The following is a 123,319-nucleotide window of genomic DNA, read 5'->3' on the forward strand; positions in this document are numbered from 1 at the left end:
TCTCTTCCCGCCTTGCCCCTCCATCCTTACGCCGGGCCAGGAGCGAGGGACAACGTGATGCCAGAGTACCTACTTCTCAAGGTGATGAGACTCGGGTACATTGTAGCATCAGACCGGCAACTGTACCATGATACACCTTTTTCAGTTAAACCGAGAGAGTAGGAAAAATAAACTGCGTATTTCAGGAAAGTTATGAATAATTTCTAACTCAAGAAACCTATTTAACAAATTTTTCACTTCCAGAACAAACACCACCACAAGCAGACAACTACCCAGCGTGACGACCTTCATCATATGCTATCGCATTACTCTTCCACAAAACAAATACTGTTAGTTCCTTACAATATATGACTCATTTCTACAAGTATATTTGCCGGTGAATCAAACTTTGCGGAATTTTTCCTACCCGACGCAACGTTCCTTAACCCTGAAGATCTTGGAAGTTCGGAGACTGACGGTGGAGCTGACGTCTAGATGGGCAGCATCATCACTCACCAACATTCCATCTTTTGGCAACGTAAGATGATATTTACGCAGGAAAGTACAGAGCATCGAAGGTCCAGGTGTTGCACCTTTTCACAAAATTTTCACCTAGTACCTAAAACGCGGGTTTGTTGCTTGCACTAGTACCTAAAAGGCGGGTTTGTTACTTGCACTAGTACCTAAAACGCGGGTTTGTTGCTTGCATATCAGAGAAAATAAGTGCATCATTTCACTCACGCTTCTCAAACTTCAATCAAAAATCAGTGCACATGTCAGTGACAAGTGATTAATCCAAATAGCCCATGAAGAATTTTTCAATGTTAACTTTCAAAGCACGGATATCTTGGGATGAGGTGGTGTAGTGTGGTACAGGGCGCACCTGAGCACCAGACATTCTGACTCGAGTGAGGACAACATCGAGCTGGTTGTTGTGAATCGATTATACAACAGAAATAGTGATCGCATCACGAAAATGTTTAAAGATACCCTTATCACAGTTTATATATATATATATATATATATATATATATATATATATATATATATATATATATATAAAAACGGCAGGAGGCTGAGCCAACTCCCTTGTTCAAAATTTGAACATGGGCCCATGTAATTCACGGGTAAAGATGCCAACCTACTTCACTACAAAAGCCCATTCAGTTAAAAGGCAAATGGGTGATCTGGCTTGGATTACTGTTCACCATGTGAAGAAACAACGGCTGCTAATCATGCTGACAGCTAACCTCTTTGCCTCTGAAGCAATGTGTTTCTGGTTTTGCTGTATGTATTAATCGGATAATCGGATAATCATGATAAATGACCAATGGACTTTTACAAAAAAAAAAAGTTCACAGTAAAGTATTATCATAAGTTTTTGCATCTAGTTGCTTATAAGCTGTTTTACCTGTTTCTTAAATCAACTTTTGGCATGATCTAGATGTGTTTTGTATTTCAAGAACCAAGATCAAGAAACCTTCAAGGTAGCAGAACCAATTTTCTATTGCTCTAAGGTAAGAGAGTTTTATTTTTTCTCCTTTCCTATCACAAAATTCCATTCCTGATGCCTTAACCTTTAGCAACATTAGGTTAAGTCATAAAACTTATATCCCTTTCCATCTGACATGCATTTGTAGCTTTTGGAGAAGCCTCAATGAAATATATTCTGTTTTGCAAGAACTTGTCTTCCTGTAAATTGTACAAGTGGAGGAGAAAGCAATAAGAGCACCTACCTAACTTCATTGAGATTTTTGCCATATGACAGAAAGAGGATATAAAGAGATTTTGTTTAAAGCAATGCTAGCACCTGGCATTAACCTAATATCTTCCATGGTTCAGAATGCTGATGTCTTCTACAGCCATATACTTACTAAATGTCACTGCTTCGATTATCCGACACTTCATTTAGCTTCATGACCAGTTTTCTTGTAAATATTTCATTGCTTACTGCACTTTAATTTCTAAACTCTTTATGAAGAACATTACAGTCTTCCCACCTTCTCAGACTAGCATTTTTGTAGGGTGCCATTTTGTTATATTCACAGATCCAATGCATCAGTTTCTTAAAGTACATGAGACTTCTAAGATATTTTCCTTGAGGCCTACTACCTGTTAACCCTTCTTAAAATGGGCATGCAATTAACGCTCAGAGAGGATGGATGAACAAAAATTTATCCACAAGGCAGTGTATTATGAGCAATTTTTTCCTACTTTGCCTTTTTGTTTTACCTTCCTTGACTACCTTGTATTGGTGCTTATTATATGCAACGGTGTGAGCTTCATATAATTAGTGGCAAGTGGGTTAGCCTGGTGGTGGTTACTAATTACTGAGCATACCTCATTCAGGCGAACACTGGTTATGAATACCTACGAGTCATTTGCATAGGGTGAGCAAAAGCTGCTGCTTGCTCACCAAATGAGGCTGAACATAGCATTGGTGGATGTATTTTCAAAATGTATCATAATATTCGAGGGTCACTGCCTTAAAAAGAAAGTTTATCATCCTTAAAAACCTACATTTTTTGGTTCTTGTTTATGTTAATTGATTCTGTGTTCTCCGTGGGATTTCTTTACATGTCAATACTTCTTATTTTTCAAGTTCTCTCCTTCACTAATTTCTCGTCTTTTCTTTACCATTCTTTTCTCATCATTCATTGTTTTCTTTCTCTTGGCATCCTCAAATTTACATTTTTCTTATCAGATATTAACTATTCTATCAATTTGGCTTTACCTCATATAAAATACTGTTGTATTTGAAAACATCATTCCAGTTTGTTTTTGCAATTACACCATTTATCATGCCCCATTTTGTTTAAATGCTGATGTCCTCGATTACTGTGTTATACTTATTTTCATCCACTTCCATATCATTCACAGCTGTTACTTCCATAATATTATAATTTTGAGAGGAAATACTGTAGTTGAAGTGAAGGATTTCAAATGAAGAATCTGTAGTTATGAATTATAAAAGTATTGCAAATTCATTCTTAAAGGAATGCATTCTTCTTATTCAATCATCTTCAGTCTATGCCAGATAATGAAACATCACTGTAACAAATCTTATACATTTTTTAAAAACCTAAATTTTCATCACAAAATACTAAGACTTTTTTATGTCAGGTAGGCTTAGAAATGCAAGAAAACTGGTTAAATTCAGATATTTTTTCAAGAAAGGATGACTTATCTTAGGAAATGCCAACAAAAACTAAATACAGTGAAGGAATTTAGTAACCACATTCACTCATTACACAGACTGTCTGCACTACTACAAATATAATCATGCATGTTGTCTGCATCTGAATTATACCCTCTTCCAGTTTTATCTCAATGTCAACCTATAATTTAGCAAACCACCCTTGAGCGTAAACCATAACATTAATGAAGCCAATTTTCTCTTCAAAAGTGAGACAAATGTAATTATCAAGTCTACGATCAAGTCAACTAAACCGATAAATTTCTTCGTTTTGAGAAATGCTGTAAAGCTTCGGGTTACTGAAATAGATTTCATGTATCATTTATAAACCATATTAGTATAACTCGACGTCAATCTGGTATTTACTTCCATGGCTCGTTATTTAAAGGTTAAATATGTAGTGTTTCACCATTTTGGTATATGTACCCTGGAAGCCCTGCCCTACCTCGACCCTCCCTACCACCGATGGAACATTAAAGGAAACCAACTGTCTCGTCACGTGAGAGACAAATGTAATTACCAAGAGCCTACGATCAAGTCAAAGTAAACTGGTAAAATCCGTTTCGGTAAATGGCGTAAAGCTTTAGGTTACTAAGATAGGTTTCATACATCATATATAAACCAGATTTGTATAAGTCGACGGCAATGACGTACGTACTTCCGTGGTCCGTGTCATTCAAATGTCAAGTATATCGTATATCACTACTTTGGAAAATGAATCATCAACCAAAATAATAATCAAATACTTACAGTTGCTGTTGCGTCATAGGAGGAACCTACATAACACACCTATATAATACTGGAAATCGAAAACGGTGCACTAACACACAATAACAACATTTCCTTCATAAATGACGAGATACCTACGTTTGGGGTGTCTTCGGCATTCGTCCACATAAGCTACAGCGAAGAATTAATGGCTGAGAACATCAACACACCCACTTAGCGTGACAGGTTAGACTCCTTTGATCTCCGCTCGACAACATCGTCTGCATTTACGGTGTATTTTTACGACATCTGTTGAGGAAAAATAGTACTATCGTAGTGACATTTTGTCAAATTACTTCCCTTGTCAAGACATTCGAAGTTTCATACTATGTTGCGCTTCTGCTTATGATATTACGCTTCACTTCACCAAGTGATGAATATTATTGACTTATTAATATAAACACAATAATATGAATAAGTTGGTATCTCATTCTCCATAGAAAATGTGGAACAGCTGATCATGTAAACAAACCGGTATGTGTGGAGTTTGTTGTCATGCTACAACCTCACATTTATTAGTACCTGTTTAATGACAAATATATTTGTGACTGGTTTGAGAATAAGAGTGGCTTGCTTACGGTGATTTTAATCAGGGGTCATTCAGTGAAGGAAAGGTAAGTTTGTCTTGTGATAACCGATTATCAGCTTGAGACTGAATTGATTTGATTTGATTTTGGTAAAGGAAACGAAGTTCAGATGTAAATAATTCAACAAGGATTTCACATACAGGATTTATAAAAACATATTACCAATGTGGTCCTCATGATACATTCAGCTTTATTGATATAGTAAAAATATCAAGTACAAAATTGCAATTGAACTAGAAATATAATTATTTCGAAATGTCTGACAAGGTAATTTTTCACTGTACGGATCTACGTGTTCTCGATGAAAGATTTTGAAGAAAGTTAAATCTAGGAATTCCTCGCAGTGTGCAGAGTGTGGCATTGTAGGTGTAGCATCAAGTACAGTCAATTTTAAGTCGTAAATTCGGAGCAGCTGTAAGATTGAGGAAATTGTGGGGTAAAAACATTATACCAGCAGTTTAGAGGGTAATAAATGCATTGTTGATATCGTTAAACTTCAGCAACTAGGAAATTAACAGGAGGAGCACCTCTGGTGTCCTGAGGTCATTTTCCTATGAGAAGAAGAGTGGCAATTGTGTGGACAGCTGAAAGAAATAATCACATGGCACTTATTCAGATGCTACAAAGCTATAGTTGGATTGTAAGTCAATATACAAACTGGTTCAGGCTGTAATACAAGAAAACTTTGCTGTAGGGTCCAGATAAGCCTAATTTCCTCTAGTAACCAATAATTCTGAAAGATTTCCAGTGTTACTCAGGGCCCTTTAAAGGTTCCTGCAGCCTAAGGTTATGCTACTTCCATTGGCAGAGAAATGTAGACTCCTTTTGATTGAGAAATTCCTTGACAAGTCTATATTCCCATGATACTGTCTTCCCAAAGTTGACTTTTTCACTCACCGTGTTACCTTGAGCAGGTGAAGTTCAGTAACACAAGCATATATCTTTACATCACAAAATTATCACCATTAGATATACAATTTGTGTCAACACAATACCTCTGCAATTTAACCAATATATAACTTTACATCCCACGTATTCCCTGCATGTCATAGAAAGTGACTAAAGGGAGCAGGAGGCGGGAAATTCTCCCCTTCAGTTTTTCTCTTCCAAAAGAAGGAACAGAGAAGGGGACCATGTGAGGATTTTTCCTCTTAGGCTCAGTCCTCTGTTCTCAACACTGCCTCGCTAATGCAGGAAATGGGAGCGTTTAAAAATGTGTGGAAGGTGAGAACATTATCTCGGAAAGCAAAAATGGGTATGTTTCAAGGAATAGTAGTTCCAACAATGTTATATGGTTGGGAAGTGTGGGCTATAAATAGGGTTGTGCGGAGGAGGGTGGATGTGTTGGAAATGAAATGTTTGAGGACAACATGTGGTGTGAGGTGGTTTGATCGAATAAGTAATGAAAGGGTAAGAGAGATGTGTGGTAATAAAAAGAGTGTGGTTGAGAGAGCAGAAGAGGGTGTATTGAAATGGTTTGGTCACAAGGAGAGTATGAGTCAGAAAAGATTGACTGAGGATATATGTGTCAGAGATGAAGGGAACGAGGAGAAGTGGAAGACCAAATTGGAGGTGGAAGGATGGAGTGAAAAAGACTTTGAGCGATTGGGGCCTGAACATGCAGGAGGGTGAAAGGCGTGCAAGGAATAGAGTGAATTAGAACAATGTGGTATACCGGGGTGGACGTGCTGTCAATGGATTGAACCAGGGCATGTGAAGAGTCTGGGGTATACCGTGGAAAGTTTTGTGGGGCCTGGATGTGGAAAGAGAGTTGTGGTTTTGGTGCATTTTACATGACAGCTAGAGACTGAGTGTGAACGAATGTGGCCTTTGTTGTCTTTTCCTAGGGCTACCTCGTGCGTATGTGGGGGCAGGGGGTTGTCATTTCATGTGTGGCGGGATGGCAATGGGAATGAATAAAGGCAGCAAATATGAATTATGTACATGTGTATATATGTATATATCTGTGTATGTATATATAAGTATACGTAGAAATGTATAGGTATGTATATGTGCGTGTGTAGACAAGTATTATATACATGTGTATGTAGGTGGGTTGGGCCATTCTTTCGTCTGTTTCCTTGCACTACCTCACTAATGCGAGAGACAGCGACAAAGTATAATAATATATATATATATATATGTATGTGTGTGTGTGTGTGTGTGTGTGCGTATGGTACCCAGGGCTTCCTTTCCAAGGGCTTGAGCAGCCCAAGGCTGTGCTACTTCCAGTAGCAAGGAAATGACTCTTTTGACACAACTGTACTTCTAGTAATGTATCCTCACCAAAGGCAACTTTTCACTCAAGGTGTAACTTCATGCAGGTGGATTCCAGAAACACTTATGTGTAGATATATTTTGTTTTTTATACTTGCTTGCCTTTTCTCATCTCTGAGATTTAGAATTAAATGATCCCTGTTATAGAAGGCCAGTGCTCTGTCTCTCTGTTCATGAGACATCTAAATTATTATCATAGGTATGAGTAGTTAGCATTATGAAATACTATCATACATCCTCAGGGCACCTTTCATGGTGCTTCTACAGCTCCACTTCTGAACTCCACAGGGAAATAATGGAATCCTTTTAAGCATGAAGTTCCTAAACATGACTGTACTTCCATTCATTGATGATAATACAGCATTGCTTTGATGTCACTACTTGCAGGCAGAATGTGGTAACACCACTGTTTAATATAAAACTGACAGGCAGAATAAGACAAATAAAAAGGTTATTTAGATTTTTTGATTAAATGAGAAAATGCATATTGTTAGCACAGGTCATGTAGACACTTTACTGTTTCATATTCATTCAGACAAGTGGCTTAAGGACATTGATACTATCCAATGATTTCTAATATTTAAACCTTTTCTTGTGAAAAAGGAATAACATGAATTTTTACTTTGATTTACAGCATTAGCATTTTTCAGTTTTTGTTACATGTATAATGTACAGTACTGTGATTTAAAGTATACTTTCACATATCTTTCAGATAAACATTATGCTGCTGGTCCCCCTTCATAAGTCCATATGCCAAAGATGTGTGGCAACGCAGCTCACTAATCCAGTGATGATGTCTCTCCTTAATACTCGTCAGCTCACCACACACCAGTTTTTACAGAATATCAATAAATCTTTATCAAAAAATGTTAGGTCTGACAAATCAGGTGGATTTGGGAGGAAAGGTGAGTCAACTGTGCTTTGATATACAGTAAATCGTCAATTTGATGGACTAATAGGGGGGGGAGGGGTGTCCATTAATACTGAGAGTCTGTTGAATTGAGTGCAACCTATAGGTAGCGCAAGGAAACAGACGAAAGAATGGCCCAACCCACCCACATACACATGTATATACATACATGTCCACACACGCACATATACATACCTATACATTTCAACGTTTACATATATATACAGTGGGAGTGATTGTCAGTTCAAGGTGACTGGAGGCTGTAAGGTGTATTTAAGTCTGTCTGTCAAGTTAAAAGGATTGAAGACTTCTGTGGAAATGCAGACATTCTGTTGTGGGTGAGCCATTGATGCAGTTGTATAATATACTGCTGCATGTTTGTTGCTGCTACTGGGATGTTAGGATGTTGTGATTGATTGTCACTGTACCATGTGCTGTTTACATGAATTTACCACATATCCACTTCTGATAAATTTTGCAAATTATTCACTCAGCCAAGGAAGCCACAAGGACTACGTACTACACTGCTGTGGTGGTGCTGGGTGTAGGAGTGACTGGCCTCATGATGTACTCAGTCTTCAAAGAGCTTCTCTTCTCCTTCTCACCACAGGTGTCGAGTGTGTTTGCATTTTTGTTACCTTAGTTGCAAAGAATTAATCTATCAAGTAGATTTCTTCTGTAGAGGATATGAAATTCCTGTTAACTACTTTATTTATAACTTTATGAAAAGAAATGCAGATTTATTTTCCAACTCCCATAGTTCAAAATTCTTTCTCTTAGATAGTTGGAGTTATAGTGTAGTACCACTTTGAATGGAGAATTATAAAAGCTTTTGATAAATTGAAGTCCAGTACAGTACTTGAGAGTGGTGGAAAAATAAATGTTGAGATTAATATCATGCAAGAGAGAACTGAAGAGCTGTTGAGAGGGTAAGAACAGAGCAATGAGTAGTAGTTTTTCAGTGGCTTTAGTTTGGTTGGTGCGTTATAGGCATGAGGGGTCCAGTGGTTTATCTGTTAGATATTTTTAATAGTGAAAAGGTGAGTGATTTCAGAATGCAGACATTTTTTATTTTTATGTCTGGAGAATGCAGTTTTAGATTTGTGTGTGCCTCATGGAAGTTAGTTGAAGACTTACTTAGAGAATGATTGTTTAGTGTTTTTCAGGTCATTTGGGTGTGAATTTGGGGCATTAAAGTGGTGCTTTTTGGTAGGGGTGGAGGATCTGTGGGAACAGGTGGCTGAATTGTAAGGCTAAGGTGAGCTTTTTATTTCTGTGTGAAGGTTTGTTATAAAGTGACTCAGGTGAAATGGGCCCTTTGCTGTTGCATAGAAATGGCTGTCCAGCTTGTGGAAGTACTTTTGTTTCATTTGTAAGAGTTTAATGTTTGTGGAAACCCTACAGAAAGGGCTTTTGGGACAGGAAGGTACAGTAAGATATATTTACTTATTTATTTATTTATTTATTTTATCTATTATACTTAGTTGCTGTCTTCTGCATTAGCAAGGTAGCTCAAGGAAACAGACAAAAGAATGGCCCAACCCACCCACATACACATGTATATACATAAACGCCCACACACACACATATGCATACCTATACATTTCAACATATACAAACATATACATACACCGACATATACTACATACATACATATGTACATATTCATACTTGCTGCCTTCATCCATTCCCACCACCACCCTGTCACACATGAAATGGCACCCCCGTCCCCCCGCTTGTGCATGAGGTAGCGCCACGAAAAGAAAACAAAGGCCACATTCATTCACACTCAGTCTCCAGCTGTCATGTGTAATGCACCGAAAACCACAGCTCCCTTTCCACATCCAGGCCCCACAAAACTTTCCATAGTTTACCCCAGTCGCTTCACATGCACTGGTTTAATCCATTGTTAACACATTGACCCCAGTATACCACATCATTCCAATTTACTCTATTCCTTCCATGCTTTTCACCTTCCTGTATGTTCAGACCCTGATTGCTAAAAATCTTTTTCACTCCATCCTTCCACCTCCAGTTTGGTCTCCCACTTCTCATTCCCTCCACTTCAGACACATATATCTTCTTTGTCAATCTTTCCTCACTCATTCTCTTCATACAACCAAACCACTTCAATACACCCTCATCTAGAATGTCAACCACTCTTTTTACTTCCACGCATCTCTCTTACCCTTTCATTACTTACTCGATCAAACCACCTCACACCACATATTGTCCTCAAACATCTCATTTCCAACACATCCACCCTCCTCTGCTCAATCCCATCTATAGCCCATGCCTCACAACCATATAACATTGTTGGAACCACTATTCCTTCACATACCCATTTTTGCTCTCCGAGATAACGAGATAACATTCTGGCTTTCCACACATTCTTCAACACTCCCAGAACCTTTTCCCCCTCCTCCACTCTGTGGCTCACTTCCACTTCCATGTTTCCATCCGCTGCCAAATCCACTCCCAGATGTCTAAAACACATCACTTCTTCCACTTCACTTTGATGTATGTATGGATCATGAAGTGCCTGAGGATTGGTGGAATGCGTGCATAGTGCCATTGTACAGAGGCAAAGAGGATAAAGGTGAGTGTTCCAACTACAGAGGCATAAGTTTATTGATTGCACCTGGGGATACTATATGGGAGAGTATTGATTGAAAGGGTAAAGGCATGTACAGAGCATTAGATTGGGGAGGAGCAGTGTGGAGGGGAGGATTTCCAGCCCCCCACTCTCTCCCCTTTTTACGACATGCAGGGAATACATGGGAAGTATTCTTTCTCCCCTATCCTGGGTTAGTGAAGTAGCGCAGGGAACTGACGAAGAAAGGCCACATTTGCTCACATCCTTTCTCTACCTGTCATGACCAATGCACCAAAAGGTGACTGACTTTTCACTTACAGTGTAACCTAAAGTATGTGAAGTTACATTGCAAATAAAAAGTCACATGGCAGTATATTCTTAAGAATCTTTCACCCCAGTGGAGTCTACTGTTTCCTCTACCACCTTGGACTGCAAGAGCCTTTAGAAAGAGGTCCTAGGTATTGCCAGGACTCTTTCATAGAAATTTGGTTCTAAGTAATTGTAAAAAAGAAAAAGATTATAATGGGCTACAGAAGAAAATGTACAGAAGAGTTTGAATGTGTTGGAAATGAAATGTTTGAGGGTAATATGTGGTTTGAGGAAGGTTGATAGAGTAAGAAATGATAGGGTAAGAAAGAGGGGTTGATAGAGTAAGAAATGATAGGGTAAGAAAGAGGTGTGGTGATACGAGGAGTATGGTTGAGAGGCCTTAAGAGGATGTAATGAAATGGTTTGGACATAGGGAGAGTGATGAGAGGATAATAGAGTGGATATATGTGTCAGAACTGGAGGGGATACAGAGAAGGGGGAGACCAGATTGGAGATGACAGGATGGAGTGAGTAAGGTTTTGAGTCCTTGTGGCCTGAACAAGCTTGAGGATGTAGGGTGTGCTTGGGATAGATAGATATACGCAGGATAAGATAGGTATATATACACAGAATAAGCCTTTTATTTTACAAATGTGTGTTTTTTGTCCTTTGTGCTGTTTTTCCTTTCAGACAGTGTATAGTGCTGCTGTTGAAAAGTGTATTAATCATCCTAGAGTGATTGATTTCCTTGGCGACTCAGTGAAGAGCTATGGTGAGGAAAGTCGCCGAGGACGCAGGCAGCACATTAGGTAGGCTCATTCTTTAACTGCCTTTGGTTTGGGTAGTTATATCTACCAGATTGACATTCAGAAAACTTGTGAAAGCTTGCACTGTATTTAGATGTACTTCTAGACTTTTGTGATTGTACAAAACTTGTGAATCTCATAGTTCTCTACAGGGCAAACTTTGTCGTCAACCACATAGATTAGTTATTTGTGAAAATATCAGTGACATGTTTTTATCATAGCAGTTTGTAGCCCTCTGAATTTTTTAAGAACAAAAAGACTCTATGTTCATGGTATATGCATGTAACCATGTATAATTCCACACAGAAATTTGGATAAGGAAATCCTTGGTAAGCCATTCGCAGTATACATTAGACCAAAACTGGATTATGCTTCTTAGGTCTGGTCACTGCACCTAAAGCAGCACAAAGATTGGATTGAGGGAGTCTAGAGAATAGCTACAAAGGTGATACCTGAATGAAGAGGGTTGAGCTGGAGTGAGAGGCTGCAGGCTACAAATTTTTCCGCCTTAGAGAAGGGATGGATAAGAAAATAATCATCAGATTGTTCACAGCATGATTAGGGCAAGACTAGAACATGCTTCTGAAGTTTGGCCATCATGCCTGAAGAAGCACAAAGAACTAAAGGATTATGCTTCTTAGGTCTGGTCACTGCACCTAAAGCAGCACAAAGATTGGATTGAGGGAGTCTAGAGAATAGCTACAAAGGTGATACCTGAATGAAGAGAGTTGAGCTGGAGTGAGAGGCTGCAGGCTACAAATTTTTCCGCCTTAGAGAAGGGATGGATAAGAAAATAATCATCAGATTGTTCACAGCATGATTAGGGCAAGACTAGAACATGCTTCTGAAGTTTGGCCATCATGCCTGAAGAAGCACAAAGAACTAAAGGAGAAGGTATAGTGATGGGCAACAAAGAAAGCACAAGAATTAAGGGAGTATTGGAGGGAAAGGGATTGTTGAAGAGAGGTACCAGTAGGAGTGTTAATGAGGTGAAATGGCTTTAATTCCACTCATGTTAAGAGAACCACCCAAAATGTGTAGGCAGTAAATAAGACTCTCTAGATGTAAAACAGTTACCCACAAGAAAAATTATAGTCCACACCTACACAGCATTTCTGTCTTTTGGGAAACAGATTTTGTGATATGCAAGATTTTTGGATTCCAAGATAGAGAAGAAGATATGGTTATACCCAACATGTATATGTTATTGTAGAGTTGGATTGTGATGCTTTCAAACTGAATATTTAGAATGAGATACAGAAAGAAAAGTTGGCAGATGCTGCTTATATATGCCTTACTGATTTCATCCAGTTTATGGCATGGCCATTTCAAGATGCTGCATAGGTCTCAATTTAGAGAGGAATTATGTTCATTCTAAGAAAAAGAATGAGCATTGTAGAGGAGAGGGAAGGGAAAGTGAGTTGAAGTATGCAGAGTTGATTCATCAGCAGAGGAGCAAATAGGATAAATATTGAGGAAAGATCATTTATGGAAAGAAGAGCAAAAGGACAAAACACCGACTGAAACCAGTGTTGATAGGATAGTGACAACTTACAATTGTAATGGACTGAATAGAGAGGAAGTTCTTTACTAATGATTAAAGATGGGAATGACTTTTTCATTATTACATACTGTGCATTCATATGTACATATTATCTTTAGTTTTGTATTTTTACCTCTTTAAAATTCTTTTTAATCTTATTTTTGATCAGCCTTGATGGAACTGCTTGTATCTTTGATGCATATCTCTGGTTTAATTTTGAAATTAGATTTTGCATTTATATGTACATCCATAAGTATTTCCCAAATTTTAATACTTTTTTTTTTTATATATACATTTTCATAGATTCTTATATAAAAAGACTCTTTGGCCATTGTCACTCATTTGATGGGAGTTCTCAGAGGGAACAAGCATCAGAGATATAGACAGATGTATGGATAGAACTTATGAGTTTACCAGTCCTCAAAATACATGGGAAAATGAACATAGCCTTGATTATATTCTGAATTATATTGAATTTTGATCAGACTTTCATGCATCTATGCATTTTATTGATTGTCAAAAGAGGTATTAAGGAGTTCTCATGCACATAGATACTTTTCATAGATACTCTATTCATCCATTGATTTTACAGTCATCTGTCATATGAAGTAGAAGGCACCAAGGGTTTGAGAATCAAGTTTTACTTAACAGGACAAAGACGAACTGCAACGGTTCACCTTGATGCTCGGGAGGTTAGTGTGCTACTGTATTTTGCCTGTGAACGAAACCCTTTCCAGGATGAATAGCATAAAAAATTCATCATGGTTTTTAATAGTTAATGCAAAAACTCATCTTTTTTAAAAAAGGTATTTTGACTTGAGGAGATTTTCTTAGTCCCAAAGAGAACAAGCCAAGGTTTCCTGTTCAGTTAGTTGGACTTGATTTTGTGGTTTGTTTTGTTTATAGATTATACACCCATATTTCATGCTAATCTTATTCTATTCATGTTACTCTTGGTTTTAATGTTGCAACATACAGACCTTTTCAGCCCAAGGTTGCACTATTAACAGTAGCAAGGAAAGTGGACTCCCTTGGAGTGAGAAGTTCCTTGGCAAAAACCTGCACTCCCAATACTACAGCCTTGTCAAAGGAGAATTTTCACTTGTGGTGTAACTCTTTACAGGAAAAGCCTGGTAACCCCTTCATGGTTTCCCCATATATTTCCTTAAAGCTGGCAGAATAGGATGAAAAATTCCTGTCTAGTAGTATTGAAAAGGAAGCATTGAGGACATTATCTCGGAAAGCAAAAATGGGTATGTTTGAAGGAATAGTGGTTCCAACAATGTTGTATGGTTGCGAGACGTGGGCTATGGATAGAGTTGTGCACAGGAGGATGGATGTGCTGGAAATGAGATGTTTGAGGACAGTGTGTGGTGTGAGGTGATTTGATCGAGTAAGTAACGTAAGGGTAAGAGAGATGTGTGGAAATAAAAAGAGCATGGTTGAGAGAGAAGAAGAGGGTGTTTTGAAATGGTTTGGGCACATGGAGAGAATGAGTGAGGAAAGATTGACCAAGAGGATATATGTGTCGGAGGTGGAGGGAACGAGGAGAAGTGGGAGACCAAATTGGAGGTGGAAAGATGGAGTGAAAAAGATTTTGTGTGATCGGGGCCTGAACATGCAGGAGGGTGAAAGGAGGGCAAGGAATAGAGTGAATTGGATCGATGTGGTATACCGGGGTTGACGTGCTGTCAGTGGATTGAATCAGGGCATGTGAAGCGTCTGGGGTAAACCATGGAAAGCTGTGTAGGTATGTATATTTGCGTGTGTGGACGTATGTATATACATGTGTATGGGGGTGGGTTGGGCCATTTCTTTCGTCTGTTTCCTTGCGCTACCTCGCAAACGCGGGAGACAGCGGGGGGGGGAAAAAAAAAAAAACCTTCATTCAGACTTTTTTTTTTGACATTCATGTCATTGGTATAAGTATCTAACATGTGTTGAGAAAGTTAGATCAGACACTAACAAGATTTACATCCCTCTTGCAGGGCATTATTTCACTCAAAACATGTCTTTACAAGTTACTTCTTTTGACCAATTTCTTCTTTTGGTTAACTAGAACATATAGTGCAGTGCATGAGTTTTCCCTGGTTTTGTCAGGCCATGAGTCTGATATCCTGTGTTTTTACAGACCTCCTCTGGCTTTGGGTTCCGGTACTTGTTTGTTCAACTTGACTCGTACCCATACGAGGTCATTGTCATTGAGGACAATCGGGAACCATCCTCTGACTCATCTGCAAGAACGTCCTCCCCTCTTGACAGCCCAGCAACACAAGTAAATGATTTGTCTGGACTTACACCACTCTTTCCATCAAAGTAATTATTTTTAATCAATATTATTCTTCATATGATTTTTCAAGGATGTTGTGGACAACTTTTGTCCATGTTTTTCACAAAGATCAGTATGTACAGACATATGTGTTGCAGATACTGATTAGCTACAGCCTATTACTGGAAGAATGAAACTTGCAAATCAGGGAACCCCACAAGATTAAGTCTGATGAACCATGCCTTAGTAGAGCTTGAGTTTATTTAAACAAAAGCTGAGAATATTTTAAATAAAGTGTTGATAATACATATTTTTATGAAATAAAAGTTGCAGTTAAAAGTTTAGAATTATCTCTTGCAGTTTTTCTGACTCCTGCATTATCTTTGAAATATATTTTAAGGAAATAAGTATGAGAATGGTTCTGTTTAGTATAACCTGTTTAGTGTTGGTATTGCAATTCATCCAAATAAAGTTAGTTTGTAAGATGTGCTTGACATCCTACACTCTCCAGTTCACTCTGTCCCATGCATGCCTTTCACCTTATTGCATTTTGGCCCCAATCACTCAAAGTCTTCTTCACTCCATCCTTCCATCTCCAATTTGGTTTCCCTATTCTCCTTATTCCCCCCTACTTTTGAGACATATATCCTCTTTGTCAAGCTTTCCTCATTCATTCTCTCCATATGTCCAAACCATTTCAGAACACCTTCTTCAGCTTTTTCAACCACACTCTTTTTATTACCACACATCTCTCTTACCCTTTCATTATTTACATGATCAAACTACCTCACACCACCTATTATCCTCAAACATTTCATTTCCAAGACATCCACCCTCCTCTGCTCAGCCTTATCTATAGCCCATGTCTTGCAACCATATAGCATTGTTGGGACTACTATTCTTCAAAGATACCCATTTTTGCCCTCCCTGATAACCTTCTCTTTCCACACATTCTTCAGCACTCCCAAAACCTTTGCCCCCTCCTCAGGAAAACATAGGAGAGGGCATAGATTCTTCTGGGATTGTCACCTACTGGCTTTTAACCATTCAGCACAAAAAAATATAACCTTTTTTGTGGGGTTTCTCACCGTCCACTGACCACTTGCTTCCTAATCTAACTTGATAGCTCAACTGAATATGATATCAAGAGGCATCATTAAAAGCTGTTGAAGTATATCAATGCTTGAGGCTAGATTGGCTAACCCTGATAGGCTATTGTATGATTGATGTAAACAATGTTGCAGTGAAAGTGTGCCCATTCTGGGCTTTTGTATGAAGAGGCCAAACAGTTTCATAAGGACTTACAATTTAGCAGACCTTGTGATTTTTCAGATAGAGATCGCATAAATTTGTGCCATGGCATTTGCTACATCAGAATTTGCAAAGAAACTTAAAGCAGTCATTGAGGCTGCTGAAAAGTTTATTTGAAGCTGTACTGTTGTATTTCCTGCCTCAGAATATGTCATGAGAAACTCTCAATAGGCAATAAGGCCACTAAAATCATAATAACAAGCTTTCTAAGTTAGTGAAAGATAATATTACTACATAACATATCTACAGCATATATGAGACTGAGCACTTCTGGCTGTGCATGCCAGAAACGTGCTTGTTGCAGCAGATAAACATTAAGTGTCTGGTGCAAAGGAATCAAAGTAGAGAGTGACTGTACTTGTGTGCATAAATGTGGCTGGCACAATAAAATTTTGACTGGTCTGGATATCAGTTTTGGTTTTGTTAAAGCACCTCAGCTGTGATAGGTTTGGCCACCCTGCTAACAGCTTGTAACTCTACTTAACAAAGAAGGATCCTTCCCTTTGGACATTTACAGGATTCCAGCTCACCATTATAGTATTTTACTTTAAGAACTGAAAAAGATTTTGAGTTCAACTCTTCTTGTTCTCTGTTCAGTGGTGAGAATTCTACAAACAGGAGAATTGTTTGGACTTGTTGACTAGGGACTTATGAGAGGGGTACATATTTTGAAAAATTTATGATTATGACCCTTTCACAAACTTCATGCCATGCTAAGTGATCCGATGGTAACATTATTTTGAGGCATCGCAGGATTTTTATTATAACTGCCAAGATGACATATCTAGGTAGTCACAATAGTCTTTGGAGGATTGTACCATGCTAGGATTTCAGAAAGGAATAGCCTTAGGAGATGGTTCTCTTCAGGAATGAATTAAAAGTATTTATTCTTTTGTTCATAACCTCATAATTTTCCAAGTGGATAAAATCTTTCTCTCTTCATTGTTGATCTGATAAGGGTACACAAAAAATAGAGGTAAGTAATGAAATTTGCTCAAAATATTGACTTTGAGCTAGTGAAAAACATGTTCATAAGCTAAAAAAGGGGGAGACTGTGTTGTTGACTGATTGGTGAGAATATTCAGTGCATGTATGGTTCATAGTGAAGTGCCTGAGGATTGGCAGAATGTATGCATAGTGCCAGTGTATAAAGGCAAAGGGGATAAAGGTGCGTTCAAATTACAGAGGTATAAGTTTGTTGCGTATTCCTGGGAAATTATATGGGAGGGTATTGAATGAGAGGGTGAAGGCATGCACAGAGCATCAGACTGGGGAAGAGCAGTATGGTTTCAGAAGTGGTAGAGGATGTGTGGATCAGGTGTTTGCTTTAAAGAATGTATGTGAGAAATACTTAGAAAAACAGATGGATCTGTATATAGCATTTATGGATCTGGAGAAGGCATATGATAGAGTTCATAGAGATGCTTTGTGGAAGGAATTAAGAGTATATGGTGTGGGAGGTAAGTTGCTAGAAGCAGTGAAAAGTCTTTATTGAGGATGTAAGGCATGTGTATGAGTAGGAAGAGAGGAAAGTGATTGGTTCCCAGTGAATGTTGGTTTGCGGCAGGGGTGTGTGATGTCTCCATGGTTGTTTAATTTGTTTATGGATGGGTTTGTTATGGAGGTGAATGTGATAGTTTTGTAGAGGGGGGCAAGTATGCAGTCTATTGTGGATGAGAGGGCTTGGGAAGTGAGTCAGTTGTTGTTTGCTGATGATACAGCGATGGTGACTGATTTGGGTGAGAAACTGCAGAAGTTGGTGACTGAATTTGGTAAAGTGTGTGAAAGAAGAAAGCTGAGAGTAAATGTGAATAAGAGTAAGGTTATTAGATCCAGTAGGGTTGAGGGACAAGTCAATTGGGAGGTAAGTTTGAATAGAGGAAAATTAGAGGAAGTGAAGTGTTTTAGATATCTGGGAGTGGATTTGGTTGCGGATGGAACCATGCAAGTGGAAGTGAGTCACAGGGAGGTGGAGGGGGCGGAGGTTCTGGGAGCGTTCAAGAGTGTGTGGAAAGCCAGAACATCATTTCAGAGAGCAAAAATTGATATGTTTGAAGGAATAGTGGTTCCAACAATGTTATATGGTTGCAAGGCATGGGCTATAGATAGGGTTGTGCAGAGGAGGGTGGATATGTTGGAAATGAGATGTTTGAGGGCAATATGTGGTGTGAGATGGTTTGATCGAGTAAGTAATGAAAGGGTAAGGGAGATGTGTGGTAATAAAAAGAGTGGTTGAGAGCAGAAGAGGGTGTATTGAAATGGTTTGGTCACATGGAGAGAATTAGTGAGGAAAGATTGACAAAGAGGATATATGTGTCAGAGGTGGAGGGAACAAGGAGAAGCGGGAGACCAAATTGAAGGTGGAAGGATGGAGTGAAAAAGATTTTGAGCGATCGGGGCCTGAGCATACAGGAGGGTTAAAGGTGTGCAAGGAATAGAGTGAATTGGAATGATGTTGTATACTGGGGTCAGTGTGCTGTCAATAGATTGAACCAGTGTATGTGAAGCATCCGGGGTAAACCATGGAAAGTTTTGTGGGGCCTGGATGTGGAAAGGGAGATGTGGTTTTGGTGCATTACACATGATAGCTAGAGACTGAGTGTGAACAAATGTGGCCTTTTTTGTCTTGTCCTAGCGCTACTTCACACGCGTGAGGGGGGAGAGGGGTGCCATTTCATGTGTGGTGGGGTGGCGACGGGAATGGACAAAGGCAAGTATGAATATGTACGTGTATCCCTGGGGATAGGGGAGAAAGAATACTTCCCACGTATTCCCTGCGTGTCGTAGGAGGCGACTAAAAGGGAAGAGAGCGGGGGGCTGGAAATCCTCCCCTCTCATTTTTTTTTTAATTTTCCAAAAGAAGGAGCAGAGAAGGGGGCCAGGTGAGGATATTCCCTCAAAGGCCCAGTCCTCTGTTCTTAACGCTACCTCGCTAATGCGGGAAATGGTGAATAGTATGAAAGAAAGAAAGATATGTGTATATGTCTGTGTATGTATATGTATATGTTGAAATGTATAGGTATGTGTTTGTGTAGGCATTCATGTATATACATGTATATGTGGGGGGGTTAGACCATTCTTTCATCTGTTTCCTCGCGCTACCTCGCTAACGCGGGAGACAGTGACAAAGTATACTAAATAAATAAATAATATGCTAAACTCATTGCCCAACCCACCTTCCCTAGTGGAGGTTTGATCATCCACCGATGATGTTTTAGAATCCCAGATTGGTTAGATGATGGGATGAGTTTTGATGGTATGATGTCATAGTTAGTTGCACATGGTGATTTAACACTTAGCCAGGGATTTTTATTTCAGCAGATTTTCCAGACTGCCCTCATGTCACATGGTTATATGCATTAAAGGTGAACAGGACATAATGAACATGTTTTCCTTCTATGCCTCAGGTAACCCAACAGCTCATGAGAGAATTGCATAAAAGGTGAGGCAAGCAAGGAATTTACACTTTTCACAAACTCAAAGCCAAATGTGTGTAAATTTATGTGTGTTTTCAACTGGTAGTCTTTTGATATTTTTGGTGGCATGTCTACTCTTAACTTGCTAGCTGGAGAGGTTTGAAATTTTCTGTTGACCATATATTATGGCAGAAAGGGACTGCTTTGTCCATTGTCGGTTGTCAAGAGCCATGATTGCTTTGTCTGTTATCTGTTATCAGGAGTTGAACTTTACCCATCAACATATTCTTGGTCACAGTTTAAAAATTCCACAGAGAAACTCATATTTCTTAGCATATAAAAAAATTGAATGGCTTAAGACCCATAACTTAAGTTTTGATTTTGTTTGCTGTACCACTTTTCCCAGCATCTGAACTAAATGGCTTAAGATCCATAACTTAAGTTTGGATTTTGTTTGAGTTATGCCATTTTCAAAAAGATTTAACCAATAACAACCTGCTTATAAGAAAATTCAACCTTTGACTTATAACTTGTGTGAATTTTATGGCACTTATAGATTTAACCTGGCTAATCACTTGAAAAAAATTTCATTACTGACCTCGGAACTTAACACAGAGGTTTTTAAAAATTTTCAAACATTATTGCTACCCACACTTATTTCACTTCCAATTGCTCTGCTGTACTACATGCAAAACAAGTGTTCCATGGAACACCTTTCCTTTGAAGGATAAGAACTATTCCATAGGTATAACTTGAGCAGGATTTGTTGATTCCTTAAATTACAATCAACTAACTCCTAGGAGCCATGACTATTTCATCTCCATATATTTTAACTAGATCAATTATCCTACCTTATGGGCAGGGTTTTCCAGAATCAATGTGAGGTAACTCACTCAGAATTGTAAGACCATTCTACTATATGTATTGGTCATTGAAACTACATGAGGTATTACATTAAAGTGGTCTGCAACATTCCATTTTATTACATTATGAAATCCATATGCTTTGCTTGAGTCATTGTCACTTTGTTTTCATGAATTATAATTAAAAAAAACAAATGAAAAATATTGACAGAAAGATAATAGATTTATTTTTAGCAAATCTGTGGGAGGCCTAAATTCATTCCTACAAAGGTGAACAATAGCCAATGCAAGTATTACATATTATTTTGTTACATTTTGGTAAATACCACTGTAGCACATGCCCACCATAATAGACTATGAGCTGATCATACTCAATACACATCAGATCACTTACATTACTATAGAACTGCCAATGAGTACAAGACAGTTGTGTTTGTTATTATGACACATCTTTATTTTAGATTCATAAGCTGAAGAACACTGCTGACTACAGCAAAGCAATTACTTTACTTTCCCTGCAACCAACATAAAGATGAAAATGTACCTATTTAAGCTCAATATACTTACAATTAATCTGACATAAATGCATACTCATAGTCTGTACAATCTCATGTATTTGTTGTCATTAAAATTCACACATTTGTGGCCATCAAATAAAACTGCACAAATCTGAATTTTAATCAGTGTATGCTACACTGTACTCAATAAAATGCTGATACAGTATTATCAGCTGATTGAGCTATACTACCCACTTAAACAGGTACTGAGAAAATTCTTATTTGATTTATTAATCTTACAAGTTTACTCAAACTTTTGAAGTCAAATACAACATGAAAAAAAGGTTGCTGTTCATTTGTTCCTGACACTACCTTACTATGGCAGGAGAGAGCAGTAACGTATACCTGGTAACCCTCAGCATGGTAGCAACAAGAACAGAGGAAGGAGCTATGGGAGGTTTCTTTTCATAAACTCATTTGTCAGTTCAAATTTGTTCCTGTTAAATCAGGGAACAGCAAATGTATGAAAATTAATATATACGCTTACATACATATTTCAGGTATATATAATGTGTATCTGTATGAATCTTTTTGAATATTCCTAGATGAGGCACTATAAATGATTTGGTAAAAAATGAAAATATAACTTTTCAGTACATCAAAATTGTCTGTTAAAAGTTTAACAAGCACATAACAAGATTATGATCCATCATACTGTATTTTCCTCTATAAGGACATTCACTACATTTTTTACTTTTTTAAAATGTTGTACATATTTCACACACTAAATAAGCAAATCATATTCTTTCCCTTTTGCTCAAATATTTATAATCCTAAGAAAAAACAATGTATTTTACAAGGAAATGCCAGAAAGAAAATCGAAACTGTAAATATTATAAAAGCACTATGCTATAAAACAAGAGAAATTGATTCCACATAAATCTGAAACCATCATCATTGGATATCAGACACTATTTTATGTGCGATGCATTTTATCAATTTTCAATGAAGGAAGCATTGTCAAGAAAAATTCTTTTCATGAACTGTGGTATTGACTTAAAACTATGATTACAAAAAAATTTTCCTTAGCCTATGGGTTATCACAAAGTACCAAATAACAAGCAAACACCCAGAAGTGTTAACTCTGTCAGTTTCTTCAGTGTTTACTGCAGAGACTAGCTCCTGAAAATACAATTACAGTAGTATTACTGTACAACCCCATGACTCCTTTTGTGGAGTTTCAGCAGCTTTGAGGCTGCACTCAATGCAAAACAAGAAAATGATGGAATCCTTAGGAGTGAGAAGGGCACAGACAAAACTATACTTCCTTCTATCCATCATCGATGATGTAGCCTTACCAAAGGTAACTTTCACTAAATGTAACCACATGCAAATGGAGTTTAGTAGCACTGCTCTGGATATACGTATTCAGAGTTAATAGGTTTGTTATAGTATGTAAGAAAAGTTGTTTAAGTGATAGACTTTCAGCAGATGTGGCCTACTGATTATTTTTTAATGATTCATTTATAAAATCAATTCTCATAGGATTAAAGTTTATCAATCTATCCTAGCTTTATAGGTATAGCATCCAGAAAATTTGTGAACAGAAATTCCTCTACTAATAAAGAGCAGATATTAATTTTAACAGCAGCAACACACTTCATGATGCTCAGGCACTGTCCTATATACAAACAAAGCTTGTCTTGGAGCTTACAGGAGATAAGATGATTGGAAATGACTATAGCTTTGGGTTATTTTGAAGAGGAAAAAATGTGGGGAGGTAGTTCCACTTAATGAAAATGGATGGAATATGAGTCAGGTTATGAACCTTTAAATGTATTACAATATCTAGGTTCATGAGTGAGACATAATGGATCAAATTTTTCAAACCACCAGCCATGAAAGTGATGACAGAATGAGGAATGAGACGATATTGAATGATGGACATTTGGAGGAAGGGAGACTGGAAAAGGGAGCTGGCTTAACAAGATACAGTCCAGGGTTACATTGGATTTTATAAAGATGATCGCAAGAGGTTTAGAACATACCTTTGTAAAGAAACACTGGAAAGAGTCTTCTGAAGAGGTCAAGTGCGACTTTAAGATTGAAATTTTTGGTAGGATAAACATACAGAAATTTTGTTTATTATAGATATCTTCAACTAGTTTAGACTTACTGATTTTAAGACACTTTAACATATGGCATGTACAAGAATGCTGATACAAACAAGGGGTGCAACTGTAGCATTGCTAAAAATGAAAGGTAGTTGGAAACTGTTTTCTTTGTGAAGGTTTGCTATAATGCATTTTTTTATTCGCTCAACATTATATAATTTTTTGAGCATCCCTGGTAAATAAATGCAGTTAATCAGAATCAAAATCAGAAGAGAATGTCTAAGCAGTATATAGAGTGATGGGTTTAAAGCTGTTAAGTATAGCATTAGAAGAAAATTCCTCAGACCATTAAATAGTGTAAGCCCTGGACAATATGCCTGGGTTGGAGAGATACAGTCAGTGTTTCTATGTAGCTTGTCTACATTACTGGGTCTCCTGGCATGAAATACTGAACCAGGAAGGAGTGATTTTTTTAGTGTGCAAGGAGTGGCATAATTGTTTATTTCATTCAAGGTTGGAGGCATCGGTGGTGAGGGACTTGAGAGCTAATGAATAAAATTAAAAATGTCAATCCTAGTCAGTATTACAGAAATGTCACATAATGCAAGATTAAATGAGGCAGCATTTATGAGAAAGATAGCAGAATATGATCAGAGGCTCTTGGAAATGAAGAAAAATGTATAAATGTTTCAGTATCAGTATAGGAGAAATGTCAAGCAAGGAAGTAACAAAGTATGAGGCCACCAGTTATAACAATCACTATAACATGAGTTTTGATACAAAATATATTTTTGATAAAGGTCGTCATATTGTATAGAAAAAATATATAGGGTTTCTGAACGAGAGAGCCTGGATTAAGTCAGATATTGATTTAATGATTCAATATAGGTTTGGCAGGAGCTAGGAAGGTATGAACAAAATATAGCACAGATATCTCTATGCATAGGGAAGGAAGGAATTAGCAAATAAGAAAACAGGTTTAGAATTTGTTCATGTAACTTGAATCTCTGTAAGGAATACAAGGCAGAGTGGACTAGATAAATGGTGAATATTAAAAGAGTTGACAGTACTGTCAACACCTCTAATGCTACAAAACTTTGGAGAGTTGAGGTAAAACTCTAACCTTTGATAACATTATTAGAAATCTGATTAATTATTATATGCAGAATGATTCAAATAAAATTAAGATGTGAAGAATGGAAAGTATATCATGCAACACAGCTCTGTAGAAATGGGAATAAAGAGAAGAAACTGGTTTACAGTCACTCATAACTGTGCCACTAAGTACATAATCAGGTCAAGATACATTAAATATTGACTACTGTAAGAGCTTTTGAAGGCTTTGATAGTCACTGTGGAGAAGGACAGAGAACATGCTTATTAACTTTGTCTGTGAGGGAAGAAATAGCATCCATTACTTCATCAAGACGAGTTTCTAGGCCAGAAAGACGATGGTTAGCAACTGCATGCTCTTTCTCAAGAACCACATCCTTTGCAGCCTCAATCTGGGTCTCCTTAAGATGGAATGAATGACAGTCACATACATGCCAACGCTCATCACCACGGTTTGGATAAACAGTTATACGATGGTCACGGAGGCAAGAATGGAACATGAGTGTCCTCCGACCCATCCATTTGAGGAGCTTCATTGCTGGGTTGGGGTAGTCTAGACAGGACATAAGAAGGCAGTCATCAGCCCCACTTTCACAGCATGTAATTGGTCCTGGCATTATTTGCTGGAATGGACTTGCCAGAAATACAGACTCAATGTAGGAAATTAGTTCAACACGGCTGCTATAACTAACTATTTCAGCTTCTTGTTGAATCTGTTGGATATCACTGACAGCCAGACCATTAAGGAGATTCATCAACACTAGGACAATTAGAAATACAAACAACACAAATAAGAGATGTGATGAAACAGGAAAGCTTGAAAGTGGTAACTCCGTGTACTCAATTTCACCTGTTGTCATGGCAATGGTCTTCAGCAGAGACTGGTGGTATGTCATGAAGCTTTCATCCACTTGGAACACCAGATAGAAACTTATACTGAAAGCTACTATCATGAAGGAAAACATGATGATAAACTTTAAGAAGTTGTAAGTGACTGTCGTAAACATAGTAATGTACACTGCAAGATATGGGTGACGGCCAAGCAGGAGAGTAAATTCAATCCATGAGAATATTATCAGCCAAGCAGAGAGACTTTGTTGTGATTCAGCACTCATTGGTATGAATAAAAGGGCAGCAGTCAACAAAACAATAGATATTTCCAGCCAGTTTTCTAGACGGGAGATATAAAGTTTCCAAGATACTAAAAACTGGATAGTTTCCCTCACCGCTATGTACAGAGCAAAAAGTGAAATTAAGCCTTTGAGAATATATTTGACAGCAATGTTCTCCTTTAGCATTTCTCTTACCATCTTATCATCTGATGCAGTACTATTTGGGTTAGTCTCATTGGTATTTGGTCCAGTCTCCTCTGATGAAGGGGTGAATGTGCCCTGATAGATAAGAATGTAAGCAGTGAGTAAGATAAGGAAAGCTGTGTAAGCAAAAATATTGAAGAAATAATACTGTTTTATTCTCTGCCACTTAAGGAAAAGGAAAGTATCAATGATGGGATGAAGGAGCAATCGCCTGTGTCTTCGTGACTCACTTAGGAACCTTAAACATTCTGTTTCTGGCTGCTGTGATGCTTGTGCTGGAGCCAGCATACTGTAGTGTAAGATGATTTCAAAGTCACGATCAGCTACATTGTTCTTGTGCTTAATACAGTCATTAAGAACTTCCTCAAGCACAGATGCCTGGATTCGAGTAATTGCTAGAGTTCCAAACTTATTTCTGATGCCTAAGTGAGCCCCATTCAACAGCAAAGTACGAACAAAGCTCTGATCATCACAAAGTACAGCATAATGAAGTGGAGTGTTGCCAAATTCATCTTGCGCATCAATATCAAAATAACGCTTTTTATCTAGAAGTAATTGCAAGCAGCGGTAGTAATTTACACCTTCAGTCTTTAATAGGTATTCTCTCTTCACTACTTTATGTAGAGGAGTTTCTTTCCGTAAGTCTGTTTGCTTTAAAATACCCTTCTCTAAATCACCTCGTTCTCTCATGGTTCCAACTAGCAATTCTACAATCTTATAATATCCATTCCTTGTTGCATACAAGATTGGAGACATTTTGCTTGTTTCATCTCTCAGAGTTGGATTAGCTCCATTCTTTAGAAGTTCTTCTACAAAGTCAGACAGTCCATTGTCACATGCATACTGTAAAAGTGTATATTCACCATGGTCTTCTTCAAGAATGGAAGCTTTGGACTTCTCTTGGGAATTACTGATATCAGTAAGAATTTCTTTAAAGAGTTCCAAATCATGGTCTATCACAGCATCATACAGCTCATCGCTATAGTATCGCTGCGGTTTTTCAATCACAGAAAAATCAATTTTTTCAAGAAGATCAGGTAACTTCTTCCGGATAATATCAGCTGCTGTCTTGTTTCCAACAGCACTATCAATATTGGCTCCTTTAAGAATCAATTGATGTGCCATATATTCCCAACTTTTTGTAGCAGCCATATAAAGAGGGGATGCTTTGCTGCTGTCCATAGTATCTATCTTAATCTTCTTACAAGACAGAAGAGCATCAAGGCAAGCTTTAAAATTATCCTCATTGTTCTTCCAGCGAGTAGCTAAGATGTGTAGTGATGTGCGACCAAACTCACCTTCTTTTGCATTTGGATCTGCACCTGCTTTAAGAAGTGCCTCAAGGATTTCTACATTCCCGTTTTGTGCAGCATAGTGTAATGGACAGTACTTCTTGCCACGATGATCCTATGAAAATATAAGAGTGATAATATGATTAAAGCTGCATGAAAATCTAGTACAGATGAAAAACAATAAAAGTAATGCATCATTTCATCTATTCATCTCTTATTACCTACTAAGCCATTCCGTAAGACCAATGTAGGATGGGCATGCAGAAACCTTTACTAAACATCACTCAATTATCAATGCTTTGTAATCAAGAATACAAAGGTAGTGACGAGCATTTGCTAAGGACTACAGAATTTTGTATATTCTTTTAGCTACAGAATAGGAGGCATACACCGTCTTATGTAAATTAATATTTATCAGCATTAATCCATTCCCAGTTTTATGGTGTTGATCATGTACATCTACTTGTGTTAAAGAGAAAATTGAGCTTCCACACTTAAAATAGCATTTCTTACTTTTTCACTTTACATGCTCAGAAGATTCTTCAGTTGAGCCCAAAGGTTCTGTTTACATCACTTTCATACACAAAATGTTTCTATTGCATCCAATCCCCAGTCATTCCTCAAATTATATATTTCTTTAAAGAGGAAGATAAGGAGAGATGAATGGGAGAGTGGTGATGGAAATGTAAAGAAACAATCATAATATTTAGATTTGGAAGATAAATAGCTGAAGATCATAGTGGAAAAACATTCATCAACCACATCTATTAAGCATTCAATTGTTTTTTAAAAGATAAAAAGCTTAGAAGACATCTTTTCATTCATTGGTAAAGGCATCAAGTGAACTTCATAGCAAATGTTTATGAAATGTAAGCGGTATATAAGATTACATAGACAGTAGTTATAAATTTCTCTGATGAAATCACAGCATGCATTGAGGTGGGTGGATTATTGATTGAAGAGGGATTTACAGTAAAAATAAGATTAAAAAAGGTGGTAATTTCATTTGTCACAGTTGCCTAGAGCATTTACCTAATTACAATTGAGACAATGAGACAATTCTATTTGTATACTTCATTTTTATCAATGCCTATAATTCTTCCCTTCCTACTGTCTCTTCACCATTTCTGTCTCATTACAATTTTCTCACTCCATATTTTTTCATTACCTCTGAATTTACATGCTACGAGGTGCAGATCCGAGCATACACCCACACTGAGTTGGGTAAGCATCATTCACTACGGTGCTTGAAGGGCTGGTCACGTATAAATAAGTTTTAAGATTTTACATGATACAAAAGAAAGTTTAAGAGATGAGGCTTCACATGATTAAAACTCACTATCTTTCTCACTATCTATCTTTCTGATCCTTGTTCCCTCTGGGAACTCCCGTCAAGGGGATGTCATTGACAGAAGGGTTTCCACTTATCCCTGTCTATACATGCCTCCCTTGCATACACAGTGCCACACACTCTTCCACCATTTCTCTCCCTACAGTATTCTTCCACTCTATTTCTCCATGTCACAGGTGGTCTTCCTCTCAGTAACTCCTTTAATTGTACTATTACACACTCTCCTCCAGTGTAGATATTGGTCATTTCAGATGCATCAAAATCCTTGAACCAGATATCTCTTGCTTGGATGGATGTCACCCCATGCAAGTTGGAGATTCCATATAGGATTTCACTTTAGTTTGTAAAATGTCTAATCTTTATACTATGTATCAGCTATTCTCCATGGTTGTGCTGATTATGAGTCCTCTCTTACATTGTTGCTCAAGTTTATGATTTATTGTAGCTTTACCCATCATTGTGTCCCATTTCACCCATCATGGGTTCCAATGTGTCTGAGCTCATTTCTCCATACTCTTGTAATATATGTATTATCTAATCACTTTTTCATGCTTCATTTTCCTATTTTCTTTTGTTTACTCCTTTTCATGTCTTTTGCTCTCTTACATACTTTAAAAGACCCATAATTGGTGCTTAGAGTTACAAAAAAAATAAAAATTCATGAAACACACAAGCACCCTTAATATTTTCACAGAATTCATGAACATACCCTAGCATTGGTGTCAGCTGCAGCTTGAAGAAGGACTCCCACTAGTTCATCTGAGTTATTTTGTACAGCAATGTGGAGAGCTGTGGCAGAGTCTGGATGTGGGAAGATGTAATTAATGCTCTTCTGTGGCAGATGTTTTAGAGCACAACGAAGTTTCTCCTCATCACCTGAAAGTAAGAAACATGTTTAAGTATACGCAATGTGGAAGACTTGGTTAACTTGTAATCTACTGATTATGATTTCTTGTTAGGATCTCAATTTTTATTAGCAGCTACCTGTAACAAATGTTATAGCAAAATCGAGTCTAAGAGTCTGGATAAAATATAACAGAATTTTCATCATTTACCAGAAATTGTGTTTCACAGAAGTTAAAGAAACATCATAAACTCGTGTCATTTGAAAATGCAAAGCATGGCTCCTAAGTTACACACACACACACACACACACACACACACAAAATCCATTGGTATCAAAGGTAAGAACAACTTTTTAAATCAATAAAGTGAAAAAAGCATCACACACACATTGGCAACATTGGTGTCTACAACTAAGTGTGAAAGAAGTGAGTGGTTTGCCTCAACCTTCAGATTGATCCACATTCCTGTTACCCTGCAGTCACAATCCACTCCCCAAAGGTTAAGAATGGCCTTCATGCTTTACGCAATTCGGCAGGCCATTTGAACTGCGCACTGCCACTTTGTCATCACTCTAGTCATTTAGTTATTGACACTGAAAGTGTCTAGTACCACCATGGTTATGTACTGTTGACGATTCCTTCTACAGAAGCACTACCACGTGAACGAAGCAACCCCTCCTTCCTCCCTCATTAACAGCAGCAGTAGCAGCATGACGGTAAATTAGCAGTACCTCCTTCCTGCAGCACAACTATGGGACTTCAGGTATGTCTTCTTGCAGTACAACCACAGGGCCCAGGGAGCAATTCATCCTTCTTGCAACACAACCTCGGTAGTGCTTCCCAGTCCGTTGAGAGCCAGCATGAACACCGGGGCAAAGCACCTTATGGTCTCCTTCCCTCTCCATATATCGCAGGTAAGGGATGCCCAGCAAGGTTCTTCAGGGCTCTTCCTCTTCCTCTTTTTAATAATTTTAAGATCTAAAAAAGATCCTAAATTACGACAGCAACGAACTTATGATGCAAAATGCACGTAATGTATCATGCGACGGTGAGGGAGTAAAGATTATTTTTGTTAGCCGAGATGGCACAGGCAGCCGAGGCCCTAATCAATCTATATTTCAGTGTATTATACATGACAAACTAGATTGTCAGTGTGAGCCACTGAGGACGTTCTCCACCTCTTCTATGCGCTACCTAGAAACGGCGAACACGCATGAAAAAAAGTGTAACGTTACTTGGAAAAGATGCGACGTAAGAAATCGTAGTCACTACTTCTAAACCTATGATGTGAAATAAAAGAAAAATAAATGTTTGTACTGTCAAGATAATAACGAGTAACTCCCATTACAGTAATTGGTAGACGCCAAACTAACGGGTTTAAAGCCGCCATATCCTTTCACAAACACGTGCTCTGATGTTTCCTTTCACATATATGTGCTCTTACGCCTCCTGAAAAACTATGCCACCAATAGAACTCAGAAAAAAATACGTATACAGCAAACAATTTTTACACAAGTATAAGCTACACACACATACGTACACTCAACAGCTATATTCTCTTTCCTGACGACACTTTTTCCTGTACAACCCTTCAACTTTCCCTCTTAATCACCCACTTACTGAAAAAAATGACTTACTCCCCTAAGGGCCAGGAGGTGGGCCACGACAGCCGTTGATGTACGATAATTCATTTAACGCCGTGTTCAAAAACATATCCGCGATAAATTAACGTGTAATTACATACTTACCACTGATTCCTGTTGTACCATTGTCACATTTTAATAGATATGAAATATGCATCAATAACATAATTATTTCATAATAACCTATTCTGTTATTTCCTAATTTCTATATGTATATATAAGTCACTAAATACTAACATATAGAAAAAGCTACGTTTGAAGACATTGCTATTTAATGTGTATATTTTCTTATTAGAAATGTACCCCCTGTGTGTAGTCTTTACATAGAAATAAGTATATTGAACATGAACTAAAAACACTTGATTCTTACTCACAAACAAGGCTGAGCCAAGACAGAAGCATGGCGTGGTAATACACTGTCAATTACAGTCAGGGTGGTGGATGGTGTACTACTGACCTGTTCGGACGGAGAGGAGCAACTCCTGCTTATAATGGTCCTCGTCGTCACCCCCAGGAGAGCCGCCCCCCTGCATGGCTACTCCTGAAAGAAAACGGAGTGTAAGAGGGGGATACTAGAGAGAACGGTGAGCTAGCTGCGGAGAAAAGTGTCAAATGGAAATTTTTAGTGCTACACTCCCACACGTAATGAATTAATCTAATGACTTCGATGGAAAACTACGTACAAAACATGCAGATTTAAAAACTTTTAGAACAACTACTTGTGTGACGATTATATTTTTGATTAACAGTCAAGAGCGGATATCAGGCTGAAGTATTTTTTCCTTTATTAATCATGAATTTTGCAACTATCATGGCAACTCTTTTCACTGATTCTTTTTTTACGTTGGAGGCCCCCGGTCACGAACAACATGGAGATATTAATGAAAGGGAAAAGAAGAGACAAGGGAAAGTATCTACGTATTTAGGACACCCTACAGAAATGAATTTATGTCAGCGGCAAGATACGATCAGAAACGCATACACCCGATCTGTGCCAGTAATGGAAATACCAAAGAACGGCCTGTCATTGACAATTAAGAAGCCATCCTGGGCTTGGAAATGAGGAATCCTACACACACACACACACACACACACACACACACAAGTCGAAAACTATTGAATCCAACAACATCCATTTGAGGACAGAAACATGATATATGATTATCATTGTTGTTACTCATTCCTACAACTTCAAAGCTGCGCTTTATAGTGGAGTAAGACATGGTAGGCTCCTCTGGGACGAGGAATAGTGGACGAAGCTGTGCTCTTTTCTGTAAGAGACCTCTACCTCGCTGTTACCACGAGCAGTCGGAATTCAGAAAACCAGAGTTAAAGATAGACATCCAAGAGTGTGTGATGTGGCACTCGTAAGACTGATTGATATCTAGTAAGAAATTATGAATCTACTGTGATGAAGAGTGAACGTTCTATGGTGAAATTACCGCATACCTTCGCTAAAAAAAAAAAGACATTGCTTTGACGCAACGACTTTTTTAAGTTTATTTTGAGAGTCCCAAAAGACGCTGCTTTCTCACTTACATTCTTGCAATTATATGAGTTGTTTTGAGAAGAAATTCGCACCTTTATTTCAACGAGAAGACTTTAAGATTCAAATAATACTATGGCTGTCCCGCAACGACAAAGCGTGGATCACCAGCCATTCCGCCAGCTAGACTAGGAAAGTGTGGTGAAGACAGCATTCTCCTTAAACATGTGCCTCTTTCTCTGTTGCTGGTCACTCACCATTTACAAATCAACAGCACCTAGGTTGGTAACTATCAATAGCCTTACTTCAAGGATCAGAAATAACTGGGAACTTCATCTTATGGGTCACATGTAATTATGGTCTCTTTAGCTATGACAAAGCTCAGTGGCGTATCTTGGGTATGGCGGGTAGGGCAGGTGCCCTGGGCTCCGCTTGAAGGGGGGGCGCCACTCAGCAGGATTGTTTTTTGACATATGTTACCCGATTGACATTTTTAACGGTTTGGTTTTGTAAGATAAAAAAGAAACTCGCCTACTTTTCAACTATAGTAATATTTTGCTATTATCTGTTGCATTGCCGCTTCTACGTTACAATTTTGATCAAATAAGTTTAAGTCTTTAAGAGTTTATATAATTTTAAGTTTGGCTAACGCTTCAACAGTTTATGATTACACTGTATATATTTTTTTAATGTACATCCACTTTATGTACATTTTTAATCAAGCCAGGGTTGCAATTTCAGTGCTTGCCATAGGCGCTATTTCCCCCAGATACGCCCCTGAATAGTTAGGGGTATTTTTTAAGAAAATCTATTTTTTCGAGAAAAATGCCAAAAATTGAAGGTACTTTTTAGCTCAAAAAACTTTTTGTTTTGAAATTGAAAGATATGATATTCAAACCCTTCTATACTTGAAATAATCATGGAAAATATATCATAATGATCTCAGTTACTGATACATACCCAGTAAATACGATGCAAAGGTTTAGAATTTATTTTAGAATTAACTTCATTTAACAGCTTAATTGAATGTCATAAAGACGATTAAACGATATTTCAACACCAGATTTGTATTCAGCATGAAAAATTCTTATGATGAGTTTTTAAAAGAAATCTATTTTTCGGAGAAAAATGCCAAAAATTGAAGGTATTTTCAGGTTACTTTTTAGCTCAAAAAACTTTTTGTTTTAAAATTGAAAGATAAGATATTCAAACATTTCTATACTTCAAAAAATCATGGAAAATATATCATAATGCTCTCAGTACCCGATACATACTCAGTAAATACGATACAAAGGAACAGAAAATATTTTGCAATTGACTTCATTTAACAGCTTAACTGAGTGTCATAAAGAAGACTAAACGTTATTTTAACACCAGATTTGTATTCAGCATGAAAAATACTTCTTATAATGAGTTTTTAAAGGAAATATTTTTTCGAGAAAATGCAAAATTGAAGGTAATAGTTCAGGGTATTTTTTAGCTCAAAATACTTTTTGTTTTGAAATTGAAAGATATGATATTCAAACACTTCTATACTTGAAATAATCATGGAAAATATATCATAATGATATCAGTTAATGATACATACCTAGTAAAAACGATGCAAAGGATCGGAAAATATTTCAAAATTGACTTCATTTAACAGCTTAATTGAATGTCATAAAGATGATTAAACGGTATTTTAGCACCAGATTTGTATTGAGAATGAGGAATACTTCTTATAATGAGTTTTTAAAGGAAATCTATTTTTTCGAGAAAAATGCCAAAAATTGAAGGTAATAGTTCAGGGTATTTTTTAGCTCAAAGAACTTTTTGTTTTGAAATTGAATGATATGATATTCAAACACTTCTATACTTGAAATAATCGTGGAATATATATCTCTATGATCTCAGTTACTGATATATACCCAATAAATACGATGCAAAAGTTTAGAGTTTATTTTAGAATTGACTTCATTTAACAGCTTAATTGAATGTCACATAGACGATTAAACGATATTTTAACACCAGATTTGTATTCAGCATGGAAAATACTTCTTATAATGAGTTTTTTAAGAAAATCTATTTTTTCGAGAAAAATGGCAAAAATTGAAGGTAATAGTTCAGGGTATTTTTTAGCTCAAAATACTTTTTGTTTTGAAATTGAAAGATATGATATTCAAACACTTCTATACTTGAAATAATGATGGAAAATATATCATAATGATATCAGTTAATGATACATACCTAGTAAATATGATGCAAAGTATTAGAAAATATTTTAGAATTGATTTCATTTAACAGCTTAATTGAATGTCACACAGACGATTAAACGACATTTGTACACCAGATTTGTATTCAGCATGGAAAATAGCTCTTATAATGAGTTTTTTAAGGAAATTATTTTTTTGAGAAAAATGCCAAAAATTGAAGGTAATAGTTCAGGGTATTTTTTACCTCAAAATACTTTTTGTTTTGAAATTGAAAGATATGATATTCAAACACTTCTGTACTTGAAATTATTATGGAAAATATATCATAATGATCTCAGTTATTGATACCCAGTAAATACGATGGAAAGTTTTAAATTTATTTTAGAATTGCCTTCAATTAACAGCTTAATTGAATGTCACACAGACGATTAAACGATATTTTAACACCAGATTTGTATTCAGCATGATAAATACTTCTTATAATGAATTTTTTGAGAAAATATATTTTTTCGAGAAAAATGCCAAAAATTGAAGGTAATAGTTCAGGGTATTTTTTTAGCTCAAAATACTTTTTGTTTTGAAATTGAAAGATATGATATTCAAAGACTTCTATACTTGAAATAATCATGGAAAATATATCATAATAATCTCAGTTACTGATACATACCCAGTAAATACGATGCAAAAGTTTAGAATTTATTTTAGAATTGACTTCATTTAACAACTTAATTGAATGTCACACAGACGATTAAACGATATTTTAACACCAGATTTGTTTTCAGCATGGAAAATACTTCTTATAACGAGTTTTTTAAGAAAGTCTATTTTTTCGAGAAAAATGCCAAAAATTGAAGGTAATAGTTCAGGGTATTTTTTAGCTCAAAAAACTTTTTGTTTTGAAATTGAAAGATATGATGTTCAAACGCTTCTATACTTGAAATAATCGTGGAAAATATATCATAATGATATCAGTTAATGATACATTCCTATTAAATACGATGTAAAGGATTAGAAAATATTTTAAAATTGACTTTATTTAACATCGTAATTGAATGTCATGAAGATGATTAAACGGTATTTTAACACCAGATTTGTATTCAGCATGAAAAAGACTTCTTACAATGAGTTTTTAAAGGAAATCTATTTTTTTTCTAGAAAAATGCCAAAAATTGAAGGTAATAGTTCAGGGTATTTTTTAGCTCTAAAAACTTTTTGTTTTGAAATTGAAAGATAAGATATTCAAACACTTGTATACTTGAAATAATCATGGAGAATATGTCATAATGCTCTCAGTACCCGATACATACTAAGTAAACACGATACAAAGGAACAGAAAATATTTTGAAATTGACTTCATTTTAGAGCTTAACTGAATGCCATAAAGACGACTAAACGTTATTTTAACACCAGATTTGTATTCAGCATGAAAAATGCTTCTTATAATGAGTTTTTAAAGGAAATCTATTTTTTTCGAGAAAAATGCAAAAAATTGAAGGTAATAGTTCAGAGCATTTCTTAGCTGAAAAAACGTTTTGTTTTGAAATTGAAAGATATGATATTCAAACACTTCTATACTTGAAATAATCATGGAAAATATATCATAATCATCTCAGTTACTGATACATACCCGGTAAATACGATGCAAAGGTTTAGAATTTATATTAGAATTGACTTCATTTAACAGCTTAATTGAATGTCACACATACGATTAAATGATATTTTAACACCAGATTCGTATTCAGCATAGAAAATACTTCCTATAATGAGTTTTTTAAGAATTATTTTTTTCGAGAAACATGCCAAAAATTGAAGGCAACTGTTGAGGGTATTTTTTTTTTTAGCTCAAAATACTTTTTGTTTTGAAATTGAAAGATATGATATTCAAACACTTCTATACTTGAAATAATCATGGAAAATATATCATAATGATATCAGTTAATGATACATGTCTAGTATGTACGATGGAAAGGATTAGAAAATATTTTAAAATTGACTTCATTTAACAGCTTAATTGAATGTCATAAAGATAATTCAACGGTATTTTAACACCAGATTTGTATTCAGCATGAAAAATACTTCTTACAATGAGTTTTTAAAGGAAATCTATTTTTTCGAGAAAAATGCCAAAAATAGAAGGTAATAGTTCAGGGTATCTTTTACCTCAAAAAACGTTTTGTTTTGAAATTGAAAGATATGATATTCAAACACTTCTTTACTTGAAATAATCATGGAAAATATATCATAATGATATCAGTTAATGATACATGTCTAGTATATACGATGGAAAGGATTAGAAAATATTTTAAAATTGACTTTATTTAACAGGTTAACTGAATGTCATAAAGACGACTAAACGTTATTTTAACACCAGATTTGTATTCAGCATGAAAAATGCTTCTTATGATCAGTTTTTAAAGGAAATCTATTTTTTCGAGAAAAATGCCAAAAATTGAAGGTAATAGTTCAGGGTATTTTTTAGCTCAAAAAACTTTTTGTTTTGAAATTGAAAGATATGATATTCAAACACTTGTATATTTGAAATAATCTTGGAAAATATATCATTATTATCTCAGTTACTGATACATACCCAGTAAATACGATGCAAAGGTTTAGAATTTATTTTAAAATTGACTTCATTTAACAGCATAATTGAATGTCACACAGACGATTAAACGATATTTTAACACCAGATTTGTATTCAGCATGGAAAATACTTCTTATAATGAATTTTTTAAGAAAATATTTTTTCGAGAAAAATGCTAAAAATTGAAGGTAATAGTTCAGGGTATTTTTTAGCTCAAAATACTTTTTGTTTTGAAATTGAAAGATATGATATTCAAACACTTCTATACTTGAAATAATCATGGAAAATATATCATAATGATATCAGCTAATGATGTATGCCTAGTAAATACGATGGAAAGGATTAGAAAATATATTAAAATTGACTTTATTTAACAGCTTAACTGAATGTCATAAAGACGACTAAATGTTATTTTAACACCAGATTTGTATTCAGCATGAAAAATGCTTCTTGTAATGAGATTTTAAAGGAAATTTATTTTTTCGAGAAAAATGCCAAAAATTGAAGGTATTTTTTAGCTCAAAAAACTTTTTGTTTTGAAATTGAAAGATAAGATATTCAAACACTTGTATACTTGAAATAATCATGGAGAATATGTGATAATCCTCTCAGTACCCGATATATACTAAGTAAACACGATACAAAGGAACAGAAAATATTTTGAAATTGACTTCATTTAACAGCTTAACTGATTGTCATAAAGACGACTAAACGTTATTTTAATACCAGATTTGTATTCAGCATGAAAAATGGTTCTTATAATAAGTTTATAAAGGAAATATATTTTTTCGAGAAATGCCAAAAATTGAAGGTAATACTTCAGGGTATTTTTTAGCTCAAAAACGTTTTGTTTTGAAATTGAAAGATATGATATTCGAACACTTCTATACTTGAAATAATCATGGAAAATATATCATAATGATCTCAGTTACTGATACATATCCAGTAAATACCATGCAAAGGTTTAGAATTTATTTTAGAATTGACTTCATTTAACAGCTTAATTGAATGCCTCACTGACGATTAAACGATATTTTAACACCAGATTTGTATTGAGCATGGGAAATACTTCTTATAATGAGTTTTTTAAGAAAATCTATTTTTTCGAGAAAAAAAAATAGTTCAGGGTATTTTTTTTTTAGCTCAAAATACTTTTTGTTTTGAAATTGAAAGATATGATATTCAAACACTTCTATACTTGAAATAATCATGGAAAATATATCATAATGATATCAGTTAATGATACATACCTAGTAAAAACGATGCAAAGGATCGGAAAATATTTCAAAATTGACTTCATTTAACAGCTTAATTGAATGTCATAAAGATGATTAAACGGTATTTTAGCACCAGATTTGTATTGAGAATGAGGAATACTTCTTATAATGAGTTTTTAAAGGAAATCTATTTTTTCGAGAAAAATGCCAAAAATTGAAGGTAATAGTTCAGGGTATTTTTTAGCTCAAAGAACTTTTTGTTTTGAAATTGAATGATATGATATTCAAACACTTCTATACTTGAAATAATCGTGGAAAATATATCTCTATGATCTCAGTTACTGATATATACCCAATAAATACGATGCAAAAGTTTAGAATTTATTTTAGAATTGACTTCATTTAACAGCTTAATTGAATGTCACATAGACGATTAAACGATATTTTAACACCAGATTTGTATTCAGCATGGAAAATACTTCTTATAATGAGTTTTTTAAGAAAATCTATTTTTTCGAGAAAAATGGCAAAAATTGAAGGTAATAGTTCAGGGTATTTTTTTTAGCTCAAAATACTTTTTGTTTTGAAATTGAAAGATATGATATTCAAACACTTCTATACTTGAAATAATGATGGAAAATATATCATAATGATATCAGTTAATGATACATACCTAGTAAATATGATGCAAAGTATTAGAAAATATTTTAGAATTGATTTCATTTAACAGCTTAATTGAATGTCACACAGACGATTAAACGACATTTGTACACCAGATTTGTATTCAGCATGAAAAATACTTACAATGAGATTTTAATGGAAATCTATTTTTTCGAGAAAAAATGTCAAAAATTGAAGGTATTTCAGGGTATTTATTTTTTTTATCTCAAAAACTTTTTTTTTTTTAAATTAAAAGATAACATATTCAAACACTTGTATACTTGAAATAATCATGGAGAATATGTCATAATGCTCTCAGTGCCCGATACGTACTAAGTAAACATGACAAAGGAACAGAAAATATTTTGAAATTGACTTCATTTAACAGCTTAACTGAATATCATAAAGACGACTAAACGTTATTTTAACATCAGATTTGTATTCAGCATGAGAAATGCTTCTTATAATGAGTTTTTAAAGGAAATCTATTTTTTTCGACAGAAAAATGCCAAAAATTGAAGGTATTGTGTAGCTCAAAAAAACTTTTTTTTTGAAATTGACAGATATGATATTCAAGCACTTCTATACTTGAAATAATCATGGAAAATATATCATTATGATCTCAGTTACTGATACATACCCAGTAAATGCGATGCAAAGGTTTAGAATTTATTTTAGAATTGACTTCATTTAACAGCTTAATTGAATGTCACACAGACGATTAAACGATATTTTAACACCAGATTTGTTTTCAACATGGAAAATACTTCTTATAACGAGTTTTTTAAGAAAATCTATTTTTTCGAGAAAAATGCCAAAAATTGAAGGTAATAGTTCAGGGTATTTTTTAGCTCAAAAAACTTTTTGTTTTGAAATTGAAAGATATGATGTTCAAACGCTTCTATACTTGAAATAATCGTGGAAAATATATCATAATGATATCAGTTAATGATACATTCCTATTAAATACGATGTAAAGGATTAGAAAATATTTTAAAATTGACTTTATTTAACATCGTAATTGAATGTCATGAAGATGATTAAACGGTATTTTAACACCAGATTTGTATTCAGCATGAAAAAGACTTCTTACAATGAGTTTTTAAAGGAAATCTATTTTTTTCGAGAAAAATGCCAAAAATTGAAGGTAATAGTTCAGGGTATTTTTTAGCTCTAAAACTTTTTGTTTTGAAATTGAAAGATAAGATATTCAAACACTTGTATACTTGAAATACTCATGGAGAATATGTCATAATGCCCTCAGTACCCGATACATACTAAGTAATCACGATACAAAGGAACAGAAAATATTTTGAAATTGACTTCATTTAACAGCTTAATTGAATGCCATAAAGACGACTAAACGTTATTTTAACACCAGATTTGTATTCAGCATGAAAAATGCTTCTTATAATGAGTTAATAAAGGAAATATATTTTTTTCGAGAAAATGCCAAAAATTAAAGGTAATAGTTCAGGGTATTTTTTAGCTCAAAAAAACGTTTTGTTTTAAAATTGAAAGATATGATATTCAAACACTTCTATACTTGAAATAATCATGGAAAATATATCATAATGATCTCAGTTACTGATACATACCCAGTAAATAAGATGCAAAGGTTTAGAATTTATTTTAGAATTGACTTCATTTAACAGCTTAATTGAATGTCACACAGACGATTAAACGATATTTTAACACCAGATTTGTATTCAGCATGGAAAATACTTCTTATAATGAGTTTTTAAAGAAATCTATTTTTTCGAGAAAAACAAAAATAGTTCAGGGTATTTTTTTTAGCTCAAAATACTTTTTGTTTTGAAATTGAAAGATATGATATTCAAACACTTCTATACTTGAAATAATCATGGAAAATATATCATAATGATATCAGTTAATGATACATACCTAGTAAAAACGATGCAAAGGATCGAAAATATTTAAAATTGACTTCATTTAACAGCTTAATTGAATGTCATAAAGATGATTAAACGGTATTTTAGCACCAGATTTGTATTCAGAATGAGAAATACTTCTTATAATGAGTTTTTAAAGGAAATCTATTTTTTCGAGAAAAATGCCAAAAATTGAAGGTAATAGTTCAGGGTATTTTTTAGCTCAAAGAACTTTTTGTTTTGAAATTGAATGATATGATATTCAAACACTTCTATACTTGAAATAATCGTGGAAAATATATCTCTATGATCTCAGTTACTGATATATACCCAATAAATACGATGCAAAAGTTTAGAATTATTTTAGAATTGACTTCATTTAACAGCTTAATTGAATGTCACATAGACGATTAAACGATATTTTAACACCAGATTTGTATTCAGCATGGAAAATACTTCTTATAATGAGTTTTTTAAGAAAATCTATTTTTTCGAGAAAAATGGCAAAAATTGAAGGTAATAGTTCAGGGTATTTTTTTTAGCTCAAAATACTTTTTGTTTTGAAATTGAAAGATATGATATTCAAACACTTCTATACTTGAAATAATGATGGAAAATATATCATAATGATATCAGTTAATGATACATACCTAGTAAATATGATGCAAAGTATTAGAAAATATTTTAGAATTGATTTCATTTAACAGCTTAATTGAATGTCACACAGACGATTAAACGACATTTGTACACCAGATTTGTATTCAGCATGAAAAATACTTACAATGAGATTTTAATGGAAATCTATTTTTTCGAGAAAAAATGTCAAAAATTGAAGGTATTTCAGGGTATTTATTTTTTTTTATCAAAAACTTTTTTTTTTTAAATTAAAAGATAACATATTCAAACACTTGTATACTTGAAATAATCATGGAGAATATGTCATAATGCTCTCTGTGCCCGATACGTACTAAGTAAACATGACACAAAGGAACAGAAAATATTTTGAAATTGACTTCATTTAACAGCTTAACTGAATATCATAAAGACGACTAAACGTTATTTTAACATCAGATTTGTATTCAGCATGAGAAATGCTTCTTATAATGAGTTTTTAAAGGAAATCTATTTTTTTCGACAGAAAAATGCCAAAAATTGAAGGTATTGTGTAGCTCAAAAAAACTTTTTTTTTGAAATTGACAGATATGATATTCAAGCACTTCTATACTTGAAATAATCATGGAAAATATATCATTATGATCTCAGTTACTGATACATACCCAGTAAATACGATGCAAAGGTTTAGAATTTATTTTAGAATTGACTTCATTTAACAGCTTAATTGAATGTCACACAGACGATTAAACGATATTTTAACACCAGATTTGTATTCAGCATGGAAAATACTTCTTATAATGAGTTTTTTAAGAAAATCTATTTTTTCGAGAAAAATGCCAAAAATTGAAGGTAATAGTTCAGGGTATTTTTTAGCTCAAAAAACTTTTTGTTTTGAAATTGAAAGATATGATATTCAAACACTTCTATACTTGAAATAATCATGGAAAATATATCATAATGATATCAGTTAATGATACATACCTAGTAAATACGATGGAAAGGATTAGAAAATATTTTAAAATTGACTTTATTTAACAGCTTAATTGAATGTCATAAAGATGATTAAACGGTATTTTAACACCAGATTTGTATTCAGCATGAAAAATACTTCTTACAATGAGTTTTTAAAGGAAATCTATTTTTTTCGAGAAAAATGCCAAAAATTGAAGGTAATAGTTCAGGGTATTTTTTAGCTCAAAAAACTTTTTGTTTTGAAATTGAAAGATAACATATTCAAACACTTGTATACTTGAAATAATCATGGAGAATATGTCATAATGCTCTCAGTGCACGATACATACTAAGTAAACACGACACAAAGGAACAGAAAATATTTTGAAATTGACTTCATTTAACAGCTTAACTGAATGCCATAAAGACGACTAAACGTTATTTTAACACCAGATTTGTATTCAGCATGAAAAATGCTTCTTATAATGAGTTTTAAAGGAAATCTATTTTTTTCGAGAAAAATGCCAAAAATTGAAGGTAATAGTTCAGGGTATTTTTTAGCTCAAAAAACGTTTTGTTTTGAAATTGAAAGATATGATATTCAAACACTTCTATACTTGAAATAATCATGGAAAATATATCATAATGATCTCAGTTACTGATACATGCCTAGTAAATACGATGCAAAGGATTAGAAAATATTTTATAATTGACTTTATTTAACAGCTTAATTGAATGTCATAAAGATGATTAAACGGTATTTTAATACCAGATTTGTATTCAGCATGAAAAATACTTCTTACAATGAGTTTTTAAAGGAAATCTATTTTTTCGAGAAAAATGCCAAAAATTGAAGGTAATAGTTCAGGGTATTTTTTTTAGCTCAAAATACTTTTTGTTTTGAAATTGAAAGATATGATATTCAAACACTTCTATACTTGAAATAATCATGGAAAATATATCATAATGATATCAGTTAATGATACATACCTAGTAAATACGATGCAAAGGATCAGAAAATATTTCAAAATTGACTTCATTTAACAGCTTAATTGAATGTCATAAAGATGATTAAACGGTATTTTAACACCAGATTTGTATTGAGCATGAAAAATACTTCTTATAATGAGTTTTTAAAGGAAATCTATTTTTTCGAGAAAAATGCCAAAAATTGAATGTAATAGTTCAGGGTATTTTTTAGCTCAAAAAACCTTTTGTTTTGAAATTGAAACATAAGATATTCAAACACTTGTATACTTGAAATAATCATGGAGAATATGTCATAATGCTCTCAGTACCCGATACATACTAAGTAAACATGATACAAAGGAACAGAAAATGTTTTGAAATTGACTTCATTTAACAGCTTAACTGAATGCCTTAATGACGACTAAACGTTCTTTTAACACCAGATTCGTATTCAGCATGAAAAATGCTTCTTATAATGAGTTTTTAAATGAAATCTATTTTTTCGAGAATAATGCCAAAAATTGAAGGTAATAGTTCAGGGTATTTTTTAAGCTCAAAAAAGTTTTTGTTTTTAAATTGAAAGATATGATATTCAAACACTTCCATACTTGAAATGATCATGGAAAATATATCATAATGATCTCAGTTACTGATACATAACCAGTAAATACGATGAAAAGTTTTAGAATTTATTTTAGAATTGACTTCATTTAACAACTTAATTGAATGTCACACAGACGATTGAACGACATTTTTACACCAGATTTGTATTCAGCATGGGAAATACTTCTTATGACGAAATTTTTTAAGAAAATCTATTTTTTCGAGAAAAACGCCAAAAATTGAAGGTAATAGTTCAGGGTATTTTTTAGCTCAAAAAACGTTTTGTTTTGAAATTGAAAGATATGATATTCAAACACTTCCATACTTGAAATAATCATGGAAAATATATCATAAGGATCTCAGTTACTGATATATACCCAGTAAATACGATGCACAGGTTTAGAATTTATTTTACAATTGACTTCATTTAACAGCTTAATTGAATGTTACACAGACGAATAAACGATATTTTTACACCTGATTTGTATTCAGCATGGGAAATACTTCTTATGATGAATTTTTTAAGAAAATCTATTTCGAGAAAAATGCCAAAAATTGAAGGTAATAGTACAGGGTATTTTTTAGCTTAAGAAATGTTAAGTATTGAAATTGAAAGATAAAATATTCAAACACTAGCATACTTGAAATAATCATGGAGATATGTCATAATGCTCTCAGTACCCGATACATACTAAGTAAGCACGATACAGAGGAAGGAAAAATATTTCAAAATTGACTTCATTTAACAGCTTAATTGAATGTCATAAAGATGATTAAACGGTATTTTAACACCAGATTTTTATTGAGCATGAAAAATACTTCTTATAATGAGTTTTTAAAGGTAATCTATTTTTTCGAGAAAAATGCCAAAAATTGAAGGTAATAGTACAGTGTATTTTTTAGCTAAAAATACTTTTTGTTTTGAAATTGAAAGATAAGATATTCAAACACTTGTATACTTGAAATGATCATGGAGGATATGTCATAATGCTCTCAGTACCCGATACATACTAAGTAAACACGATACAAAGGAACAGAAAATATTTTGAAATCGACTTCAGTTAACAGCTTAACTGAATGTCATAAAGACGATTAAACGTTATTTTAACACAAGATTTGTATTCAGCATGAGAAATGCTTCTTATAATGAGTTTTTAAAGGAAATCTATTTTTTCGAGAAAAATGCCAAAAATTAAAGGTATTTTTTTGCTCAAAAAACGTTTTGTTTTGAAATTGAAAGATATGATATTCAAACACTTCCATACTTGAAATGATCATGGAAAATATACCATAATGATCTCAGTTACTGATACATAACCAGTAAATACGATGCTCAGGTTTAGAATTTATTTTAGAATTGACTTCATTTAACAGCTTAATTGAATATCACACAGACGATTAAACTACATTTTTACACCAGATTTGTATTTAGCATGGGAAATACTTCTTATGATGAATTTTTAAAGAAAATCTATTTTTTCGAGAAAAATGCCAAAAACTGAAGGTAATAGTTCAGGGTATTTTTTTGCTCAAAAAACTTTTTGTTTTGAAATTGAAAGATATGATATTCAAACACTTCCATACTTGAAATAATCATGGAAAATATATCATAAGGATCTCAGTTAGTGATACATACCCAGTAAATTCGATGCACAGGTTTAGAATCTATTTTAAATTTGACTTCATTTAACAGCTTAATTGAATGTCACAGACGATTAAACGACATTTTTACACCTGATTTATATTCAGCATGGGAAATACTTCGTATGATGAATTTTTTAAGAAAATCTATTTTTCCGAGAAAAATGCCAAAAATTGAAGGTAATAGTTCAGTGTATTTTTTAGCTCAAAAAACTTTTTGTTTTGAAATTGAAAGATAAGATATTAAAACACTTGTATACTTGAAATAATCATTGAGGATATGTCATAATGCTCTCAGTACCCGATACATACTAAGTAAACACGATACAAAGGAAGAGAAAATATTTTGAAATTGACTTCATTTAACAGCTTAACTGAATGTCATAAAGACGACTAAACGTTATTTTAACAAGATTTGTATTCAGCATGAGAAATGCTTCTTATAATGAGTTTAAAGGAAATCTATTTTTTCGAGAAAAATGCCAAAAATTAAAGGTATGTTTTTGCTCAAAAAACGTTTTGTTTTGAAATTGAAAGAAATGATATTCAAACACTTCTATACTTGAAATAATCATGGAAAATATATCATGATCTCAGTTACTGATACATGCCTAGTAAATACGATGGAAAGATTACAAAATATTTTAAAATTGACTTTATTTAATAGCTTAATTGAATGTCATAAAGATGATTAAACGGTATTTTAATACCAGATTTGTATTCAGCATTAAAAATGCTTCTTACAATGAGTTTTTAAAGGAAATCTATTTTTTCGAGAAAAATGCCAAAAATTGAAGGTAATAGTTCAGGGTATTTTTTAGCTGAAAAAACTTTTTGTTTTGAAATTGATATATATGATATTCAAACACTTCTACACTTGAAATAATCGTGGAAAATATATCATTATTATCTCAGTTACTGATACATAGCCAGTAAATAAGATGCAAAAGTTTAGAATTTATTTTAGAATTGACTTCATTTAACAGCTTAATTGAATGTCACACTGACGATTAAACGATATTTTAACACCAGATTTTTATTCAGCATGGAAAATACTTCGTATAATGAGTTTTTTAAGAAAATCTATTTTTTCGAGAAAAATGCCAAAAATTGAAGGTATTTTTAGCTCAAAATAATTTTTGTTTTGAAATTGAGAGATATGATATTCAAACACTTCTATACTTGAAATAATCATGGAAAATATATTATAATTATATCAGTTAATGATACATGCCTAGTAATGACGATGGAAAGGATTAGAAAATATTTTAAAATTTAATTTATTGAACATCTTAACTGAATGTCATAAAGACGACTATACGTTATTTTAACACCAGATTTCTATTCAGCATGAAAAATGCTTCTTGTAATGAGTTTTTAAAGGAAATCTATTTTTTCGAAAAAGAATTCCAAAAATTGAAGGTAATATAGTTCAGGGCATTTTTTAGCTCAAAAAACTTTTTGTTTTGAAATTGAAAGATATGATATTCAAACACTTCTATACTTGAAATAATCATGCAAAATATATCATAATGATCTCAGTTACTGATACATACCCAGTAAATACAATGCACAGGTTTAGAATTTATTTTAGAATTGACTTCATTTAATAGCTTAATTGAATGTCACAGACGATTAAACGACATTTTTACACCTGAATTTTTATTTAGCATGGGAAATACTTCTTATGACAATTTTTTTAGGAAAATCTATTTTTTCGAGAAAAATGCCAAAAATTGAAGGTAATAGTTCAGGGTTTTTTTTAGCTCAAAAAACTTTTTGTTTTGAAACTGAAAGATAAGATATTCAAACACTTGTATACTTGAAATAACCATGGAGGATATGTCATAATGCTCTCAGTACCCGATACATACTAAGGAAACACGATACAAAGGAAGAGAAAATATTTTGAAATCGACTTCATTTAACAGCTTAACTGAATGCCATAAAGACGACTAAACGTTATTTTAACACCAGATTTGTATTCAGCATGAAAAATGCTTCTTATAATGAGTTTTTAAAGGAAATCTATTTTTTCGAGAAAAATGCCAAAAATTAAAGGTATTTTTTTGCTCAAAAAACTTTTTGTTTTGAAATTGAAAGATATGATATTCAAACACTTCTATACTTGAAATAATCATGGAAAATACATGATAATGATCTCAGTTACTGATACATGCCTAGTAAATACGATGGAAAGGATTAGAAAATATTTTAAAATTGACTTTATTTAACAGCTTAATTGAATGTCATGAAGATGATTAAACGGTATTTTAATACCAGATTTGTATTCAGCATTAAAAATACTTCTTACAGTGAGTTTTTAAAGGAAATCTATTTTTTCGAGAAAAATGCCAAAAATTGAAGGTAATAGTTCAGTGTATTTTCTAGCCCAAAAAACTTTTTGTTTTGAAATTGAAATGATATTCAAACACTTCTATACTTGAAATAATCGTGGAAAATATATCATTAATATCTCAGTTACTGATACATACCCAGTAAATAAGATGGAAAAGTTTAGAATATATTTTAGAATTGACTTCATTTAACAGCTTAATTGAATGTCACACAGACGACTAAACGATATTTTAACACCAGATTTGTATTCAGCATGGAAAATACTTCTTTTAATGAGTTTTTTAAGAAAATCTATATTTCGAGAAAAATGCCAAAAATTGAAGGTAATAGTTCAGGGTATTTTGTCTCTCAAAATACTTTTTGTTTTGAAATTGAAAGATATTATATTCAAACACTTCTATACTTGAAATAATCATAGAAAATATATCATAATGATATCAGTTAATGATAAATGCCTAGTAAATACGATGGAAAGGATTAGAAAATATTTTAAAATTGAATATATTTAACAGCTTAAGTGAATGTCATAAAGACGACTAAACGTTATTTTAACACTAGATTTGTATTCACCATGAAAAATGCTTCTTGTAATGAGTTTTTAAAGGAAATTTATTTTTTCAGGAAAAATGCGAAAAATTGAAGGTAATAATTCAGGGTATTTTTTAGCTCAAAAAACTTTTTTTTTTAATTAAAAGATATGATATTCAAACATTTCTATACTTAAAATAATCATGAAAAATATATAATGATCTCAGTTACTGATACATACCCAGTAAATACGATGCAAAGTTTTAGAATTTATTTTAGAATTGACTTCGTTTGACAGCTTAATTTAATGTCGCACAGACTATTAAACGATATTTTAACACCAGATTTGTATTCAGCATGGAAAATACTTCTTATAATGAGTTTTTTAAGAAAATCTATTTTTTCGAGAAAAATGCCAAAAATTGAAGGTAATATTCTTTAGCTCAAAATACTTTTTGTTTTGAAATTGAAAGATATGATATTCAAACACTTCTTTACTTGAAATAATCATGGAAAATATATCATAATGATATTACTTAATGATACATACCTAGTAAATACGATGCAAAGGATTAGAAAATATTTTAAAATTGACTTCATTTAACAGCTTAATTGAATGTCATAAAGATGATTAAACGATATTTTACCACCAGATTTGTATTCAGCATGAAAAATACTTCTTACAATAAGTTTTTAAAGGAAATATATTTTTTCGAGAAAAATGCCAAAAATTGAAGGTAATAGTTCAGGGTATTTTTTAGCTCAAAAAACTTTTTTTTCTTAAATTGAAAGATAAGATATTCAAGCACTTGTATACTTGAAATAATCATGGAGAATATGTCATAATGCTCTCAGTACCCGATATATACTAAGTAAACACGATACAAAGGAAGAGAAAATATTTTGAAATTGACTTCATTTAACAGCTTAACTGAATGCCATGAAGACGACTAAACGTTATTTTAACACCAGATTCGTATTCAGCATAAAAAATGCTTCTTATAATGAGTTTTTAAAGGAAATCTATTTTTTCAAGAATAATGCCAAAAACTGAAGGTAATAGTTCAAGGTATTTTTTAGCTGAAAAAACGTTCTGTTTTGAAATTGAAAGATATGATATTCAAACACTTCCATACTTGAAATAATCATGGAAAATATTTCATAATGATCTCAGTTACTGATACATACCCAGTAAATACGATGCACAGGTTTAGAATTTATTATTGAATTGACTTCATTTAACAGCTTAATTGAATGTCACACAGACGATTAAACGATATTTTTACACCAGATTTGTATTCAGCATGGGAAATACTTCTTATGATGAATTTTTTAAGAAAATCTATTTTTTCGAGAAAAATGACAAAAATTGGAGGTAATAGTTCAGGGTATTTTTTAGCTCAAAAAACGTTTTGTTTTGAAATATAAAGATATTATATTCAAACACTTGTACACTTTAAGTAATCATGGAAAATATATCATTATGATCTAAGTTACTGATACATACCCAGTAAATACGATGCAAAGTTTTAGAATTCATTTTAGAATTGACTTCATTTAACAGCTTAATTGAATATCATACAGACGATTAAACGATATTTTAACACCAGATTTGTATACAGCATGGAAAATACTTCTTTCATACTTTTTTTTTCATACTATTTGCTATTTCTCGCGTTAGCGAGGTAGCGTTAAGAACAGAGAACTGGGCCTTTGAGGGAATATCTTCACCTGACCCCCTTCTCTGTTCCTTCTTTTGGAAAAAAAAAAAAAAAAAGTTATAATGAGTTTTTTAAGAAAATCTATATTTCGAGAAAAATGCCAAAAATTGAAGGTAATAGTTCAGGGTATTTTTTAGCTCAAAATAATTTTTGTTTGGAAATTCAAAGATATGATATTCAAACACTTCTATACTTGAAATAATCATGGAAAGTATATCATAATGATATCAGTTAATGATACATGCCTAGTAAATACGATGGAAAGGATTAGAAAATATTTTAAAATTGACTTTATTTAACAGCTTAAGTGAATGTCATAAAGACAACTAAACGGTATTTTAACACCAGATTTGTATTCAGCATGAAAAATGCTTCTTATAATGAGTTTTTAAATGAAATCTATTTTTTCGAGAAAAATGCCAAAAATTGAAGGTAATAGTTCAGGGTATTTTTTAGCTCAAAATACTTTTTGTTTTGAAATTGAAAGATATGATATTCAAACACTTCTATACTTAAAATAATCATTTTAAAATATATCATAATGATCTCTGTTACTGATACATACCCAGTAAATACGATGCACAGGTTTAGAATTTATTTTACAATTGACTTCATTTAACAGCTTAATTGAATGTCACACAGACGATTAAACGACATTTTTACACCAGATTTGTATTCAGCATGGGAAATACTTCTTATGATGAATTTTTTAAGAAAATCTATTTTTTCGAGAAAAATGCCAAAAATTGGAGGTAATAGTTCAGGGTATTTTTTAGCTCAAAAAACGTTTTGTTTTGAAATATAAAGATATGATATTCAAACACTTGTACACTTGGAATAATCGTGGAAAATATATCATTATGATCTCAGTTACTGATACATACCCAGTAAATACGCTGCAAAGTTTTAGAATTCATTTTAGAATTAACTTCATTTAACAGCTTAATTGAATGTCACACAGACGACTAAACGATATTTTAACGCCAGATTTGTATGCAGCATGGAAAATACTTCTTATAATGAGTTTTTTAAGAAAATCTATATTTTGAGAAAAATGCCAAAAATTGAAGGTAATAGTTCAGGGTATTTTTTAGCTCAAAATACTTTTTGTTTTGAAATTGAAAGATATGATATTCAAACACTTCTATACTTGAAATAATCATGGAAAGTATATCATAATGATATCAGTTAATGATACATGCCTAGTAAATACGATGGAAAGGATTAGAAAATATTTTAAAATTGACTTTATTTAACAGCTTAAGTGAATGTCATAAAGACGACTAAACGGTATTTTAGCACCAGATTTGTATTCAGCATGAAAAATGCTTCTTATAATGAGTTTTTAAATGAAATCTATTTTTTCGAGAAAAATGCCAAAAATTGAAGGTAATAGTTCAGGGTATTTTTTAGCTCAAAATACTTTTTGTTTTGAAATTTAAAGATATGATATTCAATCACTTCTATACTTAAAATAATCATGGAAAATATATCATAATGATCTCAGTTACTGATAGATACCCAGTAAATACGATGCACAGTTTAGAATTTATTTGAGAATTGACTTTATTTAACAGCTTAATTGAATGTCACACAGACAATTAAACGATATTTTAACACCAGATTTGTATTCAGCATGGAAAATGCTTCTTATATTGAGTTTTTTAAGAAAATCTATTTTTTCGAGAAAAATGCCAAAAATTGAAGGTAATAGTTTAGGATATTTTTTAGCTCAAAATACTTTTTGTTTTGTAATCGAAAGATATGCTATTCAAACACTTGTATACTTGAAATAATCATGGAAAATATATCATAATGATATCAGTTAATGATACACACCTAGTAAATACGATGCAAAGGATTAGAAAATATTTTAAATTTGACTTCGTTTAACAGCTTAACTGAATGACATAAAGATGATGAAACGATATTTTAACACCAGACTTGTATTCAGTATGAAAAATAATACTTCTTATAATGAGTTTTTAAAGTAAATCTATTTTTTCAAGAAAAATGCCAAAAATTGAAGGCAATAGTTCAGGGTATTTTTTAGCTCAAAAAACGTTTTGTTTTGAAATTGAAAGATAACATATTCAAACACTTGTATACTTGAAATAATCATGGAGAATATGTCATAATGCTCTCAGTACCCGATACATACTAAGTCAATACGATACAAAGGAAGAGAAAACATTTTGAAATTGACTTCATTTAACAGCTCAGCTGAATGCCATAAAGACGACTAAACGTTATTTTAACAACAGATTCGTATTCAGCATGAAAAATGCTTCTTATAATGAGTTTTTAAAGGAAATTTATTTTTTCGAGAAAAATGCCAAAAATTGAAGGTAATAGTTCAGGGTATTTTTTAGCTCAAAAAACGTTTTGTTTTGAAATTGAAAGATATGATATGCAAACACTTTTATACTTGAAATAATCATGGAAAATATATCATAATGATATCAGTTAGTGAGTTAGTGATACATACCTAGTAAATACGGTGTAAAGGATCAGAAAATATTTTAAAATTGGCTTTATTTAACATGTTAATTGAATGTCATAAAGATGATTAAACGGTATTTTGATACCAGATTTGTATTCAGCATGAAAAATGCTTCTTACAATGAGTTTTTAAAGGAAATTTATTTTTTCGAGAAAAATGCCAAAAATTGAAGGTAATAGTTCAGGGTATTTTTTTGCTCAAAAAACTTTTTGTTTTGAAATTGAAAGATATGATATTCAAACACTTCCATACTTGAAATAATCATGGAAAATATATCATAATGATCTCAGTTACTGATACATACCCAGTAAATACGATGCAAAGTTTTAGAATTTATTTTAGAATTGACTTCATTTAACAGCTTAATTGAATGTCACACTGACGATTAAACGATATTTCAACATCAGATTTGTATACAGCATGGAAAATACTTCTTATAACGAGTTTTTTAAGAAAATCTATGTTTTCGAGAAAAATGCCAAAAATTGAAGGTAATATAGTTCAGGGTATTTTTTAGCTGAAAAAACTTTTTGTTTTGAAATTGAAAGATAAGATATTCAAACACTTGTATACTTGAAATAATCATGGAGAATATGTCATAATGCTCTCAGTACCCGATACATACTAAGTAAACACGATACAAAGGAAGAGAAAATATTTTGAAATTCACTTCATTTAACAGCTTAACTGAATGTCATAAAGACGACTAAATGTTATTTTAACACCAGATTCGTATTCAGCATGAAAAATGCTTCTTATAATGAGTTTTTAAAGGAAATCTATTTTTTCGAGAAAAATGCCAAAAATTGAAGGTAATAGTTCAGGGTATTTTTTTGCTCAAAAAACTTTTTGTTTTGAAATTGAAAGATATGATATTCAAACACTTCTATACTTGAAATAATCATGGAAAATATATCATAATGATATCAGTTAATGATACCTACCTAGTAAATACGATGCAAAGTATTATAATATATTTCAAAATTGACTTCATCTAACAGCCTAATTGAATGTTATAAAGATGATTAAACGTTATTTTAACACTAGATTTGTATTCAGTATGAAAAATACTTCTTATTATGTTTTTAAAGGAAATCTGTTTTTCCGGGAAAAATGCTAAAAAATTTTTAGCTCAAAAAACTTTTTGTTTTGAAATTGAAAGATAAGATATTCAAACACTTCTATACTTGAAATAATCATGGAAAATATGTCATAATGCTCTCAGTTATTGATACATACCTAGTAAATACGATGGAAAGGATCAGGAAACATTTAAAATAGAATTCATTTAACGGCTTAATTGAATGTCATAAAGATGATTAACCGATATTCTATCACCAGATTTGTATTCAGAATATAATTATACTTTTCGTAATGAGTTTGTAAAGGAAATGATTTTTTAAGAAGAATGCCAAAAATCCAGGGTATCATTTTAGCTCAAAAATCTTTTAGTTTCAAAAAGAGAGAGTATTCAAATATTTCTATACTTGAAATAGTCATGAAAATTATATCATAACGCTCTTAGTTATTGATACATACAGTAAATACGATGCAAAAGAACAAAAATGTTTATAAACTGACTTCATTTAACAGCTTTATTAGGTGTCATTAAGAGGACTAAACTTTATTTAAACACCAGGTTTGTATTCAGCATGAAAAATACTTCTTGAAATGAGCTTTTAAAGGAAATGTTATTTTCTGAGAAAAAATACCAAAAATTGAAGGTAACAGTTACAGTGGCGCATCTCGGGTATGGCGGGTAGGGCAGGTGCCCTGGGCGCCACTTGAAGGGGGGGCGCCACTCAACAGGTTTGTTTTTTGACATATGTTACCCGATTGACATTTTTAACGGTTTGGTTTTGTAAGATAAAAAAGAAACTCGCCTACTTTGCAACTATAGTAATATTTTGTTACTCTCTGTTGCATTGCCGCTTCAACGTTACAATTGTGATGAAATAAGTCTTTAAGTCTTTATATATATTTAAGCTTGCCCTAACTCTTCAACAGTTTATGATTACACTATATATATTTTTTAATATACATCCACCTTATGCACATTTTTAATGAAGCCAGGGTTGCAATTTCAGTGTTTGCCACAGGCGCTGTTTCCCCTAGACACGCCTCTACTCCCTTGGTCAACAGTTATCGCTTTCTGCAGCTCTTGAACCAACGGGCATCGGTTTCTACAGCTTCTAGTTCAGTAAATATTGTTCTCAGCCCAAGAATTAGAAATCTGTATTTTCAGCTCATGTGTTTGGAGATATCGGTTACCTTTAATCATGGGTTCGCAGTATCTGCTATGCTATGTTCACTCATATTGGAACTGCTCTACATGTATGAACATACTTTTTTGTTCTGATAAAGATACTTATTTAACTGTGTTACATATCCATTGATATTAAAGGTTAGATTTCTGCCAGGTATATACAAATGTTGCTATAACCTCCGATTTATTACAGCTGGAGGTGTATCTTAGAATGTCATAAAAAATTAAAAAATCGGATAGTGTAGTCCCGTCCCTGGCCATTTTGGTGCCAGCCAGTGGTCGCGTGTGTAACCCAGCGTGTTAACAGATCCTTATCGTTAGACTCTCCAACCACTATTACGGTAAGGGGACACGACGCGCCACCTTAATTACCAGAGTCACCCGTGCTTTGTTGTTGTTACCTGGGTTATGTCATGATGAAGTTAATCTTTTATTCAGGATAAAGTAATATGTAGTCAGTCTAAGCCTGCGAGATGGACGTTTGGCCTTGTTTACTTGGCAAACAAACTTTTTTTTTTCCATCTGGGTTACTTTCTAGAAATGGTTAAGTATGCCACCACAGATACGCATTTTCTGTGCTGCGTTTGTTTCCCTTTCTACCTCTATCGCATTACCTGAAAGACTAAATCAAACTCCTATATATCGTGGATAGAAATACAAACCGAATGTAAATAGGGAATGTCAAGTGCAATCACTTGAGTAAGTGTAGATGGCGTATGAAAAACTTTAAACGTTACTTCGTTCTCAAAAACAACTGTTTCTTTTTATTCCATTACGTAATTTTTGAAAGCTTTGTTGCTTAATCTATAAGTACATTCTTCAGTCTTAAAATTCCCCGTCAAAGACTTACGTTTGCCGGTAACCACAGTGGTAATATAGGCGTAAGAGTCTTGATATCTACAAAGGTTTAAAGCTAAGCTCCTTTACTCTGGTCAGCTTCTCAGTTCTCTGCTCCAAATGGTAATTGTTCATCCTTCATAACGTGCCTCTGGGAAGGTCATCTGCATCGCACTACAGTTGAATCAAATTTTTTGTTACCAGCTTTTGGCAGATGCTTACGTCTCGAAAATGTGAATTCCGTTCACATCCTAAACAATGGGAAAAACTCTACTGTTAACAGTTACAAAATTGCAACAGCAATAGCATCCTTAGATGTACGTAAATCTGTACAGAGGTGCATATTTTTCCTACAATGATAAAAAAAAAATAGTCACAATGAATAACAGGAAAAGCAACAGCATAGTTTAGCTTAAGTTTAAATATACAAATTATATTTCCTCTGACGACTAAGCTTGGTATAGGTACTGATGATGAAGCTTAGACAAATGATAATCAAAACATAGCCTAACAAATCAGAATTGGCAATAAAGATGCTTATCAGCAGCCGCCTACACAGACGGCGGGGCTACGTCTCTGCTGACGAGAACCAAATACAAGTCACCTCAGACGCCACCATTTTCGTAGACCACTTTCGGTTTCGAGTTATCAAAAGTTTTAGTATGAAAAAAAAAAAAAATAGAAATAAAAACGCTAATTTCTTTTTCATACATCCACTCAATGTAACTTATCTGAGAAGGTGAAATATTGGAAATGAATGTGGTAGAAATGTACAATGAACTGTATATCCATTAACGTAGAAAGACTTAAAATTCAGTAAAGGTAGCATTGTCATAATAGTTTGGAATCATGATCATGGAAACGTCCTATATCCATTAATAAAATCTATCTTCATAAAACTTGTTCACGTCTTTATTTATCTTCCATGACTATATTTCAAGAATACGTTGATTATAACCGTTTACAGTGTACACCCTACCGGACCCAAGCAGTTAGCATCATTTATTCATAGCCTCACACTGACTTATTCATGGCTTCGCTTTGTTCATTTACTCTTTACTTTTACTGTTGACTGCAAGCAAGCAGAAGTCTCCACTTATTTATCACGGCAAGTACCTTATCTGGCTTAGTATGATACAGTTGGTTAACTTTGACTACAGGCAAATATTAGAGCCAGTAAATAATCTTAGTCAATTCTACAGTCGATTATAGAAAAGTTGTTCAATGTGTGACCCAATCTGAAACATTTAAAACTAATACTGATTTTTTTTCTTTGCAAGTGTTTTTACGGCTGTGGAAAATACTTTACACTTTAAGCATGATGATGAGAGAATTTAAATTTTGAAATGAAAAATGAGTAAGCCAGTATTTCTATGAACGATTTCTTTACTGATTAAGAAGTTACGGACAGACGCGTGTACGTGTGTCGGGGTTGTACCTATATATACAGCAGTTATAAATCTATTCACAACTAAAACGCGATGGCTGTAGTCGCATGCTCAGCAATTATGAATTTATTCACAAATAAAACAAGACAGCTGTCACGGCGTTCGTGGTGCGCAAATATTAAATTTTTCAACGATGGCGTGTCAGGAATTCTCCATACCGGTTGGAAAGAGGGCTTAGTGAAGGGAGGGGCTTACGCATGGATGTCAGTCAACCTTTGCCTGCAGTTCGAACCCATGAGTACCCGACCCCGGGTGGTCTCGCGATGGCTCATGGGCTATAGTAATAACATAAGTATGTGTGGCAAGAGAGCACATAGTAGAGTATAACACTTCACACCGTTATCAAGGCATTTCTGGACAAAATCGAAGTACAGTCCACACTGCTTCATAGTTGGGGATTTCTGAGGAGAGGAGTTGATTCCCTTCATTCTTATGAAACTCGTAAGGCCTAGTGTTGCGTTCATATCAATCCTTCTCCACATACCAGAGATTTTACTAGTGACACGGCCGACAATAGCCTAGCCGCGCGCGCCATGTCGGGTGCCACTGACATATTCTGTTGAATATTCTAACCACGATTGTGTAACACACGACGCTTCGTCTGTTCTGTTACTTGATGAAAAACTACGATCCGTTTGTGCAACGTGGAGCAAACCCGAATATTTTGGTTCGAGAAAACGCCGAGTATTTTCAATGGTGTCGTGGTTTTAGATGATGTTTTGTGATGGCGCAGGAGGAGACTGGGGTCCGCTGCGAACACTGTACTGTACCATACACCAAGTAGCACAGAAATTGAAAATGTCAGATATGATAAATCGATTAGGAAAAAAAAAGATCATGTAATGCTCGAGTCCGATCACGTGGTCTAATGAGGACATGAAATGATCAATGAAGAAACGAGAATCAAAAATGAGATAAGATATTGGGAAGAATGGAGGTTAACTATTTCTTTGTAAACAATTTGGGAGAAAGTTCCATAATATAAATTACTGTCATAGAACGCTTTTTTTAAAATCTACAAACACAGCTATAAGATCGGTTACCATTAACCACAAACTGAAGGACAAGGTTGGAGAAGAATGAGATACGCTTCAATAAATGACATAACAAAACAAGAGTTTAAGGGATGCGCTGTAGAGGAGATATAGGTAACATAACAACTAGTCACCACTTGAAAGGTATAAAACAGCAAGGTAAGGAAAGAAGACCAGGGAAACTATGAAAAGAAAATGTGGTCTAGGGAAGGGATAAACCAAATATAAATTCACATATTCATCGAATGATTTGTCAGTTACAGAGCAGCTAATCAGGCTATAAGGATTCAGAGGACATATTCACACAGGACGATGAATACATATGCGAGAAGCTAAATGACAGGATCATAAATGTTTTCACAGTGGACGACGGTATACAGCCTTTGAACACCAGAGAGGTGGGCTGGGGAGGAGGTCTCAGCACTAAAATTGCTAGGGAAGAGATAAAGAGACTGCTGAGGGGGCTTTAGTACATTCAGAGTCCAAGGTCTAAGTGAAGTCTCTCCATACATTCTGTAAAAGTGTAAATAAACACCTGACAGTCATCCTGAAACAGTTAAATATATCCTTAGGGAGGTTGATACCCAGGAAGTGAGAGCGAATACAATACAGTTAGGTAATTACACCCACTTCAATTAACTAATCAAAATTCTCAGTTTGTCCAAGTGGAAATGCGCAGAAAGACCAGCAGATACTGCAGAACAGTCCTCTCAACCATCTTCTCTATTCTTGAATCCGAAATAGCTATTCAGTTAGAGACAAGTTAGTCCACCAGTAACTTTTCTTTAACTGCTAGTCTGTGTATCCTTGCCATTGGCCATGCTAACTGATGAATGAGTTAAGAGAGAACTATCATTAGATAACAAAGGAGTAAGGGAGAAAAAAAATATTCGAATCAGGGTTGAAGCCGCGTATCATATTTCAAGCATGAAAGCCGGCCAACGATGTAACCTCCATTCGGTTGCGTTCCTGTGCAGAGGTCAACACAACCTCCAGCTCTAGTCTCTCTCTTGTCATAGCAGCAGAAGAGCGACAAAAGCGGCAACAGCAGCAACCACAATAAACACCCTAACATCAGCAGCAGTAGGCACAAGCCACCGTCATCCACCAGCAGTAGCAACAGCACCAGTACTGTCAGGTCTGGGTCGGCTCCAGCAACAACAGTAATAACAGTCGAGCCAGACGAGAGTCAACACTACCGGAGGGAGGCCGTTATTAGAATGGCTGTAGTGCATTGTGTGGCTGGAGGGGTCTTTCTATTGGCCGGCACGCACTCCAACAGCGCCACAGTGGTCATCATGCACACTCTCCATCATATAGTGGTCAGCACGCACTCTACCACAGCAGCTATGGCTTCCATTCACTCCACAAACGCACTCAGTCGCCGTCACCATCGCTGCAGTGGCCACACATTCAATCCACCACTGCTGAGGCCAGCACTCACTCCACCACCGCTGCAGTGGCCAGTACACACTCCACCACCGTGGGCCACAGTGGCCAGAACGGACCCCGCCATCACCACCACAGTGGCCGGCACACAATACACCACCGTTGACAGCCCCGTCACTCGTCACAGGTTTATCAAGAATTAAAACATTTGAAAGGTTCAAGACGAAGCCGAGGTCTGCCTCCACTATCACTTGTAAAGCTATCGCTTCTTTAATCTTATACTTTCATGCGAGTTCCCTTCAGTTTAATTTTATTACAAAATTAAACTGATGGTGCTAAAGATCACGGAATGTTAGTCGACAATATACCGACTAGTTTGGGTCAGAAACTATGCAAAATACATACCATATTTGCAATGGGATGAGAGAGAGAGAGAGAGAGAGAGAGAGAGAGAGAGAGAGAGAGAGAGAGAGAGAGAGAGAGATGTTATGGGGTTCCAAATGTTTGTTGATTTTCGCTTTATTTGGTATTCAGCGAAAGGGTTGGAATCGGTTAATTATCGTGTTAACTGCAGTTAAGAATGCAAATGGCGTACTGGCGAAAGTGTTGACTGCGAAGTGTTTGTCACTAGAATAACATTTAAATTCTTTTCAGTCGTACCAGTTGTCAACGTTCATTGTATATATATATATATATATATATATATATATATATATATATATATATATATATATATATATATTATAACGCGTTGATCTCAGTGCAGAGGAATTCTTAAATTCTCGTCATTTCTGATTTACTTGATGAGTATCCTATCATATAAACAAACAGAATCTCTGTTGTTTTATCTATGATAAATATGTTCTTTGTCAGCTAACATTCGTTCTAGACTAAAGGACTTTTTTTTTAAGTTCGCCACAATTTCGTTTGCTGTCGATTTGTATTATATTTACGTGACGATCAAATTACGGCGAGGCTATACACTTGTTTCGGAAGTAAGCCTCGCCATGTTGACTAGCACTATCAGAGTCAAAAGTTTTCTGTATAATGTCTACTTACTTGGATGTAGTTAAACTACTGTATACATGTAGGAGTTAGATAATTGAATTACTGTACGTGAGAACCTCAAAACGTCCATGTTCTGTACAGGTGACTACCGAAATTCAAATAAAAAAAATTCATGTACGATATAGTTCTGTCGCATGCGTGGAATCTTACGTCCACTGGCGAAATACTGTCATTTTTCATCGGTAATTATCTGATTCATCTTCAATGTGTCTGATACCTTGTTGATCATTCCAGAAACATCATTACCTCTCAAGTTCGAAACGAACACTCTCGAACGTGTGGTTTACAGAAAAGAGCCGTAATTCATAAAGTTGTTATGGCGTTTTTTCTCGTATTTAAGGAAAATCGCGCCATTGAGAGGCTTTGGCGCTAAAGTTGATACGTGTTGATGGCACGATATTGCCTCTCGCTTTTGAAATAAAAATAGGATTCTGAATTCGTCGTAAGGACATCGTTAAAAGTAGTGTTACTGCATAGTTCAGTTGTAATAGCTAGTTCGTAATAACCTCATTACCGTAGTATGTTGAGGGGGAACTGACATAGAAGACGTCCGGGGCGGCGTCACCTCACTTTGGCTGTAAACTTTGGAGAGTGAGGGTGCTCGCAAGTGTGACCGTGTCCGAAATTGCGTACGCCGGTACGAGGCATCGGAGGCTCCCGGTTGTATTTTTATTGTGTCCCGTATTTCTGGAGGCCACCAAGACTTAATTGTGGTGGAGTGGACGGACCTGTGGGAACCCGCGCCGTGGAATATCACCAGTGTAACATGATCCAAGGTATGTAGAACGTAGAGACGGGATTCTCGTTTTCGTAGATTCAAGATTTTACCTCCATAGCTCAGAGTTATATTCTCCAGGGATTTAGGCGAGGAGGAGGTATTACTTGCCTTTGTTCTCTTCCCAGAGATAGTGTTGGTAACAAGGTATCGTCACGACGTACTACCAGCGATTAAGGATAAACCATTGTAAAGGTAATTCAGTTTATCTTTATGACTGTTGCTCAGCACTTATTTTCTTTGTTGATACAGTCTACCATATGTTAGTTAAAGCGATTTATATAACACAACCTACGGAGTCAACGTGTAATTCATAGACGTTCAAATAAAGGTGTGATGACAGGTTGTAACAAGTCAAAGGCCCAATGCTCAAGTGGGTAGCGTAGCCATTATTATTTTGCTGGTATCTAAAGCCAGTTAAGTTATTCACCAAGATTTCTTAAGAAGCGAGTGCGTCATTGCCAATCTCTTGTATATTTTCGTATTTGTTTTACTAACATTCTAGCATTTGTATGTTTAGGGGGGGGCTAGAAATTTTGACCTGTTACTGTAAATGAGAAGTGAACGATTCGGCACTTGTCATTCTCGTTAGTTTTTCTTATAACGCTTTCATTGTTGGTTTTCCTCAGTCTGTCTTAATGTGTCGTCTTTCCTTACAGTACTAGAGCTTGGCTGTGTTATTTCACGTGAAGCTGATGTAAGTTTCGTGCAGATTAATAAGATAGATACTACGAAACCACTCTTACATTTAAGACACCTCGGTGACCTTAGCATATTTATCAACTGCTATTTAGGTAAATTACTATATATGTATGAGGTGGATAATCTACGTATTATGCGGGCTTGCTAACTTGGTGTTCTCAAAACTTTGCAAATCATTAAATCTCCTGTTTCATAGAATCTAATGGATCACACATTACTTGGTGGCCCAGTTATGTATTACTACTATTCGTAGTACTCTTCTGGTAGTTGATTGGTTGGTCTTTACTCCTAACAGTTGCTAGGGTTATCAAAGCCATAACCGTTAAGCGACATCCACCAACTGAAGAAGTCTTTAACACCTAGAGCAATGTATGTGGCTTTTGGTACCATCGTTTTCCTAGTATTTCTGATACCGATGCTGGCCTGTTCCACGTTACATATCTTCCTCTGATCCTCCACTGATGATCTTCAACCCTCTATCCAGCCGGTTTCACCCTCCACTTCCCCTGCCCACCACCGACCCGCTGGGAATCCTATATTCTCCTTTAACACTACAAAATCAATATTTACTTCTCCGACCGACCGCGTCGCAACGACACACCTTTTCATTCGCTCACAAAATCCAGCGTTGACTTTCGAGGCGAAATCTTACTTTATATGAGGGAGACGATATATTTTCCTCTCGTTTTACAAGGCCTTATCATTTCCACGCATTTGTCGTCTCTCTTGTTGCAACTAAATATATACTGGAGGACTGTTTCATCTAGATATTGTAACTTCACTCTTTCCTAAAATATTCGTTTCAGTTCAACAGCTTTTTACAATAATCGAAATATTTCCCTATCATCCAAGTCAGACTTGCCGTGACTCCCAGCTAATTTACTTAAAACCCAAATTCATCTCATTAGGTTGCTTCCTTATCTGAATACAAGGAATAGAAATATATAGCCAAGAGCCAACCTTCTAACACTCAAGTAATGAATTTGTATCACCTGTGGACCACACCATCTTTTGAGAATCTTGTAAGTACACATCCCTACATGAGCGCTATCTTGCTATATTCCAAGTGTATCCATCCACACCATATAGCCCCAAGACCCGCACCCACCACGCCTCTCGCCATATACATAAATCTTCACTGCACAGCATCAGATTCCACCAGGCCAATCCCTCTAATGCACACCGTGCTATAATCTCCACACTGTCTTCCCCTGTGGGCCGTGTATCCGCCCCGTGCGGCAGCAGAGGTGTTGAAAGCAGGCTGGCCTCCCTTGGTCAATACTCGGGCACCTCACTCACCACCTGCCACTTTCCCACGCCAGTATATTGGCTCCTGCATAAACTATACACATGACTTGGGTTTTGTCCTGTCCCAACGCAGGCTTAGTGCTGGCTCTGATGAACAGTTGGCATTCTGTGTTATCCTCCTGTGAATTCCATGAATTTACATCTCGGAGTTAGTTTGTTGAAACTAATACCACATGAAACATATATGCTCTTGGATAACATTTAACATCGAACACCTCTGTAAACACAAGGCTCGGAGCGATAGGTAAAACTGGATTAATTCCTGACATACTCTGGTAAACATCTACACCAAGTTCCACCTTTTAGATACAAATGAAGCCTTGGCTCGAACTATCATAATATTCTTTGAATTAGGTAACATTTGAATTTATCATTGTGTTATCTTAGCCAAACGACAGCTTCCCCTGGCAGTATTACTAACTATTTCCAGTATAACAGATACGTATCGATGGTTTTTAACTTTCTTTTCGCAATGGATAGAACTAACATGCGTCGCGGACGCGTACTTCAACCTAGCTTGCGAGATAAACGAGTTAGTTGAGGTGTATTTGGATGTTTTACGAGTATGCAGAATACCTGCTGTTGTTGCATTCTGACGATAGAGTGTTGTTGTAGCTCTCGACCCATTAAGTCTTCCAAGTTTTAACTTTTTCCATATAATCATCCTTCTCTTTTATCAGTTACGTATCCGTATTTCTAACCATAAAGTGCTTTACATAACACAAAGTCTGCATATTTACACTTGTGATTTGGCCCCGTTTCATACGTAAATAATCTGGTTAAATCGCGAATCGATAAACCAACAGCAGATCTCTGAGTGTGTGCCCTTACCTTATTAACTATTTGTATGTATAGTGTGGGAGCAGTAGTCTTAGGCCCCTGTCTCTTAACACTGCATTTTTATCAAAGATTTTTGATATACTAGTGTTACTACTGTCTACTTCGTCGTAGCTTATCCTGTTCAGCAAATCCAGTACGCTGTTGCTGTAGAAATGTTTCCTCCCGTCCTTCCGTATACATATCGTGGTGCCTAACTCCCACTTCTGGATTATCTTCGGACTGTAAGAGCTGTTTTATGTCAGCGTCGTCAAGGCCTCTTAGGGATTTGCCGAATACGTAGTTGACATGTCTCTCCTTGTCCTTATTTCCCGCCTCCCCCAAAGTGAGCAGACGGATGGCTTCCGTTTCATTTTTCCTCAATTCTGGTACCCGTTTGCGATGCATTTCCTATTTAACCCGCTACAGGAATTCTGAGTGATTCTATAGGTGAGAAGACCAGACAGTTGAGCCGTATTCCAGTCGAGGTCGAAAGTACGTTACTTATTTTTTAAACGCTGTTACTCAACGGTCACAGGAGATGTAACACATAGGTAACGAGGGTAAATTTGCGGTCGGAGTGAAACAATAATTACGCAAGTTGTCAGATAGGGACACGAAAGCAAATTACTCGTTCGTATTAAACTCATAAAAAACGTTATAACACTTGTTTGTGTCTAGTATGAGGTACTTTAACAACCTGAAGTAAAACGAAATACAGTACTCAACCGTGACAGAGTCTTTACGAAAAGAAGTGAACATTTTATAACACTAAAGTTTACAGGTATTTTTAGATGCATCAGTTGCAGATGCTATGAAAGGAGTGAGTCACAGGTATAGTAGATATACAGGCACTTCCAGGTATTGCAATCGGAGTAATGGTGGCTCGGGGGCATCGCTGACAATAAACCTCACACGGGCAATAGGGGAAAAGTGGTCGTGAATAATGTATGGTTTTATGATGGCTGTGAATGACTGCCTCCAGCCTCTCCTGCCGACAGGTCGTATTCAAACATAATTCGAGAAAGATTATATATGTATGTATCTAGGGGGAGAAACGGACAAATGACGATAAATTAACGATGAGTTAAAGCCAATAGAATGGAGCAGTTGTTAACTGACGAACACGGAACACACACACACACACACACACACACACACACACACACACACACACACACAAATGCGGATGAACAAAACTTAACTACAAAGAAACAATGGTACAGAGAAATATTTGACAGACTGCACAGACTGTTGTAAAGAAACATGTGAACAGACTGATATACAATATATACAGAAAAAGAGAAAACGACAGAATACAGACATGCAGAGACGGGATTCGTTACAGATCCACTTAGCAGTGGTTAACTGCCAGGCCAGAGCTAAGAACGTAAGCTGGGGGCGGCTGTGGTGGGGGAGCCATGTTGGGTGAACTCCGTTTTCTCATTATTAAACAAAGATGAAATATTCGCCTGCCTTTATTAGTATTAGAAATCTGATATATCTATATCTATCTATCTTCTAGATAGATAGATAGATAGATAGATATAGATATCCAGTATTTATATTATCCCAGGATCTTTCGCTAGGGGCTCTTGCAGGTTCAGTGGCAGGGAAAGGAGGAACTCCTTTGGGATGAGTTCAGCGAGACTGTACTCCAGTGATACTTGCTCTCACCTTTCCCATTCTACACTCAATATCTCCTGATACTTCCTCAAGTAAGTGTCCTTTTCAAGCTCAGTTACTCTCGCCACCCTCTTCTCCCTAACATTCTCTCTTCGTTTTTGAAAACTTCTACATATCTTCACCTTCACAAGATGATACAACCTCGCGGTGTAACCACAGGCTGGCGTAGTCAATTGACGTGAGACTTGGCTGTGGATAAGGGACTAGTTTCTGTACGGTGTAACACTACACAATGAGTGGGTATGAGCGAATGAGGCTGTTATTCTTTTTTCCAGACGCTACCTCGCTACGTGGGAAACGGCGAAGCAAAGTTTTATATATATATATATATATATATATATATATATATATAATGAGAGAGAGAGAGAGAGAGAGAGAGAGAGAGAGGGGGGGGGGGGGAATCCTTTCACCGGGGCTGACAAGCCATTTTCTGACAACTAACGAATATACTCTAAATTCTCTGAACAGTTTATACAGTATGGATCTTCCAGCCAAGCACGTATACACGTTCGTTTGTATGTATATGTATAAAAAGGGAAGTGGGAGGTGGGGGGAGAGAGGAAGCCGTCTGCAGAGAGTCATGTTGGACCGAAGCATTAGGGGAAATCTGGCGGGTTGTGATGCGGTGTGACACTGGAGATTACCGCAGCTGTAGGGATTCAGCCGGGAGAGAGAGAGAGAGAGAGAGAGAGAGAGAGAGAGAGAGAGAGAGAGAGAGAGAGAGAGAGAGAGACGGTTATCTCTTGCCACAAGATTTGGCTAAAAGGCAGGGGCTTAACGCGTAGCGCTAACCATGGGGAAAATCTAGTCGCTAGGAACGAGAGGTGTGAGTTAACGCGCTGTCAGGTGTTATGTGTGAGAGATGGAGACATTGTATGTTTGTGGACTGAATGTCAGCAGGCCACGTGTGGGTAAGGCTGAACGAATAGACAGCAAGCTGGACCGGAATGAGAGTCGACAGCCACTGAGGCGCTGGTAAACGGGGTAGTGGTCACTCACACTCCCAATTCTCAGACGGTAGCACCTCCCTGGTCGGTGGCTGCCTACCACTTGCTACAGAGAGAGAGAGAGAGAGAGAGAGAGAGAGAGAGAGAGAGAGAGAGAGAGGGTTAGCACGAGTCAAGAAGGACTCATCCATAAGCCATGCCGTGGAAACGTACGAGAAAAGTTGCCGATAACCATAAAACACACCAGGCTATCGCCGATCAAGATGGTTGGTTTCCCTTTTATGGACACTTACCATCGCTGCCACACGAGTCCAACCATGGAGTTATTTCTCTTTGTACGTACGAATTGCCTTCAAATTAAGAGGGCATTGATACTTGGATTATTGAAGCAATACGGAAGGATCGAGCCGAAAACAGTGACTGCCTGGCGATGGCAGTTGCAGAATAGGCTACAGAGCTAAGCAAAACTTGGGCCGTTAACAGCCGTTGGGTTCCCGGGATCTGCCTAGACTGGAGGCCATAAGGAGAGTGGTGTTATTAACGGAAAGCAAGGAAGAGAAGGCCGTAGTAGACACAGCGTGGGATAAAGGAATTCCGGTTTGCTAGCCTCGTCTGTCGTGAAGTCGGCAAAGGTTTCTCGCATCTCGCGATAGCGATTCATAAAACATATTTTTCGTTCGGTTACATTATATGGAATGATATTTTCCTAAGTCTTATCTAAGATTTTTTTCCGTGTTATGAGTATAGTTAGAAAAAATGAATATGATTTCTGGTTGATGCTATATTATGTAGGCGTATATATTTTCCTTTAATATGAAAATGCTCTATCGCATGATGATCCATATACATACAAAGTAAGAGAGTGTACTTAAGTAATCTTAGAATTATCTTTAACACGAAGATTTTTGGGGTTGTACAATTTTGATGTTGACAGCTTTAATGGCCCTTGCAGTGGTGGGCTTGAAACCCAGCCAACCAACCAACCTACCGACCACCAGTATTGTGACTGTCATGTGATATTGACATATTTTGCTAAATCAGTATGGCTGTATCTGATGTTGATAATGACAGAAAATTCAATGGTATCATAGGTCGTAAAGTCTTTAAAAATTATAGATGTATAACTTACACGTTTTCTCTTTCCCGTTCTTATTGTCTTCTCCCCTGTCTCTCTCTCTCTCTCTCTCTCTCTCTCTCTCTCTCTCTCTCTCTCTCTCTCTCTTAGCACCTACACTGAGGCTGAACCATGCATTTCATATACATCGACCTATAAATTCTATGCAAAGAACTGAAGTTCTTGAGGATTTACGAGCCGCTTCGTTTTTCCCGTAAAACCTGTCGGGTTTGGAGGCCTGGTGGAGTAAATCAAAGCAGGCTTACTTAAACCGTAGAATAATAAACCTTTCTTAAGGCCAGCAACACTAACTCAAGAAACCAACACTAACGCTTTGTGGGGAAGAGGACGAACTAGGTGTTGCCTCAAGACTAGCCATGCCATCGTAACCAAGTTGTTCAGCATCGGTATGTTAGGCTGCTAAGCACGCTATTCAAATTACGATGCCAAAGTTACAGACCCTTTTTAAGCACAACACTGTTGCACCTACAATTTTATGTAGCATTAATTTTGCTCACTAGAAAACAATAAATACCAAAGCATCACATTAGACAATTTAACATGCCTATTACCTCTAGGCTATTTTATATACTTCAAAGTTTTTCAACTTTTATCAATTCATTACCCAATTTACCACCTCTCTCTCAAGCCATTACCCCACATGGCTAACTAGCCCTTTCGTAAATGAAGGCGAGCTAGATAAACTAGTATATACTAAGGAACAAGTAAATGCACATTAAAACGGCTTATACTCGGAATTAGCAATCATGTAAATTCATCATTGATATATTGCACTTTTTTGAACTATAAAGTCTGAGAAACTTATCAGTCTGATCAGGTTAGGTAAGGTTTGATTAGCAATCAACTATTCACTAGTGAAAACTATGAAATCAAAGGTTTATTGTCATCTTGAATTTGTTAAGGCAAAGATGGTTAATTTTGGGTAAGGCTTAGGCTGTGATAGGTTTGTTTAGGCACCCCATAAAAAAAAACTATTTAGGTTAGGTTAGGCTATATTAACTACAGAACACTTCGCTAAAGTTGCATACGTCATTCTGTACCTACATTGCATATATCTATTTAAGAATGACCAAACTCGATGTGCCGGACCTTGTGTTGTCATCTGGTGTGTAGTGCAGTTCCTCGCTGACAGCCACAGCAGGAGCCGCTGATGGGGTGAAGTTCGAAAATTGTCCGAGTTCTATATGCCACACCAACAGTTCCACGTACGCCCTAAGGAGGCGCGAAATATAAACTTTCACTGATGGGTTCTGTATGAATGGTGCTCGCCGTTTTATAGAACTAAATAATCTTGATATAGCGTTTCTATATTTGGGAGGCCCTTCTCTCATTACTCTACCGCACGTTCAAATGCTTCTGCTGTAGCGCTGCTTCCATCCACACTGGCAGGCGTCCAGGTGTGTGACATTACATTTCAGCTAGTTACGTTTGATGTGAATAACGTTAAGTTACCGCCTCTCTAAAAAATATATAACTTCTTACTCCTCTGTACATTCGCATCGCTTTAAAAATTTCTATTACATTCGTACACCAACATGTATATGTAGTACCTACACATAGAGAGGATTAATATGTGAATATAATTATTTTCTTAGTAAATCTAGTGTCGGTTTTCTGCGTGGTATCTGATCAGCTCCGGTGCTCCTTGAACTGTAGTGGTCAGCATGAGTCCCACGCTGTTGCCGCTGAGCTGGCAGCCTCGCTAACTCATTCCGGCTGACACCACATACGACGCAACGCTCGGGACACGCAGCACAGCAACCAGGACACATGACACAGCATCCAGGGCATTGTGCCCAGGACACACTACACAGCAGCCGGAACGGGCGTACCTAGGACACACGAAACCATCTAGGACATCGTGCTTAGGACACACGACACAGCAGCCAGGACATTGTGCCCAGGACACGCCAGTTACGTACGGCACCCTTAGTCATCGGTCCCGTAAGGTGGGTCGGGTTGGAGGGTACGAGGCCTCAGTCCTGCTTACACCCCCCAACCCACCCACCTTCCCCTCTCTCTCTCACCTCCCTCCCGACGCCTCTGCCACTGCATCGTAACCGTTGGGTCTGCCGCGTCGAGCCGCACTTCCTGGTCCTTATCTGATTATGCAGGCCTCCGACCACCCCCCCCCCCCCCACACACACACACACCCCACACCTCCCCCCAGCCCACTCTGTCCTCTTCTATCTCACTCTCGTCTCCCAGGCCAGGCACTCGTAGGTCTCCGCTCCTCCAGGGCCTCTCCACTATTGCCGGGTCGCCAGCCACCTCCACTGCTCTCGTAAATCGACTCCACAAACACTTATTCTAGGAGAGTGACTCGTATGTTTCCTGGGAGTGGGGAGGTCAAGGGAGTCTTAAGATAACTTTGATAAAAGAGGGAAAGATTCAGGATTGATAGTATAGATCTTAACACGCATGCTTCAGTGTCCAGAACCTTTAGCGATGTTTTCTGCCAGCGTTCAGTTGTTGCTGCTACGCTAGTCAAGTTCCCGTCTGCCACTTACGTACGTGTGTGTGTGTGTGTGTGTGTGTGTGTGTGTGTCACGACGGCCCATTTTCTGTTACACTAATTTCCTTTTAGTGTTAAGGTACACTCTTAAGGTTCCCGATGAACAAGGTCGTGGCTGTTCCTCCCTTAGGGACCCACCAAACACGAAAAAGAAATATGTAAAGTAACGTTTCATACTTTTCCTTGTATTTCATGACTTGTTCAGTGTTTCCCGCGTAGCCAGGTAGCGCCAGGATGAAGAACAGCCTCATTTGCTTGCCTCCCCTCTCTGGCAGTCGTGTATAATGCACCGAAATTTGGGACGACCCCGTGTTTACAGCCTTGCCCACCAGACCTCTCTGTTGTTTCGCCTGGCCGCTTCATGTGCCTTCTTAGTTCAGCCCATTGATAGTAAAACTACAGACACCTCTCCCCCTCTTCCACTATATACCCCCCCCCCCTCTCCCTCCCACATACTGTACAGAAAATCACGGGGGCCAATAACCGAACCAAATTCGTAGTGGTTTACTGTGCCAACAAGTCGACATCTGTGAGTCGACCTTATTTTCTGATCGTCGACCTTACTATTTTTTTTTTCAACAGGTTTATTTTTTTTTTTCATTGCGTCACCTGTGCTACGTTGTATTTGGCTACAGTCGGGGTGTGGGTGGGTGGGTTGGGGGGAGCTCTCCCTCCCGCTAGCAAGGTAGACATTGGTGGAAGTAAAACTGTCCTTTCCGTGTTAGAGAGAGAGAGAGAGAGAGAGAGAGAGAGAGAGAGAGAGAGAGAGAGAGCAGGTTGGATCGTAAACCTTCAGCACGCTCCAGGGGCCGACCGTAAAAGAGAAGCGATAGTGGCCGCCAGTTTCTTTTACTGTAAATGGGATGGCGTCGATTACTTTCCATCCCCTTCGCGTAAATTGCTCGGTATCCTGTTTACCGCACCTCTGTCCAGGCCAGGCCAGGCCAGGCCAGGGTACGAGAGCTGCTCTTAACTAACCACACTCGTCCATCACTGGCTTACGAGAGCTTCTTCAACGAGCCACACACGTCCATCCATTGCTTTCAAACGTTTGGATATTGTCAGCGTTGAAGGTGGGGTAACTTGCCCCGGGTGTCGTTCAACGCTTAACCCTGGGCCCATTAGCACGTGCATCACCGTTGAACACCAACCACACCACAGTCAGAAGGGGCTGCCACCCCAAGCTGTCTATTCCTGCCATCAGTAAATAATTCCTCTCACACACGTATGACCACAAAACACAGAGAGAGGCAGCTGTGCCTCTCCTCTCAACGGAATGTTAATGATTCGACAATGACCCAGAGTGGACGTATCAGCCAAGAATTCCATTTACTTAATACAAAAAAAAAAAACATTGACGTTTGAAATATATATGTTGACACGATTTTCCACTCGCACTAACGGACACAAACTCGTGGGCAAACGTTTTACCTCGAATGAGACGAAGTACTTTTACTTCAACAAAATTGTTAACATATGAACTAATTGGCCAGTTAAGAGTGGTTGAAAGCTGTACTGTAGATACGTTAAAGAATAGAGAACTTGATGGCTATTTGGCCTCAGGTTCACGACATAGCATTATTTGCTCCTCCTTAGTCACACTGATAATTTGCATGTTATTCTCTCTTTGAATCACCTGTGTTAACACGTCCACCGACCCGGGTAGAGCGTATCAGGTTTACGGTGTCCATACATGAGGCTGGAGGCCGACCATCGTCAGTGTTCTTTTTTTTTTTTTTTTCGTCAGTCCGTCGTCGGCAATCCGGGCGAGGAGGCGGGAATACTCGGGCCAAATACCCAGGGCCAAGATCGAGAGAGAGAGAGAGAGAGAGAGAGAGAGAGAGAGAGAGAGAGAGAGAGAGAGAGAGAGAGAGAGAGAGAGAATTTTACGTTGGAGGCGCCAGTCATTGATTTAAGTCCACAACACCAAGGCCGGGCCTTAATTTAAAAATATAGAGGTTGATGAAAGGGAAAAAAGAAAAGACAAGGGAAAGTATTTGCGAATTTTCGAGGTCTTTTAACGTGAGTCAGGTCATAGTGGCAAAGGCATGAGAGGGTAGTGTTCCAAAGCTTCGACGACTAGGGAAAGACACGGGTCTCAAAGCGGCCCACCCTTGAGTTGTGCAGAGGGCCACACACTAATCATGTGATGCACCACCTTGCCGAGTATTGCGTGGTGTACTTAGTGGTGGAGGCACACAAGCAGCCAGCTCTCGGGAGCACAAAAACAAAGTACTGCCTACAGAAGAGGGAAAGTGAACCAACATTAGGGCGTAGGGCAAGATGGTCAGCTTTGGAAGTTAAAGTGGGACAATTTATGAGGCAGATCGCTTTCGACTTTGTCAAGTAAGGATACAGAGCTAGAACCACCCCAGATGTGAGGGGAACACTCCATACAAGGATGGATAAACGGAGCAAATGTTCAGAGGTTTCGACATCTGAATAGGACACCCAGTTTCTTTAGAGGCAGACTTAGCTGTTCCTGTAATGTGGGGGTTTTCATAAAACATTGGGTTACAGTAATACCAAGTATGTTCATTGAGTGAAGTGTTGAAATTACAGAACCGTCAGAGATGAAATTTGAGGAGTTTTCGATGGCGAGATGGGTAGAAAATGGGTCTTGGAGGCACATGAAAATATTGTCGAAAGCATTTTCAGTTACTAGAAAATATAAGTCAGAAACATAAACTGTAGAGAAATTTCCGTTCGCTGCCGTCTTACCTGTAACCTGGGTCTCCTTGTGCCTCATCTCACAAACATGTACTTAGGGCTGATCAGCTGGTCTTTATATGATTGTATGAAAAAGCTATCCTAATCTTTTTTTTTTCTAAAAAAAACAGGCACAATACCCAAATATCCAACACACACACACACACACACACACACACAGACACACACACAGACACACACACACACACACACACACACACACACACACACACACACACACACACACACCTGCTGAGATCATCCACTGAATCCTAACGTTCGCCAGGCTCCGGTTCATAACTCAGCGCTCATCATTCATCGTTCAAATAACATTCGAGTTTTTCCCCCCGGCGCCATTAACTCCCTGGCCGCGTTCCAAGGGCAAGAATCGGCAAGATAAAGCGGGTGGATAGTGCTATCCCACCAGGGCTACTGCCCTACCCTCCAAGGATGCAAAGCATGGGATTAAGGACCTTAACACACGCCTCGATGGTTCCCCGGAGACCGCGCGCCTCTGCCTCAACACAATCTGGCGACGACGACTTCTGGCGACTGATAATTACAGCAACGCTCCCATGTTACGGCCATGGACAGTATCTGTCCGTTTCTCGTTGAACCGAGTCTTATAGCTTGAGTTTAGGGGAAAAGCAGCGTCGTTGAAACTGCACTGGCGGAAATATAGTTAATTAAAAGAGACTGCACATCACCAGATCTCGCATTAAACCTTGGGTGAATACAACAAGAAATGAGAACCACACCGAACCACACCCTAGCCGAGCCATTGACTGTTCGCGTAACATTTTCATTTCGTTAACACAGGCTATGGTTAATTTTTGACCGACCCTAGCCGGCTACTACAACCTAGAACGGGTCGGTGCATCCTCCATCGTCCCTGTGGCTCCCTCCCTCTCGACACTGCCTTGAGTCTGTACCACTAGGAACCAAGGGAGTCAAGCGTGAGGATGATAATGAGGAGGAGGAAGACACCGGGGTGGAAATTTTAGCAGCTGGGATTTAATGCCGGGGCGTCGGAAGGAAAGCTGAGAAGGAAGAATGGGACGACATTATTAAGAATAATCAGTAGAATTGAGCATTTGAGAGGCGGTGGTAGATGGTATCTATGACGGGTACCTTCGACAAGTATTTTGCCACTGAGGAGGGCTACCGCGTAGCGCTCACCGCAGGGAAAGTTCTAAGAGATTAAGAAAACGGATCGTGTGTGAGTTACTGCGTCTGTCTAGTGCTGTTAATGTGAGATGGATGTGTGTGTCTATACTGCACACAGTCAGCATTCCACGTCCAAGCTGAGTGAGGAGAAGACCGTGGCTGAGAGAGAGAGAGAGAGAGAGAGAGAGAGAGAGAGAGAGAGAGAGAGAGAGAGGCGGCACCCCAGGCCCTGGGTCTCCGGAGGGAAGAGCCCTTCGTCAGCGGAATGAACTCGCTCCACAAGACCACCCGCCTGGGGAGGGCAAACAATAGCCCCACGGAATTAAAGACGAACAGCTTTTGTTTCTTCCTTTTGCTGAGGGAGCGGGTGTGGGGGGAGGAACGAGACTATATCTCAGGAGAAAAGAAGAAATAGTATTATCTCGAGGTCTGTAGAGATGTCTGTGTGTGTGTTGTGTGTGTGTGTGTGTGTGTGTTTTGAAGTTGCTAAATATGAAGTGATAATCCCTTATACTTTACTGACGTTCCCATACTATTTTATACTGCGGGAGGCGAAGTCCAAAGTTTAAATCATATTCTCCTAAAACAGAATGGACAGTTCTGTGGAACTGGATCTATTCAGAAACTTAAACAAGGTCTCTGGTGTTTGAATGTCTGGTGGAGAGAGAGAGAGAGAGAGAGAGAGAGAGAGAGAGAGAGAGAGAGAGAGAGAGAGAGAGAGAGAGAGAGAGCATTTACAAATTTAGGAAATCCCGAGCGAGCTACCAGAGTGGAATCGAAGTTTCGCAATTGTAGAAAAAACAAAAAGGTAAGGTATTCAGTGCCACATCATTCATTTAGAGGTTCACAAGTCACACTTGTGTTCCACACGCAGTCTGTGTCACAGGTGATACACGACGCATGTCCGACACTAGATGGAGAAATCCTAGTAGAGGAGGACAGTAGTGAGGGACTTGGGGAGAGAAGAAAGATATCAGTTGTTGTATACAGCTGCTCTGTGCTTCATAAAGGGAAGTTCGTGTATCTGTTACTCTGTCACAAACGTAATTTAATCGCGTGACGTCTTGTCCAGTGTTCTGTGTGGACGGGGTATACGTAGACGAAGGGAATACAAGTAAACTGGATGGAAGAAAACTCAAACAGAAGCTTCAAGCTTTCGGCTGTATTCCAAGCCAATTTTCAAGGAGCTTTGAGAATGGCGTGAAATACAGTGGTGAAGCTCGGAGCTTCTGTGTTTAATTGTCCTAGCCACTTTGCTTATATCAGTGCTTCGCGGGTGTATGTGATCTACTGCAGAAGGAGAAATGAAAGCAATTTGCCGGTCTTTTGAGTCAATTTGACGACTGGAAGAGAGGCAGCCTGTGCACTGGAGGAACTGTCCCAACCCCACTCCTAGGGACGTAAGGAGACAACGCGACTCCAAAGGTTGGGACTCTTAGGGCCTCATCTCTTGAACATCCGTCTACTATCATACAGCTTCTTAGATTATATGATGTCCACTTCCGCAGTCTCATCATTCACTTTACTCCATCCATACATTATATTTCCCTGCATCTTTTGTAACACGTTTCTCGCTTAATACCGTATTGATGGCCTTTTGTTTTCATATCCATGTCTGTTTCGAAGAACTCTCTATGATGAGCTCAGTCAAACTTATGGTAAAGCCTCAGGACAGGGACGGAAAAGCTTTCTCATGCAACGTTTCAGCAAAGAGCCACATCCACATCTCCGTAGGTTGCCGCGTCCCTCATCGTATTTATCAGTGTTCGCCGCCAGCTTCCTGCCCCGGGGTACAAGTGCTGCCTCTCCCCTCCCCACCCAAACACCCTCGCCTATCTTTACACACCCATTGTTATGGATATTCACCTGGATTGTATGATATGATCAGTATTTCTGTCTGGCACTCGTGGCAGCTGGAACATTAATAGTCTGTGACCATCTGAGGATGAATGAAGTAACGTAATTTGAACATCGCAGCGAAGGAAATGCAAGTCCAGGGAGGAGATTCTAAGCAGCTTTGCCTTTCGTGATGTACGTGTTCGAGGAGCCACACTGAAGAAAGGTCCCATTATGAGAGGACGCTGAAGGGAAGGGTCGATCCTCTGCCACGAGAGGCCTGGACACGGTTGTTGAAGCAGCCTGAGCCGACCACTCGCTACACTGTGACCATGGCAGCTGTTGACGAAGTGGCTGGCGATGATGAGCGCTCCTGCTGGTGTTGCTGGATCAGGGTATAAAACACCACTGAGGACAGTAACATGGGCGACCTAGCCTCCCCTATGTCACCTGTAATTACCTACTTTTTCTCGTCATTATTCTATTTCTACCGTACAAAGGGGAGGAAGGATTTACACTCGCGAGGCGGCCCTACACCGCGTGAACTTGAAACTTCCTTCTGCTGGTTATACTCAGATTTCACCACCTGCAGACCGCCCGCTTGTGTGAGAACGTTGTCTGCGAGACATCGTTGCACAGTGGCAACAACAGGGCTTTTCAAAAGCCTGGGTTCGATTCCGATACTGCAGACGTCTTACCCTCCCTGGGAGGACCAGGGTGGGCCACTTTCCCGCACTGTGTGACGCCACACCCAGGAAGCCGTCCATCACACAGTACGAGAACAACAAAGCGAGGGAACAACGCCAACGGAGATATCATATCTGTGTTTCCTTTAGTATACAGAAAGAGCCAACCCGTGAAGTGTGGCGTTGGGCTGTTCTGTTCGAGTGGATGGGAAGCAATCATGTGTCTTATGAAGGACCACTGATCGCGTTACGCTGGACACAATTTCATTTTCCTGTTTCGTCGATGACAATGATTTGAAGCTGGTCCGTCGTTCCTCTCGTTCTCCAAGTTCTCGTTTGATGTGAGAGACCTAAAATAAAAATCCCTTTAGGATATGATACGCTGCTCAAAACAAAGACCCACCTATGTAGAGCAGGACATAGATCTTCATTTCAAAGTTCCTTACGAAAAACAGTGGTCCTTATTTCTCACAAGGAAAAATCCTTATTTCCTGAAGCAAGAAATATCTCCTTTATTTCTTGAAGATATCTTATTTCTTAGAATAAGAAATATCCTCATTATTTCTTACAATAAGAAATATCCTCATTTTTTACGAGAAGAACAACGAACAAGCAAGAGAACAAGTAGCTGAGGGAGGCCTGTGTACACAAGAAGGAACACACGACAAGAGTGCGGTCACCAGGGGCTCTCACCATAAGGGATATGTCCGGGGCTGCTGGGGAGATTATATAGGGGAGACGAGAGAGAGAGAGAGAGAGAGAGAGAGAGAGAGAGAGAGAGAGAGAGAGAGAGAGAGAGAAGCAGGCTTACGACACCTCGGCAGCAGCAGAGGGCGTGGCAAGTTCTCAAGGATCATATTTCAGAATTAAACGAAATGGAGTGGCGCCTTTTGGCACCTCTCTTTCCTTCCCTCTCTCTCTCTCTCTCTAGGAAAGGAGAGGTGGTGAGAGAGAGAGAGAGAGAGAGAGAGAGAGAGAGAGAGAGAGAGAGAGAGAGAGAGAGAGAGAGAGAGAGAGAGAGAGAGCCGTAAGGAGGCGGTGATGATAGGTCGGGGGTAGGGTAGGGTGGGGTGGTGGGAGGGGGGGGGAGTTGACAGGAGGAAATGGAATACTCGGGAGAAGTTGTTGCATCAATCACCAGCCAGAGGAGGCCTTTCATCCCTCCAGGAAGTAGTACTCAGCGCCGTCATCTCGGCAGCTCGAAGCCACAGTCACATTAGTAATATATATTTTTTCCCCAAATGTGTTGAATAAGAACTGTGACAACAGATAGTGGGGGTCGCACCAGAAGGTGGTGTGTGTGTGTGCAATGTCGGCAGACGAGGGGAGGAAGCGACGAGGTGTTTGAATGCAGATTCCACTCAACTCCGAGGAACAGATGGTGAAAGAAAGAAAAGACAACTTGTGACCACCGTCTGGCTTCAACTGCAAAAGCAACAATATGTATTTTCATTGCCTCGTGTGCACAACTTGAACTCTGACAGCACGTCGGCCCCCATCTACCACATCGATTCAGTTCATTCTATTCACTGCATGTCTCTGGCTTTCCTCTCCAGAGCCTCCCTCATTCCATACATCCATCACATTGTCGGTCTCTCCCTTCACTTAGGTCCTCTTTGTCAGTAAGATTTAGTTTGTCTTAAACACATGCCAAAAAATATTTCATCACATCTGGGTAAGCCTTTCTCATTCAGGTGTACAGTCACAACGACACCTCCCTCACCACCACGTTCATACATGTGTCTTTTCCTTTTGTTAAATCCACCAACAACTACACTCGCATCAACCTAGGAATAATAAGACTTTCCACTGGCCAACCCTATCACAGTCCGTTCGTATCTGATAACCTCTCCTAGTTACACCTGTCAGTCAGCACATACTTCATATTGCATGTTGATCGTTACCCACACTCAGCTAGATAACATTGTTCCTCTTACACCTCACTTCACTCCCCTGGGAAGGAAGGAACTGGTTGAGTCACGTCTAGAGTTGCGACTAAATTTGGCGCCTGCTTGCAGAGCAATTCAAAACGAACCTCCATTTACAGAATATTACGTAATATATAAGTCTGTGGGTAAGAGCAGAGAGAGACAAGAACACATGTATATAATCTAAGGTCACTATGGTAACATACAGTCAAGGCAATCAACCAATCAGGCGACCGGAGTCATCATCATCGGGCGATATTTAGTGTCTGTGTAACGAGCGTCAGGGAACTAGTTTGTACGAACCCTCGGTTTAGCCAATACTTAAAATGTTTACCACGTTACTCCACGGGATGAAAACAACAACAACAAAAATACAGAAGCATCAGAATGAAGGTAGTGGACGGCCTGGCTGGCTAGGCGGCTGTATCAGCAGGGGACACTGTCAACGACCAAAATGGTTTGATAAACAACGTCCGTATCCCCCCCCCCCCCGCAACACACACACACACACACACACACACAACGTGGTGGTGAGCGCGGGACCTCCCCCACATGACGTCTGCATCCCTAGAAGCAGCGGCGTGTTAACTTAACGTAGAAAAAGTTTATGGAAGGGTCGTATATACCATAGCAGAGGTCAAGTATTTAGAAGGGCGTTGATGACAATAACATTATGAGATTTTACAGTAATTATAACAACTATAATAATGACGGTAGTGGGGAGGGCTATGAAGATAGTGGAAAATGAGAACCACGTTGAAATGGGAGGGAAGCTCTGTTAGAATTCTGAGTCAACGGAACCTATTGAAATTTCGCCGAACTTCCCCTATAGGCCGGAATTTATTATAATTTTCGATACGATATTCAGAATGTGTATACCTACGTTAGTAGCATTCGTTACGTCCTGGCCATACGGTAAAGAATGTTCGCCAGGAGTTCCTTGCGTTCGTTGACACGAAACGAACACTTGCACGCCGCACGAAATCTAGAATAAACACAGCGAACAAAACTGGAATGTAAACATGAACACTTCTTTCAAAACACCAGAAAGAAAATTTCAGCAACTTTTTAGGAAGTTAGGAGAGGATTTCATTGCTTCTTTTCATTTCCACAAGTGTTTCACTTTTACTGTAATTAAAGCCGACCCAACAAAGGAGCAATCATGTTATTGATTTTCGTATAATTAACTGACATCATTATACCTCATCAGCGAACTTCATAATCATTTTTGATAAAGGAAACCACTGATATGCGATTCTTCCAGATCCATATTACTTCTAAGCTGCCCCAGAACTACACACCAGTTACCTCTCTCTCTCTCTCTCTCTCTCTCTCTCTCTCTCTCTCTCTCTACATACATACATATATTCGAAGAGGTCACAGTGGAGCGCGATCTAGTGTATGCAAAAATCCACGGGAAATGAAACATGATAAGTTCCCAAGTGCACTTTCGTGTAGTGATCACATCGCCAGGAGAGATATAAGATATAGAAGACGTAGAACAGTCAGTTGATATATAAGAAAGAGACGCAGCTAAGACGCCATTGGTAAACAAGCGTTGTTTACCAAGCGTTGTTTACCAATGTCGTCTATCTCATTCTTGTATCCCCTTTCATTTACTCTATACATAAGAGAGGAGAGCGAGGAAAGGATCAACATTCATGTATATAACCCCCTCTAGCTCTGGGTTGTACGTATAACACACCACGCCATGTGTCTGGCGTCCACTCTTCGAACACCTTAATTGCCATCGTATCCCATAACCTATCCTAAATCACCAATTCATTATCTCTGATGACCCCATGTATAGAGCCCACGCCCCTGGTCATTACGTTCACGGTGGCCCAGCAGCAGCACCGGGAGGGGTTATGAATGGTCGAGGTGATTAAAACTTTTTGTAAGGGGCGCCTCTTCCTCTTTCTCTCTCCTCCAAACTTTGGCCCTCGACTCTGTCAAAGTTGGCGTCGCTCGGGAGAAGTTCTGGTGGAAAGGGTGGGGTGGGGTCCAGTGGGTGTGTGTGTGGGGGGGGGGGTAAGGAAGTATGGGGGGTAAGGAAGAAAAGAATACGAGGAGGGAGAGGTAATGTGGGATGGTGGATTTTGGAGGGTATGGATGAGTACGATGATTCCCAGCTCGGAGCATAGGGAGGGAGAAGCAAGCGTCCGCTCGGAATCCAACAACGTCCTGCCATCACGAGAGAGAGAGAGAGAGAGAGAGAGAGAGAGAGAGAGTGAGTATGTGTTTGTGTATACACGTCACCAAGGCAAACAGACACCACCAGCTCGGTCCAGTGCCACTCGCCAGCATTCAGTTTTCTACACAACAGAAACCGGCGTACGAGGGTCACCCAGCAACACTCCCTCAGGACGTCAACGTTCAGCTGAGGCTCTCGGACACTCACCTGGGAGCGGCGCCACTGAGGTGGATCCCCACCACACATGTTCAGATCCCTAACCATCCCATTTATCCCATCCCGTAGCTTCCGGGACTACCACGTCGCGTTCGTGACTACGGTGGAACGTATGGGACTAGCTGGGAAGACACGGGACAGTCGTAAACAATGCATCTGGACGATGAATCCGCCTTTGCTGAATTCACATTCAAAACTTCAGCAAAATCTTTTATAAACCGCTTGAATTTAACGTCTGAAAGACTCTTTAATAGACGGGGAAAATTTTTCCATAAAGCATTTACGAGGAGACTCTGTAATTTTGATAGACTTTAATAATTTAGCAGACACCCACCCGCCAGGGCCTTGTGTATTGTGCTAGACACGCAAACTCCGGCGCCGTTATTGTGACGTCATGGGGCATCACGTGACTCTCGATCGTCTTTTGTTATTCAGAATGGAAGTCCAACCTTCTGTACGTTTCATGGAGGGGGAACCAGCATGACGTATGTTGCCATATTAAACGTGAGTTTGTGTCGACCAGCGAAATCAACCCTGTGGATCAATGTGACTTCGAATTTCGTGGAAAATATACTCTGTGAACTCTTCCAATCTCTCTCTCTCTCTCTCTCTCTCTCTCTCTCTCTCTCTCTCTCTCTCTATATATATATATATATATATATATATATATATATATATATATATATATATGTATATATTGGAAAGGATCAATTATGCGCGTGATCAAGTATATTCCTATTAGTCCACGGGGAAAATGAAACGCGATAAGTTCCCAAGTGCACTTTCGTGTAATAATGACATCATCAGGGGAGACACAAGAGAGAAATATAAGTCACTTGATATACAACGAAGATACGTAGCTAGGACGCCATTTGGTAAACATGCGATTGTCCAAGATTGTCTTGGACAAATCATGAATAGATTATATCACGGTCACATTGTACGTACCATCTTGGCCTTCTGAATAAATGACTCGTCCTTCCCCGCGCAAAACGCAAACATACGCCATTAAAACCTGCCACGACGGGGGCTCGAACCCACGCATCGTCCTGGTCTCACGACAATCACAGCCCCCTACCCGCTATGTACCACCACTCCGCCACTCACTGATGCACAGAAAAACCCTTTTCCACGCCTCGTTAACTGATGGTAATCTTATGAATCAATAATGTGTCCGGACGGAGCGAGATCTGCCGCCTCAGGTCGGGGTTGTGAGTCTTGGCCTCATCATACCTCATGTTCTGTACTGAAGTTTTGAGAGTTGTAAGTTGTTCGTTGTAGATAACTAGATATGGCGTTAAAATGGCCGTGGTTAAATCTCAGTCCTCCAAATTGATCTTTTGGTGGTTTGTGTGTGTGTGTGTGTGTGTGTGTGTGTGTGTGTGTGACAAAAACTGCTGATGTAGAGACGGCCGGCGGTTCACCAAACATGTCGCTCCATTTGTAGCCTAGGCGACGGGAGTGTCACATTACATACTGCCTATGTAGCCTAGCCTACTGCACATGTAGCTAGGTATGTACGTGTAGTCTAGCATACTGCACATGTACATGAAGGTAGTCCACGTGTTTCCATACATATTGCTCGTGTAGCCTAAATGGTTGCACGTGCAACTGAAGCTATTGCACGCGTAGCTTAAGCTGTTTGCACACGTAGCCTAGCCTATTTTTCACACATATCGTACGATTATATGCGTGTGGCTTGGCGCTGTACTGTACACCTAACCTGATCTTGGCAGAGGTAAAAGCAAGCCTTCGTAAAAAGCATTAACATGACGTATTCGAATCATCAGTCTCTCTGCTCCGTAACCACAAACATCTCCAGTAACTATGTAAGTCTTCCTCTCTTGTTCGCCCTAGTCCATCTGTGTACCTAATCTTCCGACTTACATAGCTGTTCTTTTCCGCACCCTACCCTCCTCTTAATTGTCTTGGGTGATTCATCGCCTCGTCTTCCTTTCCCCGCCTCTCCTGACCTTCCCCGCACACTGACCTTATCTATACCGTTCTCAGCCGGACTCCCCAGTTCTTTCCTGTGCTACGAGTCGGCAAGGCACATTATGGTCCGGGTGGCGTTGTGTCTCTTCGTGCCTCGGACTGATTCTGATCCTCGCTCGCTTATTTCGTCTCTCCCTAAATCAACCCAGACTTCCCCTCCTCGGAAGCCTGCCTTGGTGCATCTCAATCCCTAAGAAGCAAGACCGATCTAAATCCCTTCTTTCATTTCCGCTTCTCTCCCAGAGTCGTCGAAACTATCAGGAGCATGTAAAATCCCATTACTTTCTTTAAGATCATTAATTAAGCTATCCCAGACCCTTTCTCTTATGTGCCTCACATCTGGACCCCTTGTCTTAGGGGCATTGCTACATCTTGCAGCTTGACGTCTTCATGGCTTGTGTCAGATTGTGGCATAGATATGTCTTTGGTCACTAAATTTACCTCCTTCGGCTATATTGTTTCTCTCTACAGAAACCTTTGTTGTGGTACGAATCTAATTCATTTTTTTCCGTCTCGCTAAAGACATAGGCAATGCATGACTTTCCACGTTTTCCCTGCTGTGATGAGAATAGTCACTGGTACGTAAGCAGACTTCTACATCTCGTGCGGGTCAATACTTCCTACATCCATATAAACAATTAGTGTAATTGTAGCCCATTATATTGATAAAGAGGGCACGCGCAAACACACACACTGATGTTTGTATATCAGTGGCTGCAGTGATTACGTGGACGTCAAACGGAAGCGTATCGATCTCGTATGTAGTCCATGTAAAGGGAAAACGAGCCATAAAAGAGGCATGGCTATAGCTCGTGAAATAAGCGATGTAAACACGGGATCGTGTGATCACCGTGACCAGCTGTGATGCGCTTGGTGGTGTGGGTGTGGTGGTAACGTGTGATCTAAATGACCTGGTATGTGGTGGTCCTGACCTGAGGGCCTCAGCCTGGTGGTCAGATGTGTGATGCACCGAGCGTTCTTAGGGGGCCAAGCGTGTCGTGTTAAATGGGACTGCGGTCTTCGTAGCCAGGTGTGTGTTGGTAGACAAACTTTGGCGTCTTAAGTAACCTAGTGGGTGCCCCTAGACCTAATGTGGGGCCTTAAATAACCAAGTGGGTGCTGCTAGACGTAATGTGGGGCCTTTGGTGGGGTTGTTTGTGGTAATGGATGCTCAGGGTAGTCTTAGGTGACCAAGTGTGTACTGGCAAGCGTGTTTCGAAAAGGACTCGATGGTCTGTTGCTGTTTGAATTCCTTCGAGGGGCCAAGTGGATGCTTGTGGACTTGGCGTCCTTTGTGGCTAGATGTGTGGCGATGGCCAGGACGAAGGTGTTAGACGGACCATAACCCAGGGTTTTAAAAGTGGCCAGAGGTGTGGGTGTTGAGCGTGAAGTTGAACCTAAGTGGTCAAGTGTGATGGTAAATTTAACTTGGGATCCTGGGAGGTTTGTGCATTGTATACCGTGAGGCCCCAACCTCCGCAGCGGATGCGTGAGGTGCAGCGCGTGCGTAGGAGGAGGGGGGAGGGATGAGGTAACAATGAGAACGTACACAAAAGAGGGATGGCTGTGGCTGGTCCGTAGTGGGTGCACTGGGGATGTGGTGGACCGGCAGCCGGCCTGATCCGCCGGGTGCACTAAGGCCTCTGATACCGAGATACCGACATGTCTGTCATGACCTTGTGTGACGAAATTCAGCAGCTCTGATCAACAGAGTGACTCGTGAGGAAAAACAAACAAACAAACCCATCTGCCTTTAACAACATTTCCTTCATTTAACAACAATTCATTGTTTACGTCTCGAGGTTTAAACCATCAGTTTAGTTATATATATATATATATATATATATATATATATATATATATATATATATATATATATAAACTTTTTAGGTGTATTCACAGTTGTTTATCTCCCCGTCATAGAGCTCATAATGACCCAAGTTCTTTCAAAGTTTACGCCACACACACACACACACACACACACACACACACACACACACACACACACACACACACACAAACACGTGTTCCTCTGCACTACCTTGCAACTCCCTAACCACCCCTCCCCCTTCACTACATCAGGTAAACCTGCTTCCCTCTCAATCTGTAAACATCTCTGGCCACATTCCTCGCCATCTCTTGTGTACACACAGTTTACGTGAGGTTCACACTAAGTCTCCACTTTGCGTCCCCTCTCCTCACACACACACACACACACACACACACACACACACACACACACACACAGCCTCGTCTTCTTCGCTCTTTCCCCTCCGCCTGGCCTGCCTCCCTCACCTTACATCATAATCTTGTTTCCGACAGTAATGGAATTTCCATTAATGATGAGTGTGGCGAAAAGCGCGAGTTGAGCCCGGCTAATGGTGGAGGCTGGGCCGGGGTTGTTTACTGTCCGGGGAGCCCACACACCAGCCTGGGAGGGGGCTGCATCCCTAGTGCCTCCCAGCCAGGGGGAGCTTCTCTCGTGGGTCCCAGCTAGGGGTAGCCTCTCTCGTGGGTCCCAGCTAGGGGTAGCCTCTCTCGTGGATCCCAGCTAGGGACAGCGTCTGTCGTGGCTACCAGCTCAAGAAAGTCTCTTTCGAGGTTGGCCACCACATGTGGCATCGTTGCCACCATGCAGTGAGCGTGTGTGTGGCAGCAACCACAGGGAGACATCGTCCTCGTCTGCGCGAGGGAGCCTGCATCGTTCGGCCGACGGGAGCGCCTGGGATCCTGTAGCATCATCGGCTGTGGTGAGATCGCTTTCGCGTTCCCCCTCAAGGCCACGAAGTCATGACTGCTTAGTCGTCGATGTTAAACTTAGGACGGAGATGGCCTCAGAGGACGGTGCCACTGGATCACGCGTTTACGGGTCAGACACACGCTGTGGTGGTTCTGTTTCTTCTCGTCAAAACTTCCAATTTAAACTCGCACCAGACGAGGTGACGTGTCTGGAAATACACTTGTGTGTGGGAGTTTTATGTCGCCCTGTTATTCCCCTGTAGATTTAACTGATGAACGAAATAAATATGTAATTGTACTAAAGTAAAAAAAAAAAAGTCGATAAGATAATCGGAAGTACAAAGAAAAGCAAGACCAAGCGGTAATGGAGATTTAAAGGGACAAGTTCGCAACCTTCCTTGCCCCCCGGCACCACCTTAAGAACGTGGAAGATCGAGCAACAAAACCCTGTCTGGGGTTTTCTCAAAACAAGTTTAACGAGGTAATGGAACACTTTTGGATCCCCCCCCCCCCTGACCAGGGCTGGAGGGGAGCCCGTAATGACCCTTATTTGGCTCCGTTCAGGGCAGACGGGCGAGGAGGGAGGAGGGGTGAGGGTGTGGTCTCCTCCCCAGCCATAGCTGCAAACATGGCCGACTGACTGGCTGACCGGACCTTCACTCGGGAAATTCATCGGCGATTTCGTGACCTGGAGACTCTACTTTGTTATCATCATTCTGTCTCTGCCGTAGCTAATCTCCAGGAAAGTCATGGAACAGAGAGATAGGTATATATATATATGTATTTATCTCTCGTCGTCGTCTCTCGGGGGAACTTCCGTCTTGGAGCATTATCCGAACTGACGAATATCCTCGCTTCGAACGGCCCCTTCCGGTGTGTGCGCTGTGTCCTCTCTTGACGAAGGAGATTGCAAAACAATATATCTTTTCCTTTTCGGTGCAGAAAACAAAGAAAGAACGAGACTTTTACAGATCACAGCAAACGAGAGGACAGACCCCAAGGTGAGGTAGGGTACTTCGTTATGAGAAGTGATCTGTCCTTCACACAGCAGCACCTCAGGGTTCACACCACGAGAGGTCGTAGTTTTCGTGCTCGTCAGCTGTTTTCCGTCTGAGCGAAGTACCTCCGTGAGCAGACGAAACGACGCCCTCGTTTGCTGGCATTGCACTACCCTAGCGCATATGTATGATGCACCCAAACCTGAGCGCACCATCCATGGCCATATCCCCACGGACCATCTCCGTGGCTTCTCTTGACCGCCTCATATTCCCTGGTCAGGCACATTGATGGTACGAAGAATTATCATAACAGTCCTGGTCACTACACAAACTGTGAACAAAATCGAGATGAACGTATGGCATTCTATCTTCAATGAACTGAGGAACAATATGAGTAAAGGAACGATTGGTTCCGAACAAGAACGGGGCACTGTTGGCGTTCATCTGACGTTCGTTTTCTCTGGCGATCTTCTCTGAGGGATGTTAGACGGTGTTCACTCTCCCTCCCAAAAGGGCATTTTTCTGTGCTGAGGCCTTCATATATTTTTTTTTTTCGCTTGAAATCGTCTTTATTCACATCATCAACACCATTAGCAAGTCCGTCTAGAAACACGAGGATGGGAACTAGGAAACATATGGGGCGTTGTTAACCGGGAGTACAGACGATGTGGAAGCGTTGAGGTTAAAGATACGCAAGACTTGGGTAAGACAAGAGGCTGTCTGTACTCCCGGCCAACAACACTTCCCCAGAGTGAGGGGTGTGCTCGTCTGTACTCCGGGCCAACAACACTTCCCCAGAGAGAGGGGTGTACTCGTCTGTACTCCCGGCCAACAACACTTCCCCAGAGAGAGAGGGGGTGTACTCATCTGTACTCCCGGCCAACAACACTTCCCCAGAGTGAGGGGTGTACTCGTCTGTACTCCCGGTCAACAACACTTCCCCAGAGTGAGGGGTGTACTCGTCTGTACTCCCGGTCAACAACACTTCCCCAGAGTGAGGGGTGTACTCGTCTGTACTCCCGGCCAACAACACTTCCCCAGAGAGGGGGGGGGTGTACTCTAGTGTACATATTACCCTTGGCGGTGGTAGGTTATGCAGTCATGCGAAGTGACTTCGAAGGGCTTGGTGTGTTCGGGCAAAACATCTCTTGAGACTCTCACTTGGTAAACACTGGCTTCAGTGAACGAGTGTTTTTACTGACGAACGATAGATCGTCAGGGAGGATGGAGCCAACGAGGACAAACGCACCACGAAAGTACCAAGCACATTGGAGCCTTGGAAATAGTGTGTAGGGGTCAACGAAGGAGTACACAGGGGATTAGAGTGGTAACGATAGTACATGAGTAGCCAGGGAAGTAACGGTAGCTTTACGCAGGAGCCAGGGAAGTAACTGTGGCAGTACACAGGAGCCAGGGAAGTAACTGTGGCAGTACACAGGAGCCAGGGAAGTAACGGTAGCAGTACACAGGAGCCAGGTAAGTAACTGTGGCAGTACACAGGAACAAGGGAAGTAACAGCAGCAGTACACAGGAACAAGGGAAGTAAAAGCAGCAGTACACAGGAACAAGGGAAGTAACAGCAGCAGTACACAGGAGGCAGGGAAGTAACAGCAGTGAAGGATGGCAAGTAACAGCTGATGATGGCGATGAAGAGTGAGTTGGAGATGGTTGGAGAGGTTGTGGTGGGGATTGAAAAGGTGGGGGTGGAGATGATTCTGGTATTGCTGATGATAATGGTGGGAAGGGTAGTGGTACGTGGTGTGGGGGGTAGTGGTACATGGTGTTGCGGTAGTGGTACATTGTGTTGGGGGGGTAGTGGTTCATGGTGTGGGGGGTAGTGGCACATGGTGTGGGGGGTAGTGGCACATGGTGTGGGGGGTAGTGGTACATGGTGTGGGGGGTAGTGGCGGTAGCAGCGCTTGAAATAAATGATTACAAATGAAAATTGAACGAATACGAAATATTTAGAATGAAACTGTCTGTCGTTATTATGATCATTGGCTTCTGAACAATGGAACAGTCTCCCAGTCCTCATTATCATCATATGCTTTTTAAACCCTATTGTTTGTATACAAGGGAGAGAGAGAGAGAGAGAGAGAGAGAGAGAGAGAGAGAGAGAGAGAGAGAGAGAGAGAGAGAGAGAGAGAGTTGGGCGGGGTGGGTGTTATCCTTCAAACGGATGCAGTACGCGTGGACCCCGCTAGAGGGAGCTCATGCCATTTTCTGTTTCCTGTGCGGCTCCTGACATCACGTTTTCTTCCAGGGATCCCGAGACCACACGTAACGTGTGTGCCAGATATCACCAGATTCCAGCTATACTAAAAACAAACCTCTCGCAATGTCATTTACATTTACAGTAAATGTCACGACTTCAGTTGACGTAATAACACTGAGCAAAACACGACACCATAGCGAGATCTCTTGAGCCCCATAATGTACCGCTTGTAAACAGATGTGTAAACACCCTAGAGTTTTACATGAGCATTTACATTTACATCAATATGGCTCTTGATGACCTTCGTAATTTACAGAATTCATCACGAAAACAAACAACAACCGAAGAAGATCTTAACGAATCAAACACACACAAACAACTACACATAGGAACACCGGAGCAAATACAGCCCAAAGACCAAGTACATACGAGAGCAAGAAGAAAAATATCAACATATGACATTGTATTTGTTGACAGGATCATATATACAGACGCACAAACAAAAGAAAATTACGCATAAGTAATACAGAAACAAAGAAAACAAAACGAGAAAAACATAATTGAATATGAAATGGGGAAAACACACACACACACACACACACACACACACACACACACACACACACACACACACAGAACAAACACACAAACACAAGGTCAAAAACAGAAACACTTTGACAAAAATCCTCCCACATGCAGACAAAGACATGTACACACACACGGTAGCAGACAAACAAACACACTAATATCGGGCGGGAGAGACCGGAAACTCATAGTAACAGGAATTCAATTAACTTTTAATTCAACATTTTAATTAGCCTGTCGACCTGTGATTACAATACATGATTAAAACGTGGACTGTAGGGGAGAGAGAGAGAGAGAGAGAGAGAGAGAGAGAGAGAGAGAGAGAGAGAGAGAGAGAATGAGAGAGAGAATGAGAGAGAGAGAGAGAGAGAGAGAGAGAGAGAGAGAGAGAGAGAGAGAGAGAGAGAGAGAGAGAGATTTGAGATAGTAGTGAGAAACACAGCAGGTGGATGAGGAAGGGATGCGAACGGGAGACAAGAATGGGAGATGTGTGAATGAGTCCTGAAGATGCATGATGAGGAGATAGAGAGAGAGTGAGAAATGAGTGAGAGACTTAGTCACGTGAAACCTGGACGAATCAAGAGACATTGGCGAGATTACAGGGCGAGACCCTGGACGAGAGTATACCACGGTCGAGTGTGGCAGAGAACAGTGAGAGGTCTCCAACTATGGGTCTGGCACAGAACAGTGAGAGGTCTCCAACTATGGGTCTGGCACAGAACAGTGAGGTCTCCAACGATGGGTGTGTCAGAGAACAGTGAGAGGTCTCCAACGATGGGTCTAGCAGAGAACAGTGAGAGGTCTCCAAGGTTGGGTGTGTCAGAGAACAGTGAGAGGTCTCCAACGATGGGTCTAGCAGAGAACAGTGAGAGGTCTCCAAGGTTGGGTGTGTCAGAGAACAGTGAGAGGTCTCCAACGATGGGTCTAGCAGAGAACAGTGAGAGGTTTCCAGGTTGGGTGTGTCAGGGAACAGTGAGAGGTCTCTAAGGTTGGGTGTGTCAGGGAACAGTGAAAGGTCTCCAAGGCTGGGTAGTCAGAGACTTGAACAAATGAGAGATGTGAGTGGTGGTGTCGGAAGTAAGAGATGGGAAATATCTCTCATCCATTACCATGGACAGCGGCTGGAAGAGAACACCCTCCCTCCCCCACACCTCACCCTCCTCTCCCCACCATGACGGTGATGTGGCAATTGCACACAGGAAAGGGCGGAGGCTTCCCCCTCTCCAACACTATGACTGGCCCCTCCACCCTCCCTCTTGACATCTCTCCAACAGTGATGGAAACCTTTCTCCACACCTCTCCAACACTGTTGGTGGCACCTCCACCGCTCTTGACATCTCTCCAACATTGATGGAAACCTTTCTTCAGACCTCTCCAACACTGTTGGTGGCACCTCCACCACTCTTGACATCTCTCCAACATCTTTAGTGGCACCTCCACGGCTTGTGGCACCTCCAACACTAATGGTACCACTACCATCGCTCCTCAGTCCTCCCAAGGCCAGAGGGAAATCAAGGTCTTACACTGTAGTGGTCAAGGGTCGTACGTGTTTGCTCAAACGTTGCACTAGCGAGCTCATGGGTCGTACCGTCGTGCTCAAGGGTCGTGCTCAAGGGTCGTACCGTCGTGCTCATGGGTCGTACCGTCGTGCTCAAGGTTCATCGCACCGCCGTGCTCAAGGGTCGCACTGTCGTGCTCAAGGGTCGTACCGTCTTGCTCAAGGGTCGTAACGTCGTGCTCAAGGGTCGTACCGTCTTGCTCAAGGGTCGTAACGTCGTGCTCAAGGGTCGTACCGTCGTGCTCATGGGTCTTAAAGTCGTGCTCAAGGATCGTACAGTCGTACTCAAGGGTCGTACCGTCGTGTTCATAGGGGTGGATGATGGTAACAGGTCGACGTGACATCTCAAGATTGCCTGCAGTCAGTTTTAGACAAATACATGCCAGCACCCAATAGTTTGTTGACAGTAATGTAGGTAATGGTGACCCTTAACATGTTTGTAGGGCAAGTTTCATGCGAGGTCAATATTCTTCGTCAATAAAGTCACTATTATAGGTTATATTATTCGTGCGATGACCTGATAGGAACCACAGGTCACCACTGACGTGTAATGGTCCGAACATACGACACAGGTCATCACATTTCAGCATGGCAAGCAACCAGCAACATATGGCTAATGGTGACATAATGACCTCGATTCATATAGTTTCCCGCCGTTAGTCATCAATTAAAAGTACTCGTCACACAACAGTTATCGCACTCGAACTCGTCACAGAGGGATCACATCTCGTCTCGCTGAAACGCTATCATCATCATCTCAAAGCCCACGAAGGTGAGATGCATTGTATTCTGTCATCAACGAATGCTGAAGGCTGGCTTGCCGCGACCCAAGAGTTCACTGACTACGCTACCGTTACACCGAAGTGAAGCGCCCGTTACCTAACTCGAAATATTTCCTTCACAGATAACGATACGGTATCAAACGCCCGAAAGAAATACTCCACTCCACTTGGCTCCTATCTCATTCATTAACGAGACGGTCCCAGATGCCCGACACAAGTTTTGATGTGGCTAGGCTTCGATCACAGCTAACACATCGGTACCTTGTTGCCTAGCGCTAGGCTTCGATCACAGCTAACACTTCGATACCTTGTTGCCTAGCGCTAGCTTCGATCACAGCTGACACTTCAGTACCTTGTTGCCTAGCGTTAGGCTTCGATCACAGCTAACACTTCGATACCTTGTTGCCTAGCGCTAGGCTTCGATCACAGCTGACACTTCAGTACCTTGTTGCCTAGCGCTAGGCTTCGATCACAGCTGACACTTCGATACCTTGTTGCCTAGCGCTAGGCTTCGATCACAGCTGACTGATAATAGTAATAATTTTTCCATTAACTGATCTCCGATCAACACCTGACGACCGAGTGTATGTTGGTTGTCTGGCCGAGATAGCGGCCACCTGCGCCAGGTCTAAGACTGGATGATGGGGTCTCAGAGCTGCACGTTATTTTCATCTACACATCACTAAAATGTACGTTATCATAATTCAACTCAACGTAAGCGAGTTGGGAATATTATCTTACTGCAAATTGAAATATATATATATATATATATATATATATATATATATATATATATATATATATATATATATATATATATATATATAAACGGTAAATAAAACTTACCAGATCAAAGCATAAAAATACGCCCACACTCGAGCCAAACTAATTTTGGTTAGGTTAAGCTTAAATAAGTAATTGATGACATTTGGCAGGCGTCTAAGTCCCTCATGAGTCTGTGTCACAAGGCAATATCATACTCTACAAGTTTTACTCGCAGTCCTACGGCAGGTGCAAGTCCACAGTGATGGAGGGCAAAATCCGTAGAGTTAATTGATATTCTCGGTGTATGGAAGGGAGGTTAGGTTAGGTCAGGTCGCATCCCGTTACTCACACAGTTTTAGGTCTCTGTCCTGTACCTTGGACTGTATTTGGGCTTCTAGTATCCTGTACCATAGTGGGGTTCGTCCTGTACCTGTCGGGATATTCAGGAATCTTTCCTGTATCCCGAACCATATCCGGGATTCTCCCCTGTAATGGGTCTGTAATCCTCTCTCGGGCTTCAGCCACGTACCGGCTGACGTAGACAATGGTTCTATTAAGACCCCATCAGCGTGGACAGGTGATGATGGTGGGTGTGGGAGACACGCCTCTAAGGCGGTCCACCGACCTTTCCCTCTGGTGGGCTATCTTCGACCTGCACGTCTCTGATCTTTTCTCTTATGTATGACGGAAAATCTACAGTGAATGACGCTTTCTCTGTCCTCCAGAGGAATGTTGCTTCATCGCACCACGACACTCGAGCAGGTCCAGTTACCAGGGTTATGCTAGGTACAAACTGGATTCATATAATGATGTTCAAGTAATACCCAAAGTAGCAGTAAAACAAGCGATAATAATAATAATAATAATAATAATAATAATAATAATGACAATAATAATAACAATAATAAATGAATATTATAGCGGTTAGTTAAGCAAGACGAACTGAGGGCCTCCATATGTCTGTTTACTGATTGATGTGCTGTTCAACATTACACAGACAATAACCCAACAGTTGTACCATGAACTAAAATCATCTGCGAGTAGAATTGGACGATCATCAAGTACCAACAGTAATAGGCCTTATCTACTGTTGTCAACGGTGTCCATCAGATGATAATGTTTATTTCATAATTTTGAGGAAGAGCTACACACACACACACACACACACACACACACACACACACACACACACACACACACACACATCTGTTTATGTACGACACGGATCAAAACATAGATGTTAGATATTCATATTTACTGTAGTGTCTGTATTATGTCTTCTAACCTCTTGTGACCTGATATAACAGAACAAGGTAGTGACGCCTGCTGTAAGGTCAATATATCTTAAGTAGCCACCATACATGACTGTAATATTTCAACCACATAACATATTTCAGTGGACCGTACATAAGTCTATATTAATTTTCTTTTTTGTAAGATGAAAAGTTGAAAATCCCGGAACTACACATTTTAAGCTTCATTTTTGGGCTACAAACGGCAGAAAACCTGAACATTAAATAGATATATGAACGGAGACGCAGACCGACTTATGGAGACGTGATTAAGTCTGTAACCAAGTGATTTTGTATACACTGACTGTCCCTACCCCCGCCGCCGTGTACCTCACCTCCCTCGCCACAGACGCGCTGACACACACACCCTCCGTTTATTGGAGTGTGACAGACCTATGGACTTCTTGCCTGTGCTTCGTGTACGGACGTCAGAGCGCAGAGCAGTGCATCGTCAAAAGCAAAAATTTTACTGATCACCTCCCATGCATTCCCTCCCCCCACACTACTGTCATCTTTAGGTGTGACATCATGAGATAATGACTCACTGTTTGAGACCAAAGTACACTTCTACGTTATCCAGCCAGGCAAGATATTATCTACGTCACATCTGTTGAAATTTGAGTTTTAGCCTCTCTAGTTTCATCGCCCATCTGGTGAGGTGGGAATAGCTTTCAGCACCATGGCCTAGTGACGCAGCAACACACAACACACGAGCGCTGGCCATCCTCCCTCAACATAATCCCAGTCCTGGGGCTGGAGTCACTCTTCCCCAACACATCTCGCACTTCACTCACGTTACACGAGAATAAGGTGAACACGTGAGAGTATAACGTATGTCGTTATAAGAGTAAAGTTGATGGTGGACTTACCGTTGCCTTCCATGGATATCAGCGCCAGGTATCCGGCCATTCTAGGCTGAGCAGGGCTGCCAACGTTACCTCTTCGCTCCTCTGGGTGTTTTTTTTTTTTTCTCTTTAAGGTCAAGCTTTCAGGTCACTGATGGAGGGTTAAACGTCATTCACGTGAGGGTCTGGAGGTCATATGAAGGGGATTTCGATGGAGGAAATCCCTCAGTATTTTTTCTGGCGTCTTAGAAGTGCGTGCTGAAATATGCGAATGGAAATACCTTAATAATCAATAAATACTTCTGAATTTCAGATTTACTTAAATATCGGAATTTTGAGAATTGATAAATGAGGAACAGATTTAATTCATGTGGGATATATAACACAGGTGGTGATGTGAACCAGCAGCAGCTGTGTGCACGAAGTCGGACATATTTCATGATGGTCTCCGGAGACGCAAGAAGACAACTTTCTTAGCTCTCACCGAGCACTCCTCCCATGCCTCCCTCGTCAGTACAAGATAAACAAACACACACTGACAACATTAACCCGTTAATAATCTAACACATATGTAATTAACTCTGGGGAGAATCGGTTTGTTAGAACTGTGTCATCTTTTAGTGTGCCGTACTAAACTTGGTAAACAGATGTTCAGACACACACAAAAGGAGTATTCGATTTTGTTCTTCGTACGATCCGGCACTCGGACACGTTAATCCACTGGTGAACAACACGTCTGCACGTGGCAGCGACTCGTCCATGAGGCACTACCCCTAACTAGACCAGGACCTGGGGGCTGTCGCAGTGGCCCGCTTGGGCTCCTCACCGTATAGTGTGCGCAGCCCGACTGATTCGCCAGCCACCACCACCAGGGCGAGCCACCCTCGACTGCTCAACCTCGTCTACCTCATCTACTCTCTCTACCTCACCACGCACGCTACGCCTCTCCAACATCACAGTACATGTGTACTTTGCCTGTGTGTGTGTTTACTGATGAACACAAAGTACAGGAATCTCTGCAGTGTACAAGGGGCCCATGTCCGGTACAATCAGAATTTTCCTAATTCTGTATACTGTAGAAAACACTGGTTTTCACGACCCATCTCCCACAACCTCGTCGTCGGTTGTAGAATGTTGTAAGAGCGATCACTTCAGGTACTGTTCAAAGATGTATGTCACTAGCTGTAGGAGGATTATTATAAGGTCGGCATTTTCATGGACCATTCAGAGATGTACGTGACTCGCACACCCCAACTTTCCTATCCCCTCCGCCCTATGCCGTGGTCGGTGCGTCCGTGAAAATGTTGATTCCGGTAGGCGTCGTCCGTGGTGATCAGGTAGGCGTCGTCCGTGGTGATCAGGTAGGCGTCGTCCGTGGTGATCAGGCAGGCGTCGTCCGTGGTGATCAGGCAGGCGTCGTCCGTGGTGATCAGGCAGGCGTCGTCCGTGGTGATCAGGCAGGCGTCGTCCGTGGTGATCAGGTAGGCGTCGTCCGTGGTGATCAGGTAGGCGTCGTCCGTGGTGATCAGGTAGGCGTCGTCCGTGGTGATCAGGTAGGCGTCGTCCGTGGTCATCTGTAGGGTTGACAACTTCGATGCGGTGTGCGTTTTCCGGCGTAGGTGATGCGTGGAACCGTCGGTAACATCTTGTTTTCCTTTTCCCATGCAATAACGACTTTGCGTAAAACTGGCTCACTCGACGCGTCCACCGAGTTAGCTCGGGGATTTGTAGTGTCTGTGACGCCCTGTTTAGAACAGTCATACTTAGATGAGGAGTTTTCAAGTCATCGCTTGATGTACCTAACGTCATGTTGTATTTTCGTTCCTTAATAGTGTCTTAGGATTATTAAGATGACGTTAGAGACAGCACTCATAACTTGCGTCTCACACCTTCCTGTTATGAGAGAGGCAGTGAGGATGAGGATTAATGTGAGGTCTGCGCCTCACACCTACCTGTTATGAGAGAGGCGGTGAGGATGAGGATTAATGTGAGGTCTGCGCCTCACACCTTCCTGTTATGAGAGAGGCGGTGAGGATGAGGGTGAATGTGTGGTCTGGTGCAGAGGGTCATGACATGGTAGTGTGTGTGTGTGTGTGTGTGTGTGTGTGTGTGTGTTGGGACGTCTGTTGAGGTTTGGAGGTTGTCCATCCTCACTACCATATGTCCCGGCTTCGTGGCAGCCACACACATGGGCGAAAACCTTGTGACTCAGTTGTTTTTACAGTATCCCACAGAATCATCCCCGGTTAACCTTTTTTTTTTTTTTCGGTCATCCCTGGGACTCAGCCGCCATTTAGGTCTGGTCCAGCACAGGTCTCGTCTTCATCATACAGGTCACAGATGGTCGGTGACCGAGGTTACCTGAGGCCCAAGGCGTCGGCCTCATGCAGAGGAGGAGGGTAGGTAGGTACTGAGGTGCTGGTGGTAGTAGTTCTGGTTGGACGAACGACGGTGTTTCGGTGTACCGGGACCACGGACCATCGTCCGGGATAGTAACGGAACGGAAGATCGCATGACTGACCGGACCATCACCGGACCATCACTGGACCATCGATGATCCTGAGGGGGAGAGTTCGTCCTCATCCCTCCTGTATTATCACATCTGTCTCGACATTAACTGATTTGTTGATCGTTTACGCCTGACTGTCTGTGTGTGCGTACGTGTGCCCCTGAACCTGTCTGTGGACGTGTGTGTGTGACCACGTAATTACTGTATCTGTTTTACGGGGAAAGAGTCGTCAGTTTTTCGTGCTGCCCCGTCCCTTTACCTTGTATATATATATATACCATGGCTTAACCTTATGCGCGCGCGCGCACACGCGCGCACACGCGCGCGCACACACACACACACACACACACACACACACACACATACACACACACATACATGTAACTAATACACGAACACTTCCCCGGGGGAGGATTGGACGTCCCGGGTTGGACGTAGGCCGACTGCCGCGCCAATAATTCGAACCCACGCGGTCTTGTACTCATTCACGATCAGTAACGCTACTCACTACACCACGGAGGCCCAGGTGTCTGTCTGTGTGTGTGTGTGTGTGTGTGTAGCGAACGAACGTATACGTATTAGCAATGAGAAGAAAAATAAGCGATGAAAATGCTATTTTGTAGCGTAGATCATGCAAGTCAGTTCGGTCTTAAGGACTTTATTGCCCCAGCAGCAGTTGATGAGTGGGTAAGGGAGGAGGGTGGGGGGGGGGGGGGTGACCCAACTCTGGTAATGGTGAGTCCATCATCTTGGCCCTGAGCAGCGGGTCGCCTGCTGGAGGAGGAAGGGGGTTCCTCCGGGCAAGTGTGGTTATAACTGGTTTTATATCCACTGGAACAACTCGGAATGCTCTTCTTTGTTTACAAACTTCTCCCTCAAGAAGCCTTAACTGCCAGCCGCAGGGAGGGAGGGGGGGGGGGGGGGCAGTATACGACCCGAGGGGTTTTATTCCCAGTGTCTCCTAATGAGCACAGACGCCCCTGGCGTCCGCGTTAAACCCAACGAATACGTATATATATCTTGATCTGTTTGTCTTCATCTTCTACTTATGTATGCTGGCTCCTTCTGGCCTTCCCCTAGGAGGTCACGTGGTGATTCAGGGTCACCGTATCTCCCCCCCCCCCCCCCCTTTCCCTACGTAACTACCCCTCGTGTTGTCGAGTCTCGTGGCACGAGCTGCGCCCAGGGTTGTGGGTCGTCGCCCTCTCATACTGCAACGTCTTGTTGACACAGGCAACAAAACATGATGTGATAAGAGGTACTGAGGATACCCGAATGCACTGAATTATGTATAACTTAACCTGAAATATGTATTTAAAGATTAGAAGGAAGGAAGGAGAGGAAGGAAGGATGGAAGGAAGGAGAGGAAGAGTGAGGAATGACGAGTAAATAAGTTTAAGGGTAATCCGATTCTCCTCCTCCACTTACTTGATCGCCGTTTTCCACGTTAGGGGCGTAGCGCCAGGAACAGACGATGAAAGGCCGCATCCCCTTACATTTGTTTTTTGGCCGCCATGTGTAATGCGCTGAAACTACAGCTCCTTATCCACATCCAGGCCCGACAGACCTTTCCATGGTTTACCCAGGACGCTTCACATGCCCTGGGTCAGTACATTGATAGCATGTCGACCCCTGTATACCGCATCGTTCCTGTTCACTCTATCCCGTACAAGTCTTTCACCCTCCTGCATGTTTAATCCCCTTTGTCAGCCTTTCCTCACTCATTCTCTCCATATGTCCAGACCTTTTCAGCACCCCCTCTTCTGCTCTCTCAACCACACTCTTTTAAAGCCTCATTTCTCTCTTACCCTCTCATTACTTACACGATCAAACCACCTCACACCGCATTTTGTCTTTAAACGTTGTATTTCCTACACATCCATCCTCCTCTGCACAGCCCCATCTATAGACCATGCCTCACATCCATATGATATCGTTGGGACTGCTTTATCTTCAAACATGTCACTATTGCCCTCCCAGATAATGACCTCTTTCCACACGTATTTCAGTGCTCCCAGAATCTTCGCCCCCTCACCCACCCTATACTCACTTTCGCTTCCATGATTCCATTCGCTGCATGTCCACTTCCAGATATCTAGAACACTTCCCTTTATCCAATTTTTCTCCATTTAGTCTCGCTACGCCTTGAACTGTACCCCTGTATCACGTGACTATATCGTGTCGTTGTTATTGTCTCTGTGTATTATCTTTCCCAGTCGGTGGGTGAGGTCAGGGGGTTGGGCTGGGTGGGCGCCCTCTCTCCCCACTCTTTGTTGTCACACATGATTAGGTCAACGGTTTAGAGAACATCTCTGCTCTGGGGAGGGGAGAGTGGTAGTGGAGAGGGCAAAGCAGTGGTGGGGAGGGTAGAGCGGTGGTTGAGTGAGGGACAGAGTAACGGTGGGGGAGGATAAAGTGATGGTTGGGGAGGCCGTGCAGTGGTGGGGAAGGAGCTGTGGTTCCTTTTGTGTCCCACTGTGTTGTGAGGCCCACTGTGGTGTGAGGCCGGCTGTGGTGTGAGGCCCACTGTGTTGTGAGGCCCACTGTGTTGTGAGGCCCACTGTGTTGTGAGGCCCACTGTGTTGTGAGGCCGGCTGTGGTGTGAGGCCGGCTGTGGTGTGAGGCCCAATGTGTTGTGAGGCCCACTGTAGTGCGGGGCCCACTGTGAGGCAAGGCCCACTGTGAGGCAAGGCCCACTGTGAGGCAAGGCCCACTGTGTTGTGATGCCCACTGTGAGGTGGTTTTAAGGACTCCAGATTATGCTTATAAAAGAACCTCACATATCACGACTCATCCAGAAAGGGATCAACCTCATGTATGACACACACACACACACACACACACACACACACACACACACACACACACACATTCATTCCCTCAGAAATCACCCTCACTCATCACTCAAGAATGAATCCCAGTCACTCTCTCTCACACTCACACACTTACAACACAGACAAGTGTGTTGACGGACTGGCAAATCCCTGGCCACCATAGATGGAGGCAAATCACTGCTCTTCTGTTTATAGCTAAACTCAGCCATATATATAAACTATACCTTAACGTTCTACATGGCATATAATGATCGCTTATGTCCCTGTGTACATGTAGATAGCGGAGACAACGCCCTAGTTGTTTGTGACACCAAAATTAGGAAAACAGCAGACTTGGTCTGGAGATGGGTTAGGCCTAGGGAGGTGTAGGGTTATGGGAAGTAAGGATAGTGCCACATATACAGGCGGGATAGTAAGGATAGTGCCACATATACAGGCGGGATAGTAAGGATAGTGCCACATATACAGGCGGGATAGTAAGGATAGTGCCACATGTACAATCGGGATAAAAATAGTGCCACATGTACAGGCGGGATAGTAAGGATAGTACCACATGTGCAGTCGGGATAGTAAGGATAGTGCCATATATATATACAGGCGGGATAGTAAGGATAATGCCACATATACAGTCGGGATAGAAACAGGCTGACCCTAACTGGCCTGCAGTGCGTCTGTGAAATCTGTACTGCTGCGAAATCTGTCGAAGGCTCGTTGATAACCTCTGAGGATTGACTCTTTCTCGACCGGTCTACCAAAGCAGGACAGCAAGCATGTCTTACCTTGCGCCGCCGCCGTGTGTCGCCTGATGGTGGTGCACGCTGACCCGTCCTCTCCGTCCTCTCCCTCACCATCGCTCTCATCTTGACCCCGTGTGGTTCTTCTTGGTCATTCCGAGTCTTTTTGAAGCATTGTCGTCGTGTCCAACTAGTTATTGTCTGAGTTCCCTTTAAACATAGTTATGATTAATACTTCAAATTACCAAATTTCTACTTTTTTTTCAGTCCTTTCACTTCTTCCCCGTCTCCTCTGATGGTTCTTTGACTCCACCAGTAAGCACAGTAGACGTGTTTGGTATCGGCGTAACTCCTGATGCATCTTGGAGGCCAAGTCTGCCTCTTAAGTTACGGGCCGTCCCGCTCACATGTCTAAGGCTTTCCTCAGACCAGTTGCTTCGAGTATACAAAAGACAGGTTCGTCCTCGTGTGGAGTACTGTCTCTCTCATAAGAGGAGGTCCTTAGCGCGACACACTTGACATAGTCGAGTCCAAAAGCGTATCAGCACCACCGGTCTTCCGGTGTATGTTCCTCCGATCTGTCCTAGAACTGGTTACCGTATGCGGCCCCGTCATTACCTGCACCAGGGGGAGCTGGGCAGGCCTCTGCGTTGCACTGTGACGTGTGTAGCCGTTTGCAGCTACGGGGTGTGGAGGGCAGTTGTGATGTCTCTTTCCTCTCTTACACCGCTAAGCTTTGGAACTCTTCACCTTCTCATGCCTTTCCAGACGCCCTACGACCTACCCATCTATAACAGGCAAGTTTATTCCACTTTCTGTAAGATTCGTAAATCATTTTTTTTTTTTACCTCGACTCTCTAACCTTTTTCTGTGTACTCATTGAAGGCCTGGCCTCGATGAGGGCTTTTGGCCCATGTCTGTAGCCTTGGAAAAAGAAGAAATTGTATGAAAAAATTAATCATGGACGATATAATCCTCATGGTTTGGTGAAAAAAAAAGAAAATCAGGATTTTCTAAATTCATTTTCTGCAGCATCAACAAGAACAACAACATCAAGGACAACAGCAGCAGCAAATACAGTACGAAAGTCATCCACGTCTGCGGCAAAGACGAGAAAAAATAACAATAACTAAAACCGCAGCAGTAGACGCAACAACAACAACAACAACAGAACAGTGACAACAACAACAGCATCAGCGGCGGCTGCTCTGGCCTGGCTGGTGTAAAAGGCACAAAATTCCCTCGTTGGGATAATGTGCTCTCACCCGACACAGAGGGAGGGAGAGTATGTACACCACACTCACTACCAGGGAGGGAGGGAGAGTGTGTACACCACACTCACTACCAGGGAGGGAGGGTGTGTGTGTACGCCACACTCACTGCCGCGGAGGGAGGGAGAGTGTGCACGCCACACTCACTGCCAGGGAGGGAGGGAGTGTGTGTACACCACAGTCACTGCCAGGGAGGGAGGGAGTGTGTGTACACCACAGTCACTGCCAGGGAGGGAGGGAGTGTGTGTACACCACACTCACTGCCAGGGAGGGAGGGAGAGTGTGTACACCACACCAGCTGTGGCAGCGACACATCACATGTAAAAGCACTTAACATTACTGCAGGAGTGGAGAGCCCAGCAGAGCTGTGCTCCTCAAGCCTCTGTATATAATTAAAGTAAATCGCACACGTCTGTGATAATATATATCATACATACATAACGTACATGTAACCTCTTTATTTAGGGAAGTCCACGTTTTCCCCCGTATATCATAAAAGAACAATGAATTTTCTTTGTCACACGTTCTTGTTGTTTTAGTCCAGCGACATTAAACAAACACCTGATAAGTTGCACTTGAGACCATCCCACTGACCCTGGCGTCATCCTCTCAACTGCTTAAAAAAAATATTTGCTCGAAGCAGCTTTGCTCCCTCACGCACGCCGTCGACCCTGTGTCAGTCCAGCTTCAAACTCCACCAGGGACTTGAGGTTGTGTCATCTCGGTGGCTGGCATTAATAGCTTGAATGATCACCACCACCTTCTGTGACGCAGCAGACACCTTCACACTTCTGGATTGTTGACGAAGTTTGGGGCTCAGTCTTCCATGAAACTAGAAGACAGTTCAACTTCCATGGGGATATTCGAGCCAGCTTAGAGAGAGAGAGAGAGAGAGAGAGAGAGAGAGAGAGAGAGAGAGAGAGAGAGAGAGAGAGGAGAGAGAGAGAGAGAGTGGGGGGGGGGTCGTTTCCTCAGATGATAGAAGTGGGTAGATGGCGGGTTGTAGAGATGGATGATGGGTGTCGATATTGTAGATGTGCATTCTGAACCTAAGCTTCTTAGTCACTGTAGACAGGTTGACGTAGTGTTCGACGAGAATATGTATTACAACAAGACCCAGCTACCAGCACAACAAGACCCAGCTACCAGCACAACAAGACCCAGCTACCAGCACAACAAGACCCAGCTACCAGCATAAGAAGACCCAGCCACCAACACTGGCTTGTCACTCGAGTGTTTTGAAGCCATAACTACCTCACTTTGATGATCTAGTTTATGCGAGGTGACCGTGGGAACCCTGTGTTGTGGAGGAGTGCCACACACACACACACACACACACACACACACACACACTCACTCTGACCACTCCCGACCACGACACGTCTCCCGTCCCACACCCTTAGCGCCCCACACGACGTATGCTCGTGACACGACGCGAGACCAGTATTCAGTATGATTTACACACTCGTGTACTGGCTCTATACATACACACACTCGTACCTGAAGCAACAATGATCGTCTTCATTGATTAAATCCTACGTTAAGATTAGCATTGGGTCGGGATACCTTCGATTAGTGTATTACGAAGCACTTGGTTCTTACCTTACTGACGTGGATGACTGGAATCTGACGATAGAAGACTCGTACATGGTAGTCGATGTTGAGAAGGTGTTGGGCAGTTCTAACATTCGTCACGTCCCTGTATACTCCACCTGTTGTGACCAGGATAACCGTGATTTATAACACAGTGAGGCGATGATGGTCACATTAAAAACACATTAGCCTGGATGGTGGCGAAGGTTACATTTCTTTGAGCAGTGTTAAAGCTGAATATGGACGTGGTATCCTTGAGGCTTGGAGGCAGAAAGTCCCATACGAGGAGTCGCTGGGACTGTGGTATGTGCTGGATCCTTGCGACTAATCTTTTTTTTTTTTTTCCACGTTTGACATCGACAATGTTCTTGTGGCTTATGTTGTATCATAACTCTCATCAGTAGACGTGGCCAGCCAGAGTCGTGTGCGCAAACTCTCAAAACCTTGAGGTTGTACAAGGTTATTATTCACTGTAAAGATGAGATGAATACGTGCTCTCCTTTGCTCACAAGATAACCAGATAACATGTCAACTCGGGACTTAAGATTGCACATCATGAGTTGTTCTTCTCCACTGATAGCAGCAGCTGGAGACATCGAGTAAGGTAGACCACAGTGTCGCATCCCGTCGCAACCACAGGAGCCACGTACAGACGCCAGTCCTGCCTCACTCACACTGATTCATGGCTACTCATGGTGACGCACCCGCCCACGCAAACTCACTCACCAACACTGAATCATGTTCAGACAGACTCAGACGAAATCTGAATTCCATGTTTATTAGTTTGACTCCTGCATATTTGATGCATGAGTTACGTTTATACCAACCCATAGTATGAGGTTATATAGCAATTTCGCTCATTCTTGCTCAGAAGCACCGACTGCGACATGCTCATAATGACTCGCACTGACGCACTTAGACGAGCAATGACTCATGAAGACGCACACTAACTTAAACTCACTGTGTCGGATTTACTCATACTACTTATACACATCCTGACATCTACTTATACATGCACAACGTCACACTGAATGGCAAAGGCCAACATAAGACAACTCTCTCTCTCTCTCTCTCTCTCTCTCTCTCTCTCTCTCTCTCTCTCTCTCTCTCTCTCTCTCTCTCTCTCTCTCTCTCTCTTGCACGTAGTGATGTTTACAAGGTAGAGAGAATCCCCTTGAGACTCATTATTCGTAGGATTCTCGGGGACTTGAGAGGACTCATAGTAGGCCATTTGTCGAGACTGTGGGGTCGAAACCAAACCTGCACACGCAGCATCCCTTTGATCATACCCATAGGACCATGGTGGAGTGACTCTCGTCCCCACACGACATCCTCGAGGATGAACATACGGGATCTTGTGTACAATGCGTTGGACACTTGTGGGCATAACAGACACCATCTCTGACCCGCTCCAGTGTTGGACTGGACGTTTAACTGTATACAATCGGTACAAGATCTCTTCATGGACCAGCGGGGTCTCCTGTCATCTGTCCCTCCCATGTCTAGCCATAGTGAGGGTGGGAGGAAGACCGACAGTGAGTGTGAGGCCTCGGGAACCATGAGATGCGTACAATCCTTTCCCCTCAACTCGAGGCAGTGGCGCATGAAGGGGACGCACTGCGGCGTATACAAGGGAAGGCGGCAACGCGAACGATTATATTCTGTTCTTTACTTAGGCTAAACAAAGACTTGAGAGGCTGTGGGCTCAGACCTGGGGCAGATATTACCAGACATCTGACTGAACATTAGTCTACAATCAAATATTTATCTCTGGTGATGACTAATGAAACGAATTTGAATTCATTTATCCATAGTTTGACTATAACCACGAGACGATGCAAACTTGCGATTCGTAGAGGTGGTTTATATAGATGGTATAAACATTTTGCCATACAAATCCTCATGTAACAAAAACAGACCATCTTCAGTCTAACTTCCCTTGCTTGAATATACTTTGGCTCAGTTCAATATTGCTTGTCTAGCTTTTGCTTTGTTTGAATGTAATTTGTTTTGTTTATATATACTTTGAATTGCTTGTATATAGCTCGCCTGGCTTGAATATGGCTCGCTTTGTTTGAATATAGCTTGCTAGCTTGAATACACCTTGCCTTGCTTGAATATGGCTTTGATTGAATATAGCTTGCCTAGCTTGATCATAGCTTGCTTAGCTTGGATATATAGCTTGCCCTGCTTGAATGTAGCTTGCCTAGCTTTAGTGTAGCTAGTTTTGCTCGAATTTAAATTGCCTTATTTGATTATAGCTTGCCTAGCTTCATTATAGCTTGCTCTGCTCGAGTATAGCTTGCCTAGCTTCATTATAGCTTGCTTTGCACGAGTATAGCTTGCCTAGCTTCATTATAGCTTGCTTTACCCGAGTATAGCTTGCCCAGCTTCATTATAGCTTGCCTAGTTCAACTCAGAAGACCACAGAATAAGGTGTTCTTCCTGGATATGTACATCACGTTCCTAGGGACACGTAGACGTTGTCGTTCGTCCTGGGAAAGGGCCCAGGTGGCATGCAAGATGGCTGCCTGGCGGGGCGGGCCCAGCGGGCGGTGGTTGCAGCACGCGCGCTGCTCCCGGGCGCGACGCGCACCTGCCGCCCGCCTCCGCTCTACTGACGAAGCAGGACATGGAGAGGGATCATTTTGGGTTGAGGTAATGGTCGTCTGGGAGGGATAATTACCCGTGCATTACAAGGAGTTCCAAGTTTTGTAAAGGTGTATATATATTATATATTTTTTATTTTTTATTTTGCTTGCTCGCTGTCTCCCGCGGCTGCGAGGTAACGCAAGGAAACAGACGAAAGAAATGGCCCAACCCACCCCCATACACATGCACACACACACACATCCACACACACACACATCCACACACATTTAGACACCCCAATCTGAGCCTACGAGGAGGATGAGCACTCCCCGCGTGACTCCTTCTTCTGTTTCCCATTTTAGAAAGTTGAAATACAAGGAGAGGAGGATTTCTGGCCCCCCCGCTCCCGTCCCCTCTAGTCGCCTTCTACGACACGTGAGAAATATATATATATATATATATATATATATATATATATATATATATATATATATATATATATATATATATATCCAAGGTTGGTACTATATATGTATTGCAAGTACGTTTTAAGTCTCGCGACGACTATTTTGATACCCCGAGGAAGAGACCATTTAGTATACACTTTATTTGATATAACTCATTATTGAAGGCAGTTATGCCTGTTCTACGTTAAGACTAAGATTTGCGTATTCACATGCAAACCTGCGTATGAAACATTGCGCGTAACATTAATTCTGCTTTTATTGTGTCACTGGCTGTCATACGCGTCGTCATCTGCGTCGCTGGTGACTGGACTTCTCATCATACGGCTGGCATACTTATCCACCCAAGAAATATTGATGTGATGCCAGTTCGAGCGCGAACCGAAATATCGTGTCTATTTTAACTACTGTTTGAGCTGGCGGTCAGGTAGCGCCACAGCAATGGGTTCTTGTGTGCTTGTCGTCTGCTTTGCTGCCAACCGATCTCTGCACATTCTCCTTCGCAAGTCACTGGCTTACCCATCAGATGGCGCTAGTGGCAGCTTTTGGCGTCTTTTGAAAGAAATCATGGTAATTTAGGGATAGTTTCACGTCCTCCTTGATTCTGCTACATTTCAGCCGTCAGTATACCCAGACCCTTGGCAGTGTAAGATGTAGCCAGTGAGTCTGTGTTTATAGTTTCCATCCCTTAGAACATATTGCATCATAGGGAAGAGTAGATATATTGCATCATAGGGAAGAGTAGATATATTGCATCACAGGGAAGAGTAGATTTATTGCATCATGGAGAAGAGTAGACATATTGCATTGTAGGGAGGAGTAGACATATTGCACCGTGGGGAAGAAGTAGACATATTACACTAAAAGGAAGAGTAGACATAGTGCACCGTAGGGAAGAGGTAGACATGTGATGGGGAGACAAGAATCCCATAGTGTTCTGGGGGGGAGACAGTAGACATATTGTCCAGTGAGGAAACATCAGACATACATATATTGACATAAGATACAAAAAGCATTGACGTATCAAAGCGAACCAAATGAATATTGACAGACATAAAACCACGACTTGAGACAGTAGAGTGTGAGAGGAAACAAGCATTGATGATGGAAGGAGACGATAACATGAACCTAGGTGAAAAGAGCATAGTTAGGAAATAGAATGTAAGAGAAAGTGAAGTGGAACTAAGAGAAACAGAGTGGTCCTAGAAACGCCAGGAAAGACTTAAGAGGACCGAAGCCTTCACCTCGTATAATCGTCACATTTACCATCCCACGTATGGTGGAAAGGTCGAAGCTATACAGGCGATCACCAGAGTCTGTGTAAAGTGATACCACTGTAAATGTGTATTGTATGTGTAGATGTATAATAGATGTAGATGTATAATGTGTAGATGTATAATACTACAGAGACGGGTTGAAGGCCCCACGTCCTCAGTACATAGATTCAAGCACATGGTAGGTGGGTCATCACACGTGGGTCATAGAGTAATATGTGAATAATGTCACAGAGGTGGGCTGAGGGGGTCCATATATGCGATACATGGACGTTAGAACATAACGTCTTGGGTAGGTACGCGTACATAGAGAGGGCGGCAACGTATGGGTTGGATTATAAACCTGTGGTGGACTGAAGTTAACTTGCATATTCGACTCGCAGGCACAAGCACAGTACAGGATGGATCGATTGATGTTGGCCTCTGGTGCCAGACGAGTCATGCAGGGAGGCGGGGTGGTGGAGAGGATGTGGTGGGTGAGGGGTTGGGTGGGGGGTTGGGGGACAACACAGCGGCCTACCCTCAGGGCTGATGTATGACCTGGGGCTGGGGGGTGTTCCATCCCTCCTGTAGATCTACAGGAGACTCAGGCCATCAAGACGTCAGCTAGTGTCTTCATCACCCGCGTGATGTGCTCGGTTGGTCGAGATATTAATGTGTAAATATTTGGACAGCTGTCGGCACGCGTAGATACCACCAGGACTTGGGACCCTTAGAGAGTCACTTTGGGGTTTAAGGAACCGATGAAAGATCCCTTAAATAACTTCGTAAATCATTTATTGATCGTATGAGTAAGTTTTGTCCTCTTGATACGAGAATCTGAATACATATTGTGAATATTCAAATGAATCCTTTGGTCGTTTCTACCTCCCTTCTCAGCCAGTTCCAGTCACCATCATGAACATTTTGATATTCATCACACGATATTTTGAAATGACCTTTGAAGGCATTGCGGAATTTACCGAGGCATTTTAACATGCTCGTAGGCATTGAGGTACCAAGGAGAACATTCGAACATGTGAAGAAAAAAAAAATGATTAAAAAAGAAAAGGAAATCAGAGCAGCGGACGAGGGCCAAGGTGACAGCAGACGATGGATAGTCAGAACAAGGGAACGGGTGTCGCAATGACCAGCGGGTGTGCCATGCTGAGCAACGGACGGGTGCCACGCTGGGCTGCGGACGGGTGCCACACTGGGCAGCGGACGGGCAGTGGACGGGTGACACACTGGGCAGCGGACGGGCAGTGGACGGGTGACACACTGGGCAGTGGACGGGTCCAGTGTAATTTCCCTGCCCAGTGTGAGTACTGAGATCAGTTCAACGTGACCCATCATCACCAACGTTGATCATCGTGTTGTCTGACCACACCTCAGTCTCCCCGGAGAACTTGGCTCTCTGATCAGCCGCAGTCTTCGTCCCGCCCGCATCCTCCCTCCTGCTTCAGCCGCAGTCTTCGTCCCGCCCGCATCCTCCCTCCTGCTTAATCCCTCCACGATCTTATCCCCACATGGTGAACTGTTCTCACCTTGAGGGAGAGGCGTTCTTATCTCCCTTAATCTTGATAACGTGCAGCCTAAGATGAAGAGCCTTATCAGTGGCTCCGCACTCCCCTTCCAGTCTACCTCTCCCTCATGTTCGTCTATTTATGTCTCCATTGTTTCCTCATTTCCCCGTCACTTTCACAGGCAGTTGTCTGTCAAATTGTGGGTCGTTAATACCTACTTCCATAACCTGGACGACCCACGGGCGAATGCAGGTCTTGTCACCCGCACGATCTCGCAACCCTCGACACTCCAGCAGGATTTTTTCTCTCTCTCTCTCACAGGTCCTTCCCTTACATCTTCAACCCCTCCCCTCCCTACGTCGATAGACTCCCAAGACACAGAGTAATGCGACGCTCTATCGTCTCATTTCCCCTGACGAAGGGCACAGCGTCAGGGCATGATCACGGGGTGTTCAAAGCCCGTGTTTTAAGGACTGAGAGAGAGAGAACACAATAGTGTTCCAGCAGTCAGTCCTGACTGGGCCGCGTATGTGTGCATCTGGGATGAACGCATATAGAAACAAGTGCACTTTCTGAGCTACGAACCACGGTTTTAATGACCCCCAAGTCATCTGCAAGCCTTATATTTTCCACTCTGTTTTGACTTGACCGTATGGCTTCGTCCGTTGTAGTGTCGTGTGTGATGATGAATGCGTTCGTGTGTGTGATGATGAATGTGTTCGTCCGTTATAGTGTCGTGTGGCTGATGAATGCGTTCGTCTAAGGATCGTAGATGGATCCGAGTTCACACTAGGTTCCCTGGCGGGACACACTCGGACGCCCAAAATGAGAGGAGCAGCTGACGAGAACCAGACGAGGCTGGTAAATAAAGACCCGTAAACAAGTGACTTGTTCTCGTCAGAGTTCTCGTATCTGTGATCACTTTAGTTGTTGTTGTTGTTGACAGGCATGTTATAAGTTAGGTTCTGTAGAGAAATACGCATAACGTCAATACTGAAAAAGGTTAGAGATATTAAATGTGTTCGGATTATGTGATCAGGACGTAATGTGCGCGGGTCCGTGTGAGGGAACGTGTGGTCTGGTGTGACAGTGATGAAGGATGACGTCACTGCGGGTTGTCGCTTGCGGTCGCCGCATCAAGCCACACCCCCCCCCCCTCCCCACACACACACACAACAACCACATGTTACCCGCGGCATCAGGTCAGCCCCACCCCCCTCCTGTCCCATCACTCCCACCCCACCCTGCAAGCACCCCCTACCTCTCCCTTATCCTCTGTTCGCTCCTCTCGCCCGTCTGGCTACCTTCCCTCCCTCACTGACGCGTCTCCCTCCCTCGCTGACGCGTTTCCCTCCCTCCTTCCCCTCTAACGTGCACCTCTCCAACTGTCCTTTCTAACCAGATAGCTCCTCTTCCTTTCACACCTCCCGTCCCTCTTCCCTTCCACCAGCGCCCCTCTCTGTTCGTCCTCCTACCGTCTCTCTCCATCCAGCTTCCCTCACTCCTTCCTCCTTCCTGTATCCCTCCCTCTAGCGTCTCCTTCATGTAACTGTGTCCACAGTTCATGTAACATTAGGGCATTATGTACAGCCTATCTCTGGCGCTCAACATTGTGGTAGAACCAAAACCCGAGATGTTCTCTTGCGTCGCGTTCTCCGTGTGTGTGTGTGTGTGTGTGTGTGTGTGTGTGTGTTGCAGGGAGCAAATTTTACACTCGTGTTTTCCCCGTCTCTTAACCTTGTACATATATACCATGTCTCTTCCGATGTTTGTAGGAACACACACACACACACACACACACACACACACACACACACACACACACACACACACACACACACACTAGCGTAGGCCAGGTACCCATGTATCGACCAACCTCGAGAGGAGGATGAACACCTGGGTTGGATGTAGACCAAAGGCCACGACCAGGATTCGAACCCATGCGAGTCCAACCTCGGGCTGGCCCGTGCTCATTCATGGTCGGCAACGCTGAACACTACACAACGCGTGTGTGTGTCGTTACTTGTGCTGTGCGGGGATGGGGTTGGGGGAGTTCTACACTCCTGGGGGCTCCTTTCTCATGGATTTTCTATGCTACCATACACGACTTGCTTAAACTTTTGTGTGCTCTTCACATTCACTATCTCGTAACTCAAGTCTGTTCCAGCCATCCAGGACCCGGGTATAGTAAGAGAGCCGCTTTGCTTCCGTTCTGCCAAGTTTTATGCTTAATTTTACGTCATGGCTTGTGGTTGTTCACTATCTACGTCAGCAAACTGCTTTAAAAAGTTTTACGTTTTATGATCCAGTCACCCCTCGCTCTTCTCTCTTCCTATGATGGGCAGATTTAAGGCCTGTGATATCATTCCTCGTAACTCAGCAACCCTAATTCCGATGCTCTCTTGCTTGCCTTCCTCTGGACCTTCTCTGTTAGTTCTTTGTGGTTCTTTAGGTGCGGTGACCAAACCTGGGAAGAATGTTGTAGCTTTGGCCTAATTTAGTATGTGGAGAGCATGCTGAGTACTTCCTTATCCATGTACTGATATTTTGCGAGATTTCTAGTCGTCTCTTCTTGCTATACTTCAAATGTTGGACTCTGTCGATGGGTTTAGGGACGATATCAACTCCCACGACCATCTCTCACTAACCAAGTCCTGCAGGTTAGGTTATTTCTCGCTGGGTGATGTCCATATTAAGACCTTCTCTCACTATGTGTGACCCGTCTTCATTGCTGTACATTTACTCGGGTCAGTTTTATCAACCAAGTATCAGATCAGCTTCGGGGTGTGTGTGTGTGAGTCTTGGTCGCCTTGTAAGTTGATGCGATCCGCCTTCGGTTCTTCACTTGCCTCACGACCTGGGCATCATCTGCAAACATGCTCAGGCATGGAGTCCAACCCCCCCACCCCCGGCAAGTCATTCACATAGATCGCCAACCCTCATAGATCACGAACATCAACGTCTGCTGCCGCGTATCTCATGTGGTGTAAAGTCTGGTATTTCTGATAACAGTACACAGGTCTGGGTATGAGCTGTCGTCTTCGTATATAAGCATTGATAACACTACCAGCTGTGAGCTCTAGGCTAACCCCAGTTATTACCCTCGACCGGGATGAAAATCAGGGCCCTCCCCTGACATGGGTTGTTTGCTCGCTCGTAACTCAATGAATTAGACGCATATGAGCAGACCTTCCCTCCCTCCCTCCCTCACACTAGCGAGAAAAAGTTGCTCTCTTTTTGAACCACTTGTGAGGGACCGTGTCGAAGAGCTTCTGGCTGTCTGAGGATACACAACCCACTATCCTCTCTCCCTTGTCACCTTTCGTAGAAGCTTTGAAATAAAAATATCGGGCTTCATCTCCCTCTGAATTATTGCTGTCTTTCAGGAAAAGCATTTCATATATACATATATGTGTGTACGTATGTGTGAATGTTTGTGTGTGTGGTTACCCATCTATGTTGACAGAGGGAGTGTGAGCGCCACGCTCGTGTTTATGCTCGTGTGTACACGAAGTCCACAACCATTCCTGTACGGCAGCCTAGACCAGGTGCCTCTCGTCGGCCCCTCATCTGTGCCATACACGTGTGACGTCCTCGGGTCATCCTGCTGGGTCACTCAGCGGGTCAGGCATCGTCGAACCTTGCATACCCTCGTATGGTCGACGGGTCAGCACCTCGCCAAGCACCGAGCGCTCTTAACTGAGGTGATGTCAACCTAGGAGGGTGGGGTGGGAGTGGAGGCTTGCCGACGTCAGCGGAGTGTGCCACGACAGTCACACTACCCTGACCACAGTGAGCTAGAGGCCTCCCACCATCTCGCAACATCCTCCTCGCTACCACCAGCGTCGTGAACTGAGGAAAAACACCACGTCGCCCCAAGCTATATACGTATTGCCAACGCTACCACCAAGAACAGGTGTTGAAATCATTCCCACTACCACCAACTACCACTACACTACCACTAACTACCGTTAACTACCACTCACTACCACTAACTACCTCCGCGATGGAGTCGTCACGACACCTCAGCCTCACAACGTGGGCGACCGCGTCGGGTCCAGAGCCGTGCACCGCCCCGCACCACCCTGCTGAAGGACGGGGTCCAGAGCCGTGCACCGCCCCACACCACCCTGCTGAAGGACGGGGTCCAGAGCCGTGCACCGCCCCACACCACCCTGCTGAAGGACGGGGTCCAGAGCCGTGCACCGCCCCGCACCACCCTGCTGAAGGACGGGGTCCAGAGCCGTGCACCGCCCCACACCACCCTGCTGAAGGACGGGGTCCAGAGCCGTGCACCGCCCCACACCACCCTGCTGAAGGACGGGGTCCAGAGCCGTGCACCGCCCCACACCACCCTGATGAAGGACGACCTTTCACGCTAGCACATCGCACCTCGATGTCTCTCTCTCTCTCTCTCGCCCGCCCTTCCCCTCGGGTTAACTGAAAGTCTCTCTTGATCTGTGCCGGTAACCCCGGCAGGTTTGTCGTGCCCTCAGTGCTCATCCTGTGAGAGCGGTAACGCAGCAGGGTTACAGGGGGGTCACAAAGGGTCTTAGCAAGACCCCAGTGGGTTGATATTACATAGGATGTTACAATTGGTATTTCAGGACATACATTACATAGTTTCATATGGTAAGCTTTACCGACTTGATGCCAAAAAGTGGATACAAAACTCAAGACTTATTTATCTTGCTATTTACTTGTCATCACATAAGTTACCTCAGCCTGGGGTAGTACAGTACTTACAACCTCGTAGGACCTGCTCGTGTTTCACCTGGAGGACGTGCTTCACCCCTGACCTTGTGTGGTTGTGACCCGTGCAGTACATCACCTGTCGTGGTGGAGTTACGTACATGACGAAGACTCTTGTCTGGTATGCAAGACGGAAGTCAGTCAACACACGTCCAAACCAGAAACTGTAACATGAAGATGATGACAGAGGACTGATTCTCATGGTGTCATCATCTCGTGTGGTGCAGATAACCCGGTAAAAGCCCAGACAGACAACGGGTTATGTGCCACAGGTATGACCCAACATTATAGTGATAATGGGGCCTGGTACCTGCTAACGTAATTCCCTGGAGAACTCCGAAGCCAACGGCTGTTCAGGGACGACCTGGACCCTGGATGGAAATAGTCAAAAGGTCGAAAGTCTCGGTCACTTCTTGTGTTTCTCATCCTTGAAGACGACCCTTGAGTTTAGCCTTAGGGCTTAGTTCGGAGATCGTGCCAACGTAACAAAATTATCGTACCGTTGTTGGTGAAGTATCGTACCATTGAGGTCAAGGGTCGTACCGTCGTTCTCAAGGGCCGGGCCATCGAGGTCAAGGGTCGGACCATGGAGGTCAAGGTTCGCACGGTCATTCTAATGGGGGTTAATCATGATCAATCCAACATGATCATAGATTAGGGAGTTTGACCTTTCGGGAGTCCTCCCATATGATGCCTGGGGCCCTAACCAAACCAGCACGAAATCTATGTATTGAATGACGACATTATTCTACAGCTGACACGAAAATATGACTATAGTAGATTCTTATGCGTATATCCCTTCTTCCAATGTTACCTGAAGTCTATGGCCACCTCATGTTCCTCACTGCTGTAACATCATGCCTGGTGATGCCTGCCTCATAGTCTCCCCCCTACCTGACTCTCGGAGGAGAAAGCGGCTGTAATGATCTACAAAACAATGCTCCGGAGGTCACGGGAGGTCACAGAGGTCACGAAGACATTACCGGCAGAGACGAGGTCCTCACCGGAAGACGTTTGAACCTTCCTGACCTCTGGCGTCGTACTGTTTTAAGTGCCTTTCCCCTGAAGATATTTCGATCTATTTTCCCCTCATCTGTATATCTATCTCTGTCTATTTTTCCCTCATCTGTATATCTATCTCTGTCTATTTTTCCCTCATCTGTATATCTATCTCTGTCTATTTTTCCCTCATCTGTATATCTATCTCTGTCTATTTTTCCCTCATCTGTATATCTATCTCTGTCTATTTTTCCCTCATCTGTATATCTATCTCTGTCTATTTTCCCCTCATCTGTATATCTATCTCTAACAATTTTCCCTCATCTGTATATCTATCTCTATCTATTTTCCCTCATCTGTATATCTATCTCTATCTATTTTCCCTCATCTGTATATCTATCTCTATCTATTTTCCCTCATCTGTATATCTATCTCTATCTATTTTCCCTCATCTGTATATCTATCTCTATCTGTTTTCCCTCATCTGTATATCTATCTCTATCTATTTTCCTCATCTGTATATCTATCTCTATCTATTTTCCCTCATCTGTATATCTATCTCTATCTATTTTTCCCCTCATCTGTATATCTATCTTTATCTATTCAGGTCGTAGTTTCCTCATGTACGCGAGGGTGGCCCGTGCCGATTCTCGTACACCGCGCCCAGCCCGGAGAGAGGGAGAGCCAGCACCATCCAGGCTGACAACTGTATCCCGTGTTGAACTCCAATGTCTTATGATTCCACTTGGGAACACTGGAGAGAATATCCTGTGGATCTAAACGTGTTGAATCCTCCTTAATCTACAGGAAAGCAAGGACCTTTAATGGTATATCGGTTCCAACCCTCCTTTAAACCTCGGTTATGAAGCGTCGGTAGGGTTCGGAAACTGACGTGGTGACCGTTTGTGTCCCCGATGGTAGACCTCAGACTAGATCGAACACACCTGTTCCCGTGTGTGTCTGAACGCCCGGGTGTCTTGCACGTACAGGTGGTGAGGGTGACGGGGCTGACGACGTGGCGTGCGACGACGTCGGTACATGTCTACGAACGGTATGAGGGAGTGGGAGGGAGGGAGGGAGTCCTCGTACTGCTCCACCTCTGACCTTCATCACCCTCGACCTCCTGACAGGTAGATCTCAGCCCTTGTGCTCCTTCCATTACGAGTGAGTACCGGAAAAGCCATGATGTTTTCGCCCCCTCCCCCCATTCGTAGGTAGTGACCCCCAAGGCAGAAATAGGTCTGAAAATTCTAGATTTCCCTGAGGCTGACGTATATCCGACAGTTACGTAGAAGGTAGAGAGAAAATGTCAATTTTCATCAATGGATCAGCTCTTGTTCAGGCTTAGATTTGTGAGGGAGGCAAGTGCTGCTATGCGGTACCCCGTCGACTTGGTTGCTAGGGCGAGGCCCCAGCTGAGCAAGTCGACGCTGGGTGAAGAACTCGAGGCTGGCCGCCAGAGGGTCTGTGATTCTTACTGTACAAGCACGAGAATCGCATCATAGGTGTCTGGGTTCGGGAAATTCGGCTATTTCTCCTCTTTGTGTTCCTCCAATAAGGCTCATACTCTCTTCTACCTCCAGTTCAACATAGACGATGGTATAAGATGGCAACATGGGCCTTTCGAAGCTCGACGGTAAGGTTCAGATATCAATGCATTGCCGTCGGTCAGGCTGCCACCTCACAGAACACCTTTGTTTTGCTGTCAGATGCCAGGAATCTCTTACGTAGATCCCATTTTGATCGATTCTGCCTCAAAATCAACCTCATACAATTAATGAACACGTACTAAAGAACACTATCTTACTGCTGGAACAAGAACCATCGCGGTCCAGGACGCCTCGGAGGAGAAATAAGCTTCTATGATTAGGTATCCAGTTCTATCTGAACGGGAGAGGCATGAGCGAGTGTAGGATGTGGAGGCGATATCGTGCCTACACATGTCTCATACACCTATATAATGTATCTATACATGTTTCCCCTCAAATGCTGATGCGCCCTGGGCCGTCGCAGCCAGACGCTCTGCGTACACCTTCTCAAAATCGGCCGTTTTCCAGGGTTTCTGGAGCGTTTTTCAAGCGAAATGAGTTATGTTCTTGTAAACGAGGTCTAGCTCTACAGGGTGGCTCAGAAGGTTTTAGTTGCATTTGAAATCTAAGGTGAAAAATTTTGATTTTAAAATCGTTTCTCGCGGCGGCTGAGAGACGTCCCTCTGCCGGCTGCGTCGGGGAAGGGGACACTCGTCGGAAATTTTGATTTTGGGGGGGATGTACCTGTTGTTTTGGGGGTTCCGTCGGGCAAGACTTTCTTTGAGCCTTACTGTAAGCGGTCATCGCTAAATATAGCTTGACAACCTTCGCCTGAGGAATGTTACTGCCATTGGGCAAGAAGTGGGTCTGCGGGGGAGAGGCGTCCACTCCCGACAAAGTCGGGGCGCTCACCTGGATCCTATTGCTCCATTTATCCGACATTTCCCTCATCCGAAACCCATATCCAGCGAACCACGAACGGCTCAGGAGGTGACCAACACCACTCGAGCGTTAACTTTACAATCCAGGACGAATTCTTAGGTTTTTTTTTATACTATTTATTCATTGTTGTCTCGAGCTATTGAGGTGAGCTGGACCTTCCGCTGGAGCCACCACCAGGGCTGCACACCACCGGCTCCCTGGTGCCTCTCGTTTATCCCGACTCCGCTCCAGCGTTACAGGAGTAGAACCGAATGTTCCATTCCTAACTCCATTATTTTTTTTTTCTATGTATGAACACGTATGACGTGTGATGTAAAGACGGACGTGCGGAGCCACTGTGAGTTTTGCACCGGCCATCATCGTCCGTGTACGGTTACCGTGAAAGGATTGTATGAGATCCGTGTTATCCGGACTGTCACACTAGGTTACGACTATCTCAAAGGTTACACAGAGAGGAAGTGAAAGGGATGCAAAACAAGTAAAATCTTTTATAAACTTGATATAATGACTAATTTACTTGACATATTTTCAGTATTTTGTGTATTATTAAAACATAGAATTACTGCACTGTAACATTACTGTATCCAGAGGTAATTGTAGGTTGTATGATTACAGTGGACGGGAGGAAGGTTTACCCATGGGTTCTCATACACCAGACGGGGGCAGCCAAGTGTACATGTGTCGACAGGTACACAGAACGCCCAGGGTGTAAGGTACACAGATTACAGGACTCGCGAGATACGTGACGCTCACGGTACAGGACACATGACTGATGGGGAGATTCAGGTTACAGAACATACGGAGATACAGAACACAGCGTATAGGATACACGAAATACGAAATACACAGGACATGTGAGTGTATGGCATGGATACAGTTCAATAGAGTAGACGGTGGGTATGACACATACGATACAGGAATACACAAGATACATGAAACATAACACACACAGGAAACATGGTTTACAATACAGAAGGTATACAGGACACAGAATACAGGAGATGAGAAGTACAGGAATTATGTAGGATATCTGATGTATGTGTTATGTAGGTTCAGGATTACATGGGTACAGTACAAAATATACACAAGACGTGGGATAGAAGACACATGATACGTGGTACAGATGCAGAAAGTACGGAATACAGACACAACACTCAGGTACAGAAAGTTTGTAACACATGAAATACATAATATGGGATGCGCGACGTGTTACATAACACATACGTTACAGTATATAAAACGTAGAGGATACATGATACATGTGGTACAGGATACATGTAGTGCGGTACATATCCAGGAATGGATACATGGGGGAAAACCACACAAGTTGCACCGGAAGTGTGAATACGTCACACTTATGTTACATCTTAAGGACAGGATATGTGGGCTGTTTATGTCTTATTGCAGAACACGTAGGCTGCTGGACATGTGGGCTGCTGGACATGTGGGCTGCTGGACATGTGGGCTGCTGGACATGTGGGCTGCTGGACATGTGGGCCGCTGGACATGTGGGTTGCAGGACACGTGGGCCGCTGGACATGTGGGCTGCTGGACACGTGGGCTGCTGGACACGTGGGCTGCTGGACATGTGGGCTGCTGGACATGTGGGCTGCTGGACATGTGGGCCGCTGGACACGTGGGCCGCTGGACATGTGGGCCGCTGGACATGTGGGTTGCAGGACACGTGGGCCGCTGGACATGTGGGCTGCTGGACACGTGGGCTGCTGGACACGTGGGCTGCTGGACACGTGGACTGCTGGACACGTGGGCTGCTGGACATGTGGGTTGCAGGAAACGTGGGCTGCTGGACATGTGGGTTGCAGGAAACGTGGGCTGCTGGACATGTGGGCTGCTGGACACGTGGGCTGCTGGACATGTGGGCTGCTGGACACGTGGGCTGCTGGACACGTGGGCTGCTGGACACGTGGGCTGCTGGACATGTGGGCTGCTGGACATGTGGGCTGCTGGACATGTGGGCTGCTGGACATGTGGGCTGCTGGACACGTGGGCTGCTGGACATGTGGGCTGCTGGACATGTGGGTTGCAGGAAACGTGGGCTGCTGGACATGTGGGTTGCAGGAAACGTGGGCTGCTGGACACGTGGGCTGCTGGACATGTGGGTTACTGGACATGTGGGTTGCAGGACACGTGGGCTGCTGGACACGTGGGCTGCTGGACATGTGGGTTGCAGGAAACGTGGGCTGCTGGACATGTGGGCTGCTGGACATGTGGGCTGCTGGACATGTGGGTTGCAGGACACGTGGGCTGCTGGACATGTGGGCTGCTGGACATGTGGGTTGCAGGACACGTGGGCTGCTGGGCATGTGGGTTGCTGGACATGTGGGTTGCAGGACACGTGGGCTGCTGGACATGTGGGCTGCTGGACATGTGGGTTGCAGGACACGTGGGCTGCTGGACATGTGGGCTGCTGGACATGTGGGTTGCAGGACACGTGGGCTGCTGGACATGTGGGTTGCTGGACACGTGGGCTGCTGGACATGTGGGCTGCTGGACATGTGGGCTGCTGGACATGTGGGTTGCAGGACACGTGGGCTGCTGGACATGTGGGCTGCTGGACATGTGGGCTGCTGGACATGTGGGATGCAGGACACGTGGGCTGCTGGGCATGTGGGTTGCTGGACATGTGGGTTGCAGGACACGTGGGCTGCTGGACATGTGGGTTGCAGGACACGTGGGCTGCTGGACATGTGGGCTGCTGGACATGTGGGTTGCAGGACACGTGGGCTGCTGGACATGTGGGCTGCTGGACATGTGGGTTGCAGGACACGTGGGCTGCTGGACATGTGGGTTGCTGGACACCTGGGCTGCTGGACACCTGGGCTGCTGGACACGTGGGCTGCTGGGCATGTGGGCTGCTGGACATGTGGGTTGCAGGACACGTGGGCTGCTGGACATGTGGGTTGCAGGACACGTGGGCTGCTGGACATGTGGGTTGCTGGACACGTGGGCTGCTGGACACCTGGGCTGCTGGGCATGTGGGCTGCTGGACATGTGGGTTGCAGGACACGTGGGCTGCTGGACATGTGGGTTGCAGGACACGTGGGCTGCTGGGCATGTGGGTTGCTGGGCATGTGGGTTGCAGGACACGTGGGCTGCTGGACATGTGGGTTGCAGGACACGTGGGCTGCTGGATACGTGGGATGCAGGACACGTGGGTTGCTGGATACGTGGGATGCAGGACACGTGGGCTTCTGGATACGTGGGATGCAGGAAACATGGGGTACTGGGCACGTGGATTGCAGGACACGTGGGGTGCTGAAACAGTGGAACAGGAAACATGGGTTACAGTGAACAGAAGAACAGGAAACATGGGGTACAGTAAACAATGGAACACGAAACATGGGTTACAGTGAACAGAACAGGAAACATGGGGTACAGTAAACAATGGAACAGGAAACATGGGTTACAGTGAACAGAACAGGATACATGCGATACAGTAAACAATGGAATAGGATACATGGGTTACAGTGAACAGAAGAACAGGATACATGGGATACAGTAAACAATGGAACAGGATACATGGGTTACAGTGAACAGAAGAACAGGATACATGGGATACAGTAAACAATGGAACAGGATACATGGGTTACAGTGAACAGAAGAACAGGATAAATGGGATACAGTAAACAATGGAACAGGATACATGGGTTACAGAAGAACAGGAAACATGAGGCACAGAAGAATTGAGCTTAGTCTCTTCGATTCCCCTAAGTGTCACTTCAACTATACATTACGAGACTGGCGTATCCTTCAAGCGCCTAGCCAGGGAGGAAAGTATGGGGGACATGGGTTGAGCAGAAGGGGGGGGGGAACTGGGGCCCGAAAAGGGACTGGGATGGGGTTGGAGAGTTGTGGGGGGGCCTATAGACTGGGGTTAGAAGGAGGACAGGAGAAGGTGTGTACGAGTGGGGAAGCTTTGGGGGTGGGGGGTGTCTGAAAGTGGAGAGAGAGAGAGAGAGAGAGAGAGAGAGAGAGAGAGAGAGAGAGAGACGGGGGGTGGGGCACTGCACTAATGTTGTAGAGAGAGAGAGGGGACAACTCGCTCGCTGATCTTGCATAGTCTACCATGCAGAGGCGGGTCGAGCGTCGTCCCAATCGAAAACGGTGGCCCCCCAAGCAGACACACAGTAACTATTCTCCCTGAGCGTAACGTGTGTGTGTGTGTGTGTGTGTGTGTGTGTGTGTGTGTGTGGAGAGGGAGAGGTAAGTGAATGGCAGTTTCCAACAAAGATGCAACGAGGTTGTTGTCCAGGTAAAAACCATCCTCGTTCGTTGATCTTGATATTCTCTCATGCACTCTACTAAGCTCGCTCGTGAGCAGGTGCACTGTGAACCTCCCATTTTCTATACCTCTGACAGCCAAAAGATTATTTAAAGAGAAGATGGAAAACAAAACATCTTGTTAAAGTTTTTTGCGTTAGCTCTTGTGGGGAGGAACATGTGGGGAGGTTCTCCTCTCCCTTGTGTACATTGCTGTGTATGTGTACATTGTACTCCTCATGATTGATTGCTCTGTACACAGCACATGCCCCTCGTGCTTTGGTTAGCACACCTCCCTGTACGTTGCTCAGGACACAAAGTACACCCCTACTGCGTTGCTTAGCACGCGCAGTACACCCTTCGTAATTTGTTCAGCACACATGATACACTCGTCTTATGAGGTTCAGTATACGTTACACCCCCGTACGCTGCTCAACACACTAGATACACTCCTCATAGGTTGCTCAGCACACTCTGTACACCCCTCGTGCATGGTCCAGTACACACTAGATACACCCCTCGTACGTTGCTCAGCACGCCCTCATCTCTCCCCTACACCCTCCCTGGCAGTTAAGTGTAACGAGTTACAGTCGGTCCAGTGCGTCACGAGTCGCAGTCGGTCCAGTGCGTCACGAGTCACAGTCGGTCCAGTGCGTCACGAGTCACAGTCGGTCCAGTGCGTC

At 40.9% G+C, this 123,319-nt stretch overlaps 2 protein-coding genes across 11 annotated transcripts; one reads left to right on the forward strand and one right to left on the reverse strand.

The window, feature by feature from the left end:
* Positions 1–428: 428 nt before the first annotated feature.
* LOC139749757 (mitochondrial import inner membrane translocase subunit Tim21) lies at positions 429–15,590 on the forward strand. Of its 7 annotated transcripts, none has more exons than XM_071663974.1 (6): positions 429–517; positions 7,520–7,712; positions 8,212–8,327; positions 11,313–11,431; positions 13,564–13,663; positions 15,103–15,590. In XM_071663974.1, the coding sequence occupies exons 2-6, from the start codon at positions 7,529–7,531 to the stop codon at positions 15,289–15,291; spliced, it is 708 nt and encodes a 235-aa protein (XP_071520075.1). In that variant the 5' UTR covers positions 429–517; positions 7,520–7,528; the 3' UTR covers positions 15,292–15,590. The 7 variants fall into 7 exon arrangements, with proteins under 7 accessions (XP_071520075.1, XP_071520074.1, XP_071520076.1 ...); XM_071663973.1 differs by lacking the exon at positions 429–517 and adding an exon at positions 1,475–1,496; XM_071663975.1 differs by lacking the exon at positions 429–517 and adding an exon at positions 4,109–4,129.
* A 5,342-nt stretch (positions 15,591–20,932) lies between these two features.
* LOC139749756 (transient receptor potential cation channel subfamily A member 1-like) lies at positions 20,933–96,258 on the reverse strand. Of its 4 annotated transcripts, none has more exons than XM_071663968.1 (6): positions 96,184–96,258; positions 95,382–95,615; positions 69,422–69,544; positions 31,459–31,542; positions 29,223–29,389; positions 20,933–27,277 (listed from the first exon to the last, which is right to left on the reverse strand). In XM_071663968.1, exons 3-6 carry the CDS (start codon positions 69,432–69,434, stop codon positions 24,791–24,793), a joined length of 2,751 nt encoding a protein of 916 aa, XP_071520069.1. In that variant the 5' UTR covers positions 69,435–69,544; positions 95,382–95,615; positions 96,184–96,258; the 3' UTR covers positions 20,933–24,790. The 4 variants fall into 4 exon arrangements, with proteins under 4 accessions (XP_071520069.1, XP_071520068.1, XP_071520067.1 ...); XM_071663967.1 differs by having other exon boundaries at positions 96,147–96,225; XM_071663966.1 differs by lacking the exon at positions 69,422–69,544.
* Positions 96,259–123,319: the final 27,061 nt, after the last annotated feature.

This window comes from Panulirus ornatus, chromosome 8 (assembly GCF_036320965.1).
Source record: "Panulirus ornatus isolate Po-2019 chromosome 8, ASM3632096v1, whole genome shotgun sequence".
Lineage (NCBI taxonomy): Eukaryota > Metazoa > Arthropoda > Malacostraca > Decapoda > Palinuridae > Panulirus > Panulirus ornatus.

Coding starts and splice junctions, on each gene's coding strand:
- LOC139749757 (XM_071663969.1), top strand. CDS start 5,132: ATGGCACTTATTCAGATGCTACAAAGCTATAGTTGGATT. Junction 7,713..8,211: donor AGGTGGATTTGGGAGGAAAG/GTGAGTCAACTG, acceptor TTATTCACTCAG/CCAAGGAAGCCACAAGGACT. Junction 11,432..13,563: donor GGACGCAGGCAGCACATTAG/GTAGGCTCATTC, acceptor TTGATTTTACAG/TCATCTGTCATATGAAGTAG.
- LOC139749756 (XM_071663966.1), bottom strand. CDS start 95,421: ATGGCCGGATACCTGGCGCTGATATCCATGGAAGGCAACG. Junction 31,543..95,381: donor GATATCCATGGAAGGCAACG/GTAAGTCCACCA, acceptor GTTTTCTTTCAG/GAGTAGCCATGCAGGGGGGC. Junction 29,390..31,458: donor GCTCCTCTCCGTCCGAACAG/GTCAGTAGTACA, acceptor TCTTACTTTCAG/GTGATGAGGAGAAACTTCGT.